Raw genomic sequence first — 144,179 nt, 5'->3', positions numbered from 1 at the left:
GGTGAAATACCAAGGCTGGGATAGGAACGCAAGTGTGATGATGATGACCTACAACAAGATGGCCTGATCTGATGGTGACAGGCAGCAAGAGGTTGGCAATCAGCGGCGATCTACAGGGATAACTTGATCTACTTGTCTACATGCCCAGAGATTTCAAGACAAGCACTTCATCATCCCACTATACAGGTTGAATTGGTGGGTCCTCAGTTGAAAACAAACAGGCATGACATGTCAGATTCCTGGCTTGCAAAGATAATGCCAATGATGGCTGGCAGTAAGGCACTAATGTGGGATGGATGCAGGTAGACTGATCAGAATAAAAGTGTGGGGAAAGGGATAATGTGGGACGATAAGTGTGACTGTCCCATGATCATGTCCTATAGAACTTTGTGAGGCAATTGTCCTACCAAAATTCCTGAGTGTCTTCTCTTTTTTTCCACGAATTAAGACTCATAGATGGGAGCCAAAAAATTTAGATGATACATTGAGACTAACTTAGGGTAAGATCTTAGACAGCTCAATGAGTGAGAGAGAGAGAGTATGTGTGAATGAGGTAACCTTCATCAAAAAGAATTTGACTATTTTGGAAAATGATCCAAACATCTTAATTCGGATTGACACCTCTAAAGGCTTTCAGAAACCCATCACACACTAGATGAAATCTAGACTCAAACAGAGTGTATATTGTGTTCACACAAGAAGTACCACATCAAAATATCTGAATCAGTTGCAAATTGTTTATAGACACATGGTTGGTTTGGATGTGCCCAAGCATGCCACACGCCCTGTTCACAGCATCGTACATGAAGTGACATGCACAAAAGTAAATTAACTCCCAATATCTTTGATCTGCAGTTTCAAAACATTTATGAAAGTATTCCTTGTATAGCCGTGTGTTCACATGTGAGAAAGCAAACATGAGAAAGTATTCTTTGTACAGCCATGTGTTCACGTGTGAGAAAGCACACGTAAGATAACAATTATCTTTTATAGAAATATTGCACACCCTATTTCAATTGTCATACATGAACTCAGACCATGAACCAAACAAGCTCCTACAAGCGAGTAAGTCCCAATCCCTGCCCTCCATCCTTAGTGCCATTCATCATCATATTAAACCAAAAAACAAAAGTGGCAACAGGTAGTCAAACATGTGTGCAAGCTTGCTTAAGCTTGACCAGTGTCCAAGGAGTCTTTCACAAAAGCAAGCACACCTGCGAGATCACCACCAGTTGTTCATCCTCTGTCTGAGCCATGGAATGCAGAAGCTTATCAAGTAGCTTCACCGGTGCATCATAATCATAGTCTTTCCCGTACTACAGAGTGTACCATTGCAGAATCAGAACCATTGAATGCTATCACAGTCCAGAACTTTCAGTACTTACTAGCAACATTTCATTTCAATCTTTGAAGATCAAAATTTCCCAGTAATTTAAGAAGTTTACCTCTGAGCGCAGGTATGGAACAGAGACTGCAGCAAACACAATGCCTGCAACTATGAAGTAAGAAGGGGGTTTGCCTTTAATATGAGCAGGAACTAAGCGCTTGTGTGTTTCAAGCTTAACATCAAACTCCATAAATTTGGCATCTCTTAAAATCTTGATTCGTGCTTGCTCTCCTGTGTACTTCTGTGAAACAAGATAGCTAAACCCAATCCTTTCTCCACGCCGAAAAGGGACTGCAAATTATAAATCGTCAAAAGTCAGAAATTTTGAATCTAAGGAAAATAGAATCAGACAAATGTTGATTCTATACCTGTTCCATCATTGGCTACATCAATGCCATCAAAACTAAGAAGAATATCTGATGACTGTATATATCTGGCTGCTGGTGCAGTTGGCTCAACCCTCCTTACTCGAACTCCTTTTTGATGAGGTCCCATTCCCAAAGACTTCCTCAAGTCTGGATTCTCAATCTTTTGCCAGTCTATTCCTAATATTGGAAAGCCTGCAAGATAAAATGCTGCTAAGAATACAGAAAATATCTTTTCTGAACCAAATTTTTATCAAAGGAGAAAAGTGATAAAACTGAAATAAATGTCAGCACCTGTATATTCTCCATTCCGTCCGTAGTCATTAATAAAATGATTTATGACTGGAGTAGGAATAACATATCCTATGTTTTCAGCATCTTCATTTTTTAGAGATTGAAACGCAATACCAACACATCGACCCTTATCATTGAAGGCTGGGCCACCCGAATTTCCAGCATTTATGGCTGCATCAATCTGCACAAACAACGAGTTAATAACGTATCTCACAAACTCTAAGCTACTGTTTCAGCAAACAGATTGTCTGTTATGCTTGAGCAATTAAATGGCAGCCAATCTTGGTCCGTATGCAAACTTATTTATAATTAAAAGTGTTGGACATAAGATGATGCACTATGCTGTTGCTTCATCACCTTGCAGTTTGGCATCTCCTAATGTTGCTGAGTGGAGGCATCTTGGCACGTAGGCCAACCATCATTGAGGTTTAAATTATTCAAGAAGATGATGCACTATGCTGTTGCTTCACCACCTTGCAGTTTGGCATCTCCTAATGTTGCTGAGTGGAGGCATCTTGGCACGTAAACCAACCATCATTGAGGTTTAAATTATCCAAGAGGCAGACATATATACTGCGTTGCAACTTTCAAGTTTCTAACCTACTGTAGACTTTGAAAGGTCAGCCATCTAAAGATTCTAAGTTGAAGTGGAATCAGAGCTGGTAATAGCAGAGTCAAAGCATGAAAGAAATTGAAGTCCAATGGCCCAAAGGTAGCCAAATCAATAGGTTTCTGTATGGTAGTAGACAGTTGCAGTTTTTGGGTAGGTGTGCTCCAGTTTGGTGTGCAAACTCCAATCACCCAGAGGTAGCCAAATCAAAACAGGTCCTAAATGGTAATACACAGTTGCAGTTGTTGGATAGGCATGCTCCAGTTTGGTGTGTATAAAAACACACTTTCTAAATTGTATTTAGGAAGTCCAAACTAAAAAATTCACTCATAATTATAGGGAGGATGGAAGAGAGTGAAATGAACAAATAGACCTCTCAGACTCACTCACAAGAGTAATAGCATGAAGGAACTTTCTTGAGTCAAGGTTGATAGGCCACAAAATTCGTGAACTCAATCAAAATGAGACACAAACCAAGAAACTTCCCAATACAAGTGAGAAATACTACACACATATACAAAGAAGATGAGTCACATATGCCAATTGCCAAATGCTACAAACTGACACTTAGTGGCTTAGCCTTCTATTTGCCTAGTACTTCATAAGACTCACACGTGGAGATGAATGCCCATGATTCTCAAACCCCCTTTTAGCTCCACAATAAAAAGGAAATAGAAGCCCTTCTTACTTCCATTCACAATTATAGAACCTTATAGATATAGATGAACAAGTGATATAAACAAACCAAGCCCTCTTTTTGCATAATCTTGGGCATGAGATGCAGTTGTGCCCTAGTCCCACAGTACAAAGCAAAAGGGAGCTTCACAATTCCACAAGAAGTCTACTCTACAGCAAACATATGCATAGGGAAATTGACCCTGCAATATTTCAGGCCTAGGACCAACCAAAATGCCGTTGCTTGCTACCAATCAAGCTGGAAATGCAGTCACTCAGCCCTTGATGTTATCGCTAACAGTTGTACACCTCTTGGAGTGTTCAGCCTGAAACAAGCCTTTCTTTTTCAAAAGGGTGGTGATAACCTAATTTAACACTAATTGCAAATGTTACCACTTAATCTCGGACAATGGACAGCCTATTGGCCCCATAATTGGTGCCCCTTGCAGTATTTCTTTAAACCTTTATTGCAAATGGGTGGAGTGCAATTGAGATCCTTTGATCTCCTTCGCTAATCCAAGTACCTCTTGCTTCAAAACCAACCACCAAGCCTCCAAACCAATTTGCCTCTTGGCTTGCCCAAGAATTGGCTTCACCTTGCTCCTTGAAAAACAAATTCAGCCTCAAATTTGACATTGACTAGCTAGGCTCTTGAATCTCCTTGAAATTCCCTTCAACTGCTAGAATTCAAGTCCTAGGCCCTCGATTCTGAGCACCATCCTGATGTGGCTGTCAAACCCTAATTTATGTTGTAAATTAGTGTCTACAACAAAGATTTTCCAATATCTCCACCTCTAATGACTCAAATAGCTAGATTTTTCTAAGATAACCTAAGGGGATGAGAGAGCATACTGTAGAGAGAAAAATTTCAGAGTTTCATCACAAGAAATGTTGAAAAACTGCTATTGCCCTACTCAAACAACCATGGAAGCTATCACATACAACTTGGGACCACCAAAAAGACTACTGCCCCTTTTGTATGTTGCCATCTGCACAAAAAGAACCATGGGCTGCTATCACCTACTCCTAGAGGACTCCAAACTGACATCACTTGGTGCAGGAGTTGGTCCCTTGTAGCTGCAAATCACATCAACGGCATCTTCTTACTCTCTTAAAGCCTCCTTTCTCATAATGATTGGAATAGACTTCCAACAACCCCCAAAAACTTTTTTTCTACTTGTATGGACAAGTTTTGCCAAGTAGCAACCTTGTAATATTATTTTCCAACATTATCCGGCTTATTAAATTAATTTTTAGTATATTAATTCTAAAAATTAATTTAATAGTTATTCTGGTGCTCTAAAAAGTTCAATTTTACCAACCAATAATTAAATTGGCTAGGCTAAATTATCTTCCAAATATCCCTAACTAGTTATTGACCCTTAGACTAGTATTAATTAATTAATTAATGCCTAGTCTCTAATGTCGCCACTATTGACCCTTAGACTAGCATTTATTAATTAACTAATGCATAGTCTCTAATGTCACCACTAATATTAGTAGCCAATAAATTGGTCTAGACCCAAATCCAACACCGAGTACCGCCTAGTACCTGTCAAGTGTAACTTATTACAGCTTTTGCCTTTGGCATGAATTGATATCTCGGGGGTCTTGGATCCCACACTATGAAAAAAATAGCATCTTACATGGGCAAGTCACATTTGCACATTTGATTTACGTTTAGTCAAATACTAAGTAAAGGAATAAGATTTCATATCCTCGCGACACAGCCTCACTCCTACCTCTATTAACCTCTGAATGGCTAGAATGACCCTCAACCAATCCCCAAATAATTCTCACAAAGCAACCTACTATTGATGATGCCATATATATGTTCTTAGGATTTACACTTGCTTGGACAAAGTGCAAGCACAAGAGTTGGTTACTTAAGAGTGACCAATCACTAATCATTTATACTACTATCTTGTCATGGTGGAAACTTATGACAAAACTTAGAAAAGAGAAGACTTCTGAAGAGAAGGCAATGGTGGGAAGTTTAAAGACCTAGTTTCCATGGCCTAGAGCCTTCTCGCAATCTTCAAGAAACCGATACCATATTGTAAACTCTAAAACCTGAACACATGCGACATTGTAGAGAACACTTGTAGTCTTGGTGGGAAAGAGTATAATACATCAAGCATCACCCAAGTCAATTGGATGCAACAAGCACAAGAGTTTCAATGGTGAGATGTAAATTGAGTGTGTTACATGTCGTAGTCAAAGAGATGGATAGCCAATTTGGCTAGCTAGTCCATTCAAAACCCCTTTCTATGAAAGAACACTCACGCTTTTCAATCCCAAACAACATTATCAAGAATGGGTCACAAGACAATACAAGCTTGTAGTAAGTGTAGTAAGTGTATTGCATGTGATAGTCAAGGAGGTGGATAGCCAATTGGCTAGTCAGTCCATTTAAAGCCCCTTCCTATAAAGGAACACTTTCACTTTTCAATCCCAATCAACAATACTGAAACAGGACAATACAAGTTCATAGTACAAGATATCAAGAGCAAAAATACTCATGGCCAATAGTGGGTTAGAGATATATCCAAGCCAAGATAATCAACATATTCTATGGATATGCATGCCCATGAACGAAAAGTCTCTCTACAAGACAAATCAAGAGAGTGAGTTCCTTCATAAGCTCATAATGCAAGTTCTATGATCAAAACACACCGAAGATATACCTAAGCTCAAGGAGTTGCTCACAAAAGATGGGAAAGAACAGTTGTCATGTATTAAAAATCTTGCCTTGGTAATGGGGGTGCCACAACCACCTCCAAACACCCTACCTAGTTGACAACGTGCCCCAACCCAAACTAAGACAAGACAATGTTTGAAATATAAATGTGTTCATATGGCTCTGATTAAGTAAAAACTCAGCAAAGCACCCAAAAGGATGTTACTTCCAATCATACACTATTATCCCTATAATGAAAGGTGCTTGAGCTACATAGCAAGTGTAGACCCAGATTTAATGTCATAATCAAAGATATTTATATGTAATTATTACCATCTCTACATATGTGGAAATAGCAAAAAAAAGTGTTGTTGCCATTATGCCCCACCCAAGAAATGTGATGCTCAACTAACATCTTTTTTTGTTGTGCGCAATAAATGAGGCCTAACTGTAAGCAATGGGTGAGTCTCACAATAAACCTAGCTTTTGGTTGCCACATGCACACTATAATGCAAGTGTATCTATTATACCCAGGCTTACAAAGTTTCCTAACTGTAGAAGTCATTGGAATGCAAGAATCTCTCTCATATCAACACTTGCCAAACAAGCTGATCTCATGTTGCTTAGCCTTCATCTCAAGTTGGAAGCACTGTTTACATGTGATTTAAAAAAAAGGTGCTTAACCTAAATAGTAGGCATAGACCTAGACTAAAAGTCACAAACAAAGCAAATTATGTCATTATCACTATCTCTACATATGTGGAAATAGCAAGACGAGTAATGTTGCTACTATGCCATGCCCCACACCAACATGTAACACCCAACTAATGACATTTTTTTGGGTGATATGCACAATCAAATAAGTCTAATGTAGACATGAGGTGAATCTCACTATGAACCTAGCTTTTGGTTGCCACATGCCCTGTACTGCACATGTACCTCTTTTACCAAGGCTTGTAAAGTATCATAGCTAGGGAAGTAATTTTGGGTGCGAGCATCTCTCGCATACCAAAGCCTAGCAAACAAGTCGATCTCATGTTGCTTTAGCCGTCATCTTGACTTGGAAGCACTTTTTTATCCACAGCTTTGTCCTCTCAACCAATCCCTGGCATCTACTCAAACTTTCAAGTCAACCTCTCACCTCACTACAACTCAATCAATCGAACCTTATAATAAACCTCTCACCTTACTACAACTCAATCAACAATCACCCTAATGAAGACAACGAAAGGTTGGCCACTCACTTCTTGGACCTTTTTCTCATTGCAAGTGGGACTATAGGTTGAGCCAACACACCAAGGAGTTGCTCATATGTGAGGGTGTTCTGAACGTGGAGACTTCTTGGACCTTTAAACATTTTATGTCTATCTTGATCAAAATCTGTCTTAAAATTGCACTCACCTTTTTGCTAGTCCAAGAACAGCCCTATATATAGCTGTTCAAAATGCTTGCAAGAAAATATTTCCACAGATCTAACAACATGGGTGTTCACCTTAGTACAACCAAAAGATCTGGCTTCCTCTTCAGTAGAAAGACATGGAAGTTGTGTTAGATCAGGATACAGAAAGTATAAGACATTAAAAAAAAAAGCTTCTTTTTTGAGTTAGGATAAAGAATAAAAGAAGGCCCTGTTAGCAAGAGAGTATCGTCAGAGGCCACGTAGGCATCTTACCTGGACTCCCAAAAGTTCAGTTGCCCCGTGCACATATGATGTGACTTCAATCCTTGACACCACTCCACTTGTAACAGAAATGGTGTCACCTCCTATGGGGTACCCTACAACTGTGACTGCATCTTGCAAACTTGGCAAGCTCCCAAATTCCACTGGAGAAACACCTTCCCAAAACTCATCATTCGCCACAGTCAATAAAGCTGCAAGGCAATGACGAGACAGAGAGATATTAGAAAGAGAATACACAAAGTGGCAAATGAGCTTTTAAAAATTAGACTACGAACAAATACCGACTAAATGTCTCACTTACCAATGTCACACTCTGTTCCAATTGCGAGGACAGTGGCCACAAACTTGGTATCAGAACCACGTCGTTTTACCTTAACTTGAGTGTGGTGCTCCACGGAGTGGGCATTGGTGAGCACCCTGCGGCCACTGATTATGAAACCACTACTGTTAGAGCTAATCTGTCGTTTCATCTGCCATGGCAGTGAAAAATTGGGCTCAGTATGGACACAGAAGACCTTTACAACGGCATCCATGAAAGGTGAGTGCTTGACCACCTCCCCCATTACATCAGCATGAGCTGGCATAACTGTGGTTGGCAATGCCGGGGAAACGATTGTGGGAGACGACGGATCCTTCAAGTACCTCCTCTCGCGTCGAGGGAAAGTTCTTTCTGCAGAATGGTCCATCTGTGCCTTCATCTGTTTAAGCTGCTTGGGACTCTCTTCACCCATTCTCTTGGGAGGCCTGCCTCTGCGACCTGGTGTCTTAGGAGGCCTTCCTCTTCCTCTCTTCTTTACTCTTTCCACGGAGACCTCTGTGTCCAGGATTTCTACATCATCCAAGGGCGAAGCGTCTGCGGTGGTGATGGTGGCAGGAGCAGCACCACTAGTCTTTGCCTCCACAAGCAAATGAAGTGGGAGCGGAGAGAGCGAAGGGGGAGGCAGGCGAGCAGGGTGGGGGTCCTTGCGAGGCCTGCCGCGCTTTCGTTTGGTGGTGGGAGGGTCAGCAGGGGAGCTTAGAAAGGAGATGGAAGCGCCTCCTGAGGGGGAGGGGGAAATGGCAGGGCGGAGGGGGGTCTTTGGGGGGCGGCCGCGCTTCCGCTTGGCCGAGGAGGGCGGTTGGGGCGAGGGGGAGCTGAGGGGGCTAGAGGCAGGGTACTTGCGGGGTCTGCCGCGCTTCCTTTTGACGGGGGGCTCGTCGGCCTGCATTGCGGGTTTGCTAGGGTTTTGCAGAGGCGCTTCTGCTTCTTCTTCTTCTTCGTCCTCTTCTTCTTCTTCTTCTTCTTCTTCGTCTCCCTGCTCGCGCTCCTTTTCCGGTTCCTTGTCCCCCTCCGTCTCTTGCTCTTCTTCTTCTGCTGCTGCTGCTGCAGCTGCAGCTTCTTCTTCCTCCTCTTCTACTACGGATGCTGCAGCTGGTGCTGCGGCTGCTGCGTCGCCCGCTTCGTCTTCCGTCTTGAGTAGGATCGGCGGGCTCGCAATCTCATGGAAAGAGGCGGCAAGCATCCTAAATCTCACACACACGCTCTCTCTCTCTCTCTCTCTCTCTTTCTACACTAGCTCTCTCCGAAGCACACTACCTAGCGCACTTTTGCTGTCGGAAATGGAGTTGCAAATGCTATGACTCTTTCACCTCTTATGCCTGAAGCCTCATCAGACAGACGTTACGAGGGAACTAGTTTACTAGGCCTTGTGCCTCAAGATGAAACTGTTTGACTGTACCCCTCTTCCCATGTTTTACCTTTTGCGTTTTAACCCCTGTTTGTGCGCTACCTGCTGAGTATCAAGTACTAATAGTATTTTTTTCTCCCATTTTTTTAGCCTTTCCTCCGTGTTTATATTGCCTTAATGTACTTCCAAGTCTTAAGGCCTACATGTACTACCAAGCCTTAAGGCCTAACAATATTTTATTAATTGATACCATTGCTAATATATTGGCCTCACCAATAGGGTTGTGGTATAGTGCTTTGAGTGTGGATTGAGTTATATGAGTGCATGAGTTCAAACCCTGCTTGCTGCATCTCCCCGATATATTATTAAACATAGGTTCACATCCAATATATTGGCTGCATTACAAAAGAAAAAGTACGAATAATGAATAGGCAATCGTCAAAGTGCTTATTACATATACTAATACTTTGGTGCTTACTAAAACAAGTGTGCACTAACAGCGCTTGCAGTGTTGCCATTTTGTTTCAAATAAGAGTTCCAAGCACAATGTTACTCCTCAAAAGCGAGGGCTAGTTGTTTCTCTCTCAGGATTCTGCTTTAAAAGGAAAGAGAAAGTCTAGGCAAAAGAGTGATCTCGAACTAACCTAAATCAATTCTTAACTAAATTAAAGTAAGACTAAATTTTTCAATGACAATTCACCATGCCATCAAACCAATTGTAAAAGCATACAGCATGATGTGCAATGCTAACAAACCTAACCCAAAGGACTAAGGGTTTATTAACTCAACTCCAAAAGAGGCTAGTCAAGAAAGTTATCCCCTTCAAGTAGTGTACAAGTCTAATAAGAGAGAGTTTTGCACTTGGGAGTAGCCAATTTAGAGGATGGAGGACCCCTAAACACGGTGGCCAAGAAGTGTGTTGTGATGCCTAGTGAACTCAATAAGGCTTAAACTTATCCATAGAAGTGTTATGTGCCAGTTTGCCCTAAGTATTCTTTACAAAAACTCTCTCTCTCTCTCTCTCTCTCTCTCTCTCTCTCTCTCTCTCTCTCTCTCTCTCTCTCTCTCTCTCTCTCTCTCTCTCTCTCTCTCTCTCTCTCTCTCTCTCTCTCTCTCGTTAACACAAAATGAAACACGACTTGGAAAAAAAATGTTGGGCTTTTTAGTAATTATGTTATGTGCAAAGACTCTGAACTATTGGTCACTTATCATTGCAAGTAAGCACTAGGATGGATCACTATACTTGTTCAATTGGCCAATGGATTAAGTCGTTAATCACATGGGAGACCATTATCTTCCTATCCACAATACATGGTGTCAACTAATGATGGGTGTTTCATGAGTCCCGCACACAACAACATAACATTTGTTCATGCTGACATAATAGCCCTCAAATCTATGTCCTTTTGTTTCATTAAGGTTGTTTCTCATCTCATTGGTAGATTGTATATCGAAACGTGTGTGCTCATTCAATAGAAATTCTATGAGAAATTATTAGGCAAAATGTCAAAGAATACATTCAAGGCCATATTCAAGACTATGGAAACTTACACTAAAGTACGAATATGTGTACATTCAATAGAAATTATTGAGAGATAATTAGGTAGAATTTCCAATAATACATTTGCAGCCCCATTCAAGACTATGGAAAGTGTGAATAAAGTTCAAACCACTAAGTATGTCTCCAATTTTGAAGCAAGCAATCTCTCACCATCTTTTTCCTAACAATGTTGGAAGCATTGTCATAACCTTGTCATATTCTTGGATACTGTCTCATGTATCATCGAATGATGGACGATGTTTGATATCCACTTCAGTACTTTGAATTTCTTTATCTGCAACCATTACACTAGTTATTTGTGGCTCAAGGCAAAGTTCAACCTAATAGTTGGATCAAGATGTTGTAGGAAGATGAAATGGGAAATTTAATGTCCCTTAACAATTTGACTATTGAACCAAGTAAATATGTTCGCATCCCAAGGTACCTTAATTCCTATCAAGCAACGTCTATGCATCGACATATAAAATTGCAAATCTAATCAAATTCATCACATTTGTGGTGGCATGCTACTCCTTGCATCACAGCCTAATCTTCACCTATACACCAACGCGTTTAGCCAATTCCACCAAATCACAAAGACGCAACAATGAGATCCAAGGTTTTGAGAAATCTAAAGTAGTGAGAGTATCTAATATTGAAAGAGGATTATGATCACAAAACCAACACAAACATGACTTCATGTAAATGTCAACTTTGAATTGCTAGATAATTAGTAGCCTTCATCGATTGTTCATTTCCACCATATTGTTATGTCTTGCTTCAGCACCTCTTAATAATATTTTTTGGTAAAAGAATTAGCTTATTGGTTCACAGCAACATTTTGTTGATCCTCATTGTCCACTTTGCTTGCACATCCTCATTCTTTATCATGTTTGGTCTCAATGCATGCAATCTCTTTGGTATCTTCCTTCTTCAAGCCATTTGCATTGTCATCATGCTGTTGAATTTCTATTTCTATACGACTTTACATTGCATTCCTTCTTATTGTCCATCATGTCATACTTTTCTTAAGGATTAATAGTAGGGAATCCTTCTTAGTTGACCTCACAAGGTAAGTTCTAGCTAGACCTAGCTATCACAAACACGGGAGACTTCTCAATATCCTAGCATTTGTTCAATATTTAGTAGACAAAGGCATGAAGATGGAGCTTAGTTGACTTTTCCTATCGAGGAAATTATAGATGAGTACAAAGTTACTACTAAAAGAGCTCACATGGAAAAGCTTTTAGACTAAATTGATCATTAGCAATTATTCTCATCAATAAGTAATGAAGCACTGTACCTATTTCCATATTTGATTTTTGAATGATGGCATTAGAAGGTATGGGCATCCCAATCTTAATAACTCTTGTTTGTACAAAGTGAAAGAAACAATTAAGCCATAATGGCACTAGAAAGGTGTTGAAAAGGTTATCAAGCATCTTCATCACAAAGCACATACACGCAAGGTTTAGTAAAGCAACATAGTCAGTATAAATAGTGATATTTGTGATTAACCCATTCTGCCCAATGATTGCATCAATTGGTGATGAGATATCATACCTATTTCTACCTTTAAGTGATGGTGTTCGAAGATATCCAATTTCAATAGCTTATGTTTAAAAAGAGTGAAAGAAACATTTATGCCATGAAAGCATTAAAAAGTGTTGAAAGTACTATGCAGAATGCTCATTGGAAAAGCACACAAGTGCAAGGTTTGATCAAGCATGCATATATCATCCATAGTGATGTTTTGTGGATCAATGCATGTCATGTATCCTTCATTCGTGAAACTTAAGAATGAACATGGTTTACTATTTAATATCAAATGTTTTGATTTAATTGTGAAGCTTTGGGATTAGGGAACCATGGCTCAAAAAATCAATGTCACATCTACATCATGGAGCATGAATAAACTTCTCACACATTGGACAAGTATTAGCAATACATGAAATTATAAGAGAACTTGTTGAAAATATAACTCCCATTAAATTTAAATAGCGAAAAGGAAGAGGGCATGGCCTTGTTTGAGTGAACAACCTCCTTACTAAACAAGTTTGTAGAAAGATGATGAATGCCAATGACTATTCAAGCAAATCTCCCTTTAGAATAGCATTAAAGGGCATCACGTCATTAAATGTTATCATGATGAACAAAATAAATCATACACTATCTAGAAGTTTTGACATCTAAACGATATGGTATAAAGACTATTGCCTCCATAACTGTTGAAGCACCAAAATTGTATACATCCTAGGTGGCAACCATAGGATGTTGCCAACTCTATTCTGTTTTATAGATTTCATAAATGGTGTTGCCTATTTTTCATTCTTGAAGAGTATTGATGTGAACAACCTCGTGAGTAGGTGTCTATATAATGCATTCACACCATTAAATGTTTTTTCTATGAACAAAAACCAATGGTACACTATTTATTTAGAAGGTTTTACATCTATATCTAATACTACATGTTATAGAGACTATGGCTTTGGTAATTGATGAACACCATGGATTGGTGGTAACCATAGGATGTTCTCAACTCAATTTATTTTCTAAATTTCATAAATGATATTGTTGGATTTTATTCTTGAAGCAAGAGGCAATGACTTGAGGTAGCAAGTCCGTGTGACCTTTCTTTATTTGCATCTTCCACCAAGGCCATGTGACTATGTTAATTGCAACTACCATGTGCATCATCAAATGTATTCTATGATTTTTTAAATTGTTAAATAGAAAATAACAACCTAACCAAAACTCATATGTTTTGGACTTGTGATGATCCTTAGCTTAGAAGTTAGCATCAACGAGTAGATTAAGCATCCTTAAACATCTCCTTCGCAATGATGTCCTTGTTGTTTATTGATATGAGACAAGGAGGTTTATGAAAGTGTAAGAGTAGAGTGTCTCCATGCAAGCTTGGCAATACTAGAGTTTGAGTAGGTGGACACATGCATATAACACAACTAGTCAACAATGCAAGTAGCACTAGGGATCATGGTGAGGGATATATTCTCAACTGAGGACGATCATGGTGGCGAGGGATATATTCACAACTAAGGATGATACAAGGCCATGTGGTTAGGTCCCTCCCTCCCTCCCTCCCTCCCTCCCCCCCCCCCCCTCTCTCTCTCTCTCTCTCTCTCTCTCTCTCTCTCTCTCTCTCTCTCTCTCTCTCTCTCTCTCTCTCTCTCTCTCTCTCTCTCTCTCTCTCTCTCTCTCTCTCTCTCTCTCTCTCTCTCTCTCTCTGTGCGCACACGTGTGTGCATCGGCCCTCTTATAGATATGTTCTCTATCTCCTTGTCAACACAAAGTTTTTGCATTTTTTGTTATAGGATTTTGTGCATGCTTTTCTCTAGAGCTCTATCCTTGTCTTCTCAATGTTCATCTAGGGTGCCTATTGTGATGCTTCGCCTTCAACTTGATTATTGCAAGGCTCACATCTTCTTCTGCTTCTTATGATATGAGTGTGCCATGTCACAGGTGGTCAAAATTGCAAGCCATGTAAAGGATGTTGGCACGCCAGTGCTTTGTGTCATCATGCATCATAATTTCATATTAGTCATCATCAACATGATTTTCATGATAGCCACAATCAATGTTGTTCACTTTTGGTATATTTTATGTACCTATAGACTTACACAATCCATGGATAGCAAAATGCAATTTGAGTGTATGTGAAAAGTGCCAATCATATTTGTGTGATCCAATGGGTGGGTTGAGAGAGCAAGACCTATGTTGTGTGTCCTTGGAACACCAAGATGGCAAGCAAAGGCAGGAGAAGCTCCACACATTCTTTATGGTGGCAAAAATGGAGGCCTTATATTGTAACATGTGAGAAAATTATAAGGTACATGCAAGCCACTTGCTTGGGACACAAGTTAGCATGTGCCTCGTTGACAAGTTGGGGTGCCTTCCCATCCGATTGATGGGTTTACTAAAGACACTCTACCATGCTTATATCAATGTACTTCTTACCTTTCTTCCAAATTTGGTTCATCTTTATTGTGCAAAGTCTTTTGAAATTATTCTCATTCATTCTAACTTCTTCCACTTTGTACATTTCAAACTAAGGGAGTTTTAAATTCATGTTAGGAAGAAGAAAGGAGAATTTGAGTAACACTCTCCAACTTTCTAGCATGGCATACATTACACTAACTTGGGGGTAGGGTGGTAGGTTGCTTCTATGCAAAAGCATTTTAGAATAAATTTTCGATGAAAGAGAAGTAAACCAAAAGGCATGATTACCATAGTTTTGGTCATTCATGTTTGGAGCCATTTTAATCTAAGTGTTTTGGTGGACATAATTAGATTTTGCATGTGGTATGGACTAAAATGCACTTACTATTCCCTTAATTATATGATAAATGGTTATGGGTGCAATGTTTATCATATCACAAAGAGAAATTACTAACATTAGGATGCTAGTCCTAATTTTGGTTAAGCAAGGTCATCTAATGATTCCATGTTAGATTAAGTGCAAAGATGACTTCCTAATAACTCTAGCTTACTTGAAGTAGGTTTGCAAGGGGATCATGTCTTACTAATGGAACAAAGTATCACACCTGGGGCCAAAGAGCAATCTCAAATTCCCCTTATATGAGAATAAGGTTAGAAATATAGAACTTTTGTATAGATATTTAACTCTAAGTATATAGTTCTCTATTTTGGACTTGACTTTCATGACATAACTTACTTGGGGTTTAGAAATTTTAATGTTTACCTTCTCCTCCCCTTATAAAATATTGAGATGTCCTCATCTTGATAGAAATCAAGGGTGTTGTTTTACAAGTGTAGCTTCTTATAGACTTGCGATATATTCTTACGGATAGTCCCATGAGATCTTTCCAAAGAATGCGAGATCTAAGAGGCTTCTCTCTAGTATCTAATATCTTTTTTGGCTTTTTATTAATAACTCTTCTCTAGTATCTAATATCTTTTTTGGCTTTTTATTAATAACTCTTTGGGTTGGTTTTTTCTTCATCCAAGACATGATAAGGTTTTAGTGAGTTAAAATACTTTATGTATCTTGAGAGGTTATGGTAGACTAACCTTATAAGCTTGCTTGCTTAGAGATTTGATTATATTGTATGGTAAACAATATCTTAGGCTAATCTTCTTATATTTTCTCGATGATAAAAAGAACTCTCTTTTTGGGTCTTATCCTTGTGAAAACCATGTCACCTTCTTCACATACTCTCTCAATCCTTTGTGAATCATAGCAAGCCTTCAATTTGCTTAGAACACACTTGGCATTTTTGGGAATATACTTGCCTTTCTCATCCATCTCCTTTAGTATAGCTTTTGAGGCTTCTATCTTGAGAGTTAGAGGCAACGATAAGTTCAAGGATGACAAGCATTGTTAATGTAATATTAACAAGGCTTCGTATGGTGTCATCTTCATGCTTGTTAGGAAGTAGCATTATAGCCAAACTCCACCAAATATGAGTATCTAATCCATCTTCTTGGCTCGTGCCTACAATATGATCCTAGAGAGTCCTTGACAACTTGATTCACTCTTTTAGCCTACCCATCTATTCAGGGTCATATGCATTGTTGGAACCAAGGTGGGCTCTAATATCCTAAAGTAGTTAAGTCCAAAACTTGGATGTGAGCTTTGAATCTCTATCACTAATCATACTCTTTGGTAACCTTTATTATCACTACCATAATGGAGTCATATCCACCACACCAATAATAGGTAGACTAACTAAAAAGTTCATAATAATTGATTCCTAGTTCATTTATGGAATGTCCATGTAACATGCCTACCTGAACAAATGTCGATAGCATGTATTTCTATAGCCCATTAAGAAGTAATCAATACTACTATTGCCTAGAACTCATTCAAATAACCAGACATTCTTTGTAATTTTGAGCTACTTGAGTCTACCCTGTAGGGGAAGCTTCACCTCAACCCCACAAGGATCAACCTAGAATAGGAACCTAATTTAAATGCTAAAGACTCCTATCAGCCATCTAGCATCCGCTCTAAGGTGACATCATCACTATCATCCTTTAGACCAAAGTGAACCATTGCCGCACTTGGTTCAAAAAGAGTGAGAAACAAGGGGAAAGCAAACTGCATCAACCCCTCTACCCATAGGGCAAAGCCTTAGCTTTGATCCCCTAAAACAACATTGGCGGGTTCTATTGACAACATGCTAGGACAGCCAACGTTCGACTTTTCCTAAAATTATATAGGCTACTACTTAAAGTGTGATGGAAGCCTCTTGGCAAATTGAGACCACCTTGCCTTTGCCAAGACTTGTCTGGCCACCAACTTCCCTTTAGGGTTTTCTGTAGTTTGCTAATTAGTCCTAGCATGATTTAATTTGACATATAGTAGTCAACTTCCTTAATTAACCATTTTAAAATAGTGTTTCTTCACATAAATTATGCATAGATATAAATACAATTTCAAATAGTCTTATGCAAATAATTGAAAGAAGTATATTTACCTACACCTTCTCAAGGTGCAATTCCATGCCGGCATTCTATCCCTTACATCAAGACTCGTATCCAAATTATTTGGATACCTATGCATGGGCACAATACACCAATCTACCCTTATCTAGCATTAGGGCCTTCTAAAAAGACCATCTCGAGCTCGTAGGGATTAGGCACCCAAGGAATTTACAATCAAAGCCCCCCTAGCACCCTTGTCTCCTCCTAGCAGAGCGTCCTCCCTACAAAGAGATATCTTGCATCTGAGGCCATTCCTAGCACCCATTGCAGAGAAATCCAGCCCCTTGGTGAAGGGCTCCACCACTAGTCTTAGGGGAGATCTAGGGTGCATCTAAGAGTTTGCCCATGTGGGCACAATATCACTTTTCAAAATCCACAAGTAAGGCAAACAACCTATTCTCAGTTAGGAAACCATCTCTATTTTGGGCAATATGCATATCATAAACATTTCATAAAAAATCAAAACATTCTCCTTGGAATATCCCATAAGAGAAGATGCAATCATTGACTTATCTCTCATAAGGTCTATAAAGTGATACATAATAGTCTCCCCTAGTGTTTAGGATGTGATACTTCTCAACTTCATACTTTTCATAGATCATAAACTTTTCTTCGAGATGATGTATCACATTAGCACACAACACTTTGACATCTAGGAGCAAGGCATCTATCTTTTACTTCGAGTAGTTCCATTCTTTTAAGGGATAATCATGATTAGTTTCTAATGGACAATTTATTTCCATATTCTAAGACTTTATAAGTTTAACTCTCTCCTTAAAGTGTGATAATTTAATGATAGTCAAGGACAATAACTACTCTTTACCCTGCATTATCGAGTACTAACAATAGCGAACTAAGTATAAACAGAATCGATCAATCAATTTATTACTTTTAATATATCCAATGGCACCTCAATAGAAGCTAGTGCAGATGGGACTTCATTCACACGTGCAACCTCTTGTTCCACTCCAACTCTCTGTCATTTTGGGGCCATCGTTATCAGCACTTTCTCAATTCCTCCTTCTCTTGTCAGACTTGAACTTAGAACCATGGTTTCGTGGAAGCAAGAAAACACTTGCAAGGGAAGTGTGAGCATGATTTAAGAGATTGGGAAATTTGATTTAGCATGGATAGGTTAAGTGCTGAGGCTATGGGGGAATCTTTGAAGGATTCCACAAATAGTATATAGGATAAGAGCAAGTTGGTGTGTGCATAAAATATGGAAAGAATGATAGAGGTAGTTGGGTATTACTTTAGGTTATGCAAAGGAAGTGGTAAGCAATTCTATAGAATAGGGGAAGAAATTTCCGAACTGTAGATGTGGGTGAGAGTCGGTGTGCACAGCTCGAGTGGGGAAACAATTTCCCCTGGCTCTTGTCTATCACCTATCATACCCTCTTCCCTCCATCTCTTTCCCTCTCTCTTTCTCGATACGTCCTCTTCTATCTCTCCCCTCTATCACCCCTCCCTTCTTCTCTCCCTCTCTCTTACTATCCTCTCTCTCTCTCTCTCTCTCTCTCTCTCTCCCAATGAAATTTGGCAAGCACCTTCTCTCTAATTAACCTCCTACTACTAAGGCTTTATATAGCCTTAAGATGGTTAGCTATTGCGTGTACTTTGCTACTTCTATGCAAGCTTTTCTCAATGCATGCAACACAAGCTATTTGGCATTCTTTTGGATGACTATGACATTTTTTGCAATTGCATTGATGATGATGATGGTGATGGTGATGGACAAAGATGGCAAGGATTGGCATTGGTAATGACCATCTCTTCATTTCCTTTTTTTTTTTAGAATACCATTTAAAATGTTACATTCTCTTCCCTTAGAGGGATTGAGATGTCCTCGTCTCCAAACAACTAGGGTTAAGACTCTTTCCATGGTAAGTTTGATCGTATGTCCTTGGGTTAGGACTTGCAATGCTTTTACTCTACTACTTTGATACATGCATTTAACTTCAAAAGAGATATTATGAATTCAAAGATAGATTTCTTGCAACATGTTGATTAACTTATTAGACGTATATGATCTATTACAAGTATAAGGCTTATTGCATCTTATATGGGATTTCTACTCATCTCCAAAGGGTACAATGTGCTTTAAGTTTTCATCATTATCCGATTCTTGCAGTATTCTGAATGCTAAACTTATATGGCTTCACTTCTTTGTTGGTTCCTCATCTTTTTGAACTACTTCAGAGCAATTAGCTTGGATATGCCCTAGCTCATTGCAATAGAAACATTGGTGAGTGGGGAAAATTTTAGGATGTGTCCTCACTCTCCACACTCGTGGCATCACTTCCCATTATTCTTTGGATTAGAAAATTGAAAGCTTTGGCTATAAGGAGAGCACCCTGAAGATCCTTGGGTCGTCGCATGGATTTCAGTTCAATATTTAAGGGAGAATTTAATCCTCAGCAAAACTTAGCCACTTGTTGGGTGATATCCATGGCTAGTAGCATATTACCCTCATCCACGCTAGAAAAGCTTGAAGAACTCATTCACCTTTGAGGTGCAATAGGAAGGTGGATGATACCTCCCATGCACATGTTCTTTTACGAGTTCCCATGTAGAAGCAGTTTCCAAGACTCTAGTGTCCCGCACCACTACTTCCACCAAAGACACACTTCCCCTATTAACTTTAGTTTGACCATCATGGCTTGGTTGAGATACTTGTTCATATAGCTCAGAAATAGTCTTCCATCGACTCAATCCAAACTTTCACATTCATTTCTACATATTTTCCTTTTCCATCAAATTCTAGAGGTTTAATTTTCTTGAGAAGTCTTGCAATTCTATAAGATCAATGACGGTTGGAATATCCCGATTTTCAATACATAGAAGCTAGTTTAATATGCATTATAAAGCTTCCCATGTTTCAACTTAAATTTCCCTTTAAGGCCTATAGTCTTTGCACATGGTGGAGAGAGAAAACCATCTTTTATTCCAATTATTTTCAATGGCCAAATGCATTACATCATGATCAAGATTTACCCATGGAAATCTGATACATCAATGGTATTATAAGCTAGGGGTTTGACAAATACATCTAAGATTCGACATTTGGAATGAAGGTATGGATAGCCTTCTTTACAATAAATTTTATGATGTGAATGGCTTAGGATACCAACTTTATTAGCCAAAATAACTCAAATCACTTACTCATAGACATAACGATTTTGTTGAAGTGAGAAAACCATCTTTTATTCCAATTATTTTCAATGGCCAAAGGCATTACATCATGGCCAAGATTTACCCATGGAAAATTGATACATCAATGGTATTATAAGCTAGGGGTTTGACAAATACATCTAAGATTCAACATTTGGAATGAAGGTATGGATAGCCTTCTTTACAATAATTTTTATGATGTGAATGGCTTAGGATACCAACTTTATTACCTAGAATAACTCAAATCACTTACTCATAGACATAACGGTTTTGTTGAAGCTCTTGTCCATCTATATGGAGGTTAGGGTTTGATTGATATTCTTAAAAAATGAATAAGTAGATAACCTTATGACTTTCCATCCACTAAATTCACTTCAGGTTCATTTGGATGCAAGCAAGATGATCAATATTGATGTCATAGTATATGCCTTCATGAATCCAATGCCTTTCACACTAGTGTCTTCCACCATATAATGAAGATGGATTATGAATTCAATCCAAAATACACATGAATCAATCTCTGCACTCAAAGTACAAAGAGTGTATAGTTGATGTGAATATAGCCTAAAATACAAAGATTTTAGCAATTTGTAACAATATCTATATTCATTCAAAAATTATTTCTCCTTTGATACTAGGTGTAATAAGCTAATCCAAACAAACTTTGATAACGATAGCACATATTTGTGTAGCCCGTAAAGAAATTATCAAGACTACTGTCGTTTGGAACACATTTGAATACTTGGACATCCGTAATCTTAAGCTACTTGAGTCTACCATATAGGGGGAGCTCTGCCTCGACACCACAAGGATTGACGTGAAAGAAGAACTTAATTTAAATCCTAAAGTCTCCTATCAGCTATCCAATGTCGACTCTAAGGTGACAACTTTGTTATTATCCCTCAGACCAAAGCAAACCATTGTTGCACTTGGCTCAAAGAGAGTGAGAAACAACAGAAAAACAAACCGCATCAACCCTTTTACCCATAGGATATAGTTTGAACTTTGGCTCCCTAAAACAAATCTAGTTGGATTCTATTGACGACACACTAGGACATCTAGCATTTAACTTTTCCTAAAATTGTCTAGGCTAACACTTAGATTGTGATGGAAGCCTCTCAACAAATTGAGACCAACCTACCATTTGTGAGACCCATTAGAGATCTAGCCACCCACTTCCCTTTAGGGTTTTATTTAGTTTGTTGATTAGTATTAGCACGATTTAATTTGACATATAGCAATCATCTTTCTTAATTAACCCTTTTAAAATGATGTTTCTTCATATAAATTATGCACAAATATAAATACAATTTCAATAAGTCTTTTACAAACAACTAGAAGTAGTATATTTACTTGCATCTTCTCTAAGGCACAATGCCATGCTGGGAGATCTAGGGCGCATCCAAGAATATGCCCAAGTGGATACGATATCACTTTTCAAAATCCATAAGCATTGCAACTAGCCTATTCTCAATTAAGAACCCATCTCTTTTATAAGCAATAAGCCTATCGTACACATTTCATAAATAATCATAACATTTTCCTTTGAGTATCCCACAAGAGGAGATGCAATCCGTGACTTATCTCTCGTAAGGTATATAGAGCGATACATAATAGTCTCCCCTAGTGTTTAGGGTGTGATACTTCTTAACTTCCTTTGTACTTTTCATAGGTCATAAGATTTTCTCCTAGATGATATATTGCATTAGTATGCAACACTTTAACATGTAGGAGTAAGGAATCTATATTTTACTTGTAATAGCTCCATTCTTTTAAGGGATAATCGTGATTAGTTTCTAGATGATATATTGTGTTAGCATGCAACACTTTAACATGTAGGAGCAAGGCATCTATATTTTACTTTTCATAGGTCATAAGATTTTCTCCTAGATGATATATTGCGTTAACATGCAACACTTTAACATTAGGAGTAAGGCATCTATATTTTACATTTGATAGTTCCATTCTTTTAAGGGATAATCGTGATTAGTTTTTGATGGAAATTTTACTTCCATATTCTAAGATGTTATAAGTTTTAACTCCCTCTTAAAAGTGTGATAATTTAAGGATAGTCAAGGATAGCAAGCATTCTTTACCCTTCATTGTTGCAAGTACTAACAATAGCCAACTAGGGATAAGCTAAATCAATCAATCAATCAATCATCTAATGTTAGCTGAGTAGAAGCTGGTGCGGATGGGACTTCGTTCACACTTGCAACTTCTTGTCCCACTCTAGCTCTCTACCATTTTGGGGCCATCGTTTACTGGCACTTTCTCGATTCCTTCTTCTCTTTGTTAGACCTAAACTTCAAAGTGGGGTTTCGCGGAAGTAGGGGAACACTTGCAAGGGAAGTGTAAGCAAGGTTTAAGAGATTGGGAAATTTGCTTTAGAAGGGTTGGGTTGAGTTATGAGGCTTCAACAGAATCTTTGAAGGATTCCCTGGATAGTAGATACGATAAGAGTAAGTTGGTGTGTAGACACATAAAAACTAGTGGGGAAACAATTTCCCCTAGAACCTATCTGTCACCTGTTGTATCCTCTTCTCTCCCTCTCTTTCTCTCTCTCTTTCTCGATACCTCCTCTTTTATCTCTCCTCTCTATCACCCCTCCCTTATCCTCTCCCTCTCTCTTACTATCTCCTCTCTCTCTCTCTCTCTCTCTCTCTCTCTCTCTCTCTCTCTCTCTCTCTCTCTCTCTCTCTCTCTCTCTCTCTCTCTCATAGCTGCCCCAAGGAAATTTTTCTAGTGCCTTCTCACTAATTAACCTCCTACTAAGGTTTTATATAGCCTTAAGATGGCTAGATATCGAATGCACTTTGTTGCTTTCGTATGAGCTTTTCTCGACATGTGTGACCTAAGTTGTTTGGCCTTCTTTCAAATGACTATGAGCTTTGCTTTGTGATTGCATTGATGATAGACGTGATGATGATGATGATGATGATGATGACGACGACAAACAAAGATGATGAGGATTGGCATAGGTGATGGTTTTCTTTTCATTTTTTTGCAAAATATTAACATTAACAATGTTATAGTCCAAGGGTTAAAGCTCCCTAGCATTTTGAATCTTTTAGCTTTCATCATTTGAAAAGAATATCATAGAATGTCTCCCCTTATTCATACCCAATAATAGCTCCTTGAGACAACATTCCTACCCAATAATAGCTTCTTAAGATGGCACCCAGACGGCATTAAGGGATTTTGGATAAACTAAATCTTCTACAATATGGCTAGAGTGGATTTTCCATAAGATTTTCATCCTTCCTTCATGGAATTTGGGAGTGCAACATCCATTTTGTTAATAAAGGTATCCATGTGAACTAAATAATCCTTTATCTTATGTTTCTCCTTTGGAGAGCTTACACCTTGGATCACTGCTTCCATGAGAGCTTACTATTTTCAAATCATCGAGATTGCTTGATATCAAGCATGGATATTGATCCGAGACTTCTTATCTCTAAAATACTGTTTAGAAAAGCTTTGTTGGTGAACGCATCAGCTACCGCATTATCCTTTCTAGTATATATTTGATCCTTAAAGAAAACACTTGTGAGGTTTCTATCCATATTCTTTATCTCATGTTTAATTCTAATCGAGTGAATATCCACTTGAGACTTGTGATCTATTACTAGCAAGAATTTACTTCTTAAGAGGTATGATTTCCATCATTTCAATGCATGGATCACAACAAGAAGATCTAGATTGTCAATGGCATAATTAGGTTGTAGGGCTTCAATTTCTTAGAAGTGGAGACAATAGGCCCAAGGGCTTCTTTTAGTCAAGGGTGTTGTTATGAGATAATACTCCTTAATGAGGATTTGGTACCATCTTGTAAGTCCAAAGTTTCCTTTTTTTTGAATTGGCCTTAGAGGTGGCTAATCTTAAATGTAATTGATGTTGGCAAGATCAAACTAAACTCATTTGGTTGAAATCAATACAACTGATATAGTCAATGTGGTCATAGTAGAAAATACACTCTCTTCTTCTTAGCATAGATTTATATCATACACAACCTGAGAGATCTATCTTTCTTTTTCTCCCCAAGGTGGATTACTAGATCAAATGAATCCTTTCTTAGTCAATTACTCCTTGAGTTGTACGGCTTTAGCTTATGGGGTTTTTTAAATATTGGCTTGGCTCTTAAAATCATTTTGATTCCATGCTCCACTCCCTTATAAGGAGGTAAGTCCATCAACTATTCAAGGAATACATCGTTTCTCTATCTTAGTTAGCTTTCCTTATTCCATTTTAAACTTGACTCACCTTGGCTAGTTATAATATGGTATTTCTATTGTTCCCATGGGTTCTAACACTCTTGCAAAGAATAAAATTGAAAGATAATCTCTTTCTCAACACATGATTTAAGCCAATCTATTCCCAACATACAATCATAGTATCATAACCAAGGTTGCATTAATATACAAAAAATACAAGATTATTACATGACATGCTTTAAAATATGAGGTATAATACAAAGGCATGCCATCAAATATGTGGATTATTGTATTGATTATTGAAAATCTTCTTTTTTATAAAATAATTGTTTTATATAATAGAGTTCTTTCGTATGAAATAGAGATGCTTTGGTATATTATATCAATTAGCTAGATATTTAAGAATAAATTTGGGTTTTTAAATAAATAAAAAAACTTCATAATGCTAAGTAAGTTAAAAAGGATAATATGAGGAAAGGGAGCTTAGTGTAACAACTCCATTTGATGAATGTATTCCTTAAATACATATGTTTATGATGGGATAAATTAAGGCATATGCAATGTATTTATTCTTCAAATAGATCTATTTAGGATGGATTGAACTTTAGCACATTTTTACAAGTGTAGTTCCCTATTGGATCATGTGAATGAAGACCATTGGGTAAATAAACCCAAGATGAAATCAATAAAGGATATCATATTTAGGATTGGATCTTAAACATACCATCACCTCATAAGTTATCTATTATTTTGTAATGCATAGCTTATATTAAAGGTAAAAGTGATTAGATCATCATTGAGATGCACAATGCGACACTATGCTAGTGGGCTTTAACTTCTTACAAAAGAGCATGAAAACCCAATTCTTGGGTTTAAGAGGACCTTTCTGTCTTCAATTGATTGGCAGTAGTGTCTAGAAGGTCCCTCCCCCTTTCGTGGGCATTCTAGAAACCATAGTCCTCCTTTCACTCCATATCAACTTGAGGCTAGCCCACATATGAGATTGTTCAATCTCTAGGTGCTATCACATCAATATCTACTTGATCTAGAAAGAAAGCTAAGGCCATCCCAAACTTGCTTTTGATATTGGTTGCCGTAAGCCATCTTCTCACTCCTTGCTACATTAGGACCACATTGGGGTAGAGGGGGGAAATTGAGGGGAAATTTTGATCCCCTTTGTCAACTTGGTGTGCAATGGGGGTTTTTAAAGCATCAATCTCCATTTGAACACATTTAGTTTGTACAATGGGGTTGATTTCAAAAGCTTCTTGATCCTCTTCCATTTTTCGGCCTTGCAAGGGGACAATGTTTATTCTAGTTGTGTAGTATCATCATTATGATGGATGGGGATGCTGGTTTGTACTCACTACTTGACTTCCAATGGAGGAGACACTTGATAGTAGGGCTAACCAGGTCATTTAGAATCAAGTCCTTCTTCCTGACCATTGAGGTGGGCCAATCATCCTTGCGTAGCATGAGCACTAGGCTCAACCATTTGGCATGCTTTGTCAAACTATGCTATTGCATTATCTCATTCATAGTGAGCCACTTAGCATTGTCCTTATCCCACATGTCTTCCCAAATGGTAACTCCTTTGCTATGTAGGGCTTTTTCCATCCTTGGGCTTCTATGCATCGATGCCATTGGGGGGTTGTAGACATAACGAGAGAACCAAATATTGTGGGAGAGAGATGTGTCACCTTTTGATGGGCTTCTAGATTTACAATCCACACTAGATAGGACTCTTTGCCACTAGGTGACTGGCCCTTGTGTAGTGTTCGATTGTGGAATTTTGATTGTTAGCTACGGGTAGGAGATCACATCCTACCATTGAAGACTATTCCATGAGAAGCCTTTAATTTTAGTAGTAGTAATCTAGTGCTACTTGACCAATACCATCTAGGGTTGTGAACTATCAATTCTTTTTAGGAGTTCCATGTTGAGAGCCTGGGCTTTTCTTGTGAGGCCTTCTAATCTAGCTCCTCCCTCTTTCCTATCTTTTGTGACGATATCCCAACCTATTTGTGGCATGACTTCTTTATTTTGATAAGACCAAAGAAACTTCCAGAAGAGTTTCTCTATTTGATTCCATGATGTGGGACTAAAAGGCAATAGTGAGGCCATATAGACCGTGGCAAAGGAGAGTAGGCTTTTGACCACTCTTAGTCTTCCTAGCAAAGGAGAGGGGGTATTTATCCTCCCTTTCATTTTTTTTAAAAAGTATGGTTAGAAACCACATAAACCTTTACTTCAAGATGACACCCAAATAGTGGGATCCGTTCTCCAGATGTTACAACTTTGAAGAGTAGCTACTTGAGCCACTCCTCAAGATTCCTCCCATGAGAGGTAAAGTAACTCATTTTTGGATTGATTTGACTTTCGAGGCTGATAGTTGTGAGAACTCATAGTATACCACTAGATGATTTAGAATAGATTCCTTCTTGGCCTCAACAATGGATGCATTGTCATTTGTAAAGAATTTTTGTGACCCATCTAGTAAGGGGGAAAACCTTTGATGGCTCCATCTTGCATGGCTATATAAATCCTCCTAAGTAGAGGATCAATGTGATTAGGGCAAAGAGTAGGGGTGTCAAGGGGAACCCTTGTTTGATAGAGTGCTATAGGGCAAAGGGGGCCATGATCATGCCATTTATGTTGACCAAGTCCATTGCTTTCTTGAAAAGGGTGGCCAACAAATTAATGAATATTGGCCCAAATCTCATTCGTTCCTAGGATGACAAGGATAAAGGAACAATCCAGTCAATCATAGGCTGTGTCCCAATCCATGTTGATAAGGACAAAGTCCTTCTACAAGCTTCGAGCATAGTCCATACACAAGATCAGATTAAGGACATTATCATGAAGTTTTCATCCAAGTATAAAACCATATTGTCTAGCATGAATGACTTTAGCAAATATAAAATATACCCAATTGAGCATGGTAAGCAGCCAACAATTTGAGAGTGTAGTTCTATCCTGTGCTTTTGGAACTAGTTGGATCATCCCTCAGTTCATAGGAGGGGGCATAACACTAGTAGTCCTTACACGGTTTAGTACTGCAACCAAATCATTTCCACATTTAGGCCATAGCTTCTAAAATAGTGTAGCTAAAAAACCATTTATGCTAAATGACTTAGGTGACTTCTTGTTGAATATTGCCACTTGGATTTCTTGATTCGAGAATAGTCTATCCAGTAAGAGGACCTCTTTAGAAATGATTGGATTTATCACATCATCCAAAAATATGTGAACTCTGTGGTCATAGTTTGAAACTTTCCATGGCTTCTGTAGAGCCCATAATTGTAGCCATGTGCTCTTTGAATGCTAATATAATAGCATTTTGTTTCGGCACCAACTCACCCCTGTTGGTTGACTAAGCCAATTTCCTTCTTTTGTTTATATTTCAACTTGACTAGAAAGAAGGCATTAGGGCAATCTCCCCAGAGCTTCCATTGTCCTGAGCAGGACTCTTGTTGCTTTGACAACTTCATCCTTGTTAACCTCAATGCAAGACAGAGAGAAAGGAAGCAAAATAATTCAAAAACGTGGAAAAAGGTGGCCGGACTGAAAGAATAAGAGGAGAAAAGGCCAATAGCACAAGGGAAACCCTCAAAGTTCAACGGGAATGTAAAAAGGGAAAGGTGCATTTTAAAATGCAAAGGCGCCCCTAAATTTTTGTAAAAGAGTGCCAGGCTCCTTCATGTGCAATTTGTAAAGTCTAGATGAGCATAGGTGAAGGGACCATGTAAATAGAAGGGAATATGAAAAGATGACCTAGGCAAGATGGCCAGTCATGTAAAAAAGGGTATGGGTGCCCAAAAGGGATTAGGGCATGTATAAAAGCCAAAAAGTGTATAGAGAAGCTCATTCTTGGTATGTAGCAAAAAGTGGTTCTCTTTTTCTTCTTCTCTTCTTCTCTTCTCCTTGTTCTTGCTTGTGCTTGAGAGTGTGAGTGAGAGAGTATGAGAGAGAGTGAGCGAGTGAGGGTGAGGGACCATGGTGGAGAAGCTCTCTATCCTCTCCTTTCCTCTCTTCTTCTTCTTCCTCTTCTTCTTCTCATCTATTGTCTCGCGTGGCTATGGAGCATGGAGCTTGAAGGTGGACGTTTGAGGTTGCTTGAGCTTGCATCTAAGATCATGGAGCTATCAAAAGGTTCGAGAGAGAAGGGTACTTGATTAGGCATGGAGGTAAGCCCACTACACTCGCAGGATAGAGGGTACATATGGCTATGTGAGAGGTAGCCATTAGCATTCAACTTGAAACACTTGAGCAATAAGCGGTTCATGGATCTTGGTGGTCAAGTGAAAGCTCCCACATTTTGGTTTTGTTGCCCAGACAAATGGATTCAAGCCTTGAGTGCTTGCACGGCCGAATCGAGCATTGGAGTAGGGTTTTCCTTGAATCGGTGCTTGAGATAGATAGGTAAGAGAAGAGTGGAATCAGAATCGAACATGGACCCAAACTTGGAATTGAATGCTCGATGGTGTAAATAGGAAAGCAAAAATAAAAAATCAAATGCTCAATACTGGGAATTAGAAAAAAACTAGAAAAAGCGGACAGATGAACAAAACCCAATTTTCGACCTGTTGTTTTGACCTAGCCAAATCCAGGTAGGGACCAAACCCTAGATGTAGGACATCCTAGTGCGCTTCCAAAGCAAGTAGATAGGACAAATAGTAGATTCTCCCAAAGATTTGGTACCTAGCAATCCAAGAGTGACTGCAAGCACTAATTGCACCCAATAGAGACCCTGAGCAGACCAAGAGGGTGGCCACAATCCATGCCTCAGAGCCATATTAGGCTGAAACTAAATGAAGGGTGGAGTGAGACTTGTATTTAATTGGCTGCATTCACACATCACATTATTTAATCACTTGAAATACACATGAAAAGTTGAAAGCTTGATTTCTCACGGTGCACAGTCAAGAGCACTACCCAAAAGGCAGTTGCTTTAATTAGAGGACTGTTTGGAATAACAAGGAACTCATATAACATAATGTAAACTAAATGAACCCACCATCATGAGAAGACCCCATACTTTTGGGTAGGAGATTGTAGGAGCCAAATCACTTGGAGAAAAAGAGGAATATCACCATTAGGGACTCGACATTACTTAACCTGATTAACCTGATCAACACCTTAGTGGCTCAAGAAACAATCAACATGTTTGGCTTTAGCACCAATCATGAAAATGATGAGCTTGACGTGGGAGATTTCCCAGTTGACATCTAGCAGATGATTAATCGATATGACCTATAAACCAAGATGGAGCATCATGATAGGCCAATTGAGGACATCATAGCTGACCTTGATGAAAAGCGAAAATTGGCAAGGAAAGCATTGGAAGGCATAGCCACTTACAATCAAGAACAACGAGCTCAAAGACTGAGGCAAGAAATAGAAATGCAAGAGGTCCAACACATCTTAGAGCTTGTTAATCGAAATAGGACAAGACCCAATGTGCAGAGGGAGAGAGCACTAGAAGTTGACTTATATTGAGTGAGCTTCTCATGAAGCAACTCTTAGATAAGACGAATGCAGAGTAGAGTGGAGTAGCCCTAGCAATTTCATTGTTGGTAGGACTAAGAATCACTCCAAATTCGAAGAGCCAAATGAAGATACCCGTAATTGCTAAGCAACTTGATAACTATCAGCTCGACAACAACCCATATAGCTTCATAGAGCAGTTTGAGCAAGTATGCAAGGGGAATGGTCTAACGGACCTTACTCAATGTGTGCAAGCTTTAGGTCTTTGCCTTGGGGATAAAGGACAGACGTGGTACACTAGTCTAGATAATGTTGAATGCAACAACTTCAACAATCTCAAGAGTCTCTTCATCAAGAGATTCTCTGAGGCATGGTACTTGGATGATCTTATTGTCCAATTGATGAACGTTAATAAAAAAGACAAGGAGGGCATTTGAGATTATGTCACCCATGTGCGGAGTCTCTTTAAGAGAATCCCAACCACACGGAGTGACCTAGTGAGCAAGCGGTCTCTATCGTATTTATAAGCGGAATTAGAAGTGATGAGCTTTACAAGGACTTGGTGAGCAACTCCAATCTGCAAAGGAATGTGCTAGCTAGGGTTTTCAAAGAAGCCATACGTGTGGATAGCCAGCTCAAAGAGAGAGGTTCGAGGGCCACAAGCCAGGATAGTGTAGCCTCTAGAACATCAGGGAGAGCTACAATCGTTAGCGAGAAATCTAGCTAGAATAACCAAGAGAAAGGAAAGAGTGTTGACTCAAGCCAGGAATTAGCGGATGTAAAGCTAGAGCTAACCAAGCTCTAAGAGATGATAAGAAGACCTACTCGACCTCACATGCAATGCATGCATTGAGAATGGAACCACCTCTCAGCCAAGTGCATGGATCTTAGATCTAGACCTGCCAACTTCGGTAGGTTTGGCCATGATGCTATGCATTGCCATTTAGCGAGGAGATTACCATACCCATAGACATATAGTCAGATGTACTACTTAGGAAATAGACTACCAGTGGAACGGGGGCTCCATTAGCTCTCCTAGTGCCTAACGATGCCAAGCCGCCTGTCCTCAGGATGGACATTAACCCCATAGGCATACCTAGACCACCTGGACCCATTGTGACCCATCCATCGAGCGATGCTTCGATACACTATATAGAGGAGTTGAACGAGGATGACACGTACATAAATCCTTACATCTCTTACGACAAAGAGGGTAATCCCATTTTGATGGATTTGAGACTATAATTGGCGATAACGTTAGGTTGGGGAAAGGATAAGGTCTAGGAGGACATAACCAAGAATCAATCGCATGCTGGACTTGCAACCGCCCAGGGCACATCTCATCTTGCTGCCCTAGACAAGAGAAAGTCAACCAAGAAAAAGCCAACCTGAGATTCCTTGAGTGTGGAATCACTCATTTGTATGCCAAATGCCATAGGCAAAAACCATCCACCAACTTTGTTATTGTGTCGTCTATACCTTTGGGACTATTTGGAGTCAAAACGATTGATGGTGAGGCCACTCCCATCTCATTGAATGTCATGACCAGAGCATAAACGAAGCATGCCTGTATTTCATTGCAATGACCTAGTAATCTAGATGCATCCTTGATGGGAAAGAAGACTTGCCAAAGGAAGAAAAAGAGGGCTGATGCCAAAATAACACTAAAAATGGACAATGCAACCACATTAACGAGACATAAGTGAGTCACAGATGCAACGGCTAAGACTTCAAGACCCAACACAACAGAGAAGGGGAGTGACAAGTTTGGAGAATATCTCGATCCAAGGCACTAATTAGAAGTGGTTGACAAGGTTAAGGAGTGGGTGAGAGAAGCCCAAGAGCATTTAAAGGATGCCGAGCCCATCCTAGAAGATGAGATTGACAAACTTTCCAGTGTAAGCACACTAGTCTCACAGACACACATAGAATCAAGAGATGCATCCACATCTCATGTAGCACCACGAAGACAAGGCCTAGACTCCATAGGTAGGCAAACTGCCCAAGATCAGTGGCAAAAGAGTGTAGGGTATAATGAAAGGCAAGTGACTAGCAATCTACTTACAACATTGATATCGGTCCCTGCAACTTTGCCGATGGGGGATCTGCTTAAGCAAATCCCTCATTATGGAAAGAGTTAAAGCAGTGGGTAGAGGGATCTAATGAGTCGACAGTAGCCAACTTGCATGAACATGATGCGGCCACTCAAATACCTAGTCTAACACTAAACTCAGTGCCTAAATCCTTGCATGCGAATGCTTTCTGGGAGGGCACAGAGATGCATACAGTCCTACTGGTGGTAGCATTAGAAGATGTCACAAAAAAGGGGACCGTAGACATAGAAGTGGGAGTTAGTGTGCTTAGTCATGTAGTCCTATAGGCTTGGGGTAACCTGCCAGTGGAGAAAACAAGGTTTAATGTCACACTAGCTAATGGCATGAAAGTCAAACCATTCAGAGTATATTGAAGGACTGGCCCTTGAAAATAGCAAGTGTCTAGTTCTTTGTGAACTTCATAGTTATGAAGGGAGTAGACTATGATATTTTTCTAAGCTGACCCTAGATGCAGAATGCATGGGTAATTGAAGATTGGGGCAATGGTCTTATATTCCTAGGTAATAGATTGGAGGCAATAAGAGTCGAGAAGGAACCTGGGAGACCACGTTGGTCAACTTAGATGCCATCTCCTCTATCTTGAAGGGAGACTCACAAGACAAGAACTCTTATGGACCACTAACGAAGTATATCCCCTACCTTGAGGATGAGCGGGATTGGATGCATGTGCTACCCACCATAGACTTTCCATTCTTAGATAATGAAAGAGGATTATAAGCAGGCTGCAAAGGACAATCGGTGAGTCCCATAAAGCCACTGCATCTCAGTCGCCAAAGGGAAAGACCCTATCATCAATGCCACCTTATAAAATGGCCAAAAGCCTTAGCAAACAACTAACACATACTCCTTTCCACATTTTGTCCAACAAACTTGAGCTCCAAGGGATCCTTGAGTATTTGACAAGTGAGCAAGCTAGTCACCCAGTTGCCAATCTTAAACCACTCCAAGACCTCATGGATGAATCGAAATGGTGATGGACTAAAGTACATGACCTAAACCTGATGTACAAATGGGCATTAGTTGTGAGTACGAAGACTACCACTCCACGAATGATGAAAGTGAAGAAGAGGCCGAGATAGTAGAGTACGACACAGATAATAGAGTGATCAAACAAATAAGAGTGAACTCCAAGCCATGAAAAGTCAACGCCTTTAGAATCAAGAAGGGAGTCTTCAGAACAGAATGCAATTGCACTTGGTTGGATCACTTAGGTGTGATGGACTATGAGCAAGTAAGATTGGCTCAACCGAGTGCCGTACCTCTCCTTAGAACAGAATCAGCCTTAGAGCTATGATCACTAGGGAAAACTCTTTCCTCTAGTGAGGGTTGCAAGTTTAACTCATATTCGAAAGTGAGCTTTAAGAGAGACTCAGAGATACCTTGACCACTTAAGACCAAACACACCAAAGGGGACCTATCGGTCCATTGGCGGTGCAGATGGTTGAAGGAGAAAAAGAGAGAACAACCAAAGGGGTTGGAAGTTGAACAACAAAAGAAACCCCAAGACCTACCAAAGCGCTTCACTAAATTCAAAAAAAGAGAGAGGGTAGTGATCTTGTTGGGAGCAAAGACACAGGGATAGGCAAGTGAGCCAATTGAAGGGCTTGCCAAGGTTAAGGAGGTCAACTTAGCAGGGAAAGGGAAAAAGCCTCAACTCGTGTTTATAGCCGACGACATGTGACAGAGTAAGAGGAGGTTGATCTTCTCACTCTCTTGCGAGAGTACACATATGTATTTGCTTGGTCCTTGGACAAACTCAAGGGAGTCAATTCGAGAGTTGTAACACATAACATCCCAAAGACTCATGATGCAACCCTAGTAAAACAACAACCTTACTCAATGAATTTGAAGCATGCTCATGCCGTAAAGAAAGAAATCGATAAACTATTAAAGGCCAGATTCATTTACGAGATTGATCATACGAATTGGGTGTCACCCATTATGATCGTCTTGAAAAAGAATGGTAAAATTTGAGTGTATGTGAACTACAAGAAGGTCAATGTAGTGGCTAAGAGAGACAATTATCCATTGCCTTACATTAAGCACACGGAGAGAGTAGCAGGAAAAGAAGCATATAGTTTCTTGGATGGCTTCTGGTTTACAACCAAATTCAAGTGCACCCCAATGATAGACATAAGATGATATTCGCCATGGAATGGGGCATATTTGCTTACATAGTCATGCCATTTGGGCTGACAAACGTGCATGCTACCTTTTAACGTCTAATGTGCACCATTTTCAAGGATATGATCAGGCGAGAGCTAGAGGTATTCGTTGATGATCTATGTGTACACTCCAATTGCAGGGAACACCTAAACAAGCTCCGTGCAGTCTTTGAACGATGTAGATTGTATAGTCTCTCTTTGAACCCCTTGAAGTACCAGTTCTGGGTGAAATATGGATGTATATTAGGGCATGTGGTATCCAAGAATGGCATTGCCACTGACTTCTCCAAGATCAAGGTTATTGTCAACTTGCCACCCCCAACAAACTATAAGGGAGTTCAATGCTTCTTGGAACACACATGGTACTATTGGCGCTTTGTCTTGAATTATGTATTGATAGCTAGACCACTTTACAAGTTGTTGATCATATTTGAGTGGACCAAGGAGTGCCAACATACTTACGAGGAGTTGAAAAAGGATCTTACCATAGAGCCAATCTTATGAGCCCCAGACTCGAATGTAACATTCCATGTGCACATTGATGCGTCAAAGTTTGTTGTGGGAGTTGTTTTGTGCTAGCTTGGTGAACATAGCCTTGACTATTCGGTGAGCTTTGCTAGTAGACAACTCACTGATACTGAGATGAATTACTCTACGATAGAGAGAGAAGGCCTAGCCATGGTGTTCACTATGAAGAAGTTTTGGCATTATCTCTTGGCTACATCCTTCACCTTTTTTGTTGATCACATCAAGCCTTGCTTTATGTTGTGAACAAACCTTGCACCATAGGATGCATAGCTCGATGGTTGTAAGTTTGACTTCTTGGTGGTTGTACATGAGGATAAGCAACATTACATGGCAGACCACATGTCTCATATACCCACAGGAGAAGTTGTTAGATAGGGCATTGTGGATAACCTACATGATGCACATCTTTTTAGCATGTCCAATGAAAAGGACTTATCCAGAGCTGATTTAACGCCTTATTGGGCAGATGACATGGTCCAGATCCTAGAGCACGGATTGCTCGAAAGACCTATTGACAAGGCTAGACTAAGGCACCTCATTGTTAAGATTCAAGCCTATCAATTGATCACTGGCCAGCTCTACAGGTTAGGATGGCCTATTGCGGAGATGCGTATGTGAGCAGGAAATGCATGATGTACTGACTGAAGTGCATGGTGGAATTGTGGAAGGACACTTCACTAGAGATTCTATAACCCATAGTGCTTCAATCTCAACTGTGGTGGCCCATCTTATTCCACAATGCTGCTAAGTTTGTCAAGCACTATGACGAGTGCCAAAAGACCAAGGTCCCTATTTGTAAAGATAAGTTGGGGTTGATCAAAGTTATTGACCCAAGTTATAGCACGACAACCCTTTGAAAAATGGGGCATTGATTTCATTGGGCCAATCAACCTTGCGACACAATACTCACATGCAAAGTATATCATTGCGGCAACGAATTACCTCACAAAATGGGCCGAAGCTCGAGCCATCAGGAAGAACAATGCTTATACTAGGACTAAGTTCCTTTGGGAGCAGGTGATCTCATGATTCGGTCGCCCCATTGAACTGGTTAGCAACCACTCGATCATCCATAGAAAATCATCACGATACTATCCTCAAGCTAACGGTTAGGCAAAATCCACGAACAAGATCCTAGTGAATGTGCTGACTAAAGTAGTCTCTACTTCATGCAACGACCAGGACAATAAGCTCATGGCAATGCTATGGGCCTATAGGACAACTATAAGACGGTAATCAGGCAAACACCCTTTAATCTGACCTATGGGACCGAAGTGATCTTGCTAGTAGAGTTTTTCATTTCTAGCCAGAGGGTAGCAGTGCGAGAGATGGGATGGAAATGAGGCATGGATGGAATGCCTAGTAGAGCTAGAATGTCTCTCTGAGATACGACTTTTGGCCACTCATGCTTTAATCTATGATAAAGCAAGACGCAAGAGTTGGTTGGATAAGCATGTCAAACAATGTGACTTCGAGTGAGGCAACCTAGTGTTACTATACTCAGTGAAGGGTCATAAACAGAAGATGAAATTCAAGGGATTAGGGCCTTTCAAAGTCCACAACATTAGTCAAACCAGTAACGTAGAGCTTGAGACCTAAGAGGGAGAGGGCATAGGCTTCTTTAATGGCAGTCGCCTCAAGAAGTACTACCCTCCAACCCATCCATTGCATGAGCCACCAACGCTACAACCACCTATCAATGTGAGAGTAGCCACCATCACCGAAATCGAGGATACAGATAAGGAAGCAGTGGAACCTGCTTACTTGCGAATCATAGTCACTACTCAAAAAATGCACACCTTTGATGCACTTATCGATGAGGGAGCTGACTTTAATATCCTTACGCATGAGCATTGGACTTTCATTGGTTAGCCCCAACTGTAGCCCATTGATGTGAAGTTCAACCCATTTGGGGGATAGTCCTACCCATTGTTAAGAAAGTATAAAGTAGCAGTCTCTATTGAGACTGAAAGTCTACCTATGATGTTCTATGTATTGTCTAACTTGAAGGCCGCCGTGATAAGGAATCACTGCTAGGATGCACTTGCAAAAAGCAAACACACTGCAATGTTGACTATGACTTGTAGTACATTCACCTGCAGTTGGCAATGTGCGATAGTGATGGCTTTTAGAAAGGGCAGCGTGGCCCCTTCTAAGCATGCAGTGCCACTGATATAAGTACCTAGTGCAAAAGCTAGGGGGGGGGGGGTTGTGACTTGTCCCGCTCGCAACCTAAAGAAAACACACACAAGGCCACAAAGTAGTAACTCAAATGGGTGCTAAAATGACACCCCCAACTACCTAAAAGCCAAACCGCACAAACCCATAACCATAGAACATCACGCCCTAGACTAAGGAGACAAAGCCAATGCTATTGAAGTAGATGAATGGCCAAGCCACACTGGGTGTCCAAAGACCACTTGCGTGCTCAAGGCTACTAGGAAGGCAACAACTGGATTTGGTTGCCTAAGCCCATGAGTGGCATACATGCCCCTCAGTTGTCTACTACCAATCCATCTCCAAGACCTTGTGAGCTACCTAGAACATCTGACAAACCGCTTGAGCCAAAAGCCACTAAACCCATAGAGTCGCAATTGGTCTCTTAACCAATATAACAACCTACTGTCCCTAAACTGACTCTACCCAATGCTCCTAATATCCCAATGTCTTCATAAGGAGCAAGTAGCACAACATCTGTGCCACAACCAACATCTATAACACAAGTGGCTAACATGTGCCCTAAGGGTAACCAAAGCAATAGCCACCAATTGCTTAGTTATCTAGCCCTTTGTCAAATCCCAAACTTCTACATGCCTTAGACCCTCTTATGAATGGAGATCCATTCTTACTTTAGCCTTTGATCTAGTTGAGAACACTTGCATTAGACACTTGCATGCCACCTTCACCATGCTTGCTAAAAGCTATGACCGATTAGACTTAGGTCTCCTAGATGAGCCATTAGCAATGGAAGTACACACACTGCTATGCACTTGGGAAGAATCGGAATTCATGTTTGTTAAAGTCCCCATGGTAGCTGAGGAGTTTATTGCTAATGACATTTCTTGAGAGCAAGCTCATAAGCAATGACTAATCACATCCTATAGCAAGAGTAAGGTCTTTGCAACCAGTCAAGAACTAGAAGTTGAAAACACGAGCCGAATCTGACACTTCTTTTCTACCAAAGTGGTATGCTCTGCGTCTCCAATGGGAACAAGAGGGTTGCCCAATCTGAGCAGAGTTGTACTATCAAAACCACGGAGTATGATCCAACTTATGTGGCTCCTCCTACCGCATTCAGAGTATTGGCCATCACTTGTAATTGACCCTTAGAAGATCATGTTATGGCCCATCCTTACTTGGATCGCATCTTGAGTGAGGAAGAACTACATGTGATAGCTGAATCAACTTTCGTGACTTCCTAATTGATGTCCTAACCTACATTACATGTGTCAGTATTAGACTTTAGGACATGGATTGTCATGCTAACTCAAAGTACAACCCGCCATTTTATGCTTGGATCATGAAAGGTAAAAGTATCACACCCATACACTTAATGCCCTTAACCCTTCATCCGCCAATCCTCGAAAGGATTTGCATCATTCCCAGAGGAGGGGGGGGGGGAGTAAGGTGGAAAGGAAAGGGGCACAGTGGAAAAGAAAACCTCGTAGAAACATGAATAATAAAAGCACAAAAAGGGAAAGAAAACAGGAAGAAAACTCTAAGATCAAAACCCAAAAGTAAAAAAGATAGATAAAGAGACTTTGCACTTAAGAAGAACATTCATGAAATGCTGGCTTGGAATTTACAGATTGTTTGAAGCAAAAATTTCCATTCTATCTTTGAAGTCCCTTTGTTTCATTGTGTAAAGTTGCAATCTTTTTATCTTCATGTTGGAAAATGGCCTTGCAAGTGAAGTAATAGAAGTTGTATCTTGACAGGAACCCAAAATAGTAGCACAAATTCCATTCTTGAAAGAAGAGCATAATAAGTACTGGTTGGCTATCGAGACAAGAGTCTTCAATCAACTCAAGTACCGTAGCATCGACAACCTAAGGGAACTGATAAATGTCGAAGATGCGCTGAACATGATGATTCACCGGTATGACCTTCGCAAATACGTGGAAAAGCTGGCCATGAAATCGACCATAATCAGTGATTTCTCCCCCTGCCTTGACCCAACCTTTAGCACAACCTGCAATTACCTTGGGTTACTTAGGGTGTTGCTCACGCGGGCTTCTGTCTCTCAGGAATATTGCCTATTGCCCCTCTTTTTTGACTTGAACGCTAGCATAGACAGTTGCATAATGGCTAGACTCATGAGGCAAGCCACACTTCTTTCATCCTTTTACATGGCTCAACTAGAAGATATGAATGATAGCCGATTCACTAGATGTAACCATCCATTCTTGTCCACAACCCCTCTAAACTTATGTATGAATCTAAAGGACTACAAGCAGGTAAGAACTTTCTTAGTTAGTCCCTCAAGCCCCCAACCTCTTTCTCCCATAACCAGGAACATGAGGACTAGTTCTTCGTGTACCTTTAAAAAAAAAGAGAAGAGAAAAAAAAAGAAAAAGAAAAGAGAAAAAGAAAGAGAAAAGGAGCAAAGAAAAGGAAAAGAAAATCAAAAGAGGAAACAAGCAATACATCTTGCTTTTGATGAACACCACAATCATGGCACCTAGGGGTCCTTAAGTTAGGTGCGTTTGATGGCCTCGATTGGTTGGCTCCATGCTGACACCCTAGCTCCTTTTGTTCCCCCACTTCACACACTTAGGGTGTATCAAGGGTAGGACACACCTAGGGAGGTCACACTCGCCTATGGTTTTAGACATGTCTCCCTAAGCTACACCCACCGCACCTCCCCTATGCATGAACTGGGTCCTCAAGTGTGGGACAACACCCATGCCAACCCAACTCCTAGTTCTACTGGCATGGACACAATGCACTACATAGTAAGGTAGACACACCCCCTAGGCAGTGCACCTTCTTTTCCTTTCAGGTGAATCTAACGCCCCACAAACCAGCCACCAACTTTGGAGGCCCCATCGCCCACTCAATCCACTCTCGGTCTCCACAACCTCCACCATTTTGAATTGCTTCTTCTCCATGTCCAATCCCCACAGCAAGGCCCCATCATTGATCCACATGGCAACCCTTTGACTTCCTGAGTCCTCATCAGCATAGCTGTCCACAAGTGCCATGGGATTGGCAATTGACTAGGAGGGCGATAATGTTACCCCACTGCAAGAGCGAAAAATGAAGTAAAATAAAATTCAAGAAAATTTAAAAATGCAGAAAAAGGCGGCCCGAAGGAAGGAATAAGAGGAGAAAAGGCCAAAAGCACAAGGGCGACCCTTAAAGTTTAATGCGAATGTAAAAATGTAAAGGCACCCCTAATTTTTTTTAAAAGAGTGCTAGGCTCCCTCCTGTACAATTTGTAACGTGTAGACGGTCATAGGTGAAGGAACAATGTAAATAGAAGGGAATAGGAAAAGAGGACCTAGGCAAGATGGGCGGTCATGCAAAAAAGGGGTTGGGTGCCCAAAAGGGATTAGGACATGTATACAAGCCAAAAAGTAAATAGAGAAGCTCATTCTTAGTGTGTTGTCAAAAAGTGGCTCTCTTCTTCTTCTTCTCTTCTTCTCTTCTCCTTGTTCTGCTCGTGACAGTGAGTGAGGGAGTATGAGAGAGAGTGAGGGAGCGAGTGTGTGAGGGTGAGGGACCATGGTGGAGAAGCTCTCCATCCTCTCCTCTCTTCTTCTTCTTCTTCTTCTTCTTCTTCTTCTTCTTCTTCTTCTTCTTCTTCTTCTCATCTCTTGTCTCGCGCGGCTATGGAGCATGGAGCTTGAAGGCGGAGGTTTAAGGTTGCTTGAGCTTGCATCTCGAATCATGGAGCTATCGGAAGGTTCGAGAGAGAAGGGTACTCGATCGGGCATGGAGGTAAGCTCACTACACTCATAGGATAGAGGGTACACACGGATATGTGAGAGGTAGCCATTATCATTCGACTCGAAATGCTTGAGCAATAAGTGGTCCATGGGTCTTGGCGGTTGAGTGAAAGCTCCCACAATCCTCCTTCCTTCTCATGTGGTCTTCAACATACCATAGGTAGCTTTGCATGATTACATCTTCAAGTTAAATTAGTAGTGAGGCCATCATTGCTGATCTCACCAAGGATGTGAGGTCATGGATTCTTCTTCTATAGATTGCTCTGTTGTGTCCATACTCCTTAACTACTTTGGTGATGGCTTCTTGACACTTGAATCACCAGTGATGTTTGGTGAAGTTAGTGTATCCCTAGTCTCTTCCAAAGCTTTTATTCTTTAGGTGCAAGACATTGAATCTAAATGCTGGGGGACCTAGATTGGAACTAGCATGACATATCACTTAGTATTATAGGGAGGTGATTTGAGACGAGGTACAATTGTCAAGTGTGGCATACCTCAAATCCCCATTAAGCCACCATGCCCCAATAGTGGCATATATTGTATCCAAGTTGCCTCCCCTCAAGGTGGAGCCCACATGCTTGTTATGGCATGTGAATCGATGGTGCTTATTAGTGTATGTCTTTAGGGCTAGATCTTTGAGATCGCACGAGAGCATTAAGGACTACCACGTGTCCCTTTCTTCCAAGATCATGGTGCCATTGCCATGGGATCTATCTTCCAAGTACTTTATCATATTCCAACCACCACCCACAAGTACATTCCATCCTTGGAGTAGGTGCATGAGTGCGACGTGCCATTGTTGCACTTTGGTGGATGAGCAATTCGAGGCACAAATTGAGTACACATAAAGTTTCTCATTGCTAACCTCTACCTAGGTTACTATGTAGCTGCCATCACCTATTTCAAAGGATTTAATGGGCTTACATTGATCAACTATAAACACTAGAGTACCTCTTCCTCTTCTAGCTACATAAGAAAAAATCATATGGCCAGGCACTTGGAATGCTCGACATGCATCTTCGTCAAGTTTAATTTCTTGCAGTGTGACAAAGCTAGGTTTGATTCTCTCAATTAAGCTGTAAGTTACATGTTTTCATAGGTTGGAGTCAAGATGCACACGTTCCAAGAGCAAAACTTCACCTTCTTGAAGAGTAGTGTCCTCTCATCATATCTAATGCAGTTGATCCAACAACTCATGGTTTTTAACCAGCACATAATAGCTCTTGTTGACCAATGGAGCCCTTGCAAGTTGCTTGATAGAAGGCTCGCTATTGTTTTTCTCGGACTTGCTTTTACCATCATGATTTTGGGTTAGGCCATTTTCTTATTGCTCTATCTATTGCGGCTTTCTCCTTGACTACTAGGTTCGAGGGTTTTGGGGCTAGGGCCTTCCGCACCCCTTGACACCATCATTGCCCTTTGATGGGCTAGTGGGAGTCTCCTCCTTCCTTCCCACTTCTTGAGTTGAGACTTGCTTTGATTCAAGGTTATTAGATGTTGCCTTCTCTTTCTCATCTCCCAATGCATATTGATCATCATGCATCTCCTTAGTTCTTTGCCTTTTTCCTACAACAATTGCATGCATGCAATTCTACCACATGGCTTAGTAGGACAGGTTGACTAGCCATCACCACGTTAGGCCATAATGAGATGGCAATGCTTTTAGTGTCCATATTCCTTCTTTTTAGCAACACGTTGGAAATCTAGCATCATACGTATGTCCACCTCATAAGCTATATTGATTGTGACACAAGTTAGGTAATCTTGTAAACAAACAAAACTTTATTGTTTTGATAAGCAAAAAATAGATGGTGGTGCATAATCAGCTTATTAGATTCCCATTATAGTACTTACAAGCTCATGATTGTGCTTACAATGGGATGTTAACAGACTGCCTATACATCTCTTATCACCTTATCTTCCTCTGGAGCCTACCTCTTCCTATACACATATACAACTGTTATTCTTTGGCTATAGTTTTATAAGGTAGTGATTAAAATCTTATCTTGTTTAAGTAATATAATATGTGGCTAAGTAAAATTTGTTTGCTTAAATTTTATTTTCTCACCTCGAATAAGCTCCATTCTCTTACCCTCAAGATCTCAAGTGCCAATCTCTACCTCTCAAGTTAGCTCTTACTACCTCCTCTTCTTTTATCTCTACCTCTTTTTTTCTACCTCTCGTACTAATCCCCTTCCCTTAGTTATTATGATAGCTATTTTCCTATGAAAATCCTACATCAATATATATTTTACTATAAAGAATACATATATTAAACTAGATCTTTATAGGGAAATATTTTTAAATTGCAATGATTACGGTCCCTTCTCCTTTATGTCAAAATTGGATTAATAGCCCTTGTCTAAGAGGCTTTAAATGTTTGATCTTTATTGCTTTTGTGCTCCCATATCTTTTTGTATCTTTTCTTCTATTTACCTAAGTAGGTTATTGAAATCTAGTAACTATGAGCACTAGGAGTTGGATTCCTTATTTTCAATGATAGCATGAATAGATCCTCCCTTTTAAGGTAGATTGTTCTTCTTTAGGTTGCCAATCTAGTGTAACATCCTATTACATGACTCACATCAATAAAACAATGTGAATTTCAAAACAAGTAAATCAATATGCGAAAGATAAGCGTTTCCAACAATGAAATGTGAACTCTTGATGCATTTACACATTTACACATTGTTTAACATGGGCATCATTATAAAAAAATTACTTGAAATTTTAAAAGACAAAAAGACCCACACATTTTAAAATAGTCTATTTGGCATTGGAATTGAAAAATACTAATTATATAGACACACTTGTCTTAAAAAATTAATCACTTTGTAATTTTACAATATGTTAATCTGATATTGGGAGTGCAGTAGGCCTAACCTACAAGAAAACAATAAAGAAAAGTACGTTTAGTGCAATAAACTACTAGGAGCGCATTAGGCTTAACCAATTAGAAATAGGGAAGAAAAGCCCTTTTGGTATAGTAAACTAATGGGAGTAGGGAAAATAAATTAGGAGTGGAAAAGAGAATTTGAATTTTGCTCTTTAGTGAAAATAGCGAGGTAAAAAGAAAAATTCACTTTTTGGGGAGAAGACATAACAAAGCTAAACTTAATTTACAATAATTTAAAACAAAGAAAAGTAAAAAAGCATGTTAGGGTCTCTCTTCCCAAATTTCTCCCAAATATCTATATAAACCTTAAACCATGGATTCTAAACTGTGAGAGGATAGCGATATGTGATAGCTACTAGTGTTACATTGCCTCCATATTTGAAACTTAGCTAGGAGCATAGCCCCAAGTCAGATGAGTAGAATGCTAAAATAACCAAGGTTTCTTATGCATCTGCAATTGGCAGCTTGATGTACACCATAGCTGCTATATGTCCAAATCTTTCTTGTGTAGTGGGAGTTGTTAGTAGATATATAGCAAATCTTGGCAAGAAGCATTGGGAGGCAATATGGAGCATCATGAGATACTTAAAACAGCACTAGGTCTATGTGCATATGCTTTGGTAGGAAGGACACAGTTGTGCTTGGATAGCTAGATGTTGATTTGGTACGAAGTGTACATTCTAGGAGGTTTACTACAGATTTCGTCTTCACTTTCACAAGTGGTGCAATCTCTTAAGTCTCTTGATTGTAACCATGTATGTCTTTATCTACCACTGAGGTAGAGTATGTTATAGCCTTTGATGCTTACAAGGAAACTTACTTGTCTAGTGGGAGACTTTGTGATTATAAGAGAGGTGCCTACATTGCATTGTTTCAGTTGAGATGAAGCCTTATCTTTCATACAAAGACAAATCACATTGAGGTGAATTATCATTTCATTAGGGATGTGCTTGAGGACAAACACATTGAGCTTGTCAAGATCCATACGGATGATAACCTTGTAGATCTTCCCATGAAGAGTTTACCTTCTTACTATTTTGCACACTGTAGAATGCTAATAGGCATCGGATAGTATCTTCACTTTCTTCTAATGCTCTTGTAAAGGCATGTTGGCCCTTAAGTGGGAGGTTGTTGGAGTAAAGGCCAATGGCCTATAGTTGAGCAGGCACCTCTTGTAAATGTACATATTGCATAGTCATATATAAATGAAGATAACAAAGAATAAGGGCACTACTCATTTTGTATCTACCTAACTCTCTTTTGTTCTTCTGTCTCTCAACTTGCTTATAATCCGTAGCTTTTGCCTCACATCCACCGTTGCTTTCCTACTATCAATACACCCATTGTTGAAGTTGAGTCTCATCCCAATGCTATAGCACAACCCAATACTACCATGGAACACGTGCAATTTGAAATAACAATGGTCGCATGCCAATCCGAAGTTGTGATGTTTCCACGTAAAGATGGATGGCCTAACAATGATAACCAAGTTTTGATTAAATTATGGTTCATTACTTTTACATGAAAACCTTCTTAAAAGTTCACACTTTTCTTTTATTAAAAGTATGCAAATGGTCATATGCGTGATAATGTGATTTAAATAGAATAAATTAGAGATATAGAAAAAAGATGCATAAGAGTTATTTTGGCTTTAAAAAAAGTATTGACAAAGATTTGACCAAATAAAGGCCTAAGAAACCATGAAATCAAATTTAGGATGATATTTTCTTTCCATGAATATGACATGGGAATGAAAAGGGTCATTTATAAAAACAATGACACACTTTAAAAAAAGTATTTTAAGAACATTGTTAAATGGAGTTGGTGCGGCTGCTTTTGTATTTTAAATATGATGGTTAAGTTACCCTTGAAATCTGTGCTTATGATAGCGAGAACCAACACAAGGGGGCATGGATTTTAAATACAAAAAAAGGTATGCCAATGTCGATAGAATAATCATCCATGGTCTAAATCCAAGCTTTTGGCCTACCTTAGTTCCGTGGCCATTGAAGTTTGGTGGTTGACTATTGCTTTAGAAGGAACTTCTTATCTTGGAGTTCTATGAATGCAATGCCCATAGCTATGATTTGATGTCCATGTTTCGCATGCACACCACAATTTTAGAATCTCACCCTTTCTAAATCAAATTATCCTCTCTCAATGATTTAAGACACCTTCTCTTTGTGCCTTCCATTAGTGAATATCCGATTTGAAGGTATAGCTTGTATCACTTGGTCGTGGTTTGGGTGATGTAAGATCAACAATTACAATATCATTAGTGCAGTATCCTTTAAATATGATCAAATGGACTAGTTAAAGTCTTCTACCTGTTGGACTATTCTAAGATCCATTCTAAGGTTTCAAGGATAATCAAGGTTTACGATCAAGATATTCGGAGAGTTGACAAGACTTTGACTTCGTTCTTTTAAAATGTTATCCTATCTAGTGGGATAACCACTTTTTTGCTCTCATTTACATACTTAGTCATGTCTCTCATTAAATTATTAGCATTTGAGTTCTTCAATCATTTTGATGTCTTGAGACTAGAAGAATATTAGGTTGGCTAGCATTTAGGAAAAGTAGGGATATGCCCTTCCCCAAACTACCCTCAAACTACCACCCCTTTTTTATGTTGAGGTGTAGTTGTGACATTTTCTCTAGAATCGTCGTGACATTCTCTTGAAGCTCCAAAATCAGAGATTGACAAGAATTGTCGTAGATGATCTCAAAAAACAACAGTGTATTACAAACATCATCCTCATTTGTTGTTGAAAAACGAAGAAAATGGGACTTATGGCACATAGGATTTGCGATTCTTTTCCTAAAACTCTCTTAATCAAAACTTGTAATTTCTTTCTCTTTTCTCTTGTTGTTAGGATATTAGCCTTTAATCCTTCTATAACTATTCATGCAACCAATACCAAAATGACATATAAGAACAATTTCAATGTGTGTGTATATATATTCTAGTGTATACAAAACTAAGCTTATTAACCTATGCCTTAACAAAAATCGTTCCTCTTCTCCATAATTTTTTTTCATAGATATATTGGCATAATGCAAGGACTTGTTTACAGAATGGTAGATAGTATGATGGCTTTGTACTTCGTGGGTATCCTCATACTCTAGTTCTTCTGATTGGTGGGATCCTTCAAATGATAGCAGATCTTTTATGAGGAAGCATTTGAGTCATCTTCTTGTAGATCCTTTCTTCTTCTTTCTGCATTGAACCTTGGGCTCTTAATACTTAATTCTTTAAACCTTATTTTTTTGACACCATGTGTAAGGTGTCCCCACATTATTGTGCCTAGACATATCCTTGAGTAATCAACCAATCTCATGGTTCCAACAGCCACATTGTCCAGTCCCCTTTCCCAAAACAACAAACTTAGGTGGTCGTGGAAGTCATAACTCTACCTCTTAGGGGAAACATTAAGAGGGTGATACTAAATCAACCATCTAATGCTCATCTAGGACCACTTATTTACCAATCAGGGATGAGAGTAACCAAATGTTATACTTGGTTCAAGAATTAAACGAGAGGAAGAAGTGTCAACCCTCTACTGTAGTGTAGTCACACTGTTTCCCTAAAACAATGTTGGGTTAGGTTCCATCTTAACCAAGTTGATCACATTCTAACAACTCTTCATATTAAGTTTTGAAAAGCCATCCAACTTATTAGGTCCACTTGTCCACCTGACTACTCTAAGTTGCTTGAGTAATTTATGCTACCACGATGTGTAACACATAAAACACAACCTTCTTTTCATTCATGTTATAGAAAGTTCCTTCTAATCCCATTAATCAATTGAGAAGTATTATATCTCGTTGGAAGTAATTACATCTCACTCCCACATGAGTGCCAAAATTCCATTACTTGGGATGGGATCTTCTAGCCTCACAAAGTTAAGCCATGATTGTGCTCTTGCCTCAGGATACCGAGGATATTTACCGCTTATAGCCATTAAGCTTCCATGCACCTATAGAGTTGTCCTATGCCATGGGGGGGCACCACTAACTCAGTCCTTTGCCTTGAAGGCACTTGAATAGTCTCTTGTGTCCTCATACTTGTAAAGCAAAGTGACATCCCACAAGGTAGATTTATTTCTTGTAAAGTGACTCATCCCTCATACTTGTAAATTGAATTGAAGTGATCCCACAAGACGGTCTTATTCCCGCATCTCACAAGATGCTCAAGACATGTTGATTTGGAGCAGCCAACGGTCACATCCTTTGGCTTTTTTTCTTTGTTGAGCTATCACAAGCATGGGTTCAAGGTTAATTCCATAAGTCACCACACACAAGAACAATCAAAAGCAAACATTTTGCTATAATCAATCATTCAATACAAGCTTTTCTTATCTTTTCCACAACGTAAAGAACATAATTGACATAATTAACTATGATGCTTGCGTAATTCACTGAAATGGTCCAATATTCATTCTCTTGATTTCTTCTTTTCATAGTCATGATGCTATGTTTGTGCTCTAAACCAAGCTAATTCTAGCCTAGGAATTATGGTTTCTTCTTGTCTATTTTGAGCCTAAAAACGCGACAATGTTCATAGTATTTTCCTCAATTGTTTTTGAACGATTTATGGTAACTTATTATCTAAATGTTGAGTTATAACATATATATTTTTATATTTTTGAGGTAGAATATCGACATACTCTAACCTACTGTTTGAATGTTGCGATATAATGTTAATGCTCTCTATTTAAAACTCTTTGTCTTGGACGATATTAATATGTTTGAGATATAATAATTAATTAATATTAGTATTATTTGGAGGTATGATAGTAATACTCTCCATGTAAAAAAAAAAGAACTAAATTCTGGAGCGCCATAACGAGCATCTCAGGAAGGCTCTCCTCACAGCAACCCGTTGGATCGTGAGACTTCCTACGGAAATTCTCCTCTCTCCAGTCTTTGGATTAACCTACGCTTTCCACCCACCACCATGCAAGGTTTTTGACTGCTTCACAGCAGTTTGCATCCTCTTGCAAACTTGATCAGATCAGGGGACTCGGAAGGTGATAGATGATGGGATAGGGGAGCTCATAGCTTTCAAAAGGTACGTTATGAGATCATTTGTGATCCGAGGCATTTGGAGCCATAGAATTTGCTTAATACATTCTTTGGGGGAGTTAATATAGGTTTAAAATTAAAAGCCTTTTGATTTTTGATTTTGGTTGCTTGCAAACATGAGATCCTTGATGTTTTACTAAGCCTAGGCAAGAAAGACCTCCGGGTATAGGTATAGGTATACCTGGGGCCCCCCTATAAAGCATTTAAGAACTCCCAACTGAGTTTTCTCCATTGCTCCTTTCTCCTTTTCTGGGATGATGCACATATTATTTATTTAACACACATATCACATTACAAGACAATCAGACCCACAAATGAAGTAGTGTCTTTGCCACTCATACACATCTAGTAGGGAACTTCCCATGTAAATAGGTATCAACTTTCAATAATATCCTCATTAGCAACTACTAGGTTAGTTTTTGCACAATATCATAAGCCGCCAATGAAATCAACATGAGGAACATTACTAATTTAATGAGTTGTATCCATTAATATTTAGAAATCAACAAACACCACTTACCTTCACATAAACTAAAAGAAGCACTTAGATCACTTCGAAGTAAATAAGTTTGCCTTACATATAAGTACAAATCAATACATGCAAGAAATGTGTATGTCAATCTTTCACGATAAACAATTATAATGTAGTCAAATTTGCACACATTTATTTCAATATGTATTAAGCTTGTGAGCGTTGATAGTTTGAGACTAATTGCTCACCTTAGTTATCACCGGGTACATGCCTCAATTGTGTGGCATGAGTAGCAATGGGAATAGGTCAAAGGCTTTCTCATGAAGAAGTGGTCTTTTTGCTCATGACTACAAAAGCTCTAGTAACTTGCAATGCTCACAAAAATTTCTTCTCAACAAATAAAGATAAAGGCAAGTTTTCAAACTAGCTTTTCTATTCACACATTGTTGCGAATGTTGGAAAGTTTTTCTATTCACGCACTATAACAAATGTTGGATCTTCCACCATTGCACTCTTACTCAAGGACATGGAGATTGTCTACTTAGTATTCATGAATAAACACTACAATATAATCTTAAGTTTCTCTAACACATTGAGGTCTCTCCTTACTACAATCCATAAGAAAGAACGCATGAAAATCTACACCTAGACCCTCTTGTTAGATTGTCCATCATCTACTGCTTATTCGAGGTAATTATTTTGAGAGAATCAAGAATCTAATGCATCTCAATATGTTCTTCCAAATAATTTTTTGAGGGTTTGGATAGGGATTCTAGTGGTGATCTTACTTGTGTATAAAGGAGGGCTAGAGTATACAATGATTTCCAAGTCAAATCTAGAACACATGGTTAGGATATAATTAGGTATGATCACAAATCTGTTATTTCACGAGTGAATATACACGATCTTTGGAAAAAAACGAACCCCTTCAACTTTCTTTTGCATTGCAACAATGGTGGAAATGGTTGCCACAGGACATTACAAAGCTTTAAAGTATGTAAATGTAAATACAAACATAAAATAAATAAACAAGTAAATAAATCTATGTGTATGTATCACACAACTCTAAAGGGGCTTGATTCTCTCTTCTAGATCCAAATATCAACAAATGCTTGTGTAAAATGAGAGAAATGCATTGCCACTTGACGCATAAGCTTGCACAAAACATGTGCTCGCCATCAAACAATTTTCCAGCCTTATCCACAAATTTTGATCTCACAAGGCTTTTAAATAGTAGATTGATCTTTGCTTTTCATGACAAGATTATGGCTAATGATGGGTTAACATATTAATCAGGAGTCGATACAAAAACTTTAAGACTAGGCTCCACTACCAAGTGTTATATAGAGAGATCAAGCTAAAAGGAAGAGTTGATTCAATGATAAGATTCAATGGACTACGGTAGATCAAAGTGTACTAAGATCAAGATATCATGTTAAGGATAATAAAGTTGAGGTTGGGAAAGATTATGAGGCACAATTAGAGAGAGCAAAAGCATCACTTCTCACTTGAGTTTCTCATCAAGGCTATGCTCACAGGTTTCACCTTTGGCTTGCAATTGAACTACCCTCCCTAACAAGTCAGATGGGGTAATTTGAATGTTTCCTTTAGAGTGGTATGTGAGAACACTACCTTGAGTGTCCTTTTAAGAGTTGGCATGAAAATTTGCTCCGAATGTCTTACATGCCTCTAAATCCTTATGCAAAACTTTATATGGAAACCATGCACGTGAGGAAGTGCATAGATAGCTAATGTGGAGCCAAATGCTGACGTGTCATAGCGTGGGGGAGACTTGTGCACGTCACAGAAGAAGATAGCTAATGTGAAGCAAAGTGCCAAGTTCCAACACATTAGATGCACATATAGCACCTACTTCACTACCTAGCAAATATGCTGCGCGTTCTAATAAGCAAACCATGAAGAAGCACTCACTTATCATTAGTATGTAAATATGCACTTATCATTAGTATGCAAATATGCACGTTGACAAGAAGCCTTCGAAATTTTTCTGTTAATTCAGTACTCACATTGCCACATGTGCAAAGTGTGTGGAAGGCTAAGGGCTTTTGGGCTGCAGCCTCTTCTAAACCACAAACTTACCAAACCTTTGTGAAGTGCGAGGGTTGATATGGATTCTCCCGTGGTTTCTCTGTCAATGCCTGGGGGCTACAGCTGCGACATAAATCTGCCAGCAGCTTTGAGTATTCGCGGTTTGACGCTGCCAATAGACTGTCACAGCAACCATCAAAATATCATCCACTTGTTCAGCCTTGTCAGGGGGTCTCTTGAAAGCTTACTTTGTGGAGGCACTAGTAAGTTATATTCCTCAGGTAGTTACTGCTCCATTATTTCCATCTTTAGTTGCAGTAGACCTTTGACACTTCTGAATCTCTAAAGCCACCTTTCAACATAACATCAAAGGAAAATCAGAGTCTTCATAAGGTTGCCATTCTATAGCTCAACTAGAAAGAATGCCCTTATATATATACCTTTACATGGGCAGGATGAGTTCCAATGGCGGCCATCACCTATGATGACAAGTTAGAATTGAATCAGAGTGGGACTATCAATTTGCCTTAACTTTCACACAGCAAACACATTAGAATCCATGAAACATGACAATGGCTGCATGGAGTCATAGCATATTCTGCAACTTCATTCATGAATCCAATGTGATTTGGAAATACGAAACCAGTATGCCTTTATTCCATAACCAGAATGATTTGAAAGTGCATCCTTTTGGCAGCACAGACGCCATGCTTAAGAGCTATCCCTCCGCATCTTGAACCGCAAATCTTGACATCACAGTTACCTCCTCTTCCTCCTTCCCCTATGTTCCCCATACAGCTCCCCCCATTGCGCCATTCTCCTCATGAACTTTAAATAGGGAGTGTGGGATGTAGGTTCAGTGTCTCTATGAATGTTGGAGAAGCGCAGGCTGCCAGGGCAAACCACAGGCCCTCCCAGGGGCCAGCAGCAATGTGCGGTAGAGGGGCTGAGGGTCTAGCTTGGCTAGTGCAAGCAGGCAGAATATGCAGACGTGAGGGTCTGTCTAGCCTGTACGTCCTCTCTAAGGCAGGAAAACAAACGGATAACTACTTCAAAGTGCTCTAAGATGTTCACTGGATGACTCGCGAGTCGCACCACAAAAATATACATATATAGCTTTCAATAAAAAGAAGACAACAAAGACTGATGCCAGGATAGCAAACAGAATTGCTGTAGCTTCCAATAGCTAGCCATTTAAGAAGCAGCTTAGTGGAACTGACATGCTGGTTGGTCAGGCTTGCACAGCGAAATGAAAGTGGACTTCAGGCTGGACAGCGAGCATGGTGGTCACGAAAGAAGCTAGGAAAGAGTGCATGTAGCTTAGCAGTTTTCAGGTGGATCAAGATCAGTTGGTCTAAATTGGGTTGCTCCCCTTCGTGTTTTTGTACATTTCTTTGCTTACAAGGAGTGTTTTGTGTGTAAGAACATGGGCAACTGATTCACAACAAATTTGCTCGGACTTGAATGAGAAGTAAACAAACACAAGACCTAAAAAGTTAGCATTTAGTCCAACACACATTAAGAAGGGGTGGATGAAGAGGAGGTAGGGGATGGGGGTAGCAGGAAGGGCTAGAGCTAAAAGTGGAGGTCTGGTTGGAGATAGAGATGATGGTAGAGACAGACTCTAGAGATAAAGGTAGAGGTAGATGTGAGTGCTTAAGAGATGGCTTGACAGTTCTGCTTGAAACAAATATATAAGTAAATGGGACTTACAGAACAACAAAGTAGTCAACTCCAACTGCGTGCTGCTGCCTGGAAAACATGTAAGCGGACCTATAATCAAACCCCTCTTTTTGCAGACATTTCTGTAGCCAGCATTTCCATCCAAGGTTTTGATCTAAGGCGTGGAAAAAATGGACAATTTCTTTTCCACATCCAGAGTGTATGAAAATTGTTGTTACTACTCCGGATCTACTTCGTCCATGTGCTTTTCTTTCCTAGATATGCGCCTCGCCCCAGTACCTACTACAGCCCAGAAAATACGCAACAATCATCAATCTTCATCACCAGTTGCTGCCCATCTGGCTGGTGCTGCTGCTCACTCTGAAGAGCTGCTGTCCACCTGCCAGACTCCAAAGGCGACTGTCCACAAACAACGGTCGAAAGATGGTAAAAAAGGGTCGCTATTTTGAACCCTTCAAAGATCACTTTTCTGAAAGTTGAAACAGGCAGATGGTAGGGATCCTGTATGCGGAACATACTAGTAAGCTGTAAGATCCTGTACGGAACATGCAAATACAAACAGGATGTAGTAAGTAAAGATCCTATACAAAACATGGTAGTATGAATGGAACGTACTAGTACGAGTATACTTGATAATTATGAGCTGCAAAGTCAGGAGATTTGCAGTTTTTTTTCTTCTCTACTTCCTATTGGACCCACATCATCAACTGCAACCTATATCTCTCATGTGCACCCTCCGCTAGTATTTCATCTACAACCTTAGTCAATGAATTTGTATCCTTAGCACCATCCTACTTATCAGACAACATAGTAGCACCCCTAGTTAAGATCTCTGCACCACCAATGCCGTCTGGCACTACGTCAGTATCTACACTCTCCTTTGTATTTCCAAACAAAGCCAGAGTACATGGTATATTTGCATCAGTAAGTACATTATGCAGATTATCCATAGGCAATACATCTTCTTCTACTAAATTTTCAGTCCGACCCTCTGTCACAGCATCTATGAATAACACATCGACAGTACCAGGTAACTCATCACGTAAGGCATTTGTATCATCTAAAGACTAAACGTCTTCTTCAAGGCGCTTACACGAGTCAGCTATCAGATTCTGTTCTTTTGTATAAAGAACAATTCAACTTTCATAAAAAGTGGTACTTTGGCATAAGTCCTACCTAGCCATATAACCTTTTATCATGTAATGTCAGTCTCAGTTATACCAGCAGCCAATGGCTGCAACTCTGTCAAAGTTTCTATGCTGACACTAACTCAACTTGTCTGTAAATACTTAAAGCCGTAAAAGGAAGTTCAAAGGAATTTGAGCTACCACATACAAAAATGTCAAATCTTGTTCTCAGAAACAGGATCAATCATGTGACTAGTTGAAAAAACTTATCGTTGAAATATCCCGATACGATATTTTGCACTGCCATTATATTGACAAGAAAAAGTGATGATACTGACCGTCTCAAACTTCTCACCATAAACACTCAATCGAACGATCTGCATTCCTTTTCGAACTTTGACTCCCTGATAGTACTCCTCAGTGTCATAAACAATAGCACTTGTTGCTATCAGTTGATCTCCTACATTTATCAATCCTGATTTGTCAGCATTTCCATCTTTTACAAGTTCTGCAACAAAAATATTGCCTGCCTTGTCCTCCTCTAGTACCATACCTGCACTGAACAAGGGAATTGCAGTGACTAGATGCTTAAACCTATGATATCAGACCTTGCCACTTTTCTTTCTGCATTTCAAAATGTGAAATATGAAAGCAACAGTATAAACCAATGTCTGTGTCTTTTCATGAATGGGATACTCACTCACCAAGAGGCTTATTCAGTTCAACTTTGATCCTTGTGCAGCCAGGAGGGGGAAGGTCGGAAGCTGTATCATCACTACTAGGAACAACTCTGCCAGGATCCACTGCTGCTTGTAGACCTCTTTTTTGAAGTTGAGCCATCCCAAAACTGACTACATGGTAGGGCCTAGCATATGTGGATCCACTATGTTCACTACTGCTTAGGAGAAGGTTTCTTTGAGATCCAATGCCTGATGCAAGCCAAATACAAATCCAACAATTCTGTTTCAAAACAAACTCATCAAATGATATACCATAGGTGAATCTCTAACATGCAAAGCCACGTTGTCAACACCATCTCACACTATTTCAGGCGTAAAGAAGTAGAAACAAACAGTTGGAGTCAATACCTATGGTTTTTGAGTACTTTTGCCAAAGGAAGTTCTAACCCTAAGGTAGAGAGAGGGAAATTCATACCCCTAATTTTACCTTTGAAGGAAATGAAAAGAAAAGATGTGATGAGACCAAAATTGATCAATGTGGACACGTTCCATATCCCATTGCTCTTTCCAGTCACTTGCTATTAGGAACAAATGGTGAAACTATGACACAATGCAACAATAATGATCAAAATCATAAAGACACAAAAACACCAACAAAACACAAATATGGCTGTCACTGGAATGAAAAATGGACATAATGAGTTAATTAAAATGAACTCTAATTTTGGTACCCCTAGCTCTTAGCAACTAGCAGTTTTGATATGGGGGCATGTGGTAGACAAGAGTGTAGTCTATGTGGTATAACAAATAGGGGAAGAGGAACAAGGTGCAATGTGAAACTTTCATTAAATTAAAATTTTGCATCTTCGGTTTTGAGTTACATTGAAAGTCTCACCCAATGAGCAGTTCACATAGGGCACTTTCATTCTGAAAGTTTGTATCTTTGGTTTTGAGTTACATTGAAAGTTTCACCCAGTGAGTAGTTCACTTAGAACACTTAAGTGATAAAGCAAGCATTGAGCTTATGTTTGGTCCAATGAGTAGCTCACTTATCATTAATGATGAAGCATTTTTAGCCCTTAATAAAAAACATGATTTGATCAAGGAGCCAGTTGGTTATTCATTTGGAAACTTGATCTTGACTATTTGGGGCTCTCTTTCTCTCTTTCACTTCCAATTTTTGGAGCAACCCAAGTTTGGGGAGTTGTAGCAACAAAAGGATATGCATGCTTGCTAATTTTTCGCAATGAACAACAAGAGGATTGTGGTGCTGGACAACCGGCAATCGATCTCTATCTTCCCTTTTCTCTCTCTCAAGCTATGCAAGCTTTGTTTTACAATAGATCAGAATTAGGGTTTGCTGTTTATAGCAAAACAATGGCTAGGTAAAAATCAGTCATTTTGAGTGTGGAATTGCTTGCTGAAGACATTCCAACCAAAGCCCCCAAAATTTCCCTTCTTTTAGGTCGCCTTGAAGATTTTGGGTAGACATTAGGGCAAATGTATTCAAACATATAGGCTTGATTTTCCAGCAAACACTGAAAGCATTAAATTCAATATCCAATCTCATTGCAAATGCATGTTAGAGATTAGGGTTTATTCACAACATGTTTACAATAGGTCTGAATCACTTCAATTTGATTGTGAATTGAGGGTGCATTTGAAACCAGCCTTCCTTCTTCGAAAGGGTGGTAATGACTTGATTAACACTTGATTACAATAAGAAGCAAATTCACATAAAATGAAACATATACTTTACCACTTAATCTTGGACAATTGACACCAACTTGGCTCCAAAACTTGGTACCCCATGTAATATTTCTCTAACTTGTATTGCAAATAGATAAAGTACAATTGAGATTCTTCAACCTCCTCCACTAATCCAAGTGTCTCTTGTTGTCATAAATAACTAGCAAGCCTTCAAATCAATTTTCCCTTAATTTGCTAGGGGATTGGCCATCACCTGTGCTCTTTGGGAAATAAATTAGCCCAAATTCAATGTTGCTTGGTTGGCCTCTTGAGTTCTCCTGAAATGCACTGATTTTAGCTCTGAAAATTCTAGTTCAAAGCCCTCAAATCTGCGCAGGCTTCCCATGGTGGATGTCAAATCCTAATTTCAGCTATAAATTAGTAGAGATTCACCAAAATCTCCACTTGTAATGGTTGGATTGCTATAAAACTTGGAGCAAAGCTGAAAAATGATTGGAAAAAGAGAGGAAATACTATAGAAAGAAATTCAGAGATTTGTTGTGAGAATTTGGTGAAATTGAGCTACTAATCCAATTTTCTAGCGCCAAATGGATTCACCAACACGAAAGGGAACATTAGACGCTGTAATATTTTGGAGATAGTGAGAAATGGCCCCAAAACCAAGCGGTAATAGTTCAACACCTCTTTTCTGAATTTTCAACATAATTTTTAAAATATAAAATTTGAAAATTAATTTAATAATTATTCCTATGTCCAAAAAGTAAATCTAACTAGCTAACAATCAAATTGGGTAGGCCAATTTTTCCCCCAAGTATCTCCGAGCACTTATTAGCCTTAGACTAGCATTAATTAGTTAATTGATACCAAGTCTCTAGTGTTGCTACAAAGACGTGGCTAATTAGAGTGTTCTAGACCAATATTTGACATAAAAAACCACCTAGAATCTAGCAAATACAACTTGTTACAACTATTGTCTTTGGCAATGGCTTATTTTTGGCGTCCTTAGCTTGCTACCGTGAAATAACTTGCTCACACATCACGTGTATATGCTGAGGAAAGCTTTTAAATCTCACATCCCTATGATAGACCTACCCCAAAATATAAGCAAATGCCATAGGCAAAAGTTGCAGTAAGTTATGTTTTTTAGGTTCTAGGTGGTTTTTCTAGTGTCAGATATTGACCTAGAACACTTTAATTAGCCATAAGTGTTTGTGGTGACACTAGAGATTTGGTATCAATTAACTAATTCATACTGGTCTAATGCTAATAAGTGCTTTGAGATACTTGGGAAAAAATTGGCCTAGCTAGTTTAATTATTGGTTGGTTAGATTTCACCTTGAGAAGTGTGCCCAAATTTGAAGGCTTCAGACTTGATTTTTTGGAGCTAAAATCAGTGTATTTCAAGAGAATTCAAGAGGCCAGCTAGCCAATGTTGAATTTGGGGCTAATTTATTTCCCAAGGAGCATGGGTGAAGGCTAATTTCCTAGCAAATCAAGAGGCAAATTGATTTGAAGGCTTGCTGGTCGTTTATGATAGCAAGAGGCACTTGGATTAGTGGAGGAGATTGAAGAATCTCAATTGTACTTCATTCATTTGCAATACAAGGTAAAGAAATACTGCAAGAAGCGCCAAGTTCTGGGGCCAATCATGCGTTGGTTGTCCAAGATTAAGTGGTAAAATGTGTACCTCATTTTATGTGAATTTGCTTCTTGCATAAGTGTGTGTTAATTAGGTCAATACCGCCCTTTCGAAGAAGGCAGGCTGGTTTCAAATTTAATGGTGGCTGGCTGTGTGAGAGTGCGCAATGGAAGAAGGAACATGAACACACACACACACACACACACACACACACACACAAATGAAGGAAGAAATACTGCACTGACTGAAGATGAATGCTGAATATAATGATGTGGACTGATCGGTCCTTGCACGCAATCCAAGGTGTTAACGAGGGTACCAAATCAGATTGAGATGATGGTAGCACCGAGTCGGAGAGTACCTCGGAGCTAGAGTGTACTGAAATCTGCAAGAAGAAGTGATCAACCAAGTGTGGGTTGTGGCTATGTATAGACAAACTCCTCTAAAATTGGCCGACTGCTAAAAAAGGTTACTAAATCTGGCCAACTTGTTGAAATAGGTGATATGACTGCAAAAAATGTAGTCTGATTGCACAGAAAAAAATGGAAAAATAATGATAAAATATCCCAAGTAGTCTGGAGCAGGTAGGCACAGTCAGGGGGTGGAATCCAACTGACAAATAGAGGAAATGCACAAGAAATGTGCCTAAAATGGAGGAAATGCATAGAAATGCACACTTAACTGTCAGAGCTCCAATGTCTCCGTCAGACTCTTATAGAAGCTCACAGCCAGAAGATGACGGACTGACATGACTAAATAGGGCATGCTAACACTCCCCTCAGATCCTAGGAGTGTTTAAAGACCCAATAATCTCATATAATGAAGCATAGAAGCTTGGGGCAAAGGCTTTGTGAAGAGATCCACTGCATTGTCCTACGTGGGATAGTAGGCCACTACTAGCTAGGAATCCACGATCCGCTCATGAACATAGTGATACTGAACCTCAATGTGTTTCGTGCAGGTATGAAACACCAGGTTCTTTGCTAGAGCAAGGGCACTCTGGTTGTCCATACACAGCTCCATAGGTCCTATTTATGGAAAGCTAATCTCCACCAACATACGATGGAGCCAAAATGTCTCCATAGCAGTCGAACATAGGGCATAGTACTTAGCCTTTGTAGAAGAAAGGATCACAGTAGGTTGCTTCTTGCTGCTCCAAGAGATAGCTCCCGATCCAAAGGAGAAGGCATAACCTGTAGTGGACTGCCTTGAATCCACATCACTTGCCTAGTTGGAGTCACTCCATCCAGAAAAAGTAACCCCCTCTCCATACATGATCCTGTAGGATCAAGTCCCCTGTAAATACCGAAGAATATACAAAGGCTGCACTCTAGTGATCCTATGTAGGAGTCTTCATAAAAGAAGACAAAAGAGCCACCACAAAAGAAATATTTGACCAAGTGGGGATGAGCCACATAAGGGAGCCAACAAGGCACCTGTAGCAGCTAGCATCTGAAAGGGTATCTCTAGCTGCCACAAGCTTGGACTCAAGGTCCATGAGGCAAGAAATAGGGCCATACCAAACTCTAAAGTAACTCAGAGATATACCGGTGCTGCGAGATAAAGATGCCCTATGCCGTCTGATAAATCTCTAGACTAAGGAAGAAGTGTAGGATCCCAAGATCCATCATCTCAAACTCCTGTCTCAGAATATCTTGAGTTTGTTCAACCTCCGTAGAAGCACTCCCTGTGATGATATGATCATCCACATATAAGATACTCAAAACCCACCTATGACTCTCAACCTCATAGTAAAGGTTAGGGTCATGAGCTGATCTTTGGAAGCCATTGCCACAAAGGAAGCGATCAATCCTTTGGTACCAAGCTCTCGGAGCTTGCTTTAGGGCAAAGAGGGCCTTCCGGAATTGAAAAACAGTTCTTTCCTTGTACAAGAAAACTTGGAGGCCAAGAGACATAAATCTCCTCTTCAAGGATGCCATTCAAGAATGCAGAATTGACGTCCATTTGATAGATAGGCCAATGGTGATGGGCCACAAGAGCCAAATAGCTCGAATCGTAGACATATGAGCCATAGGTGTGAAGGTCTTAAAATAATCCAATATTGCCTTCTATGCAAAACCCTTGGCAACAAGCCTAGCCTTAAGGTTTTCAAGGAACCATCCGCAAGATACTTGGTCTTATAGACCCACTTCACACCAATCACCTTCTGCTCTGCTGAGGACACATAACTAACTCTGAACTTTGATTTTGCTTGATAGAATCCAATTCATCCTGCAGAGCTCGTCTCCAAACATCTTATGCAAGAGCCTCATCAACTGAAGTAGTCTACTGTCATGGAGAATCTGGGTCATAAAAGCATAGTTCACACAAAGTGAACTATCCCACTGGGCCTGTAAATGAGCTGATGTGCATGGACCTGTAGGAGTAGCAGGGAAATGGATAACACCTACATTCACCATGAGCCACTGATACCACCAAGGAATGGTGATAGACTCATCATGCTATGAGAGAGGTTGTGGGGCCTTCGATACCCGCAAAGCACTTGTTTGGGAAAGGGACTCCCCCTCAGTAAGTGAAGGTACATCCTCCTCGTTCGAAGGAAGCTCCTCGGCTGATGGCGGCTGTGCATCCCCAAAAGGCTGAGGGGATGCAAAAGGGGTAGGGTTACTCTCTGAAGGAGTAGAGGAACCCATCAACGGTGGTAGGGAAGCTAGAGTAGGAGGAGGAGAAGGAGATGGTGGTGGAGGGGGAGGAGCCAATGACGAAGGAGGGGTGCAGAGAGGTAACTTGGGGGAAAAGAGAGGTATAGAGGGAGAGGGAGGGGCAGTCGATGATGAAGAATCACCTACACTAGAACCATCAATTGGATCCTCGGAGGTCGTAGCCTCGTTGAAGATCACATCCCTGCTCACCTCAATCTTTCGTATAGTAGGATCGTAGAGCTGATAGCCCTTCGTGGTAGTGTTGTACCCCATAAAGATGAGCTTTCTGGACTCAGAGTTTGAGCTTTATCTTTCTCTTCTTCTTGTCCACGTGGACAAATGCATCGCACCCAAAGCTGCGAAATTGAGACATGGAAGGCTTTCGTCCAAAGAAAGCCTCATATGGAGTCATGTCGTGCAAAGCTGAAGTAGGAGAATGGTTGTGGATGTGAACCACAGCAGCCACCGCCTCACTCCAAAGGGAATGAGGTAATCCCCAATGCTCCGGGCCATCTCTAGCATGGTCTGATTCATACGCTCCACCACACCATTCTTGGATGGTGTGTTCGGATGAGTATACTCCATCCAAATGCCGTGATCTCTGCAAAATTGAGAAAAGAGGTGAGAATAAACTCTCCACTATGATTGGCTCGGATACCATGAACATTGAAGGTTGTCTGCTTCTCAGCAAACACCTTCCACTTGACAGAAACAATACACCTCGCTCTTGTACTCTAAGAAGTACAGCCACACATAACGACTTAAGTCGTCAACAATTAGCATCAAGTACTTAGCCTTTCCAAGGGAGGTTGTACCCATAGGTCCACAAAGGTCGGTGTGAACCAACTTGAGCAGTGTAGAAGCCCTTCGAGTGGCAACTTGTGGATGTGGTTCTCGATGCTGTTTGCCCTTTAAGCAGCTAGGGCAAAGGGTGTGAATAGGAGGAAAATTTGAAAGTCCCTCCACCATCATCCTCTGAGAAGCTCGTTGGATCGCATCCATGTTCAAATGACCATACTAAGCATGCCAAAGTAGCCCAAGCTTGGGGCTAGACCTTGCGGCTAAGGCTTTGAGTGTATAAAGCCCACCCTCCTGTGTGCTTGTCTAAAGAGTTATACTTGTAGATTCATCCTCCACTGTAACTACATCTTTGGTGAAGACCATACATGTACCTAGCTAGGTAAGACCATAGATAGACAAAAGGTTAAAGCCCAAATCAGGTACATGCAGAACTTTGGCAGAGGGAGTGCTTGTTTGGCAATAGGGGAATGGTCCCCACTCCATCAATTGGAACCGTAGAGTTGTCACCAGTGGTGACGATATCCCCACTAGAACTCAAGTCCTAAAGCCAATCTTGCTGAAAGGTCATGTGAGAAGAAGCTCCACTATCCACAAGCCATGGCTTCTCTTGAGAGGAAGAAGCAAGGGCTGTATCCTGCTCGGCAAAGACATGCACGAAGATAGACTCGCTCATGGTGGGTGTAGCCTTCGAATCCTTCAAATCCTTCGAATCCTTCGAATCCTTTTCCTTTGGCCTCAAATGGGGATACTTTTGCCAGCACTTCTCCTCGGGGTGAGTGCCCTTCTCACAATGTGGGCACTTGGGTTTCTTCTCCTTCTTCTCATCCTTCTTGTCCTCCTACTTCTTGTCCTTGGCCTTCTTCTTCTTCTTCTTCTTCCCACCACTCGTACCTACAGTAGAACCATTGGCCCCTACTTCTTTGAGTCGCTCGTCATATTCCAAGACAAGTGGTGAAAGCTCCGTACATAAGAGTCTCTCAGAGGTCCTTGATGTGATGAGACTAGTGTAGAAAACATCGAACCTAGGAGATGGTAGTTGCATCGACAAGATCATAGCCATATCCTCAAAGGATATCTTCCATCCAAGAGAGGCAAGCTTACCTCTCATGTCCTCCATCTTCATGATGTGCTCCTTCATAGAAGGAGAGTCATCAAGATTGAGCATTTGCAACTTCTTCTCAAGCGAAATCTTGTGGGCAAAGGTCTTGTGCTGATACAAAGACGAAAGCTTGCACCACACTTCCACCGCGGTCTTCAACGTGTGAACATGAACTAGGACAGAGTCCTAAACACTCATAAATAGAAAGGATCAGGCTCGAGAGTTGAGCTGATCCCACAAGCCAGCACGGTCCAGCAAGGTACCATAAACTGGATCCTCCTGAGGGTAGGGAACTGAGTTTATCTTCTTTGGGTAAGGAAGGAAGAACAGGCATCTGTATAGAGGGGATCAAGGAATGAATCTTCATAGTAGAAGGAGCCTAGGCTTTAGAAGGGGGTTGGACTTCTGATGGAACCCGCTGTGAAAGATGAACAGAAGATGGACGATCACAAATTGGAGAAGGCTCTCTCCGTGCATAATCTCGAATAGGAGAAGCCTCCCTTTGGCGATATTCCCGATATTGGTAATCATGTCTCCACTTAGAGGAGTGTCGAGACAAGAGCTCCTCCTTTGCATCATCAAAGCCTGTGAATCAATAAGACATCTTCCAAATCTGCAATCACCCAACAAACTGCATGTGGATGGAAATAGTACAAAGGTCAAAAGGCAATCAAATAGAAGGTGTAGATGTGCCGCCTAAATAAGGAAATACTGTTGCTTGTAGCCACAGAAAATGCCGCCGCCTCTAGATGATGACGATTGGCTGAAGAAGGCTGTCTCGCTGAGCAATAAATGCTGCCACCAAGGGTTGCCAAGCTGAATGCAAATGTAGCCCCCCTAGATGCTGCTCTCTCCTCCACAGATAGCTGCGTTTGCAGCAAACGCAAGGCTGAATGGTTGCGTTTGATGGCTGGGCTGCTCCTCAGCAATAGATCTCGACTCCATGCTCTCACTTAGGCTGAATGGCTGCGTTTAATGGCTGGGCTGCTCCTCAGCAATAGATCTCGACTCTGGGCTCTAATACCATGTGAGAGTGCACAATGGAAGAAGGAACACGAACACAAATAGAGAAAGAGAGAGAGAGAAAGCAGAAAATGAAGGAAGAAATACTGGACTGACTGAAGATGAATACTGAATACAATGATGTGGACTGATCAGTCCCTGCACGCAACCCAAGGCGCCAATGAGGGCACTAAATCAGGCTGAGATGATGGCGGCACCAAGTTGCAGAGTGTTTAGGAGCTAGAGTGTGTTGAAATCTACAAGAAGAAGTGATCAACCAAGTGTGGGCAAACTCCTCTTAAACTGGCCGATTGCCAAAAAAAGGCCTCTAAATCTGGTCGATTTACTGAAATAGGTGATATGACTGCAATAAATGCAGTCTGACTGCACAGAAAAAAATGGAAAAATAATGACAAAATATCCTAGGCGGTTGCGGCATAGAAACATGAAATGGGCAACAGGGACGGGGGCATCAAACCTAGAGAACAGGGACGTGGGAATGGGAACAACATTTAAAAAATTGAAATTCTTGAAAAAAATTTAATATTTCACTCATAATCCATGTGGAGTGTTAAAACCAAGGTATATGATCCACAAGAACAAATCATTTTAAGTTTTAACTTTAAAGATATCATGCATCATTCTAAAACTAGTCATTACAAATTGAATTACAACTTACAAGGCTCAAGAGTCAAGCTAGTCAATTATAAAACACATAATATATATGCCATAAAACAATGAACAATGAACGAAACTTTAAAGTCTAAGTTAAAAGAACAAGCCCATTGCCAAAGAACTTAAAAGACTACAAATATGAAGTCTAATCTTTGAAAGAACATGCTCATTGCCCCAAAGAAGACTACAAATATGAAGTCTAATCTCTAGACCGAAACAAAATGTAGCATGCCAAAATAGCCCAAAGGGCAATTGTAATTGCAAGTACAAATATAATGTCGGCATGGCACAACGACCCAAGTGTCACACTGTCATCAATGATCATAATATTATATACAATGTACATGTGTCATGAGACTCATGATAAGCAAACTAAATCAAAGATCATCATCATGATCTGAGGTTGCTTTAGCTACTCCTGAAGTGCTAGTCTCATCATCATGTGTACCATGAACCGTTGCATCTCCCTCAACATCAGCATGTGTCTCCTCTTCTTGTTGCATCTCCCGCTTTGTGAATGGATCGAGCTTTGTTGTCATATTGTAACATAACATCCTCAAATTAGCACTAACAAATACCAGATCGTTTGCCATCTCCACACCAAGACGGTTCCTCTTCTTTGAAGCAATATGAGTATATGTACTCCACAATTGCTCCAAATAAGAGGAGCTAACTAATTGACTCAAAATACAGATGGATAGTTGCTGCAACTTAGGACCATCGGAACCATAGTTCTCCCACCACAAAGCTAGCCCAATCTTACAGTGATCCTCTTGTGCATCCCCATAACCAAAAGAACCCTGAAAGGTCCTATAACATGAAAGTTGGTTTCTAAACTCTCGTCTAGTGCCATGATCAGGTACTAGACGAGACAATATAAGTCTCCATGTATCCATAACCTTGGTGTCATTCTCCTCAACCTTGCCCTAGAACTCAGGATCCACAACAAATGCAACTGCATGCATGGATGAAATATAGAGTTCCACCTCGTTACAACTAAATGGTGTATCTCCTCATATGCCTTATCATCTGGTGCCAACTCTTGCAGCTTTTCATTTAGCCTATCCATAGCCTCATATATCTTGCGCAAGGTTGCATAGCATCCATAACCCTTAACAAATGCACAATAGGTGATACCATAGCATCTATCTGCTTTGCATCATCCCAAAAAGCAAAGTTATTTGCTTTCTCCAAGCACAAGATACCTGTAGGAGTATATGCCAATGCTGATGAGGTGAACTCATCACTAAGAAATAATAGCCTCAAGGCACCATAGCATTGTCTTAATCTGCCTAGCATCAAGAAGTTAAAGGCAAATCTAGTTTTAGAGTATTTTAAAAGTGTCTTAGCAGACCACAAGAGAACTGATGGTGAAGAAACCGGTGATTCAAAACAAACCTAACCATTTGAGCTCCTTGCTCTATGACAGGTGTAATCCATGAGAGATTACTGACATTCTGTAGTAGGTTTTTCAAGCATTGAGCCATACAATATGAAATTGTGATATGCAGATAATATCCCTGGATAATAGTACCTGCTATCCTATTTGTGGGCTCTCTATCTACAACAAATCCCACAGCATGTTGTGGGCCAATAAGCTAAATATTTGTAACCCACTCTACTGCAAGTACATTTGCCGACTTTCCTATCCCCAATGCATCATATGAAGATATGAAATACATTTCCCCATGAGAATAAGCAACCATGCCATGAATGGATCGCTTGTGTGTATTACTCCAACCATCAACAATCAATGAAACTCCATTTTTAGTCCACAGGTTTTTTTTAGTCACTATTGATTGCTCAACGAGGAGCTTTTCCTTGTCAAGCAAAGTAGTACGTAAGGTCTCTGATGATGGAGATACATATGAAGGGCCATACTCACCAATCTTCTTGCACATCAATTTAAAATACTCTGACTTGGCTGCACAAAATTGAATGTGGTCATGATAGAAAAAATGTGTCACCTCTTCCTTCTTCTTGGGATCCCAACTAGCATCAAGTGCGCTCTATTTAAGTGCAACATGTGGTGTTATTGATGCCATGGCCAATGCAATGCTTGTAGTAAGTGTGGAGGTAGCACTTCGTGATACTGATTCTGCACTAGATACATCTGATGGGGATGGTGTCACAAAAGTTACATGGATAACTGCAACACGTTGTGGTCTAGATGCAAGATAAGCTTGTTGAATTGCTACATGGTTACGAAGCTGCCTTTGCTTCTCCAAGGTCACATTAGGACAAAACTGTACCTCTAAATTTGGCTCATGTAGCAGATGAGCTCAGACCTAATTATGCATAAGATAAAACAAGTGGAAATTGGCATTCCATATTCTAATATTTAAGTAACCTTGAAAAGTTAAAATCAATAAAAATTCAAAATAGAAATGCTCGATTCAACGGATTACCTTGTTTGCTGCACTAGTTTGCTTGTACGGGCAAAACTTGCAAGCCCATGATTGAGATCCTCCACCACGCAATGGGTGGTTGGCATTTACTTCTTCCCACCATGATTAATCATTGAACCTTCTTCCTCGACCACCAGCACGATGAGCAAGATGGAAAAATGAAGCCATTTCAGGTAGAAAACTAAAATAAAAATGGTTAAAGAAAAGCCTAAAGGATTGGTTGCTATGAAGAGACTTGAGAGAAGGGAGAAGGCTCAAGAGTGAGGGAGAAGTTGAGAACTTAGAACTTAGAAGAGAGAAGGGAAAAGGAGAGAAGGAAGAAGAGAAGAGGAGAAGAATGGAGAAGAGAGAGAAGAGGGAAGTAGAGAAAGAAGAAAGAGGAAAGTGGGAATTTGGAGAAGAAGGAAGAGCGAAGAGGATGTGATGGTGCTGGTCGTTGTAGGCACGAGTAGACTGGGGTAGGCTAGGGCAGGCCGGATGGGAGCAACACACCAAATGCCGGATGGTTGGAGTGAAACGAGCAGGCGGGAGCAAAATGAGATGCAGAGCAAGAGTAGACATGGTAAGTGGCATGCCATGTGGCGTTCCCTGTTCCATTTTGGATAGGGAACATTTCGCAATATGAGGATGCAGTTCACGATGGATTCGCACCAAGGATGGCGTTTCCACGTGCCAGGGGGACTGCTCCGGCTGTTTCTTGTTTTAATGAGTCGTGGAGCAGGTAGGCACTCTCAGGAGGTGGAATCCAACTGACAGACAGAGGAAACATCCAAGAAATGTGCCTAAAATGGAGGAAATGCATAGAAATTTACACTTAATTGTCAAAGCTCCAATGTCTCCATTAGACTCTGACAGGAGCTCATAACCAAGAGATGACAAACTGACATGACTAAATAGGGCATGCTAACATGCTGGCCTTTTGAATCGTCCTGAAATACATTGACTTGAGCTCCAAGCCCGAAGCCTTCAAATCTAGACACACTTTCCAAGGTGATTGTCAAACCCTTATTTCTACTGTAATTTAGGCTAGAGAAAGAGAGAATGCTATAGAGAGAAAATTCAAAGATTTGTTGTAAGAATTTGGTGAAGTTGAGTTGGTAATCCGGTTTTCTAGTCCCAAATGGATTCACCAACAGCAAAGGGAGCATCGGAGGCTATAACCTTCAAGAGAAAGCACATCAACCACAATTATCATCTTCCCCTAGTCAAAAATTTGTAGTTGCCTTCACCGAAATGGTTTACAATGGTTGGAAAATGGCCCCAAAAACAAACAACAATAGTCCAACACCTCAAAAATGCCAAAATGAGATTTTCTTTTCCCTTCGATCCCAATTCAGCTTTCCCACTCTTGTATGGGCAAGTTTTGCCAAGTGGTAGCCTTCTAAACTAAATTTCCAGCATTATCCAGCTCATTAAATTGATTTCAGAATATAAATTCTGAAAATTAATTTAATAATAAATTCTGTTAATAGAAAATGAAGTTAACCAACAAACAATTAAATTGGCTAGGCCAAATTTTCCCGAGTATTTTGGAGCATTTATTAGCCTTAGACTGGCATCAATCAGTTAATTGATGCCAAGTCTCTAGTGTCACCACGGATACTTATGGCCAATTAAAGTGTTCTAGGCCAATATCTGACACTAGAAACCACTTAGAACCTAACAAACATAACTTATTACAACTTTTGCCTTTGGCATTGGCTTATATTTTGGGGTGCTTGGCCCGCTACCATGAAATAACTATGAGAGTGAAGCAATGTGGAAGTGAACGACCAAGACAAAGAAAGAAAGAAAGAAAGTTATATTAACGTCTACAAAAGGCCAAGTTGGCTTATGAGACCAAAAGGTTACATACAAAATGTTTGGAAAGTTTTCCAAGTCCCAGTATAGCTACTATCTAGTGTTATGGTAAACTAGGTGAGTAAGTACAAAATGGTATACAGACTCGATACAATCTAGATGCACTTCAAGTGTAGTGTGGAATTGCTCATGGAGCGCGGTCATCCTAAGATGTTCCGCATGGGCCTGTCTAGCATGGAGAGGCTGAAGCGGTGGGGTATGGCTCCTTGGTGGCGTTGTAGTATCTGCTGTATCTGTAGGTGATGTCTCTTGCGGGGACGTAGGCCTGCTGGGTGTGGGCGGAGAGAGAGAGAGAGAGAGAGAGAGAGAGAGAGAGAGAGAGAGAGAGAGAGAGAGAGAGAGAGAGAGAGAGAGAGAGAGAGAGAGAGCATCTCTGACCTTGGCTGGGTCCACTGAGATTCCTTCCGCTGATACTATGAATCCTAGATATTCAATCTGACGTTTGAAGAATGCACACTTCTTCATCTTAGTATACAACTTGTGTGACCTCATTGTCTCCAAGACAATCCGAAGTTGGGGTTCATGATCTTCTTCATGTTTAGAATAGACTAAAGTGTCGCCAAAGAAGACAAGCACGAAATCATCAAGATATGGCCTAAAGATATCCTACATTAACCTGTTGAAGGTGGCAGGTGCATTCGTAAGCCCGAATGACATAACTAGGAACTCAAAGTGCCCATATCTTGTATTGAAGGCAGTCTTTGAGATATCTTCTTCCTTGATCCTTATCTGATAGTAAAGAGAGAGAGAGAGAGAGAGAGAGAGAGAGAGAGAGAGTTTTACGAAAAAAAGAGAGAGAGAGAGAGAGAGAGAGAGAGAGAATCTATAGTGAAGAATGTTGTATAAGGATATAGAAATATATAGGGTGCAGAGAAAATGTCTATGTATGTCTCCACCTTGAAGATCTCAATCTCTATCAGCCCCAAGGGCAATCTACACGGTCTACTACCTGAAAATTGGGAGAACAACTGATCAAGACTGCAAAACTGAGGCCAATAAATAGGCCAGCCAAAAATACCCACAAATAGTAGGTCGGCTGCATTTAATGCAGCTGATTGGTCAGCAAAACTAGCCAACCACGACTTGCAATTTGCCCTCTCTTGACACATGGCAACTGACATGTGGCAAATGCCACGTGGCACTTTTGTACCAATCACTGCTTGCCTGGTACACCTACTGTACTTGCTGCTTGTTCGGGGAATGTCTAGCTCTAACACCCCCTCTTAGATCTTGGACACGGTAAAGGGTTAAGGGATCTGGAGTGCTCTTGAAGTAAAGCCTAAGGAAGCGCCTTGGTAAACAAGTTTACAAGATCGTTCTCTGTCTTGCAATAGACCAGGAAAATAGTCTCATCCAGAATCTTCTCTTGAATGAAATGGTACTAGATCTCAATATGCTTCGTTTGAGCATGAAAAATAGGGTTCCTGGCCAAGGCTATGCAACTCTCATTGTCATATTGGAGAACAGTAGGACTGCTTTGTGGGTAGCCAAGCTCCTCCAAGAGCTTGCGAAGTCACACTGTCTCACATATAGTAGAAGATGCTGTGAGAGTGCGCAGCGAAAGAAGAACACGAACACAGAGGAGAGGAGAGATGAAGCAGAGAATGAAGGAAGAAAATCTGCACTGACTGAGATGAATGCTGAATACACTGGAATGGACAGAACAGTCCCTGCACGCAGCCCGGAGCGTCAGTGAGGGAACCAGGACAGACTGGAAGCAGAGGCAGCACCAATGCCGGAGACGGAGACGGAGGGAGCAGTGCTGAACCTGCAGAGCATGAATGAGATGAATGCTGGACTGACTGGGGGGGCAGCTATAAATAGCCCCCAGCCAGAAAACTGGCCGACCAGCTAAACTGGCCGACCTGGCCAGATCTGGTCCGACTGGCCAGATCTGGTCCGACTGGCCAGTTCTGGTCTGACTGACCAGAACTGGTCCGACTGCCCAAAATAATGGGCAGTCACCCCAAAAACAGCCCAGAACTGGGCTGTAAAATGCCCAGGGCTGCATACATACTAAGGCAGCCTGAAAACACACTGACAGAGCTCCTCTGTCTCCTGTCAGACTCTGACAGGAGCTCACAACCAGGAGATGACAGACTGAGACTAAATAAGAGCAGGCTAACACCCCCTCTCAACTCCTGGGAGAGACTGAAGACCCAAGAACCGCATGTGATGAAGCAAAGAAGCCTGAGGCAAAGGCTTCGTAAAGAGATCAGCTGCATTGGCCGCCGTAGGACAATAGACCACCACCAGCTCCGAATCCACGATCCGCTCTCGAACATAGTGATACTGAACCTCAATGTGCTTCGTACGAGCATGAAACACCGGGTTCTTGGCCAGAGCAAGAGCACTCTAGTTATCCACGCGCAGCTCCGTAGGTCCAGTCTGGGAAAAGCCAATCTCCGCGAGTAAGCGACGGAGCCAAACTGCCTCCATAGCGGTCGAACATAGGGCCCGATACTCAGCCTCTGTAGAAGAAAGTGCCACAGTAGGCTGCTTCTTGCTGCTCCAAGAGACAGCACCAGATCCAAGGGTGAAAGCATAACCTGTAGTGGATCGTCGCGAATCCACATCACCTGCCCAATCAGAATCACTCCATCCAGAAAGGGTAATCCCATCTCCATACATGATCCCAAAGGATCGAGTCCCCTGCAAATAGCGAAGAACCCGCAAGGCCGCCTGCCAGTGATCCTGGGTAGGAGTTTGCATAAAGGAAGACAATAAAGCCACCACAAAGGAGATATCCGGCCAAGTGTGAAGTAGCCAGATAAGAGAGCCGACAAGGCACCTGTAACGGGTGGGATCGGTAAGAGGAACTCCAGCTGTCAAAAGCTTGGACTCAGGGTCCATAGGGCATGAGATAGGCCGACACTCAGCCATATCAAACTCCGAAAGAAGCTCGGAGATGTACCTGTGCTGCGAGATAAAAATGCCCTGTGCCATCTGATAGATCTCCAGACCTAGAAAGAAGTGAAGGATCCCTAGATCCGTCATGTCAAACTCCTGCTGTAGAATGGACCGTGTATGCTCCACCTGCTGAGTGTCGCTCCCTGTAATAATAAGATCATCCACATACAAGATGAGGAACACGGAAAGAGAATCCACAACCCGTAAGTAGAGGTTGGGATCATAAGCGGAGCGCGCAAAGCCACTCTGTAGAAAGAAGCGGTCAATCCGCTGGTACCAAGCACGAGGAGCCTGCTTTAGGCCATAAAGAGCCTTCCGTAGCCTGTAGACATGATCCTCCTTCCCCTGCACAAGAAAACCAGGAGGCTGTGAAACATAAATCTCCTCCTCAAGAACGCCATTCAGAAAAGCAGACTTGACGTCCATCTGATAGACAGGCCAATGGTGGTGAGCAGCAAGAGCCAAAAGCACTCGGATGGTGGACATCCTAGCTGTAGGAGCAAAAGTCTCAAAGTAATCCAACCCTGCACGCTGGGCAAAACCCTTGGCAACAAGCCTAGCTTTATGCTTGTCCAAGGAGCCATCTGCAAGATATTTGGTCTTAAAGACCCATTTCACACCAATCACCTTCCGTTTCGCGGGACGCGGAACAAGCTCCCACGTATGGTTTCGCTCGATGGAGTCGAGCTCGGCCTGCATAGCCTGTCTCCAAATATCCTGTGCAAGAGCCTCCTCCACAGTGGAAGGCTCGGAATCCTGAAGAATCTGTGACATAAGAGCATAGTTCACACATAGTGAACTGTCCCGCTGGGCCTGTAAACGGGCTGATCGACGAGGACCTGTAGAAGAAGCAGGAAAGTGAGTAACACCTGAATCCTGCATGAGCCGGCGATACCATAAAGGAATCCTGAGAGACTCCTTCTGTGAGGGAGACCGGGGGTTCTCCGGAACCTGTAAAGCACCCGAATCGGAGAGGGACTCCCCCTCACCGAGTGAAGGTAAATCCTCCGCATCTGAAGAAGGCTGTGTATCCCGTGAAGATCCCGAAGAGGCGGTAGAAGAGCTCGTAGAAGACGAAGGCACATCCACCAAAGGGGTAAGGGAAGCCGAAGGAGGAGGAGGAATAGGGGGGGTGCTAAGGGTGATCCTGGAAGGAAGTGAAGGGAGAGAAGGTGGGGGGGGGTCCGTCGATGACGAAGAAACATCGGAAATAGAACCATCAATCGGATCCTCAGAGGCCGAAGCCTCATCAAAGATCACATCCCTGCTCACCTCAACCTGCCGCGTTGTCGGGTCGTAGAGCCGATATCCCTTCGTGGTCGTACTATAACCAACGAAGATAAGCTTTCTCGACTTAGAGTCGAACTTCGTCTTCCTCTTCTTCTTGTCCACATGGACAAAGGCATCGCACCCAAAGATGCGAAAATGGGACACGGAAGGCTTCTTTCCAAAGAAAGCCTCATATGGAGTCATGTCCTGTAACGCCGAAGTCGGAGAGCGGTTGCGTATATGCACCGCTGTAGCCACGGCCTCACCCCAAAGGAAATGAGGAAGACTCCTATGCTCCAACATAGATCGGGCCATCTCAATCATGGTCCGATTTGCACGCTCCACCACACCATTCTCTGATGGTGTGTTCGGATGGGAATACTCCACCCGAATACCATGATCCCTGCAAAACTGAGAGAAAAGGTGAGAAGTGAACTCTCCACCGTGATCAGCTCGAACACCACGGACTTTGGAAGTTGTTTGGGTCTCCACAAACACCTGCCACTCACAGAAACGGGAGTACGCCTCGCTCTTGTACTCCAAGAAATAAGGCCACACATAACGACTAAAGTCGTCCACAATCAGCATCAAATACTTGGCCTTCCCAAGGGAGGCCGTGCCCATAGGTCCGCAAAGGTCGGTATGAACCAACTCAAGCGGTGAAGTAGCCCTTCTAGAAGCAACCTGCGGGTGAGGCTGCCTGTGCTGCTTGCCCCTCAAGCAGCTAGGGCACAAAGTGTAAAGAGGAGGGAAATCAGGAAGTCCCTCCACCATCTTCCTCCTAGAAGCCCGGCGAAGAGAATCAAGGTTCAAATGACCATACCGAGCATGCCAGAGTAGCCCAAGCTCATGGGAAGTCCGCGCAGCCAAGGCTGTGAGCGTATAAAGCCCACCCTCCTGTGTACCTGTCCAAAGGGCATCACCTGTAGAAGCATCCTCCACTGTGACTGCATCCTGAGTAAAAATAACTCGGGTACCTAACTGAGTAAGACCATGCACAGATAATAGGTTAAAACCCAAATCAGGCACATAGAGCACTTTGGCGGAGGAAGACCGCCTGTCGGAAAACATAGGTAAAGTCCCCACTCCATGAACAGGAACTGTAGAATTGTCACCAATGGTGACTGTACCCCCTCTGGAACGAAGATCCTGAAGCCAATCCTGACGGAAGGTCATATGTGAAGATGCGCCACTGTCGACGAGCCAAGGCTTCTCCTGAGTGGTAGAAGCTAGGGCAGTGTCTTCCTCAACAAAGAGATGCACAAACGCAGATTCTGTTGTGGCTGGGGCCGCCTTGGAGTCCTTCTCCTTAGGCTTCAAATGGGGATACTTCTGCCAACACTTCTCCTCGGGATGAGTGCCCTTCCCACAATGGGGACACTTGGGCTTCTTCTCCTTCGCATCCTTCTTATCTTCCTCCTTCTTGTCCTTGGGCTTCTCCTTCTTTTGTTTCTTCTTCTTGCCACCACCTGTGGCAGCCGTAAATGCCTTGGTGGAGCCACTGGTTCCCACCTCTTTGAGTCGCTCGTCATGCTCCAAGACAAGCGGGGAAAGCTCCTCCCATAGGAGAGTCTCACGGGTTCTCGTGGTGATGAGGCTGGTGTAGAAGACATCATAGCGGGGTGATGGCAGCTGAGTCAACAGAATCATCGCCATATCCTCAGACGATATCAGACGACCAAGAGAGGCAAGCTCGCCTCGCATATCCTCCATCTTCGTGATGTGCTCCTTCATGGAAGAAGAACCATCAAGACTGAGCATCCGCAACTTCTTCTCCAGGGAAATCTTGTGGGCAAATATCTTGTGCTGATACAAAGACGCAAGCTTTGTCCATACTTCCGCCGCGGTCTTTAATCTGTGAACATGTACAAGAACAGAATCATGGAGACTCATAAAAAGAAAGGAACGGGCTCGAGAGTTGAGCCGATCCCATAAGGCTGCACGGTCCATAGAGGTGCCATCGGACGAATCCACGGGGGGTCGATCGATGGGCGAAGAAACAAGATCCCACAGATCAAAGGTATCAAGGATGCAAGCCACCTTGCATGACCATAGGGAATAGTTGGAACCATCCAACTTGTCTTCCTTCGGAAAGGAAGGGAGAATCGGCACCTGGATAGAGGGAATCAAGGAAGGCATCCGCACAGTAGATGCAGTCTTCACTGAAGAAACCTTCGCAGTAGATGGAACCCTCTGAGATGCATGGACTGAAGAAGGACGAGTGCGAGGAGGGTCATCCGGTTGTCGAACTTCACGATAGTCCCGCCTCCGCTCAGAGGAATGATGAGAAAGAAGCTCATCCTCTGAGTCTTCAAAGCCTGAAAACTGGTAAGACATCTTCCAATCTGCAAAATACCAAAGAAAGTTGTGCCGCTGACGAAATAGGACCAACAGTGTGGTCACCAACCACCAAGATGCAGGCAGAAAGTGCCTACAGCCACCTGGATCTGCAAAACGCAAATAGATCTGATGGCGAACACCAGAAACGAGACCACCAGCACCGGGAACTTGCCCAGACAGAGGTCGCCTGCAGGATAGGAGCAGCCAGGGTAGAAGCGACCTGCAAAACAGCAAAACGCAGGCTGTAGGAGGGTCGCCCTGCAGCAGAGGAGGTCGCCTGGCAGCAAACGCAGGGTTGCTGCGTCACTGGATGACGTGGCAGCCCCTGTGTACAGCAAACGCAGGCTGTACAGCCTTCTGATGCAGTCGCCTGGCTGGTGTAGACCTGTTGGCAGCCTCCTGAAGGAATCGCCTGGCTGTTGTGGGACTGTGAACAGCAGCAGTAAGGTATTTCTCGCGTCCTCCGTGCTCTCAATCAGGCGATGATACCATGTGAGAGTGCGCAGCGAAAGAAGAACACGAACACAGAGGAGAGGAGAGATGAAGCAGAGAATGAAGGAAGAAAATCTGCACTGACTGAGATGAATGCTGAATACACTGGAATGGACAGAACAGTCCCTGCACGCAGCCCGGAGCGTCAGTGAGGGAACCAGGACAGACTGGAAGCAGAGGCAGCACCAATGCCGGAGACGGAGACGGAGGGAGCAGTGCTGAACCTGCAGAGCATGAATGAGATGAATGCTGGACTGACTGGGGGGGCAGCTATAAATAGCCCCCAGCCAGAAAACTGGCCGACCAGCTAAACTGGCCGACCTGGCCAGATCTGGTCCGACTGGCCAGATCTGGTCCGACTGGCCAGTTCTGGTCTGACTGACCAGAACTGGTCCGACTGCCCAAAATAATGGGCAGTCACCCCAAAAACAGCCCAGAACTGGGCTGTAAAATGCCCAGGGCTGCATACATACTAAAGCAGCCTGAAAACACACTGACAGAGCTCCTCTGTCTCCTGTCAGACTCTGACAGGAGCTCACAACCAGGAGATGACAGACTGAGACTAAATAAGAGCAGGCTAACAGATGCTGCCCAATATTTCGCCTTAGTCAAAGATAGGGCAACCGTGGGTTGCTTCTTGCTGCTCCATGAAATAGCATCAACACGCAAGGTAAAGTAATAACCCGTCGTGGACCTTCGATGATCTGCATCGCCAGCCCAAACTCCATACTGCAAGTACCAAGTTTGTAGCACCTGTACCAACGGGATAATAGATCCCAAGATCAAGAGTCCCCTACTAGGACTCGCAAAATCCTTTGAGCAGCCTGTCAATGCATCATTATGGGTTTACTCATGAACTCGGCCAACACACCTATAGCATAACACAAGTCAACACGAGTATTGAGAAGCTAGATCAAGGAGCCAACCAATTGTCTATAACGGGTAGCATTCGTCAAAAGAGAACCGGAATGAGCCGTAGCCTTTCAATTTGGGTCTATAGGAGTCGTAAGAGACTTGCATACCTCCATCTCACACGTAGTCAAGAGCTCCTGTACATGGTGCTGCTCCGAAATAAAGATCCCCCTCGGAGTCTGATAGATCTCATGACCTAGAAAGAAGTGAAAAAGTCCCATATCTGTCATCTCAAACTTTTCATGAAGTGTTGTCTTCGTTTGCTCAACCATTTGCGTATGGTCACCTGTCACAATCAAGTCGTCCACATAAAGGACAAACAACACATGACCTCCACCTGAGGTGTGAACATAAAGCTGGGGGTCGGCTTTGGAATGCCGATACCCCAACTTCTCTTGGAGGAACGAGTCAATCTTCTCATTCCAAGCACGGGGAGCTTGCTTAAGTCCATAGAGAGCCTTCCTCAACTTGTGCACCTTACCACCAGAAGAACCAAAACTTGGCGGCTACTCAACATAGATCTCCTCCTTCAACTTCCCATTTAAGAAGACAGACTTCACATCCAGCTGATAGATCGGCATCTCCTATGGCTAGCCAAGGCAAGAACTATGTGAATAGTAGCCACCCGAGCTGTAGAGGCAAAAGTGTCACGGAAATCAATGCCGGGATACTGTGTAAAACTTTTAGCAACAAGGCAAGCCTTGTGCTTGTCCAACGTGCCATCACTGTGGTACTTGGTCTTGAAGACCCCTTTGACTCCAATGATCTTCTTATGAGGAGGCTTTGGCACAAGATACTAGGTGTCATTTCTCTCAATCGACTCCATCTCCTGCTCCATTGCTTTCCGCCAATGATCATGTTGTAAAGCCTCCTTCACAGAGGTGGGCTCTTGATCTTGTATGACACGACTCATCAAACAGTAATTAGTGTAAACAAGCTCGGTGTGGTGTGCTTAGTTCCTCTGAGAGCACCACGAGCCATCCTGCATCGGCTGCCACTCCTCAGGGACCCCCTCAAACCCTACATCAGGAAGAGTGTCACGAGCCCAATGAGGAGGAGGCCGGATCTCGCCTCGTCGCTCTCCATTGACTGAACTTTTTGGAAGGTCCATGGTAGGGGAGCAATCGGTGAATCTAGTGGCGGAGAACTGAGCTTCTCATCCAAAGAAGAGTCCGCAAGAGGCACAGGCTCTAGAGGAACAATCGCTAGTACCCAGCTATCACCGGGATCTCCTAAAACAGGGTGTTCATCACCCCTCTATATGGCTAGAACTTCCATGAACCTAACATCACAGCTTGTGTAGACATCCCACTTAGCGCGATCATACAAGCGGTAGCCTTGAGACTGCGAGCTGTAGCCCACAAACACTTGTCTTTTGGAAGCCGCTTCAAAATTTTCACGTTGCGTCTTTGGGATGTGAACATAGGCATCACACCCAAAAAACCCTGAAATAAGAAACATCTGGCTTAGCCCCAAAGTATACCTTTATATGGAGTCATACTAACAATAGCAGAAGTAGGGGAACGATGAAGGATGTGAATTGCAGTAGCCATAGTCTCAACCCATAGACACTGAGGTGTTTGACGATGCTTTATCATGGTATGGGCCATCTCGATCACACAACAATTCTTCTGCTCCAATATGCCGTTCTTTGGAGGGGCGTTTGTATTGGCAAACTTTTGGTGAATACCATGATCTGCAAAAGAACGAGCAAGTTTATTAGAAACAAATTCTCCGCCCTTATCCAAGTGTAAGGTCTTTAGCTTCTGGCCTGATCGGTTCTCCTTAAAGAGCAACCAATCCTTAAAGTTGGAGAAAGCCTCCGACTTTAGCTTCAAGAAACAAGCCCATGTCATCTTGTTGTAATCATCCACAATTAGCATGATATACATGCTTCCTCTAAGGGACTCCGTCCGCATTGGTCCACAAAGATCGGTAGAAACAAGCTCCAAGATTGCTGAAGATCGCCTCAAAGCCTTGTTGGGAACAATGTCACGAGTTTGCTTCCCACGGATGTAGGATACATAAGTCTATTGGCTCACCACAATATCTGGCAAACCTCAAACAAGTTGTTACTTGGATGCCTTCTGAAGATAATCATAGTTAAGATGGCCAAACCGAGCATGCCAAAGCTCGGACTGAGTTTGTGAGGTAAGAAGAAGAGAAGTCAAGGCAAAAGAAGACCACAACTTATAGACTCCATTCTCCTCAAAGCTTGAAGAAAGAATCTATCTTGATCCATGATTAAGAATCTGAAAAAATCCACATCAAATTCGACCAAAAGGCCGAGTGCACAAATCTTGTGCACCGAAAGTAGATGCACCTCGGATATATGGGCACCACCTCACGAATAAGATTCATGTCTGTAGTGAAGAATGTTGTATAAGGATGCAGAAATATACATGGGCGTAGAGAGAATGTTTGTGTATGTCTCCACCTCGAAGATCTCAATCTCTGTCAGCCTCGAGGATGGTCTATAGCTTGAAAATTGGGAGCACAACTGATCAAGATTGCAAAAACTGAGGCCAATAAATAGGCCACCCAAAAATACCTAGAAATAGCAAGTCGATTGCATTAAATGCAGCCAACTGTCTACTCTTGCTATAGGAGGTGATTAGCTTTTAATTATGAGCTTGCGTGCGAGAAATCTGTGGCGATCAATTCCTCGACTACCATGGGGACTTTAATGAACATGAACGCAGATTCTTCCCAAGTATATGGCATCGTGCGTACATCAGTTTTGCTGAAGGCTCATCTAGGAGGCTAGGTCCAACCATGCATAGCTTTTGCGAGCATTGTGAAGGTAGCATCCAAGTATCTAATGCATGTCATCTACGAAATTGAACACACGGACTGGATTTCCCCCATAGTCACTGTATTAAAGAAGAATGGAAAGATTAGAGTGTGTGTCAATTACAAGAAGGTAAACGCAGCTACAAAGAGAGATAACTACCCATTGTCGTACACTGAACACATGCTCGAGAGAGTAGCTGGCAAAGAGACCTACAATTTTATGGACGGCTTCTCTGGATACAATCAGGTGCAAGTACATCCTAACGATAGGTATAAAACTGCATTCGCCATTGAATAGGGAGTCTTTGCCTACATAGTCATGCCTTTTGGATTGACTAATGCACTAGCCACTTTCCAACGATTGATGTGTACAATATTCAAAGACATGCTAGGGAAGGAGTTAGAGGTCTTCGTGGACAACTTGCGTGTTCACTCTACTTGGCGACTGACCAGCAGTTCAATGTGCTATCTACCCTCGCCTGACGACACGTGGCAGCTGCCACATGGCACTCCTACACCAATCATTGCTTGGTGTACTCGGTGTACCTACTGTACCTGCTGGCTATTTGGGGAATGTCCAACTCTAACAATAACTTGCTTACACATCACGTATATCTCACATTTGCACATTTGATTGTTAAAAGAATTATATACTAAGCAAAGCATTCAAATTTCAAACCCTTGTGACAACATTAGTTAGGGAAAAGCTCTAAGATTGTTGGACAATCAATGTTGAGATCTCATTCAATGAATTAGATCATTCTAAGACTGAGATTTGTACAAATTCCTCATTGATTGCAATGTGGCAACAATGAGAGAGTTAAGACAATGGATGCATTTTTGAATGTTATATTGCTTGAAGTTATAGTAGCTTTGTATGCTTGAAAATACATTGCTTTGAGTGTGTAATTGAGATAGATTCAAAGTTTGTTGGTCAAGGTTGGTGAGAGTAACCGAGGACATAGCGATTGGGGTGAATCTAATCAATGGAAGAGCCAAGCACACGAGGAATCATTAGTAAAGAGGGTGCTTGTCTGTGATAGCCACGTTGAATGCATGTCCAATCCTCAAGTGGTACACCTTAAGGCTCATCTTCAATATTAACAAAATACCATAAGGGGCACACACCTTGCACTATGGAGGACACTAGATCTGATCTAGTGTCCTCTATAGTGCAAGAGTGCTCTAGCTTTCAAGTTTGTTGTGTCATCTATTTTCTTTGTTGAATTGTATAATATATGTGCTGTAAGATTATGTTGAAAGGGAGTGACGGATCGAAGGTTGGACTTGAGAGCTATGGCAGGAGAGCAAGAGCAAGAAAGGGAGAGACTAGAAATGGGAACTCCAACAGTCACAATGTGTGACCGGGCCTTCCTTTTTCAAACTGTCACTAAAAGAATAAATAATAAAGTAACGGTGATGGGCGCCCACCACCTGCAGTGTGCAGTGGCGGTGACTGTCAGTGTAGTAATACACGGGCGGCTAGACAGAGGTGCCTTTACCCCCAACAACCTCCCACTTAAAGGCGAATCTGCCCCAGTGAGAAGTGAAAAAAAAAAGAAAAAAAAAAGACAGTACAACATGTACACATGTATAACAGGATGAGGAAAGACGTCATCTCATCCCACGCCCATCAACCTCCTGAGGAAGGCAAAGCGCTCTGTAGAGAGGCTTTTCGTGAGTAGATCTGCAGGATTCTGGTCAGTCGAGATCTTGACAAGATCAATAGACTTGTCCTCAACGACCCCACGTATGAAGTGATACCTCACCTCAATGTGTTTCGTCTTCGCATGGAAGACCGGATTCTTGGCTAACTGAATAGTACTCATAGAATCCGAATGCAGTGTAGGGATAGCATCAATACCAAGGTCAGCAACTAAACGACCCAACCAAATGGCCTCCTTGCAAGCCTCAGTGGCTGCAACATACTCGGCCTCTGTAGTAGAAAGAGCTGTGCATTTCTGCACCCTGGACATCCAAGAAACAGCACCTCCAGCATAGGTGAATATATAGCCGGAAGTGGACTTCCTACTATCTGCATGTCCTGCATAATCAGAGTCAGTGTACCCCATGACTCCTGTATCCTGGCTGCCATAGCATATGCACATATATGCAGTGCCCTTCAGGTACCTCATGATACCCTTCACGGCATCCCAATGCTTCTTGCCAGGTGTAGCCATATAGCGTACCTCAACACCGACTGCAAAGACAATATCTGGACGAGTGGCTATCACGGCATACATAAGACTGTCCATTGCGGATGCATAGGGAATCTTGGCCATCTCGGCCCTCTGCTCATCTGTCTGCGGACAATCAGCCTATGATACCTTCACATAAGAAGGCAATGGACGGTCAATAGGCTTTATGTCCTGCATGCGGAAGTGCTCAAGGACTTTATGAATGTACTCCCTCTGTGACAAGTAGAGGAGTCCCTGATGCCTGTCGCGTCTAATGCGCATACCAAGTATGTGAGCGGCCTGTCCCAAATCTTTCATCTCAAAGCTCTTTTTGGGCTAAGCCTTAAGAGCATCTAGCTCATCATGAGCTTTTCCTGCTATCAGCATATCATCTACATAGAGTACCAAAATCAATAAAGAACCATACGGTCAATTGACGCTTAATACCCCTCTCATCACATAATTGCTCAAAAGCACGTGAGACATACTCACCCCCATTATCTTTCCTTAGGCATTTTAGCCTATACCCAGACTGGTTCTCAAACAATGGAAGCCATCTCTGAAACAGAGCCAAGACATCGGATTTCAGCTTAATGGGATAAGTCCAAACTTTCCGTGAAAAATCATCTATGAACGTAACAAAATACTTTGCACCACCCATAGACTGACAAGGCATGGGCCCACAGACATCCGAATGTATCAATGCCAAGGGCTCACTCATGCGTGGCCTACCAGACTTCTTATGCGTAGACCTAGTCTGCTTGTCATAAAGACAATGCTCACATGAATTAAAACATGCATAATCAAGGGGCAGTAAGTACTGCAAACCAGAAATCATTTTCATTCCCTTCAAAGACATATGGCCCAAACGGACATGCCAAAGAGATACATGTGGGATAGAATCCACAGACAAAACATGATCAAGGGAAGAAGCTGATATAATCAAGGGGTAGAGACTGCCAACCTTGGCATCTCTTGCAATAACAAGTCTGCCACGAGTGATCTTCCATGCAGAGTCTCCAAAACATACATGATATCCTGCGTCATCAAGCTGTCTAGCTGACATGAGACTGCGTGTCAAAGCAGGTATATGACGTACATCCTGCATAACAAAACTGCTGCCAGAAGGAAACTGCAGCCTAACATCACCAATGCCCACAATATCAAGAGAGCTGTCATCACCCAAGCATCTAGAACTCGAAACAGTACGGTATGAATGAAACCACTCTCGGTAAGGTGTCACATGAAAGGACGCACCTGAGTCCAAGAGCCAACACTGCGCATACATAGAGTGTATCTCTGTCATCTGCGAAGCACTAGAAGAAGCTGCTAGGATATAATCATCATCATAAATATTCTCAGGCTGCATAACATTGATCTCTTCAATTTTAACACTGGACTTTGCAGGTACTATGCTGCGATCAGAAGACTTATCCTGCACTTTGTCTTTCCCCTTATCTTTGCGCCTTTCATTGCGCAATTCATGGCATTGTGGCCTAATATGGCCCTTTTTCCCACAACGGTGACAAGTAACATCTGCATTTCTGCCACGGGATTTGCTACGTGACTTCCCACGAGACTTGGACCGAGATTTCTGAGAATCCCGTCCACGGCCACTACCACTGCTATGCTTTCCATATCCATCATTCCTGCCTCTAACTGTCATAGTATGAGACACACGAGAGGTATCCAAATTCTTATGGTTAACCTCTTCCTGCAGAAGAGCACTCTCAACATCAGATAATTTCAAGGTAGCAGTAGAGGCACATAATGCAGTGCGGAATACATCCCATGACTCATTAAGAGTACCAAGCAAGAAAAGAGGAGTGACATTCTCTGCAAAAGTGATGTCCTGCGAAGTCAAGTTCTTGAGTATAGCATGGAACTAGCTCAAGTGAGCAGATATAGTCACATTCTCCTTTATGCGCAGATCCATAAGCTGCTTCAGCCAATACATCTGACTCGCTGGACTTTTCTTGTCATAGAGATTTTTGATCTTTTCCCACAACTGCCATGCACTCTGTTCTTCCTCAAAGACATTATAGTGAACCTGTTCTGTGAAAGACAATACAGTAGTGGACTTGCATAACTCATCAAGCTCAAGCCATTTCTCATCTGACATAGTTGCAGGCGGATGCCCGCTTAACCTCAAAGGTTTGATCTGCGATTTCTGCACCAACACCTGCCAAATCTGACTCTTCCAATAAGAGTAATTCGTACCATCAAGCTTAGTGATGTTGAAAATAGCATGATCAGTGAACGAACTCGCCATAATGCAGGCTGGAAGAATGTAGACAGTTCAAAACTGCTTGCTGTTTACTGCAGAAAATGACAAAAAAATCACCAAAATCGAGGAAAAATGACGAAGAAAGTGGAACCAAAGTTGCTGCCCACCAAGTACTAGTAAAAGTACATCATTTTAGAGTGTTTCAACATGAAAAATCCATGTCAGTCCATACATATATGCTTGCTGTAATAAATTTCAGATTTCAGTAAAAGAGAGCTAATAGTGCCAAAATCGGATCCCAAGGCAATCAGATACTGCCAAGACCAAAGCCGGCATCATGCGGGCATAGCATAAGCATATGATGGTCGATAAGCATGAATCCAACACCCAAGTATGTCATACAAACATCTGCCAGTGAGTAGGTACACCCCCCAGGCAGCGGGGCAAAGTGTTCTTGCCACTACCGAAACTTGACACAAGTAGGTGTCAGTTCACAAAGATACGGATCCAAAACTGAGACTTAGCTCATAAGCATACAATGAACCAAGACATATGATGTATCATCCCAAAAGGTAAGAAGTCCCAAAGTCTCAAGTGTCTGTAATTGCTCAATAGCATGTAACGGCTCAATGCATAAAAGTACCACTTGCTCAATGTCTGATAAGCATTCAAGAATGCTCCCATTGGCATAAAAGCCATATGTACGAGCTCAAGAGCTCAAGCCAAGGCAAGACACAGTGCCAATGACATAAGTCCAAGACAATACATCAATAGTACATCCCGAACATGTAGGCGGTAGAGCATCCGTATGTAGCATCCATAAGTATGTAAGACATCAAGTACAGCCCAAGATACAACTCTGGCAAGCCAATAAATAGCTCAAGTAAGCTCCGAGAATCCAAGGTCAAGCCAAGACCGAGCTCCAGTAGCAATAGGCTCCAAACAATGTAACTAGCATGTAGTAATGGCATAGGCTAAGCATGTCAAGACCGGTCAGACATAAGCAACATACATGCCATAAGTACATCCAAGACGGAGCATCCAAATGCTTTGCAAAGCGAGCTCAAGCTCAACCAACGATCCCGAATCAAAACCAAGCTCTATGTCGAGCCCCAAGTGTCAATACATCACCATATACGTCCGAAACATAGCCCGAAAAGCATAGGCATAAGTATACATGAGTAAAATGACTTCAGCCCAACTGTGTATAGCAGTGATTTACTGTTCAAAATTGAGAATTTCAGCACAAAAATCAGCTCCAAATGGTTGCCAAACAATAGGCATACATTCCCCTAACATCCAGGCATCAAACGGGACCAACCGGGCATCAAATGACAATGCCAAACAAGCTGTAGCATCAAATGTTAGTGTGACACTGTCATAAACTGCCTGTGGACTGTTATGACAGTCCCAAAACAGTGTTAAATCAGTCCAAATGCTATGCCAACACATCAACCATCAAAACCAAGCATTAAAGTATGTTCATATGCCCGAAATGGAGCCTTTCTAAGTGCCAATGGAGGGGGAGAGCTGCTGTTGTGACAGTCAATGCTGAAGACACATATGGGAGGGCTGCGTGATTCCGCCAACTGTAAATGCTGGTCCTGGGGCTGTAAAAAATGGTGGCCAAGCTTCGGAGGGGTCCGGTTAAAGCCAAGGAAGGCCTCAAACAAGCTTCAATAAGTCTTGTTCAAAGGCAAGTGAGATATGAAGCAAGGGAGCTTCAATGGTGGCTGCCCCAATCTTGTTTACAGCCTGTGAGACCTGAGAACTGAAGTAAACCCTGAAAAAAATGATCAAATACCTCTGATGTAATGCCCTGAAGGTGCCCAACAATGCTGGGAAGGTGCTCGGGAAGCCGGAGAGTGACGGGAGCTCGAAGGAGTCGGATATGGCTGCCGGGAAGGAGACCCAATGCAAGTAGGGAGTCGATGGGATGCTGAGAATGCCACGAACCAAGCTCAAGAGTCGGAAAGCAAAGCTCTAATACCAGTTGAAAGGGAGCGACGGATCGAAGGTTGGACTCAAGAGCTATGGCGGGAGAGCAAGAGCAAGAAAGGGAGAGAACAATGTGTGACCGGGCCTTCTTTTTTCAAACTGTCACTAAAAGAATAAAGAATAAAGTGACGGTGACGGGCGCCCGCCACCTGCAGTGTGCAGTGGCGGTGACCGTCAGTGTAGTAATACACGGGCGGCTAGGCAGAGGCGGCTTTACCCCCAACATATGTCCACTGTACTATAGATCAGATCTACAGGCTGGCTTTATGGTTCTGTTGCAGAGACAGCACCATCTTTCCTAAGGGGGCGTGATCTTTGGTTGTCTCAAGATGCATATAAAAGTCTTGCCTTCTAGTAACTCAATGCATAGCTGTAAATTTCTGGAAATTCAGTAAAGATGTGTCAGAAGGAAAGAGATGCAAGTGATGACAACTCATTGTCCTCTATTGAGAAGCACTAGTTGCATAGATTAGGCTCAATTGAAGGTTATGTTAATGTTGAACAGAAACACACTAATGCAATTGATACTACACAAGCGAACATATCTCCTTGTAATGAAATTTCTTAGTTACCACAGAAAGATGACACAGATGCAATGCTTCCCATGCAATGGATGAATGCAGTGAATGCATCGGTATACGTTGCTCAACACCCAAAATTTTCTAATGTAATGCTTGCACCTCAAAGTCAAAGCACAAGAAGAGGAATTCACATTCTAGACATGCTAGAAGAGCACATAAGCAGCAGCCTCAATCTATGATATCTAATGGGCAGCAGCCCCATGCGCATGGGGCTCTAGTTCAATAGTCTCTATGCCAGCATGCTGCTTGTATACATGCACAAGGGAATAATTTTCAGCACACATTTGGGCAGACAACCATGCAACAACCATCTAAACATCCATGTTATTTCAAAGGTGGTTTTATGTTCTAGGCCTTGGGTGGCAATGCATCAAGTGTGACCGATCTTGTTTCCATCATTCGGGTGAGTGTTGGATTTTATAGATCCTTATTGGGTCCGCAAGAGTTTCTTTCAGATGCTGTTCATTCTGCTCGTAGATATATTTGTGGGTTGGTTAGTAATCAGGTCAAACCTGATTGGGTGGATTTAATGGAGGTTGATATTTCAGAAGATGAAGTGGAAGAAGTACTGTCCCACTTGCCTCGAAGGAAAAGTCCTAGATGGGATGGGCTGCCTAATGAGCTGTTTTCAGGCCGCAATATAATGCACAACATCTTGAATGTTCAATTGGGAATTGATTGTGCCAAAGCTTCATGCCAGCAGGTGGTTATGCGTCAGCTTGATATTGAGAAGGCTTTTGATCATGTTAGCTGGTCTTTTTTGCAACAATTAATGTCTACAATGGGACTCTGTCCTTGTACGATTTCTTTGGTAGATACAATTAGTCATGGTGTTGTGGCTTGTATTGCACTTAATGGAGGGATCACGAAGGAAATTGTCTTATCTCAGTCTCTTCGGCAAGGCTGCCCTCTCAACCCTTTGTTGTTTGCTTTAGTCACTCACCCGATGCTCTTATTGTTGGATAAGTTGGCTGATCAAGGTGAGATAGTTGGCTTGTCTCTTCCCTCTGGTATCCAACTTATGGGTCAATCTTTGGTAGACGATTCTTTTATGTTTCTTGAGGTAGATTGCACTAATGTTAATCGGGCAATGGTGGCGTGGAATCTTTTCGCTTTGGCATTGGGTCTCCATATTAATACTCGGAAATCTACTCTTCTCTCTTGTATGGAGAATGATCTACATGCATTGGGTTGGCATGGTATTGTGATCTCAAGGGGAAATATAACAAGATACTTGGGATATTCTATTGGTGTGGAAGTAGCCCCTCGTGCCTTGCTAGATTGGATGGGCTCCCGGATTCATGATAGGTTTATGTACTAGAAATCTCAAGCCTGGCCTCTACATGTCTGACTTAAAGTTGCTCAATGTATATGATTAGCATGATTTCGTTTTTTTTGCCATTGCTTCCTTGGACCAAGAAGTCCCTTTTGGAATTGATCCAACCTATCAGATTCATGTTGTGGAAAAAGAAAGGCAATTGCTTGGGATAGGTGTGGATTTCGTGGTAGCATGTCACTACTCCGAAAAGGATGGGAGGTGCAGCTTTGCTGGATGTTAACTTGCATATGGCTGCTTTAAGGTTAATCCTTTTGCAGGCCCTATGTGTACAGAGTCATCCTTGGTCAGATATTGCTAAACTTTTCATAGAAAGACTGGCATATCTCATGGTAACACGATTATTCATGCCTCATGGTGGCATGTGCTCAATTCCTCGAGACCTATTAAGGTCTCTCACTCTTTTCTCCTTTCTCATTTGATTGCATCCTAGCAGGAGATGTTAAGTTTTGTAGTTTGACGCTCTCTTGATAGTCGTAAGGAGGAGAATTTGCTGCAAGCAGAAGTATTGGCCTTCTCCGGGTTGTTGGATTGGCCGGATAAACATTTGTAGAGAGATAAGTTTAATCGGATGGCTCGTTTGGGGTTGCAGACTGTCATTGATGGTGTTATTTCTGGGAATCCCCATCTTTATTCCTTCAGGCATATTCGTCAGTACGTCCGGGTTCCTCGTGGACATAATGATATTTAGTCATCCATACAGGACAGACTTCAGAGGTTCGCTCCCTTGCCTGCATTGTAACCATTGCAACCATGGCGTGACTAGATGTTTGTGCTTTCTGATGATTTCAAGAAGAGGTTAGCTAATTAGATATATCATCAGATGGTGGAGGCCAAGAAATGGATCATTGGGAAGGTTAATAAACTATCGCATATTCAGGATAGTAAAAAGAAATGGCAAGAAAGATTTATACAACTTTGGAAATCTAAGGTTCCATATCAGGGTAAAGTGTTCATGTGGAGGTTGCTTATTGGGGGTCTTCCAATTGGGGATGTACTGTGTGCCCGAAAGATTTCTACTAGTCGTTGTGTTTTTTGCACTACATGTGATGAGACATTGCTTCATCTCTGTCTCTTGCCTTGTTGCTCGACAGATTTGGAGTTTTATTCCCCGCGTGTGGTCTTTGGTGACTCAACAACAGATGCTTTCTCGTTCGTGGATTATGGGAAACATGCCCTCTATGTTTTCTTTGCCTTCAGATTATTCTTGCCTTTTCCATTTCCTTAGGTGGACAGCCCTATGGCATATTTGGCGCACTTGTAATGCCTTTATTTTTGATTTGGTATCGGGCATCCATGGTCATGTGGCCCATGTTCGTGGTTTAGTGCTATGGTAGATCTCTTCTATGATATCAACTGACTTGGATCTTCTTGACATTGTTGCGCGCTAGCTGGCTATTGTTTGCTCTACTCCTGCTGTCCGTTCGGTGTGATCTCTTAGTGGTACTCATGTAGAATGGTTGTTCTGATAGCTTGATGGCTTCATTATTGTTGTTTTCCTTTTTGTTTGGTTGGCCTGAACGCCTGATGTAAATATTTCCATACATTAATATACTCTTATTCACGAGAGAGAGAGAGAGAGAGAGAGAGAGAGAGAGAGAGAGAGAGAGTATGCTATGGGACACTGCAAGAAAAAGGCCTGCCTGGTTACGCCTCAATTGCTCTGGCATGCACCCGTTACACTTTCGTTTGAAATGGGGCAATTTTGCAGGGCATTGCTTTTCCTGTGGACAGTTGGGGCATTTTATGGCCGAATGCCCGGAACAGCAACACACTTCCAATGATGGCCATGCTGCGCCGCCCATGGAAGATATGGTGTGTGATGCCCCGTCGCTGGATGCTACCCATCAGCCCCAAGCTCTGGCCAAAGGTAAACAACAGGTTTCGGGTCTGGATTCCAGCGCCACTAATTGGGTTGAAGTACGTGCAAAAAAAGGCAACAGGGTTGTTGCTGCCATGGAGAACAATGTGCCTACTACCTCACAAGATTCCATGCGTACATATATGCGCAGGAAGGAAATGCAGTCTTCTGAGCGCTCTGCTCCTGCTATGGTTTCCTCTGCCCCCCTTCATCAGCCCGCCAGGAAAATGTATTTGGATCGTCCAAAGGGTCCCCCTGCTAAGCTGGCATTTGATACCAGAGATAATGTCATTACCCCGTGGGACCGTCATTATCCCCGTTCCATTCCCAAGCCAGCAGATATGCCGTCTACTTCCAAATCTGGTCCGCAGAACTCTTTTGTAGTGTTGGCGGATTTCTTGGACGAGGGAGTCCTGGACATTCTCACTGACAAAGTCAAATCGAGGCAAGCTGTGCCTCGTACCTGATTTTGTTTTGAATACACATGAAAATAGCCACGTGGAATGTGCGAGGAATTTGTTCTCGACACAAGCAACATGCTATGTGGACTGTATTGCATGAAAATCAGTGGGATGTCCTGTGCGCTGTTGAGTACAAGAGTCACGGTGAAGCCGGAAAAGTGGTAGATTGCCATGGCTTTAGATTGTTTTATGCAGGGACACAGGCCATGCATTATTCGGGTGTGCTCATGATTGTCCATGACAAATATCAGCCTGTTCTTATTAAAAATGATGTTCATGGCCGTTTTTTGGTGATTGAAATTTTATTCGAAGGGGAAATCTTATGGCTACTTGGCCTCTATGCTCCGAATGATTCCTTATCTCGTCGGGCGCTTTGGCAGACTTTGCAGACCTCCTTGTCACTTGGCAGACGGGGCTTCTTCATGGGGGATTTCAATATGTGTGTTGATTCCTCCCAGTCCACATCGGAGCATTCGGTGATGGATACGCCGGAAAGTCGTATGTGGCATGCGTTGGCTCTTGCCGTTCTTAAGCAAGACCTCTGGTCCTGGCTACACCCGTCTTCTACAGGGTTTACTTTCCATTCTGCCCAGTATGCAACAACATGGTCGCGATTGGACCGTATATATATCATGCAGAATGATGATTTTCTTCCTGAGCTGCTCGAAATAAAAGTGTTGCAGCAATATGCCTTGTCGGACCATTTCCCTCTGCAGCTTGAGTTGCTTGCACAACCCATTCCCCCTTTCAAGCAATTTCTGGAGAGACTCCCTTTGCGTTTCAATTCGTCTTACCTGAAGCATGCAATCTTTCAGGGCTATATGCAGCAATTGATTGATAGATTCCTCTTCAACTTCTCTTCTCAAGGCACTGCGTCATTTGAAAGATTGCTCTCTAATGTGCAGCGGGTTGCTCGGCAGTATGGGATCTATCATGTCTCTCTTTGTCGGTAGCGTCGCAAGGCAGCCGAGGACATGCTGGGGTTGGTTCGTTCTCTGCTGGTGGACACTCCGGATGATACATTTCTGCTCGCACTGGCCATGCGAGTGGTGGATCTTATTAAAGAATTCCAATTGAAATCATATCAGCAGGCCAAACTGCAACATCTGACAGAGACTTTGCAAGATAGTGCATGTCAAACCCATAAGTTCTTTCGAGCTCTCCATGCCTCTCCTGCTAGGGAGAATATGACCAGACTCGAGGATGCAGAAGGCCACCTTATCCTGGATCCGCAGACTATTGTGCATATGTGCAGGAATTATTTCCGTGACCTTCTCGGCTCCACTTCTTCACCTTCAGACCAAATCACTCAGGCCCGTTCGGGTTTTTATGACCTGGTCCGCAATCAGCTATCGCAGGACATGCAAGCTACTATGGAGTCCGATATTTGTGAGGCAGAGGTTATGGACGTCTTGTTACATTTGCCCAAGGATAAAAGTCCGGGTTGGGATGGTCTCACCAATGAGTTCTTTGAAGCTTTTGCTACCCAACTGGCGAAACCATTGCAGGCTTTGTTTCAGCAGGTGTGGCAAACGGGGATCATGCCTTCCTCATGGAAAGAAGGCCTTATTAAACTGCTTCCAAAAGTTCCTTCGCCATCTAAGTTGACACAGTGGCGCCCCATTTCTTTGATGGGTTCAATGTACAAAATCTTTTCCAAAATAATGGCGAATCGGCTTCATAAGCATCTCCCGGCCATTGTGCACCCTCTACAATATGGTTTCATTAAGGGCCGAAATATTCTGCACAATGTATTGAATGCTCAACTGGCTATTGATTATGCAAGGCATTCTAACCAGGAGGTAGTACTGATTCAACTGGACCTGGAAAAGGCTTTTGACTATTTGGATTGGTCTTTCGTTGCTGAACTTATGTCTGCTATGGGCTTTGGTCCCCGGATGTCTCGTCTAATCTACACCATTAGCGCTGCAGCGTCTTCGCGAGTCATGCTGAACGGAGGTGTTACTGAGCCATTTGTACTTGCCCGCTCTGTCAGACAAGGATGCCCTTTGAGCCCGCTATTCTTTGCCCTCGCGACACATCCAGTTCTTTCCATGTTATCCCATATGGCAGCCTCTTCTCAGTTGGCCGGTCTGTCGCTTCCTACAGGACAGCACTTCATTAGCCAATCCCTGGCGGATGATACTTTTATGATTTTGCGTGCGGACAAGGACAACCTCAGACGAGCATTGGATGTTTGGGACATCTTTGGTCAAGCCTCCGGCCTTCACATCAATGCGCTCAAATCAGCCATTCTCAGCTGCACGGAGTCGGACTTGCAGTCCTTGGACTGGCAGGGTCTGGTTGTTCCTCGTGGCTCCATTGTCAGGCACCTTGGGTACCCTTTGGGTGTAGACGTTCCACCAAAGCAGCTTCTGCAGTGGATTTCTCAGAAAATGGTGGCTAAGTTTATGTATTGGAAATCTCAAGCCTGGCCCTTCCATATTCGCCTCAAAGTGGCCCAGACAATTATGTTGCCAATGCTCACATATTTTTTGCCATTGTTGCCCTGGACTACTACGACTCTCAATGCTCTTACTCAGTCTATTCGCTTCATGCTATGAAAGAAGGACTCATTGCATGCAGGTATTTCTTGGATTTCTTGGTCGCATGCCTGCACCCCCAAACGCATGGGTGGCGGAGCTATTTTAGATGCCCAAACTCACATGCAGGCACTCCGTTGGTCTCTTTTCCGCGCCATGTGCTCGGATCATCATCCATGGGTCGATATAGCCCGTTATTTCCTTGAGAGCCATGGGCTTCTACATGGCAATACCCAAATCCGGAGTTCTTGGTGGCATGTTCTTAATGCTGATTCGCGGTTCTCCAGTTCTTCTTCGTCGCTGCTTACTCATTTGGTATGTTCCTGGAAACGGGTCCTCCAAAAGGCTCAGTGGCATCCAGCGGAGGATCGCTTGGCTACTAATTCTTTTCAATTGGAATTGTTGGCAGTCTCGCGTTTACTTGCATGGGAAGGCAAACATGAGCTTAGACCACAATTCAACCGGATGGCTCGTTTGGGCTTGTCTTCGGTCGCGGATGCCACCCTTGCTAGTCGCAATGTGCTTATATCTTTTCGTACAGCTAGGAGGCTTTTCAGGATCCCTCGGGGATATAGGCCTTTATGGGAACAGCTTTTGCGGATGCTCCAGAGCAGACAACCCTTTCCTGCCCTTGCTTCAGATCATCCCTGGCAGGATTGGGACCTACAAGGCCGGCTGACTTTAAGCAAAGCTTCTGCTAATCAAGTTTATCATATTCTGATTAAAGATCAACAATGGCTAGTTACCAAAGCGAATGCTTTATGGGGATTACGTAAATCCCGGTCATGGTGGAGGGCAACTGTGATGGAGGGCTGGTTGAACAAGACACCCTTCAAATGTAAAGTCTTTCTTTGGAGAGTGATGATTGGTGGTCTTCCGCTTGCGTCGGCTCTTTCCAAGCGACGAATCTCCGATGGCAACTGTTTCTTTTGCACCACTGCTGTGGAATCAGCCCGCCACAGATTTATTTCTTGCCCCGTCGCAAAGAAAGTCTGGTTCTTTTTGTCGGCTGTTTGGCAAGGAGTGGTTGGATTCACCCTGCGCCCCTTTGATTGGGTTTTCGGGCAGCCCAAATACCCCACTCCTGCACAGCCACATATGAAACTCATGTATCATTTTCTTCGATATTGGGGCTGTTGGCATAACTGGACCATTAGGAATGCTTTTCTTTTTGACTCCGCCTATAATGTTCAAGTGCAAGTCAATACTTTTGTAAAAAAGGCGCAGCGCGCACCATGATTTATTTTAAGAGTGCTGGGCTCTCACCCGTGCAATTTATAAAGGTAGATGGGCGGTAAGAAGGAAGCTAGGAAGATAGGAGGACAATGGGAAAAAGGTCCTAGGCCACGGCCGGCCATGTAAAAAAGGGAATAGGGGGATGACTGTCCAAAAGGGATTTAGGGTTTTGTATATGAAGTTGAAAAGTGAATGAAAAGCTCATTCTTGTGTGTGGCCAAAAGTGGCTCTCCTCTTCTTCTTCTTCTTCTTCTTGTTCTTGCATGCTTGAGCTTGTGCTTGAGAGAGGGAGTGTGAGAGTGTGAGGGAGTGAGTGTATGAGAGTGAGGGACCCGGGAGGAGAAGCTCTCAATCTTCTCCTCTCTTCTCTTCTATTCTCTTACATTTTGGTTCCGTTGCCGAGACCAACGGATTCAACCCTTGAGCGCTTGCACGCTTCGAATTGAGCATCGAAGTAGGGTTTTCCCCGAACCGGTGCTTGAGGTAGATAGGTAGGAAGCCAAGATTTTGAAGAGATATTCGATCTCCTTAGCAAGTAGGTTTTTGGTTTTTGAGCTTGGAAAAGCATGATGGAGTAGTGTAGGTATTTTTCTTATGATTTTTTCTTGCATTTAGGAAGGATAGGAGCAAAACATTGGAGCATGTAGTAGGGTTTTCTGTTGGTGTATAACAGGTTGAAACAGGGAAAAGAAGGGCAAAAAATGAAAATTTGGGTTAAGTGTTGATGAAAGGAGCAAGACTAAGGTGAGTGCAGGCTTGGGCAGGGTGATAAGAGATAAGGAGTGGCAAGAAAGGCCATGTTTTGCATTGCAGGGTTTTAGGAGAGCTGGAGAGAGGGAGAAAGCTTCATTGTGTGGACCTGCTTCAATCTAGTCATCTAGGAGTTATTTTCCCAGCACAGGTAATTCCACACTTTCCCCTACGTGAGAAGCTTGGATCTGGAGGTGCTCAACAAGTAGAAAGACCTCGATCGCTCGATGCGATGAATTCTTTGAAGTCCAGCAAAAGTCCGGCAAAAGTCGGGTCGTAGTCGGCTCGTCCGAGTGATGGCGATTCTGGGCTAAGTCCTAGAATCGGCCCTCGAACCACTCGGCCATTCAGCCCTTGACCAACTACACTCGGACGCCTTTCACTAGGCCCGTCCGAGTGAAGCATTCGGACCACTTTGAAATTCGGCCCTCGGCCTTGCCGACTAGGCCCAACCCCACTCGGACAAGTTGACATTCGGCCTAGCCGAATTCACCATTCGGCCCTCGACCCACTTGACTCGACCCATCTGACTCGGCCCTCGGCCAGTCGGCCACTTAGCCCTCGGACTAGCCGAATTTGACATTCGGACTAGTTGCATTCAATCCTTTTTCATTCGGCCCTCGACATTCGAACAGGCCAAATCGGGCATTCGGCCTCTGCAATTTGGACCTGTTGGGCCGAATTTGGATTCTTTTAAATTTTAACTTGTAGACCCTAAAACTGACCGAGAGACTGTATGGAGCCGAAAGCACATCACAGATCTATCATTGGGCTGAAATCTAGAGCAAGTAGTTCAAAACTTGGCTACGAATGGTCTTTCAAATTGCGCTTGGTGTTTATCGTAACGGCCCTATGGGCCGGGGGTGATTGATCCCCCTCCCCCCGAGCCCCCGTAGAGGGGCCTCCGCACCTCCCCCAAGTAGATTGGAGAGAAAATGCGCGCCGTGACAAGTCCTCCAAATTAGATTCTAATGTGATAAGGGCTCTGTACAAGGATAGATTCTCACTTGCAAAACAGCAACCAAAATCCCATGCCCAAACAGAGACCCTAGAACCTCAATGGGCCAATCTAGCCAATAAGGGCAAAAAGGCACACTACAAAAACACGTATGTGTTGCATTCGGACTGCATCTAGTCAAAGTGGAAAGCAACAACATCAAGCTATAACTACGAGGATGACTAGATATGACAGTCCTAACGATAGATGCACCTTAAATAGCATTGCACAGACAATCCAAGACAGCAGTTTAGAATCCACATCTAGTCGTGCGATTGGGGACTCAAGGGCATTTGTCGGAAGACTTAAATTCATAAGCCAAGACCCGGAAAATGAAGACATAGTGTCGCCTACTTATCTTAGTGTCAAACTCACTGCAAAAAGAGAGCATACTGTCGATGCTCTCATCGATAAAGGGGCAGATTTTAATATCTTGACCTATGAAGCATGGACTCTACTAGGCCAACTAGAGCTCACACCGACTAATGCAACTCTTAGTCCTTATGGAGAATACCCACAAGCACTTATAGGGAAGTGCAAAATCCTTGCGACAATTGAAACTGAAAGCTTCCTATCCTATTTCATGTTTCTCCAAATAGTGCTAATTGCTGAAAGGAAACCCTCTTAGAAAGACCCTTCAAAAGGGCGACCAAGTGTGAGGCCGATTATGTAGCATAGAGGATACACTTGACACTACCGGGTGTGAGGATAATTGCAACCTTTAGCAAGGGTGACCTCATTAAACCTCGAGGGAAAGACAAGGAATATTCCGACATGCCAAGCAAGCCTAGTAATGAGAGCAAGGACTTGTTGAAAGAGTTGGTACAAGCGCATATTGAACAGAGAGAACCAGTGAGCAAGGCCATGCTTGAAATAAGAAGGTTAGGAGACAATGCCAAGGATAGGCTTTGGACTTACAAATATCGTAGAAGACCACAAAAGAAACCCAAGCCTTATAGATGAAGGTATCGATGGAGAGCCAGCACAACGGCGCGATGGATATCCAAAGCGTTGCTACGTGCTTAAGGATATTACGCAGGTAACCAATGGATTTGGGTGCCAAAACCCCCAGCTAAACCACCTTTGTCAGCTGAAGGCCAAATCGTATCAAGAGCGAAGAAGCACAAGAGGAAATCTAAACGAAAAACCAAGTCTCAAGAAAAAAAAAAATTGGAGTGACCGAGCCCCTCATGATCAAAATCAAGAAACCAAACGGGACTAATTGAAGGGTAGATTCTCAGCCTAGCGTGCTTGACAAGCAGATATCAGATGTAATCGTTGAGGGTACGCAAAAGCCACTAGTGTCCAAGCAGCTTTTGATTCCCCAAGTGAATAATAAGCATCATAGGCATAACATTGCTCATGGCAAGGCTAAATGCTCAACAAAGCAAATGGCAGAATCATCTAACAATCATGAGCAAATCTCCTAGCCAGTGTCAAAGCCACTTAGAAGTCCCAAGTCTCCTACACCCTCTTTCCTGAAACGGACATAGGAAGCACAACAGCAGTCGTCGAGTGCAACTGCTCAATCCCAATCTCTATCTTCATCTAAGCTTCCAAATGTCTAAGAGGTGGGACATAACACCACCCATAGCTCTCGGCCCAAGGATATGCCTATGCAATCTAATGTGACTAGATCAACTGAGGCTCGATCTGCACAAGTGAATGCTCAAAGGGCAACAAAAGACACACCCACTTCCGATCTGCCTAAGGACCTAACACCGTAATCTACTAATAGTAGCCAGTCCACTGAACTAGCTGTTACTACTTCCAATCAGGAATCACAGCAGTCACAGTCTTTGGCCGTGACGATGCCCCTTGTGGAACATGTCCTTAGCCATTCACCCATGGAAGAGGTGTCGCAGCCAATATCCTTGATACCTCTAGCACTACTGAAGCACCTAAAGCCTAGGCTTGAGGAGAAACCTCTCATAGATGTGGCCAAGGATATGGCACATCCGACCAATCAACCTAGCAAGGCTGTTCAGCAGGTCGCAGATAAGTCCCATCAGAGCACACCAGAGAAAGAGAGTGCTAAGGTCCAACCAAGCACATCAACGATTGATCTAGTTCAGGGTCCCGAGTCCTTAAAGGAGACACCACAATTGCCCAAGAAAAAGAGGACAAAACAACGGAAACAATGGCAGTTGTAAGTGGTGGTAGACGCCAATAAGATCGAGACCAAGAGCACTGAAGAGCTGAGGAATAAAACATCAATCCCATCCACCGATGAACCCATTACTATCTCACCTAACAGTGGTGAAACCTCAGACGCATCCATGTGTTCTGATAAGTCAGAGCAACCATTACCATCAACGGTTGCTTGTAACACTCAATCCACCGACATCAGAATTCGCATTGACCAATCAAGAGTGGATACAACATTGTCACAACAAGGTGAAAGGACTATACTAGTCACATTCGAGGAGAACCATGACATAGTAACAGTAAAACCTCAGGAAAAACACGAAAACCTCGAGAATATAAGAAATTCTAGCATTGATCTGTCTTGCTCATCTAGGCCTGAGCCCCCAGCTATGCTAAAGTCTAGGGAAACTCCTAGAACCTTGCATGAGATAGCAACTGAGCAAGCCCTCATTGAATATAGAAGTGTCACAGAATGCTTAACTGAGTTGGATGCTAAACTCAAAGTATTTGCACGTGTCTACGTCCTTGCAGACATGGGTGCCTAAGGGGCAGCTGAAAGAATACTTGCCATTTCCCCTATCCTGGGAAGAGCAAGAACATCTTGACGAGCACTGTGACAGGCTCCTACATGAACGCATGCGACTCATCTCTAACGAGGAAGCCGACGAACTACGCTTAACTGTGACATTCAATGATGTGCTCTGTCAACTAAATCTCTTGGAGATAGAGCAACTAAAGCGACAATTAGAGGGTCGAAGTTAATTCGAAAAATGTTGGTTTGAAAACCGCGTTACAATGGCCGAACTGGGAGCCCAAATTATGACGGTCTCAGAAGAGTGATTGCCCAAATGGCGGTCTCAAAGAGACCCAACCTATGTGGCGCTGCCTTTCTTTTGAGTACTGACTGCCATTCAGGGTATGGACTTAGCCGGAACTAGCCAAGAGAACTCTCTGGCTGATAAGGTTCTCACTGAGGAGGAGTTACATGTTGCCAGTAGACTCGGACAAGGTACCATGCTACTCGATGTTGCAAAATATCTATTGTTATTGAGTAAGCTGCCAGGAGTACTGGATGGCGTGTGCCACACTCCAATACAATCCTAAGTTTTACAATTGGTTTTTATCCTTACGAAGTGACATGGATTCGTAAATATGTACATAAATAAATAATGAGTTTTGTGACCCTGTATAGATAATATCAACACACACAAGCAATGATAGTCAAGCGCAGGGAGAAGAGTTGGGTTTGATAGGCTGAGCTCCTCAAGTCCTCCTCTCACCACATGTCTAGAAGTCGTGTGACCATTTTTGCCTCCAGGTGGAGGGCATGCAACCCTCATTACTGCCATAGGAAGCCCTGACCAACATCTCTGATGGCGTAGACGGGGCACCATCCCCTTCTATACACCTTTTCCCTTTTCGGTCTATCCTTCCAGGGACGAGCCTTGCTCCACTCCATCACAACCAATCCGCGTAACTTAGCATAAACCAAGATTTGCTAATGGCTGGAATACGCCCCGCAGTCTAAGCAGGACGAATATCATCATGGGGGCCGTCCCTCTACAACAAACATTGCATGCCTTACCTCACCGCACCCCTCGTCATACGCACTTGATATCCATTGTGTAATTTCTTTTATGCGAATAATTCTATCTTGCCTCAGGGCCTAATCCTTGGTTCACATTTTGCAGGTTCTCCCATAGTAGCCGTCATGGAGCACCCAGTGCAAGCGGCTTGCAAGGAAGCTATTCGCCATCAGAGGAAGCATATAGCACAAGCTCCTCTGTCAGAGCGCTATGTGCCTACCCTTAAGAGGTACGCACTGAAAAGAGGCCCTAAGCGACACCGCCCAGGACACATGCCGAAAGCTCCCCAAGCCAAGAGGATGAAGGCTCAAGGGAGGACTCGGGATGTAGCGACACCGGCCGTGCAGGCCCTCACCAGACGCTCGGGCACCAGGTGCTCGAAAGAGGAGAAGGCAGCTAGAAACAAGAGGGAATTTAATGAATTATTTAAAAGCATTCTTGAAACAGCTGCGGCTAGGGATTACACCATTTGGGTCCCAACCGATATCTTCCTTGCCTGGCCTGATGGGAGCCCCTCACCGGCACAGCCCCAGTCGTCTGACCACCCGAACTCACCCCGCCTCATACAAATAGAATAGTCCCTATGTTGTATAGGCTGCTTAACAAAGGCCATCTTGCCATAACTTTTTGTTCTTAAGTAGTTAAAGGGGCAAGCTCCCCAATTGTACAAACCTCCCTTACCGACTACTAATACATGTCACGTCTTTAACAAGCACCGATGATATGCATCACAATTAACACCATAGGATTTAGATAAAGTAATATCTTATTGTGTTGCATTTGTTCATTATAATTGATGCATGTGACTTGCATATACTCTCACGAAGTGTCAAGTGGATACATGACGACACAAGTCTTTGAGCGAAAGTGTTCAATGCCCAAGTCACCACAAGACCACCAATCTCACAAAGAGCCATGACGGAAGCCTCACCGCCGAAACATAAATCACCCTTGTTGATCACTCACATCGCATGGCCCAAAGCATGATCAATGGCCACTCTCTCTTTCTGAGTCAAACTCTACACCTAGCACTCATGGCAGCTGTTACCTCAATTGTACCAACATTGCACATTACAAAGAGGTCTTGCAAAATCTCCAGTGTATCTCCCCATCTCAACAATTGTTCCTCTAGCAACAAGGCTAGGACACAATCATCGCTGTAATATCCATTTTCACAGCCTTTGAATCTCGACAATTCCCAATCCAATTGAAAGCCTGATAGCCTCAACGTATTGCAATGGTTGTACTTATGTTATTCTTTAAATTTTTTTATTTTTTTTAAAGAAAAAGAAAAAGAGAAAGAAAAAGAAAAAGAAAAAACACTCACAATCACAGCATGACACCTAGGGGTCCTCAAATTAGGTACACCCAGTGACCTTGGTCGGTTGGCTCCGTCCCTAGTTCCCTAGTTCTCTACACATCCCCCACAATTGTTCAAGGCACATCAAGGGCAGGACATACCTAGAAAGCTTGTCTCTCCTATGATTAGACCTGTCACCCTGACCCAATTGTACGATTCCTTTTTGAATCCGCCTTAGTACCATTGTAATCGATCGTGGTAAGCACTGTACGAATGGCCATGAAAAGTATACTATACTCGTCGAGCAAGCCTAGTAGCTACCAGCTACCCAAAGTTCGGTGTCAATGTGTTCAATTATGCTACATTGTGCTGTCACAACGCAAAGGATGTCTCATACACCTTTAGGTGTACTTCTCAACATGGACAACTTTGCTTCATCTACATGTTGTTACGAGGAACCAACCCGCGGTCTTCTAACTATGTAATATCTAAGGATGTATAAGCACTCACATAATATCTGCACCGAAATATATACACAGTTTGGGTTCTCAAGTGCAGGACACTACTCTTAGCTTGCTTAGAGTTCGACCTGTCTCCTAAACTAATTGAACTACGTCTTGTGCACGATAAAGAAAACTAGCACTACCCCGAGGGAGAGACCACATATGAGAGGTTTTCAATTGCAGGTATTGCAAACTCTAACAAAAGTACCGTCAGCTCTTCATCAACACTCAACTCTGAATTATTATCCTTCATCATTGTGCAATCCCACCAACGAATCATCGCCCGCCCCAGAATCCCCCGAACATCAACACATGTGCTAACCCATGAGTGCAACTCCCAGCAAAAGCCAGCCCTATCCTCAACTTCAACAACCCTATTACCAACCAATCAGGCCAACAAAGTGCTACCAACCACCTTCATCCGCACCACCATTAAAACTCCTCCAAGGCCAACCACAACAGTCCCTTCCATCCACGTCTTCGGTATATGCCAAAGCCTGCTACCTACGACAGTGAGTGCCATGGGACTGGCACTCGTCTAGGAGGGGGGTAATGTTAACCCTCAGACGAACAAGGTGGAAAATCTAGAAAATCTAAAGCAGAAGACAAAGGCCAAGGCAAAAGTGAAACGGAAAATGAAGGCATGCCAAGAAAAATATGGAAACACAAGAAGTGTAAAAAAGTCCTAAATAAAGGAAAAAGGCACACGAGAAAAAGTACAAGTCAATACTTTTGTAAAAAAAGGCGCAGGGTGCACCATGATTTATTTTAAGAGTGCCGGGCTCTCACCCGTGCAATTTGTAAAGATAGATGGGCGATAGGAAGAAAGCTAGGAAGATAGGAGGACAATGGGAAAAAAGGCCTAGGCTATGGTTGGCCATGTAAAAAAGGGGATAAGGGGATGACCGCCCAAAAGGGATTTAGGGTTTTGTATATAAAGTTGAAAAGTGAATGAGAAGCTCATTCTTGTGTGTGGCCAAAAGTGGCTCTCCTCTTCTTCTTCTTCTTCTTCTTCTTCTTGCTTGCTTGAGCTTATGCTTGAGAGAGGGAGTGTGAGAGTGTAAGGGAGTGAGTGTGTGAGGGTGAGAGACTGGGGAGGAGAAGCTCTCCATCTTCTCCTCTCTTCTTCTCTTCTCTTCTCTTGCTCGCGGCAATGGATCTTGGAGCGTGGATCTTGCTTGAAGCTTGCACTTGGATCGTGGAGCTATCGGAGTCCGCGGGAGAGGGGGTAACTCGATCGGCATGGAGGTAAGCTCACTACACTCATGGATAGGGAGTGCGTCGGCTATGTGAGAGGTAGCCATTAGTGCTCGGCTTGGAACGCTTGAAGCAATAAGCGGTCCATGGGCCTTGGCGGTTGAGCGAGAGCTCCCACAGCTTCCAACCTTTAAGTGGGAGGTTATTGGGTACAAAGGCCCTTTACGCTCTCCTGTGTATATATTACTTCACACACGTAAACTCATCCTAGCGAGTGTAAGTGTACCATACCCTAAGTATAAATACATTCTTTCATTCTTTGTCTATACCACATTGGTACATACCTATCCGCCGACTCACTCTCACACTATCTCACTATTCAGCACTGTTCAGTTCAGTACTATTGAGCACCTCGACTAATGTGCCTGCTCTCTCTCTCTGCTTCTGCTTCTGCTTCTACTCTATAAAACCTCTTCAGGAATGCCATTTTCCAATGCACGATTGGAAGAGCAATTACACACATGAACTGCAGTTTTAAGAGCCTCTCCCCAAAACTATTGTGGGAGATTAACCGTGGACAACATGCATCTGACTCTCTCACAAAGTGTGCGATTATATCTTTCAGCCACGCCATTTGATGCAAGATTATAAGGGGTTGTCAAGTTTCTCTTAATGCCAAGCATCTCATAAATTTTTTTGAATTCATTTGAAACATACTCACCCCCATTATCCGTTCTTATAGCTTTTAACGTAAGCCCTTGCTGTGTGGTAACAAAAGCATGAAACCTTTTAAAAACGTCCAACACTTCCTTTTTGCTCTTTAATACATATACCCATGACTTTCTACTGAAATCATCAATAAAAGTGACAAAGTACCATGCACCCCCATGTGAATTAAAAAGCATAGTGCACACATCAAAGTGTACTAAGTCAAGAGCATTGGACTTTTTAATGACACCAAAGTAATAAGGAGACTTCAAATGTTTTCCATATATGCAATCATTAAAAAAGTCGAGACCGGAGCTTTTACATCAAATCTCCCTAAAGAGGAGAGAACTTGAAGGTCTTTTGGCTCATATGGCTAAGTCTTTTGTGCCAAAGTTCCATTTGTGAATGAACTTTAGCCACAACCAAAAACTTGTCAGGTAATGCTTTACAATGCAAATAATACAAAGTCCCCCTTTTGTTGCCTTTAACAATCAGCATAGAGCCCTTGTGGACCTTCCAAGATCCACCACCAAAGGCAGTAAAATACCCTCTTGCATCAAGCTGTCTAACTGATAGTAGACTTTTCTTTATGCCAGGTACATATTTGACATCTTGCAAAATCAGCTCTTGGCCATTTTCAAGGGCCAAGCGAATGGTACCTTCATCCTCTTTTTCACATGCATAATTGTTGCCCAAGTAAACCTTACCTAGGCAACCTGCAATGTATTCAAAAAATGACTCCAAAGAGGGAGTAACATGAAAAGAGGCACTGCTGTCCACTATCCATGATTGAGATAGCTCATCATGAGTTGAAAGTAAGGCATCAATTACCTCCTTTTTAGTGATGTGCATATCACCTGCTACTGCCATAACATCTACATCATTACATGAGGCTGCAACAAGTATCTCTCCAGTGTCAAAGAGCTCTTCAATGACCACACTAGATGCAACATTTGCCTTTTCAACTTCTTTTGAGGAAGAGTTGTCATCATCTTCCTTGTCATCCTTCTTTTTCTTTCCTTGCTATTTCTTTCTTTCTTGCTCTTTTTTGTAGTAGAGCGACAGTCGGGCCTTTTATGCCCTTTAGGTCCACATTGATAGCAAGTAACATCCTGCTATTGCCCTTGCTTTTACTTCTGCTTTTGCCTTTATTTCCTTCATTACCCCTCTTTTCTGACCTGTCTCTAAGATCATAGGCTGAACCACTACTTTCTCCACTGGACTTTCTTCTAATCTCCTCATTCAGAATAGAGCCCCTAGCATCATCAAAGGTTAAAGTAGGTTTGTTGCTCAATGAAACAACTAGAGACTCCCAGCTATTAGACAAAGTCATCAACAAGAAAATAGCATTCAATTTATCATTGAAGGGTTGCAAATCAGAATCCTACAACTAGCTCAAAATCCTTGTGAAAGCACTCAAATGCTTTGATGGTGGCTTAGACTCATCCAAATCCATGTTTACAATCTTGTACATGAGATGCACTTGATTTACTAGACTTGTATTTTTGTAAGTGTCCATCAACTTTTTCCATATGGCATAAGCTATATCAAGACGCTTAATGTCTGTAAGTACATCATCAAATACATCCATTTTAATGTAAGCAATGGCCTTCTTGTTGAGTCTATCCCAATCCTCATCTATCATAGCTGCAGGCTTGACTTCCAAAAGAGCATCATCACAATCTTTGAGAAACAAAATGCCTTGCATCCTATCCTTCCACAAGTCAAAGCCTGTGCCATCAAACCTCTTAGTATCACTACTGCTAGAAGCATTTGCAGCCATTTTTCACCAATGCACCCAAAGATCAATGCTGCAATTTATAACAGCAAACAATAAGCTGAATATTCAACTAATATGAGCCCAAATTTTCAGACAATAAGAGCAAGATTCAGTCCAAGTACATATACAGCAATAGAACGGATGACTTCCAGCAGTATAACTGAAATTTCAGCATATAATTCAAGCATACATCACTGCTAGGTGACTCCCACTTCTACAATATCACAAGAAATACATCTACAACAATTCCAGATCTGCAAGTAATCACTAAGACTACTGCAACATGACTATTCAGCAATATATCAACTCAATGGGAGCTGCCCATGTAACTGCATACATATGTGACCAAGTCAACTTCTGATACACAAAAAACCAAAATTCTCTGCAATTTCTTCAAAATCTCACAAATGGGAGATAAATCTCACTACTTATAGCACCAAGATTACTTCAACAATGTTTCCAATGTACATTTCAGACATCAATTTTTCCAAAATTCTCAAATGTCAGCAAAAGCCCCAAATTTTCACTCACCAATCTGCCCTGATTGCATTAATACATGATCCCAAGAGCATAAAACAGGAAAAATTGGCAAAATTTGCCAAAATCTTGCAGAAGCCCCAAATTTCTCAGGTCCAAATGTGCATTAATGTCAGTAATTGATTCAACTAAGAAAAATTTCACTGATATAAGAAAAGCCCCAAAATTTTTAGAGCCAATGTGCACAATTTTACCATTTCTTGGTCAGATTGTTTTGTTTTGGATCACGGTTCCCGAATCCGAGAAAAGCCCCAAAAATTTTGGCCAAGATGGTGTTGTGTACTTGTGCATGCGAACACCCGATAAGAAAGGAAAGAAAAATCGCAGATTTAAAAAAAAAAACCGGAAGAAATTGGACATGTCAAGTCGTTGACTAGCCCATCACCCTTTGGTTGCCTATTTGCCCAGTCGCCGCCATCGAACTAGCCCGTTTGCCACATGCGACCTGTATTGGTTGCCTTCTCCCCCCATACCGTTTGCCATCGTTTGCTACACACTGGGACTGCCGCGACACCTATTGATGTGCTACACTTGTTAAGTGCTGCCAGTCCTACGACCTAGTACACTTGTCGACTACTGCCTGTCCTGCAACCTGACACACTCTTGGGAAACGTGAACACTGTAACCAACACTTTGATACTAGTTTGTTGGGGCAGAGTACAATGGAGTGCGAGACAGAAATGTTGAAAGGCCTCGTGCCTTTTAAATGTGCACGGGTGTGAACACACCCTTAGCACTTGTACTTACACATATATATCTATCTAAAAACCTAAAGGTACACTCTCGTCATTGTACCTGAAAACGTGCTCACTCTCTACTCTGCTCTCACGCACTCTCTCTGTTTCTCCCTGTGCGTAGCGACAATCTGTCTCGATCTCCGTGCCTCTCCCTCACTACAAATTGGTATCAGATCCAATGGCTCACGCAAGCTGTTGAGGGGTAGATCAACAGGCATAACAGTCTCTTGTAATAGTTTTGTGGACTGTTGAGAGGAGCAAGCGACACACAGAGTCTTGTGTAACAGTCTTGTGGACTGTTGAGGAGCAGACGATACGTGGCGAGTAGACGAACAGACAGTCGAGCTGCGTGACAGGTGACGAGGTGACCTGAACGCGATGCCAAACAGTCTTCGTGATAGGTGACAGGGCAGGCGATTGGTTGGGGGTCCAGCGTGGACCACGGCAATAGCAGGCATAACGCAACAGGGCTGCATGGCAACAGCAGGCGTAACGCGACGGGCGACAGGTCATCCTGTCACACAAACGGGGCAGAAGGTCAATGGACCCCGTCACGTTCCTTTTTTTGTTTTTTTAAAGAAAAAATCAGATTCTACCCCTTTCTTAATGGGGTTTCACGCGCACAAGCACAAAATCTCAGATCTGTGCAAAATTGGCCCAAATCCCGAATTTGGGGATCTCAACACAGAATTGAACAATCTGACTCAAAAATTGCAAAGTTGGTGCACATTTGCCCGGGAATTTTGGGGTTTTTCACATTTTAGTGAAATTCTTTCAATTTCACTGAAATTAATGCACGCAGGACTTGGCAAATTTGGGGATTTGTCTAGATTTGATGCGAGCAAGATGCAACGGTGATATCTATCTTGGAAATTGCAGGAATTTGTGACATTTTGTCCCCGACATTTGGGGCTTTTAATGTACATGCGCAAATTGGGCTGAAATTTACTCAATTTCTCGACATTGATGCACATTGGACCCCGTGCAATTTGGGGCTTTTGCAGTTTGCGCAAAATTTGTGTAGCATTTGGTCATTTTACATACATTCAGGTTGAATTCCACGCAATTTGCACATCAACAGTTGGTAAAATTTGGGGGTTTTGCTGAAATTGCTCTATTTTGGCAAAACCGGCCTATCCTATGCATGATAGAGGAAATGTAGATGTGTGTTTGATGCTTTGAGCACAAAATTTTGGGGCCTTTGACCGTTCATGTCAAATTTTATGCCCGTGAGTACATGTACAACAAAAATTGCAGCTGAAATTTTGGGATTCCTCATGTAATGTGATGCACATGCCCTTGGAACAACTGTAATCAGTTGGATAATGCTATAGCACATGGTTTGGTGCTTCTGAAAATTAAATTACAGATCTGAAATCTGTGCCTCTGCATGGTCATTTATTGCTGATTGGTACTTGTTTGTACCTTTGTCACTTGGGTGACAGTTTGGGCCTGCATTTGCTGGTTTTTTTGTCACATTTGGGCAAAAAATCATGGCCGGCAGCAATGACAGCAGTAATCTGATGCACATAAAGAAGCTTGAAGGCACACATAACTTTGCAGTTTGGCAAAAGCAGTGCTACAATATCCTATTACAACAGAAGCAAGCAAAGCCAATCAAAACCAAAGGGGCAAAGCTCGCAGACATGGATCAAGACAATTGGGATGAGTTAATTGAGCTTGCACGCTCAACCATAGAGCTATCGATTTCTATGCCTTGCTCTTCAACATTGAAGGTTTGGATTTTGCATATGCTATATGGACTAGACTGGAAGAACTGTATGCACAAAAGAGTGTTGCAAGCAAAGTGTATTGGCTGAAAAAGCTTATGGATTTGCGTATGAAAGAGGGTACAGCAATGTCTACTCACTTGAGTGAGTTTAACTCCATTTTCAGCCAGTTGGTTGCCTTGAAGTTCATGATTGATGAGGAATTTAAGGCTACTTTCTTGCTTTATACTCTACTAGAGAGTTGGGATACATTCAAGACTGCTATGAGCAATTCTAATGTGATCCTTTTGTATGCTGATGTAGAGAGTGCTCTACTTATGGAAGAGATGAATCGGCAGAACAATGCATCCAGTAAGTCTTCCAGTGCTTTGCATACTAGGGGCAGATCACAGCAAAAGGGAAAATATGATAGCAAGGGACGTAGTAGATCAAGTGGCAAAGATGTTGAATGCCATCATTGTGGCAAGAAGGGTCACTTTAAGCGTGACTGCTACAAATGGAAGAAAGAGAAAGGAAAAGACAAGAAGACAGATGAGAGCAAGGAAGAGAAGAAGGATAGTCAGCCTAAGAAGAGCACTGTAAAAATTGAAGAGGTGAATGTAGTCACTCATGACAGTGACAGTGGGAGTGATGTACTCTCTCTTTGTCTCTTCACACTTTGGTGCACATGCTTTACTTGCAGATACAAATGATGACATGCATACCTGGATTCTTGATTCATGTGCTTCCTTTCATGTCACCCCTCATTGTGAGTGGTTTTTCGCCTATACAGGGGGTCGACATGGTGTTGTCCATCTTAGGGACAACTATGCATGTGAGATTGCAAGTATTGACACTGTGCAGTTACAGTTTCAGCATGGCTCTGTTACACTTCAGCATGTATGGCATGTACCTCAACTTAAGAAGAGCTTAAATAGCACAAGGGAGCTAGATGATGATGGTTTTCATACCACCTTTGGTGATGGAAAATGGAAGATCTGTAAGGGATCAAGAGTGATTACCAAAGGTTGCAAGAGTGATACTTTGTATCCACTTCATGTATCTAGTGTGAGTGACCATGTTGTTGCCGTGACCGAGCAGCCAAGCGTTTCTTTGTGGCATGGCCAGTTGGGACACATTTATGGCAAACATGCACAGACGTCTCACAAAAAGTCTCTTTCTTTGAAATCTTCTCCTCTAGAGTTAGTACATTCGGATGTATGTCCAATGCCAAGATTATCGTTAGGGGGAAAGAAATATTTTGTTACTTTTGTCGATGATGCTACACGAAAAGTATGGGTTTATCCTATTCGTAGCAAGGATGAAGTGCTTGATAAGTTTAAAAATTTCTTGGCATTGGCTGAAAATCAAATAGATAAGACACTTTTTTTTTTTGCAAGTAAAATGTGGCTGATTATATTACTAAAAAAAAACTGATTACAACAGAGTGCTCATGCTCAACAGACTAACTAGAGCTGATGCAAAGTCACCAATACATCATGTATACACACTTCTCAAGGCAGTCTAGGGGGGATGGGGGCAAGAAGCCATGGGGAGCAGTATATATCGCCAAATGGGACTGCCTGCCTGCATCACAAAGAACAGGCCCTGGCTGCCCCAGGTACGCACGAAGTGACCACAGAGCTCTTGACAAGCCCTGGACTCGCCCTGCACCTGATCCCATCAGCCGCGGAGGGAGTGGATGATGGAGGTCCATAGCTCTACTAAGGTCGCAAGTATTGAAAGTCTCTCTCTGCCGAAAGCCATCTGGCATCGCGCCTTCCAGATATGCCATCCAGTAAGACTCCCTCTGATCTCCCATATCTCCGAGCGATCTGTTGTAGGCTCCAGTACCTGGCGGATGGGTAAAGCCTCAAGACCGACCACTACACATGACCCTGCCTCGATCATGAATATCATGTCCTGCATCCCGGCCTCATACAAAAGGTGATGGCCCTGGCTAACTGCCTGCTAACAGAAAGCTCCCCATGAAATACACCCAAGGCTGGGGGCTATACGTCGAAGGATACGGCATGCTCCTCTCCACACAAGCTACGCCTCCTCACAAGACCAAAGGCAGTGCTTTGGGGTTTCCAAAGGCTGTTGTGTGCAGCGCTTACGACCTCCCTCCTTCTGTATCTGGGCAAGCCAGCTTCCCACCGCCAAACCTCCATATGCCACCAGCCATAAAAAATACGACACCCTCTTCGGCCTCCAGCTATCTCATAGGCGGCACCAGAAGGTCCATCGGAAGGGCTTCGTGATGTTGTGCTCCGCCCAGTGCCTGCTGCGTGACGGTGCCTAGTCCATATCCTCCTGCATCAGTACATGTCTGCCAATCCTGGTAGTATACTCTAGGAACCTGGGTGGCTTTTTGGCAACCGCAGAGGCCGGCCATAGCCACTCTCTTGGATCCCACTCCAACTCATCAAGTGGTCTACCCTCCCAGATCCAAAGGCGCCACTCCTTGAGCTCCTTCCAGAAAACATAGGGGTCCAGTCGCCAAGTCTTCCCTTGAAGACCCACCACCCGAATCCTCCTCCATGAAAGGGTGGCAATCCCCTCATCCTGTTGCCCTCTGTCAAGGGCCAGACGTCCCCCCTCCTTAACAGCGAAAAAGGTCCCTTGGGGGGCGCCACCCACTCTACTTGCCACCTGAAGAGGGATGTCTGCTGGAGAGAACTTGGTTGCCCATACCTCCCCGGCCTCATCGGCTCTCATATCATGGGGGCAAGCCACTCCGAAGGTATTGCTGCGTCTCTCTCTCTTCTCCTCAACTCCACTCCTCTCGTGCACCCTGATACTTGTTGCAGCACCTCCTCGTCCGCCATCGTATACACCTCCCGCCATGTCTTGATGGAGCAAGCCGAGCCGACCTCTCACCCAGCCCACTAGATATGGGGGCGCTCACCTATCTGTGCCCCTTCCCTATCTTTGACCTGGAGGTTCCAGATCTATTTGCTCTTGGCAACCTGGGGGGCTTTGGATTAGGGCCTTACGGAGACCCTGCCACACGCGGAGTAGGCTCCGCAAGAAAGGTGATCTGGGGGGGATGACCTAGGCTGATGTGAAGATCCATCTCAGGGACGGCCTCCACTCACTGCCAAGCCTCAGTTTACAATCCTGAAGGCCCTCCTGCAATAAGACCTTCCAGGTCTGCACGCCTAGTGTGAGACCGCGGACAACTAGCTTGCCCAAGAGGGCCATACTCTGATATTCTGGGTCTATGATCCCAAGCCCTCCCTCTGATCAATGTCGTATGATGGTCGCCCACGCCACCTTGGCCCTGGAGTCTCTGGAGTCATCAAACCCAGACCAAAGGAAATTCCGCACTAGGCGGCGAAGCTGCCCTACGCACGATAAGGAGAAGCACCAACATGAGGCAATGTACCAGGCTGTCACTAGGAGGACCTGGTTAACCACCAGGGCTCGACCGGCTAGTGAGAGGCGAACCGTGCTCCTGTAGATCAGTTTTCTCTGAATAGAATCTAGAACATGAAGAAATTGCTAGGCAAGAGTGATGTCAAGTCCCACCTGGAACCCTATGTATCGGACGGTCTGCCCTCTGCTCACCCATCTAAATCCACCCATCTAAATCCCAAGTGGATGCCCCACTCTGTGCTGGAGTCCGGGTCTGTGAGGAAACCAACCGACTTTCGCCAGTTGATTTTCGCACCCGCTGCAACGTAGAACACATCAAGAGCCAGCCTCATTCTCTCCAGCATCACCTCATCGTCCTCTATGTAGAGGCCTGTATCGTCTGCGTACTCTGAGTCTAACAACTCAGTCTCCTCTCCCATTGGAAGTCGGAGGCCGCGTAGTCCGCTCACACATGACCTGAGGAAGTGAGACATCGCCTCTGCGAAGAGTAGAAACAGGTATGGGGCCAGGAGACAGCCCTGTCGGACCGATCTCTCCAGCCGAAACTCCTCCCCTCGGCTTCCGCCTATGAGAACCCTCTTGGTGGCTGATCTGTACAGGCCAGAGACCCCACAAATCCAAGAGTGGGGGAATCCCAACTTCACCATGGTACCCTCTAGGAAATCCCAGTCCACCCTGTCATAAGCTTTATCGAAGTCCAAGAGTAGTACTGCCAGTCTCTGCCCACTATGCTGAGCCCACTCTGTCACCTCAAAGAATGTAAATACATTGTCTAGGATGCTCCTATCCTGAACAAAGCCTGTTTGTGTGTCATGAATGATATCTGGAAGCACATGGCGTAATCATCTACCAATCATCTTTGCCAGAGCCTTATAGGCCACTGACAATAAGGTGATCGGTCTCCACTGGGATAGCTCCAACCGGTCTCCTCCTTTGGGAAGAAGACTGATAAGGCCTGCCGAGAGCCTCCCTGGCATCTGTCCTGAGGTGAAGATCTCCTGGAAAGCCCTCAGTAGGGGATCCTTCACCACCTCCTAGTAGGTAGTGAAGAAAGCCTTAGAGAGGCCATCCTCCCCCGGGCATTTTTGCCCATCTTGTGTATGGAAAGCCTCCTCTAGTTCCTTCTCTGTGAAGGGGGCTAGGAGGGCGTGTCCTATCTCCTCTGTGACGAGGGACGGGGTATGATCCCATACTTGCTGTCTGCATCTCTATCCTCTAACTGAAGCTGTCTCCTACTGGAAGAGGCGCATGCAATAGTCGGTGGGACAAATAAGACACTTAAGTATCTTCACTTGGACAATGGTGGGGAATATGTGTCCAAGGCCTTTCAGGCATTTTGTGATAGCAAAGGGATTAAGAGGGAGCTCACCGCTCCTCATAATCCACCCCAAAATGGAGTTGCAGAGCGTATAAATCGGACCATACAGGATAAGGTCCGTATGATGCTGTCTCATGCTGCATTACCCCATGGTTTTTGGGCAGAGGCTGTTATGACAGCCGTTTACTTAATTAATCGGTCCCCAAACAGGTATTTTGGTTTGGGGGGGGGGGAGTTCCCCAAAAAGCGTGGTCGGGCAAGCCACCTTCATATGCTCATCTGAAAGTGTTTGGCTACAAGGCTTTTGTGCACATTCGTAAAGAAAAACGAAACAAACTTGAGCCAAAGTCCTGTAAATGCATTTTCCTAGGATATGGTGACAAGGGTGAAATGGGGTATAGATTGTGGGATCCCGAGAAAAGGAAAGTAGTACGCAGCAATGAAGTTATCTTTCGGGAAGATCGCATGCACAAATAGCCCGAAAAGACTGAGGAGGTCCGTAGGATTGTATTTTGGGAAGAAATACCTCTTGGACAGCAAAATGTGCCCACTATACAGCAGCAAATACCTGCTGTAAATGAACCTGTAAATGCAGGAAATGATCAGCCAGCTATTGCCCATGAAAATGAGCCATTACATGTGTAGGAACAGCCAGGACAGCAAGCTGTTAATGCTGATTTGCATGCTGAAAATGAAAATTTGCAGGAACAGCCACAACAAACAATGACCATTGGGTTAGGAGATTGTCTAGGGCTACTAGACAACCTGACAGGTTTGTTCCTAGTGCAACTTATGTGGCTGATTATGTCATGTTGACAGACTGTGGTGAACCGTCTTACTTCAAGGAAGCAATGGACAGACAGGTCAGCAAGAAATGGTATAAAGCCATGCTATCAGAGATGGAATCTCTTAAAAGAAATGGCACTTGGGACTTGGTGCAGTTGCCTAAAGGGCAGAAAACCCTTCCATGCAAATGGGTTTACAAGATGAAGGTCACTTCTGGTTCCTCACCAAAGTACAAAGAAAGATTGGTTGCAAAGGGGTACAAGCAGGAGCATGGAATTGACTTTGATGAGATTTTCTCTCCTGTAGTCAAGATTTTTTTGCAAATAAAGCATGGCTAATTATATTACTTTAGAAAAAAACCCTGAATACAAAGAAGTGCTCATGCTCAACAGACCAAGCTGGAGTTGGTGAAAGTCACAGATACATCATATATACAAGCCTCTCAAGGTGGTCTGGGGGGGATAGGGGCAAGAAACCATGGAGAAGGGGTGTATTGCCATCTGGGGCTGCCTACCTGCATCATGAAGAACATGTCTTGGCCGCCCCAAGTGCGCATGAAATGACCTCGGAGCTCCTGACGAGCCCCGGACTCGCCCTGCACCTGATCCCATTGTCTCTCTCCGCCGAAAGCCACCTGAGACCGCGCCTTCCAGATATGCCAACCAGTAAGACTCCCTATGATTTCCAATACCTCAAAGCGGTCTACTGTGGGCTCCAGTACCTGGTGGATGGGTAGACCCTCTAAACCCACCACTGTGCATGACCCTGCCTCGATAATGAATATCGTATCCTGCATCCCAGCCTCATATAGAAGGTGACGGCCCTGGTTGACCGCCTGCCAGCAGAAAGCACCCCAAGAGATACATCCAAGGCTGAGTGCTATGCGGCGCAAGATGCAGCATACTCCTCTCCACACGAGTTGTGCCGCCTCACATGACCAAAGGCAGTGCTTTGGGGTTTCCATAGACTGCTGTGTGCAGCATTTACAAACTCCCTCCTTCTGCATCTGGGCAAGCCAGCTTCCCACCGCCAAGCCTCCATGTGCCACCAGCCATAAAAAATACGATACCATCCTCTGCCTCCAGCTGTCCCATAGGCGGCGCCAGAAGGTCCATCGGAACGGCTCTGTGATGCTGTGCTCCGCCTAGTGCCTGCTACATGACGGCCCCCAATCCATGTCCTCCTGCATCAGTACGTGTCTGCCAATCCTGGCGGTGTACTCTAGAAACCTCGGTGGCTTCTTGGTGACCGCAGTGGCCGGCCAAAGCCACTCTCCCGGATCCCACTCCAACTCATCAAGTGGCCTTCCTTCCCAGATCCAGAGAGGCGCCACTCCCTGAGCTCCTGCCAAAAGACCAAAGGGTCCAGCCGCCATGTCTTCCGCCGAAGGCCAACCACCCGGATCCTCTTCCATGAAAGGACAACTATCCCCTCGTCTTGCTGCCCTCTGCCAAGAGCCAGACGCCCCCCCTCCTGCACTATGAAAAAGGTCCCAAGTGAAGCGCCACCCACTCTTCTTGCCACCTGTAGGGGGATGCCTGCTGGTGAAAACCTAGCGGCCCATACCTCCCCAGGCTCGAGCCGGGCCAGCCTCCCAACCAGCCCACTGGATGTGGAGGCGCTTGCCAATCTGTGCCCCTTCCTGGTCCCTGACCTGGGGGTTCCAAATCACTGGCTGACAGTCCATCTCCTCCTGGCAGCCTAGGGGGCCTGGATTAGGGCCTTACGGAGGCCTTGTCACACGCGGAGCAAGCTGCGTAGGAAGGGTGATCTGGGGGGGGGGGGGGGGGGGGGGGGGTGATCTGGGCTGATGTGAAGATCCATCTTAGGGACAGCCTCCACTCACCGCCAAGCCCCCCCCCGCGGGCGAGGCGGGCGGGCGGGCGGGCGGGCGGGCGGGCGGCCGAGCGCCCGGGCGGAAAGCGGACAACTAGCTTGCCCAAGAGGGCCATAGTCTGATACTCTAGGTCTATGATCCCAAGCCCTCCCTCTGACTGATGTCGTATAATGGTTGCCCATGCCACCTTGGCCTTGGAATCCCAGAGCTATCTGACCCGGACCAAACGAAATTCCGCACTAGGCGGCGAAGCTGCGTTATGCAGGTGGAGGAGAAGCACCAACACGAGGCGATGTACCAAGCCGTCGCTAGGAGGACCTGGTTAACTACCAGGGCTCGACCGGCTAGTGAGAGGCGAGCCGTGCTCCAGTAGGTCAGCTTCCTCCGAATAGAATCAAGGACTGGAAGAAACTGCTGGGCGGGAGTGACGTCGAGTCCCACCTGGAACCCTAGGTACCGGACGGTCTGTCCTCTGCTCACCCATCTAAATCCCAGGTGGATGCCCCACTGCGTGCTAGAGTCCGGGTCTATGAGGAAACCAACCGACTTTCGCCAGTTGATGTTTGCTCCCGCTGCTGGACAGAACACCTCAAGAGCCAACCTCACTCTCTCCAGCATCAACTCGTCGTCCTCTATGTAGAGTGCTATATCATCTGCATACTCTGAGCCTAACAACTCGGTCTCCTCTCTTACTGAAAGTTGGAGGCCACGTGACCTGAGGAAGTGAGACGTCGCCTCTGCCAAGAGAAGGAATAGTTACGCGGCCAGGGGGCAGCCCTGTCGGACCAATCTCTCGAGCCGAAACTCCTCCCCTCGCCTCCCTCCTATGAGAACTCTACTCGTGGCCAATCTGTAAAGTGCGAAGACCCCCGAAATCCAAGCCTGGAGGAAACCCAACCTCACCATGGTGCCCTCTAGGAAATCCTAGTCCACCTTGTCATAGGCTTTCTCAAAATCCAAGAGTAGTACGGCCAGTCTCTGCCCACTATACTGGGCCCACTCTGTCGCCTCAAAGAAGGTAAATACATTGTCCAGGATGCTCCTATCCTAGACAAAGCCTGTCTGTGTGTCATGGATGATGTCTGGAAGCAAGGGGGGTAGTCACCTACCAATCATCTTTACTAGTGCTTTATAGGCCATTGACAATAAGGTGATCGGTCTCCATTGCGAAAGCTCCAACCGGTCTCCCCCTTTGGGGAGAAGACTAATAAGGCCTGCCGATAGACTCCCCGGCATCTGTCCTGAAGTGAAAATTTCCTGAAAGGCCATCAGTAGGGGGTCCTTCACCACTTCCCAGAAGGTAGTGAAGAAAGCCTTAGAGAGGTCATCCTCTCCCGAGCATTTCTACCCGTCCTGTGTATGGAAAGCCTCCTCTAGTTTCTTCTCTATGAAGGGGGCTAGGAGGGAGCGTCCCATCTCCTCTGTGACGAGGGACAGGATGTTATATCCCAGACCTGCTATCTACATCGTTGTCCTCTAGTTGAGGCTATCTCCTGCTGGAAGAGCGACTATAGTAGTCTGTGGCAATCTCCATTACCTCATCTAGGCTAGAACGGGTCCTCCCATACTGATCTTGAAGGCTACGTATCTGCTCTCCTGAGGTGAGAGGCTGGTGCACCTGAAAAAACTCCCTGCACATCGTGTCCCCCTTCCGCGCCCAAAAAGCTGCTGAGGTGCGGAAAGAGAACTCAGAGCGCCTGTCCTCTAGGCCAGCAATGGCTGCTCGCGCACGCACCTCCTGTGCGTGGAGAGTGGGATCCCCTGGTGCCTCCTGTAATAATCTCTGCGTGGCTGCAAGGTCCCGCCGGAGTGCTCTCTCCTTCCCCCAGCTCTACTACCTGGCCTGTATGGTTGCTTCTTGGCAGATTCTGCTCAACTTAGCTAGGGCCTCTGCAACCTCCTCTGCGATTTGGCTCCTCCTGCCCCACTCTCTTGTCCAAATCTGCTCTATCTGTCTCGTCACCTCCTCCCTCCAGTAGATCGAGTCAAGGATTCGACAAGATCGTGTATCTAGGGCAAATGCTGGGAAATCTAGTGTCAGGAGAACCGGGCAATGATTGGACAACGTGGTGCCCGCCGCCAACTGCCCAATCTAGCCTCCTCGAGAGTCTCTCCACTCTCCCACATAAAACCTGTCCAACCGCTCCAGCAGGACTCCACCTAGCCGCCTGTATCCTCAAGAGAAGCCCAGCGCCCTCTCCCTCCTGTGGAAGGCAGGGTCTCTCCAAGCATCGCATGCTCCTACTGCCGGTAGAAACACCTCCCATGCCTCCTGCTCGTCCCTGACCATGCCCTGGTAGTTTCTCCCTCTGCCCTGCTGGTCCTCCAAAGCCTCCAAGTTGTTGAAGTCTCCTTCAACAATCCAGGAGTCCACCTCTGGGAGTCCTGCAATCTCCACCCAGAACCTGCTGCATGCCCTAACCTCCGTAGGGGCATAGATATTAAGGACTCGAAGGCACGAGTCCCCAATATCCAATCTGATCCATAGCACCCTCCCTGCCACTATCGTCCCGTGGTCTCGAACACAAGCGGTAAGACTCGGACCAATAGAGGTGCATATGTCTCCACTCCTACCGTGGGCACCTATGGCATGCTCCCAGTAAGTGTGCGAGCTGCCTGGGAGTACCTTCCCTACCCGTTGGGCCTGGGTGGGGGTGAGCTTGTGCTCCTGTAGAAGTAAGATGTCGATCCATCCGGCAAGGGCAGGCTGCAACTCCTGCAGAACAATCAATTTCCTGGAACCACGTGCCCCACTGTAGTGGAGGCTATTCACATTCTAGATGCAAGGTGTAAGCTTGTGGGGAAACTTGTGACTACCCGAACAAGCATCTGTTCGATGTGGAGGTTGCTGATGACGAGGAGGAGCTATGAGGCATGCAGGTGTGCTTTGCCGCCGGTCTGGACGGCGAGCTCCATTCCCCCATGGTGGCCCTTGGCCAGACCATAGGGGTGATAGAAGTTCCAGGTGGTGCTATCAATGCATCTATCAGCCATGCTGAGAGTCGAGGCTCTATGCACTGGTAGAAACGGGCCGCCTGTGCTAGGGGCCACTCGATCACTTCCCTTGGAGCTCTCCACTATGGAGGGGCTCGAACGATAATGCTCAGGTGAGGGACCTCGGCACCAGCCCACCAGTTAATGCCCATCATGCAACCAGGCCACTGTTGTGCAAACAATGCTAGTCCTTCTTCTCCCATCCATTGGGAGGTGTGGTCCACCACCTAACTCTTCAACTCTTCCTCTATTTGTGTCGTCGTCCACTCCCCAGAGTGAGAGGACTGAAGAAAAAAAGCGTAGTTTGGTCCATCCGGTGGTGCTAGTAGATGGACCTTGCCCCTCCTTGACTTACGAACCACGAAGATCCCCACCTCTAGAGGTAGTAGAAACTCTCTATGCTCCGCAACTCTAAAGTAGGACCATGGGCCACTGCGGAAGAACTCCTGTGGCAATAGGTGTGCCTGTCTCGAGAAAGTGTGACGGGCGGCAGGGGTGGATGAGCTAGGGGCTGTATGGGAGGGGGAGGACTGTTGGTGCGAAGAGGATGTAGGCGTGTGTGGCTCATCACCTCCTATGGAAGGAGGGGGGCTGGGTCTGGGGGGGGATCGCCTGAACCAGGTGCGGATCAGGGGGGGTGCTCGGTACGGGAGGTGGTGGGGGGGAGGATGATCGAGGATGGTGGGATGAACGGAAGTACATGGCGGGTGTAGGGGGGGCTGGTGGTCTTGGAAGTGGAGGGCTGTGGGCTAGGGTCAGTGGGGGGGGGCATGGGATATGGAGGGAGGTGGGTGTGGAGGCTGTGGGGACTCAAGAGAGGTAGTCTGTGGTGCAGGTGGTGGATGTGGGGGGTTGCGGTCCTACCGGGTGGGGCGGGCAGGGGGGGCTGTGGAGTGCTCTGCCGAGGGGCGTCGCACGCCCACCTACTCCCTGCTGCCGAGGCTGGGTCTGCGATGCTGGCTGTGCCCCCCCCCCCTGCCGTCTCCCTCTCTATCATCTCTAGACCCATGTGAAGCCATCAGCATCCACCTACGGGTCTATCGGCAGAGCCACCTTGGCTCCGAAACACGTGCAACTTGCTGCCCGATGCCCAAAGTCGTGGCAGCGCAGGTACTACCCTGGCTGCCCTGTCATAATGACCTGCTGCCTAAAGGAGTGCCCGCCTGCCTCAATCTCTAAGAACTGTGGGATATTCTTGACCTCTTTAACTGTCACCTGTACCTTTGGGACTCCTGCAGCTGTCATTGCATCCGCGAAGGATGCGGGAAGAATAGTGCCAAAAAGCCGTCCAAAGTCTTCCACCAACTAGCGATACTCAATCGCCAGGACAGGGAAAAGAAGGGTGACTGGGTGCCGAAGAAACCTGTTGTGGACTGCAAACGCCTCCTCAATAAAGCCCCTATACCACGAGACCATATGTATGACCCCCTTCGTGGACGCATATGGTGAACTGGTGAGCAACTCGCGAGCTGCGTCCGTCGAGCTGAGCCGGACCATTAAGATCCCTTGGCCCAATAGGACCGCCTCCTCGATCTGCGCGATGCGCAGCGTGGAGCTTAGCCAGTCCCGAAGCTAGGCCCTGGCTGGGGAATGTCCTACTACTTGACCATAAATCGTTGTTTCCATTAGCTCCAGCTCCTTAGCTTGAATGGCTAAGAGTTGTTCCTCAGAGAGGACTATGCGCAAGGTGATTGACTGGGGGGGCACTCGCTAGGTGCGCCAACGTCTAACCAGAGGTTTCCATTGCGCGTCCCTTCTAAGAGAATTACCAATCACATCGCGGTGCTACCTAAGGGGGGGAGTTGCTGCAGATGGAGGGAGCAACTAGAGGGTGGGGGGATCAATGGCGAGGGGGGGGGAACACTGCTGTGTTTGCTACGGATGGGTCTAAGGTTGCGGACAGGGGAACTGTGCCGGCGGGGGGGGGGAGGGGGGGGTTTTGGGGCAATCGTGTGGGCAGTCGGGTGGGGGTCGTCGGGTGTGGGCAGTCGTGTGGGCGACGGACAAGGCGGGGATGGGGCGACAAGGCGGAGCGAGGTGACGAATAGGGCGGGGACGGGGTGACGGGCTACAAGCAAGGGTCCAAGCGGGGACCGCAGGCAGAGAACGGGGGGGCACCAGCCAAGGCAACGGGCAAGGCGAGCACGACCGTGAGGGAGTAGTCGGGGGGCAGGGGTAGCAGGCGACGCGATGGCAGGTCTGCCTTTTCTGTAGTCAAGATGACTACGTTGGCCAAAACGTTGACCAGTCATGGTCTCCGCCGCCTAGGCCCTATCGTGGCCCTGTCACCCGCTGGATCTACATCGGCAATTGCCCGCCTGACCTATGTGCCTATCGCTTGCTGGCTCTGCCCCCGTCACCTGTCAGATCTACACGCCTGCATGCATGACTGCCACTTGGTGCTCCATCTGGTCGCCCACTAGCCTGCACATCACGTGCTGCGACTCTCAGTTGTCATCTGTCCTGTCGCAAACCTGTCACCTATGCTTGTCGTCTACTCCCAAATCGCCTGTGACAACTGACCAACTATCAAGCTACCTCTAGCCCGCTCTAATACCAGTTTGATGGCTGATGTGAAAGGATCAAGATAGAGTACAGGTCTGACTGAGTGCAGAGTTCAAAGCAAGGAGAGCGAGCAGGAGTGAGAGCACGACACACGAAGTATTTGATACAAGGACAAGATGTACCACTTTACGTTTCGATAAATATATAAAGTACAAGTGTAAGGGTGTGTTCGCACCCGAACACTGTAAAAGGCACGGTGAGCCTTTATTCCCAACAATGCCTTTGTGCATATTCTTGTAAATTAGAGGACTAAACTAGACATGAAATCCATCAAAGGCATCTTCATGGGATATCGAGACGAGGAAGAGATAGGATGTAGAGTTTGGCTTTCTCAAGATAGGAAGATAGTATGCCGCCGATACGTAGTATTTAATGAGGCAAAGTTTCTAAAAAATGCTACATATGATGACCTTGACAAAAAGAAGGTTGAATTTCAGCATGAACAACCAGCCATTCAGTAACCATTAGCTGAAGATTTTGTCCCTTTTGATGCTGAAAATGAGCAGCAACCTATTGTGCTACAGCCAAAAGATAATGGACAACAAATAGATGCACATGCTGGAATAGGATGGCAAGAAGAACATGCTGAAAACAGATTACAGCAACAAGAAAATGTTGAAAATCAGCCACCAGGTGATGTTGTGCACATACTTGAGGATGCAGACCCATTGCCTATCAATACCAGATCATTGGGTAAGAAGGTCTACATGTATCAAAAGGCAGTCACAAAGGTTTCAATCATCTTTGGATTGCATTTTATTGACTCATGAAGGTGAGCCTCTGACATTTAGAGAGGCACAGTCATGTGAAAACAAGAGAAAGTGGGAGCTTGCTATGTAGGAAGAGATGAAGTCTCTATATGTGAATAACACATGGGAACTTGTATCTGTGCCCAAGGATAGGAAAGTATTCCTAATAAATGGGTTTATAAGGTGAAATGTATTGAGGGGAAGCCCAAATACAAGGCAGGTTTGGTTGTTGAGGGCTATAGACAGAAGGAAGGCATAGAGACTTCCAAGAGCCTTTTTCACCAATGGTAAAGATGACTACACCCTGTGTTTTGTTTGCTCTCACTGCATCCTTCATGGTGACCTGAATGAAGAGTTATACATGGTGACCTGAATGAAGAGTTATACATGAAACAACCTGAAGGTTTTGCTATTCCAGGGAAAGAGTATTTAGTTTGTAAGCTGAAATACAGCTTATATGGGCTGAAGCAAGCCCCCAAATAGTGGTATAAAAAGTTTGATACTTTTATACTCAGCCATGGATTCAAACGCAATCATACAAATCACTGCCTAAACACCGAAAAGGCTGATGATGGAAGCCTTATTGTGCTGGTTTTATATGTGGATGACATGCTGATTTGCAGGAAAGCATAAGAGTACTCTACATGCTCTTAAAAGACAATTGAGTTCAACCTTCTCAATAAAAACATTTTGGGCATGTGCATTAAAAGAGATAGAGGGCAATTTTTGTTGTCTCTCACAAGACAAGTATATCAGCAAAGTACTTGACAGATTTAATATGGTTGATGCTAAGCCTCTTGGTGTGCCTTTACCGCCATATACAAAGCTTAGTAAAGCTGATTGCCCAAAAGATGATGCAGCTACTACTGCTATGAAAGGCATACCTTATGCATCAGCTTGTGGTTCTTTGATGTACAACATGGTTGTAACTCGTCCTGACATTGCTCATGCAATGGGAGTTGCTAGTAGATTCATGTCTAAGCCCAGCAAACCACATCGGGAAGCAGTGAAATGTATCTTTAGATACTTAAAAGGTACACAAGAAAAATGTATATGCTATTGGAAGGATACACTAGAGTTGTAGGGATTTTGTGATTTGGACATGGCAGGAGACCTTGACACTCAGAAATCTACCAGTGGGTATGTCTTTACTTTGGCTAGTGGGGCTATTTCTTGGTGTTCAAGGTTGCAAAAAATTGTAGCATTGAGTACTATAGAAGCTAAATATATATCAAACACAGAAACTTCTAAGGAAGCTATTTGGCTTGGCCGTTTGGTCAAGGATTTTGGTCTTTCTTTACGTACTCCAATGCTTGGTTGTGATAGTCAGAGTACAGTATGTCTGGCTAAGAATGCCATGTTTCATACACGTACCAAACACATAGAGGTTCAGTATCACTTCATTCGATGGGTCTTGGATGATGGTCTTGTCTCACTGACTAAGGTCAAAACCCAAGATAACCCTGCAAATGTTCTCACTAAAAGCCTTGCAAAGGCTCAACATGAGCATTGCATTTGACTAGTGGGTGTTGGATAGCTTAAAGGTACCACTTCGAGCCTTTAAGTAGGAGGTTATTGTGTATAAAGTTCCTTCGGGTGTAAACTCCTGTAAACCCCAGTGTGTATAAACTTATGGGTGTGAACACACCCTTTATTTGTACCCTAACATATAAATACATTTTTATTCTTTGTGTAACATAACATAGTGGTATACTCATTCTCGATTCCCTCACTCTCACTCTAAGGTCTATCCTTGCTCATTCCTCTCTCGCACTCCATTGCAATCTGCCCCAACATAATACAGTGGAGCCGAAGCTCAAAAGATGATTGCGTTGTCTTGTCTGACTAAGGTGGCAGCACCTGCGGGAAATTTGCATAGAAAAGGGAGCGAAACGCAGTCCTCTGGACAATGGGCTATCGAAGTAATCATTGGTAGATCAAGAACAGTTGTCAAGGAAGCGAATGGCAATCCTTTGATGCCGTCAAGAAGAAAGAAGATGATCACCAATTGTCAAGGGGCGAAGCACACTCCTCGAATGCTATGAAATGAGGCCAAGGCTATAAACGCAAATGCAGAAGGCCTATGTGAGCTGACACTCGATGAGATGGAGATTGCTAGGTGTGTTGATGCCAAGCAAAGGGATGGTGATGCCAAGTGAAAGATGCTCCAAATGCAAAGGGTGATGGTGCCTGAAGTTGAAGGAGAAGATGGTGATGGAAAAGAGCTATGATCCACGAGCCACAATGTCCTTCTAAAGGGGTATAAGGGCAGTGGAAGGGCTAGAGAGAGATGAAGTGACCAAGAGAAGACTGATCACTCTAGGATGACGCCCCACTGATCACTCTAGGATGGCACCCTAGAATGTGGGTGCCCAGTTTTTTTTGGGATTATTCATGATGAAATCCTAACTAAAGCAACTAGATTGAAAGAGTGGTTTCTCAACACCCTCTCTTTGGCCCAAAAAGGGATGAAGAAAGAGGATTGAAGAGAGGTAAAGAGAAGATATAGAGGATCCTTGAGATCCAAGATTTCCACCTAAAAGGTAACCTGTAGTAAGGAACACTAGATAGGATAAATTGTAGAGCTCAAACCCATCTCGGGAGAGAAGCCACTAGCTCCATAACTCCATGTTGGAAGGAATTCAAAGGCCTCATCACCAAGTCACAGCTGAACCTCCAAGGCACCAATCTAGGCAGTATTGAAAAATCCAAAGTATCAATAGGAGAAATGACTGTTCGAAGATAGCCATCCCCAAAGAGTATATGGTGGGTGAAGAACTTCATGATGAGTGGGTGCCACCTCTGAGGGTAGTGACAGAGAGGCCCCCTCTGAAACCGAAGAAGTAGGAGTCCCCTCTAAGGGCAAGAGTGTTAATTCTTCTTTGAATTCCCCTCTACGAGAGATAGAGAATCTAAAAACTCATGGATCACATACTTCGAATCATCAGATGATGAAGTAAGTTCCACCAATCGTGGCTGAATAAGGTATTTGGAGTATCAAAGATGTCAAAGAACCCCCAGAGGTGACCTCTCCAACTTGAGTAGTCAAGGATGGCGAAAGGGGAAGGCTCATGCGGGGCCAAGGGTGGGCAACAATCCATGTCTCGCAATGAAGTGAACTACGGAGCCGAAGTAATGAAAGGTGTCAAACGACCACTACCTCTCAAGAGAGCAGATTACAAAACTATGGGTTATTGAGGTGGCATTTCTAAAACCCTAGAAGAAGTAAAAGCAACCTCCATTGTGCATTGCGGCAATTACGAGAAGGCCGTGGCACCTGATAATCCTCCTTTTACTTAAGAGGACCTAGTGTGCATCAGATGTGTCTTATTGCTTTGGACATAAAAATCTGAAAGCCAGTGCAAAATAAACTCTGTCGCCCAAAAGGGAGAGGTGGCACAACAAATGCTTGGGGATAGACATTAAAACTAGCCTTCCTTCTTGGAGAGTGGTAATTCCCTGATTAAGCACTTGATTATAGCAATCACCAAATAAACAAAAAGTGAAATGCACAATTTACCTTAATAATCTTGGACATTGGACACCCTGTTGGACCCAAAATTAGCGCCCCTTTCAATATTTATTTAACTTTAATTGCTAATGGAATGAGTACAAATTGAGATTCCACAATCTCCTTTGTTGTTCCAAAAGCCCCTCGCTATATAACAATCAACAAGTAATTCGGGCCATTTGTCCCTTGACTTTTCACCCAAGACTTGCACAACTAGAACCACCAACTGGCCAAATCTTGCTGCCCCAAATTATAATAAATGGGCTAGCATCTAAATTCCTTAACAATTACTCAAATTTCATGTGTTGAACTCTATGTATGATGCCTTCTCCTGGCACAGGTCCCAAGGTGGCTGTCAAACCCTAATTTCTACAGAATAGGGTTTACATCAAAGATCTCTCTGCTATCCACCAAATTTGGCTGAGATCTAATCCAAATGGCTAAGAAATGCTAAGAATGACTAAGCAAAGGCTAGAGAAGGTGAGAGAATGCCAAAGGAAGAGAAAATTCAAGAATTCTACGTGGAAAACCCTTCAAATTGACTGATGTTTGTCAAAAAATGCCCTAAGAGTTGCCGCCTGCTATCAGGGATGCCAAAATTTGTTGTCACCAGCCATCAGCTACTGTCACCAGCTCTTGTAGACCCCAAAATTGTTGTCGCTTGCATCGGGCGGGTTGATTGCTGTTGTTTCAACCTCTAGGTCGCCCATTGCAAGAAAATTAGACCAACAGCCTATTCTCTCTCTCTCCCTCAGCCTAAATGAATTGAATTCATCTCTCCAACCTCCAAAAACGTTTTTCAATCTTGCATGGGCATTTTTGCCAAGTGGCAGCCTTCTAAACCCACTTTTCAGCATTATTCAACCATTTCATTACTTTTCAAAATTAAATCATTCTAAAAATTAATTTCAATCCTTCTGACCTTGCCCGAAATTAAATGTACCCATTCATAATTAAATTGACTGGGCCATTTGCAACTTGGAGTGGTCCCCAACCTTGTTGACTCTCAGATTGGCATTAATTAATTAATTAATGCTAGTCCCTAGTGTCACCACTAACACTTATTGGCCAAACAACTGTCCTAGGGTCAAAACTAATACCAAATGAACCCCAAAGCCCAGATGGCATAACTTATCACAACTTTTTCTTTGGACGCCCAGTGTATCCTCGAGGCCCTTCATCAATTATCATGAAATAACTGCCATGTGCATCATGTGCTAAAGAACCTTGCACATTTTATTAATAACTTAATTCAATGTTATTGCAAAGATTGAAGCATCTTAAAATTTCACTTCCCCCTGACAAATGCATATGCTTCGGTGGTGTAGGGAGCAAAGGTCCATGGTGGCAAGCATTGATGGGAGGTCAAATGATATGGAAGATGAGCACCCAGTGGTTTGTCCATCTGCCTATAGAAAAGTCATAGCATCAAAGTGTCAACTTGTAAAAGGGAGGGTCGGGGGGAGAGGAAGAGAAGGGTATCTCTGTCTTCCAATAATACAGTAGAAGGGGAGAAATCAGTAGATGATACTGAATCCACAACCTGTCTCTGCCTTCTCTGATACAGAGGATCTTCTTGGCTCACTAAGCGCCTTTGGCTCTGATACCATGTCAAAAAAATAACCAAGAGACAAGAGAGACAATAGGGTTTGCGGGGAGAAACAAAAGTGTATATGGCAAACACTGAGAGAGAAAAGAAACTCAAAAACACAGTGATGATGCATTGAATCATGCTATGAGAAGAAAAGTTGATACAATGGAGCCAAAGCTCAAAAGATGACTGCACTGTCCTGTCTAACTCAAGCAGCAGCACTTGTTGGGAATCTGCACAGTTAAGGGAGCGAAGCGTAGTCCTCCGAGCAGTGGACTATCAAATTAATCACTAGAAGGTGAAGGATAGCTATCGAGGGAGCGAAGCACAATCCTTTGATAGCGTCAAGGAGGAAGAAGATGATCACCAATTGTTGAGGGAGTAAAATGAAGTCCTCGGATGCTAGGAGATGAGGCTAAGGCTGCAAACGCAGATGTCAAGGGCCAGTGTGACTTGACGCCTGATGAGATAGAGATTACCAAGTGAAGGGGTAGAATAAATTGAGTGAGGGCTGGCCTATACATAGATACCAGTCTATCTAGGGTGGTGCCCCACTGATCACTCTAGGATGGCGACCCAGAATGTGGGCACCCAATCCATTTTGGGGCTGTTTGTGATGATGAAACCCTAACTGAAGCAACTAGACTGAAAGAGTGGTTTCTCAACAATATAGACCTACGCACTAAAGTATATTCACATGAAGAAAAGACCCCTCCCATGGAAGAGAGTAAAAAGTGCCCGTGGATAGGGTGCATTCATACCAAAACAACTCAAAAGGAAAATACAAGGTGTTTTTAATAGTTTTTGCAAATTGGAGGTACTAGACTCTGTTGTCCACACCCCACACAGAGGATATCTCAGTTCGAGTTGCTGTCCACTGCTGTTTGCTGTTGGTGTCTGCTGTCCAGCTCTCCAAATCAACTAGTGACCTGATTCAGCCTGCGTTTACTGCAGTACAACCATCTGCCGCTGCTGTTCGGGGCCTACCTACTGTCACATGTCTGCCACGTGGATTGTTGATCTATATTTTGCTGTTCTAGCTGTCATCTGTGCTGCCATGAGTTGTATCAGCCTGCGTTTTGCAGATTGCAGCCACTGCCAGGCTGCCATATCATCATATCCAGCCACATTTGCTGTTCCTACTCCAATCTACCCATGAGACTCACTGATCTAGCCATCACAGTGTTGTGTTTGCTGTTGCTAAACATTCTTGGAAGCTGCCTCTTGCATTTCAGGATCCATCAAAGTAAGACACTCTTTAGCTCATACTCTCTGCCCCAAACCCTAAAACACGGTAGTTTAACATTCAATATTCATCCTACATAGTGTGTTTGCTGCATTGATCATTGTATTTAATCATATTTCAGATTTCTTCCATCTTCTATGTTCATTGTCTTTGTGTTACCCTAACCCTAACTGTGTTTCTTTATCAATCTATATGATTGTCGTATGATTGTGTTTGTATTTTGTAGTCAAGTATTTCTTTACAAGTTCATAGGCCTAAATCACTTCAATTTGACATTGAATTGAAGGTGCATTCGTTAGAGAAAAGCTCTACGATTGTTGGATGATCAAGGCTAAGACCTCCTTTGACAAATCAAATCAACCTAGGATTGCGATTTATGAAAATTCCTTGTTGATTTTAATGTGGTAGTAGTGAGAGACCATGGATGCATTTTTCAATGTCATGTTAGCCAACATTGGAGTGATTGCAGCTTTGTTTGCTTTTACACACACTGGTTTGAGTGTGTAATTGAGACAAATTCAAAGCTCATTGGTTAAGATTGATGAAAACAATCAAGGGCATAGCGATTGGAGTGAATTTAGTCCATTGAAGAGAATAGTGTGTCCAGGCCCTATCATGGGTGCCTCTCTGTGACAATGATCCAACCACCTCTATAGACTGCCCATCACGGACTCTCACCAATAGAGGTGTCAAGGATCCCTAGTTTCCCACATAGACTTTTTGCATCGTCCAATTAGTTCTCATTCTTTCCATGCTACTAGACAAACGGGCTCGAGTTCATCTTCTCTTCTCCTCTAGTGTAGCATTTATGAACTCTTCTTTGTTGCATGGGCTCTTTCTCACCACTTCAATCCCCTTAGATCTCTGCCATATCATCTTGAGCCTTAATTGCAACTGCTGCCCATGTGTAGATTTCCTTCTCTATGTGCGTCTACAGCACCTAAATTTTGTTTGCATCTTTCTCAAAATGTTCTACACAACTCAATGTCTTCCTTCCATGAGATGAAATGTACTTTTATGTCCTCTACATTTCATTCTTCCATTTTTACGAGCATTTCCTACCTTAATTGCTGCATTGCTTCATCGCGCATAGCTGTCATAGTTTCTTTTACATTTTCCAAGTCACGTTCTTGATCTTACACATGTCCCAAATTGCTTCCACACTTTTATGCACGTGGACATCTATGATTTTGTTGAGGTAGCTCCAGATAGTAGAGTACTTCTCACTCTTATCCCCCTGTGTGGGTATCCCAGATAGTGGTGATGCCTTACCATGACTTGATTTCTGCTGGTCTCTGCTGGTTCGTGTGTGTGTGCGTGTGGAGAGAGAGAGAGAGAGGAGACCTATCATCATTAGTTTCTTTCTTGCCTGGCGGTGAGAAAGATATGGTCTCTTTTGTTTGAGGTTTGTCCTCATGCAGTTGGACCTGTCATGCATCCATGAGATTGGGTTCTTGGAAAACCCAAATTGGCAGATTCTGTGCAGCTGCAGGTGAAGATTGTTTACCACTTTTTGTGCTTATGGGGCTGCTACCATAAATAGACTATCCGGACTGTGTTCAATTTTTTTTCTCTTTCTAGGGTGGGAAGTCATATTGCCCATTAGAGAGGTGTCCTTCACTTGCAGTTGGGATCATTCATGTGCAGGCATCCTTTCCAGGGATGATTTTCTTTCTTGGCATGGTATGGTTCATTCTATTTCTTTGTTAGTCATATGGTTCAATTGTGACTCTTGCATTTCAACTTTCTAGTTGATACAATTACCCCTTAGAGAGAGAGAGAGAGAGAGAGAGAGAGAGCCTAAAGAAGATGAATGCTGGATACTAAACTGAGAGCAAAATGTGCACATAGTGTATCACTCTCAAGAGAACCTCAAAAGAGACTCAAGTCTCTCACAAACAGAATGAATGATGATGGCCACACGTGCAGCCTATAAATAGGTAATAACTGCAGCCAGCTTGGCCTGGAAAACTGGATCTCGACTTGCAATAAATGCTGTGCAATCTGTTGTACATGATCAACTGCCTGTAAAAGATGTCCAGCTGCTTCCCACCTGTCCACGATAGCTCCTTGACCTGCCATTGAGAAATCATATATGAAAACAAAAGAGAGGTGAGTACATATTCTGGAATGTTGTTCTTTTACCATTCCAAGCTAATAATACCAACTTTAAAGAAGAGCCCACTGGACTATCATAACTCTTACCTAGAAGTTGGGGCCCTACAGCTTTGGAAAGAGGATAAGGAGGAGGATAGGTGTGTTAAACAACTTATAGTAGATCATGGCCTTCACCTTCAGCTTTCATATATCTCTATGTACTAGTTAATTTTATGAGATAATTAGGATACTATCTAGCCATCATACCTAGTTATCTTATCTTCCTTGAGTCTTAATCACATAAGTATTTCCTTTCAAAGATGGGAGTTAACTATAATCTACATTGAATTTTTTTGGTCAATCATTTCGTCAATTAGAATATAGACATCAAATTGTTTAGAAGTTCTATTCATGGACTAGGTACTATCACAGGAGGGATTATTCCTATTGGAATTTTCTCCTAAGCACCTATGTTTTTTGTCCATCTATTTGACTCTCAAGGTATCCATAAGGATTGTGGGACTCAAGTAGTTATGTCCTAATTCTTTACTATTTTCTGATTAAAATTTATATTATCATTGACTCAAAAAACTTTTCAAAGTACAAGGGAAACATTTGGACTTGAGTTGGTGTGATAGACACATTGCTTATGCATGCTAATTCTCATCTAGCTCTGGCATTCCTTTGTTTTGGGACCATTTTGCATAGGAAAATTCACCTAGTATGTCCCTCGTCTCGTGTGTCCTTTGGATCTTTGTCAATCCTTCTATGACTCATGTGTCCTTGACTCAAGGCATTGTTGAGGTAGAAATATAAGATATAAGGGAGGTATGGATGCAGGTTGGGTAAGAAGAAAGTCTTGGCTTATGAGGAGTGATCTTTGGTAGTAGGATAACGAGGGAGACAGTGTTTCTAGATGCCATATTAGAGATTTTGTATATATTCTTGGATTGATATAGGGAGAGTAGAAAATGTGACAAAAGTAGAGGTGGTAATGTGAGAGTGCGCAGCGAAAGAAGAACACGAACACAGAGGAGAGGAGAGAGGAAGCAGAGAATGAAGGAAGAAAGTCTGCACTGACTGAGATGAATGCTGAATACACTGGAATGGACAGAACAGTCCCTGCACGCAGCCCGGAGCGTCAGTGAGGGAACCAGGACAGACTGGAAGCAGAGGCAGCACCAATGCCGGAGACGGAGACGGAGGGAGCAGTGCTGAACCTGCAGAGCATGAATGCTGGACTGACTGGGGGGGCAGCTATAAAAAGCCCCCAGCCAGAAAACTGGCCGACCAGCTAAACTGGCCGACCTGGCCAGATCTGGCCGACTATGGCCAGATCTGGTCCGACTGACCAGAACTGGTCCGACTGCCCAAAATAATGGGCAGTCACCCCAAAAACAGCCCAGATCTGGGCTGTAAAATGCCCAAGGCTGCATGCTGACTAAAGCAGCCTAAAAACACACTGACAGAGCTCCTCTGTCTCCTGTTAGACTCTGACAGGAGCTCACAACCAGGAGATGACAGACTGAGACTAAATAAGAGCAGGCTAACACCCCCTCTCAACTCCTGGGAGAGTCTGAAGACCCAAGAACCGCATGTGATGAAGCAAAGAAGCCGGAGGCAAAGGCTTCGTAAAGAGATCAGCTGCATTGGCCGCCGTAGGACAATAGACCACCACCAGCTCCGAATCCACGATCCGCTCTCGAACATAGTGATACTGAACCTCAATGTGCTTCGTACGAGCATGAAACACCGGGTTCTTGGCCAGAGCAAGAGCACTCTGGTTATCCACGCGCAGCTCCGTAGATCCGGTCTGGGAAAACCCAATCTCCGCGAGTAAGCGACGGAGCCAAACTGCCTCCATAGCGGTCGAACATAGGGCCCGATACTCAGCCTCTGTAGAAGAAAGTGCCACAGTAGGCTGCTTCTTGCTGCTCCAAGAGACAGCACCAGATCCAAGGGTGAAAGCATAACCTGTAGTGGATCGTCGAGAATCCACATCACCTGCCCAATCAGAATCACTCCATCCAGAAAGGGTAATCCCATCTCCATACATGATCCCAAAGGATCGAGTCCCCTGCAAATAGCGAAGAACCCGCAAGGCCGCCTGCCAGTGATCCTGGGTAGGAGTCTGCATAAAGGAAGACAATAAAGCCACCACAAAGGAGATATCCGGCCGAGTGTGAAGCAGCCAGATAAGAGAGCCGACAAGGCACCTGTAACGGGTGGGATCGGTAAGAGGAACTCCAGCTGTCAAAAGCTTGGACTCAGGGTCCATAGGGCATGAGATAGGCCGACATTCAGCCATATCAAACTCCGAAAGAAGCTCGGAGATGTACCTGTGCTGCGAGATAAAAATGCCCTGTGCCATCTGATAGATCTCCAGACCTAGAAAGAAGTAAAGGATCCCTAGATCCGTCATGTCAAACTCCTGCTGTAGAATGGACCGAGTATGCTCCACCTGCTGAGTGTCGCTCCCTGTAATGATAAGATCATCCACATACAAGATGAGGAACACCGAAAGAGAATCCACAACCCGTAAGTAGAGGTTGGGATCATAAGCGGAGCGCGCAAAGCCACTCTGTAGAAAGAAGCGGTCAATCCGCTGGTACCAAGCACGAGGAGCCTGCTTTAGGCCATAAAGAGCCTTCCGCAGCCTGTAGACATGATCCTCCTTCCCCTGCACAAGAAAACCAGGAGGCTGTGAAACATAAATCTCCTCCTCAAGAACGCCATTCAGAAAAGCAGACTTGACGTCCATCTGATAGACAGGCCAACGGTGGTGAGCAGCAAGAGCCAAAAGCACTCGGATGGTGGACATCCTAGCTGTAGGAGCAAAAGTCTCAAAGTAATCCAACCCTGCACGCTGGGCAAAACCCTTGGCAACAAGCCTAGCTTTGTGCTTGTCCAAGGAGCCATCTGCAAGATATTTGGTCTTAAAGACCCATTTCACACCAATCACCTTCCGTTTCGCGGGACGCGGTACAAGCTCCCACGTATGGTTTCGCTCGATGGAGTCGAGCTCGGCCTACATAGCCTGTCTCCAAATATCCTGTGCAAGAGCCTCCTCCACAGTGGAAGGCTCGGAATCCTGAAGAATCTGTGACATAAGAGCATAGTTCACACATAGTGAACTGTCCCGCTGGGCCTGTAAACGGGCTGATCGACGAGGACCTGTAGAAGAAGCAAGAAAGTGAGTAACACCTGAATCCTGCATGAGCCGGCGATACCATAAAGGAATCTTGAGAGACTCCTTCTGTGAGGGAGACCGGGGGGTCTCCGGAACCTGTAAAGCACCCAAATCGGAGAGGGACTCCCCCTCACCGAGTGAAGGTAAATCCTCCGCATCTGAAGAAGGCTGTATATCCCGTGAAGATCCCGAAGAGGCGGTAGAAGAGCTCGTAGAAGACGAAGGCACATCCACCAAAGGGGAAAGGGAAGCCGAAGGAGGAGGAATAGGGGGGGTGCTAAGGGAGATCCTGGAAGGAAGTGAAGGGAGAGAAGGTGGGGGGGGGGGGGGGGTCCGTCGATGATGAAGAAACATCGGAAATAGAACCATCAATCGGATCCTCAGAGGCCGAAGCCTCATCAAAGATCACATCCCTGCTCACCTCAACCTGCCGCGTCGTCGGGTCGTAGAGCCGATAGCCCTTCGTGGTCGTACTATAACCAACGAAGATAAGCTTTCGCGACTTAGAGTCGAACTTCGTCTTCCTCTTCTTCTTGTCCACATGGACAAAAGCATCGCACCCAAAGATGCGAAAATGGGACACGGAAGGCTTCTTTCCAAAGAAAGCCTCATATGGAGTCATGTCCTGTAACGCCGAAGTCGGAGAGCGGTTGCGTATATGCACCGCTGTAGCCACCGCCTCACCCCAAAGGAAATGAGGAAGACTCCTATGCTCCAGCATAGATCGGGCCATCTCAATCATGGTCCGATTCGCACGCTCCACCACACCATTCTCTGATGGTGTGTTCGGATGGGAATACTCCACCCGAATACCATGATCCCTGCAAAACTGAGAGAAAAGGTGAGAAGTGAACTCTCCACCGTGATCAGCTCGAACACCACGGACTTTGGAAGTTGTTTGGGTCTCCACAAACACCTGCCACTCACAGAAACGGGAGTACGCCTCGCTCTTGTACTCCAAGAAATAAGGCCACACATAACGACTAAAGTCGTCCACAATCAGCATCAAATACTTGGCCTTCCCAAGGGAGGCCGTGCCCATAGGTCCGCAAAGGTCGGTATGAACCAACTCAAGCGGAGAAGTAGCCCTCCTAGAAGCAACCTGCGGGTGAGGCTGCCTGTGCTGCTTGCCCCTCAAGCAGCTAGGGCACAAAGTGTGAAGAGGAGGGAAATCAGGAAGTCCCTCCACCATCTTCCTCCTAGAAGCCCGGCGAAGAGAATCGAGGTTCAAATGACCATACCGAGCATGCCAGAGCAGCCCAAGCTCATGGGAAGTTCGCGCAGCCAAGGCTGTGAGCGTATAAAGCCCACCCTCCTGTGTACCTGTCCAAAGAGCATCACCTGTAGAAGCATCCTCCACTGTGACTGCATCCTGAGTAAAAATGACTCGGGTACCTAATTGAGTAAGACCATGCACAGATAATAGGTTAAAACCCAAATCAGGCACATAGAGAACGTTGGCGGAGGAAGACCGCCTGTCAGAAAACATAGGTAAAGTCCCCACTCCATGAACAGGAACTGTAGAATTGTCACCAATGGTGACGGTACCCCCTCTGGAACGAAGATCCTGAAGCCAATCCTGACGGAAGGTCATATGTGAAGATGCTCCACTGTCGACGAGCCAAGGCTTCTCCTGAGTGGTAGAAGCTAGGGCAGTGTCTTCCTCAACAAAGAGATGCACAAACGCAGATTCTGTTGTGGCTGGGGCCGCCTTCGAGTCCTTCTCCTTAGGCTTCAAATGGGGATACTTCTGCCAACACTTCTCCTCGGGATGAGTGCCCTTCCCACAATGGGGACACTTGGGCTTCTTCTCCTTCGCATCCTTCTTATCTTCCTCCTTCTTGTCCTTGGACGTCTCCTTCTTTTGTTTCTTCTTCTTGCCACCACTTGTGGCAGCCGTAAATGCCTTGGTGGAGCCACTGGCTCCCACCTCTTTGAGTCGCTCGTCATGCTCCAAGACAAGCGGGGAAAGCTCCTCCCATAGGAGAGTCTCACGGGTTCTCGTAGTGATGAGGCTGGTGTAGAAGACATCATAACGGGGTGATGGCAGCTGAGTCAACAGAATCATCGCCATATCCTCAGACGATATCAAACGACCAAGAGAGGCGAGCTCGCCTCGCATATCCTCCATCTTCGTGATGTGCTCCTTCATAGAAGAAGAACCATCAAGACTGAGCATCCGCAACTTCTTCTCCAGGGAAATCTTGTGGGCAAAAGTCTTGTGCTGATACAAAGACGCAAGCTTTGTCCATACTTCCGCCGCGGTTTTTAACCTGTGAATATGTACAAGAACAGAATCATGGAGACTCATAAAAAGAAAGGAACGGGCTCGAGAGTTGAGCCTATCCCATAAGGCTGCACGGTCCATAGAGGTGCCATCGAACGAATCCACGGGGGGTCGGTCAATGGGCGAAGAAACAAGATCCCACAGATCAAAGGTATCAAGGATGCAAGCCACCTTGCATGACCATAGGGAATAGTTGGAACCATCCAACTTGTCTTCCTTCGGAAAGGAAGGGAGAATCGGCACCTGGATAGAGGGAATCAAGGAAGGCATCCGCACAGTTGATGCAGTCTTCACTGAAGAAACCTTCGCAGTAGATGGAACCCTCTGAGATGCATGGACTGAAGAAGGACGAGTGCGAGGAGGGTCATCCCGATGTTGAACTTCACGATAGTCCCGCCTCCGCTCAGAGGAATGATGAGAAAGAAGCTCATCCTCTGAGTCTTCAAAGCCTGAAAACTGGTAAGACATCTTCCAATCTGCAAAATACCAAATAAAGTTGTGCCGCTGACGAAATAGGACCAACAATGTGGTCACCAACCACCAAGATGCAGGCAGAGAGTGCCTACAAACACCTGGATCTGCAAAACGCAAATAGATCTGATGTCGAACACCAGAATCGAGACCACCAGCACCGGGAACTTGCCCAGACAGAGGTCGCCTGCAGGATAGAAGCAGCCGGGGTAGAAGCGACCTGCAAAACAGCAAAACGCAAGCTGGAGGAGGGTCGCCCTGCAGCAGAAGAGGTCGCCTGGCAGCAAACGCAGGGTTGCTGCGTCACTGGATGACGTGGCAGCCCCTGTGTACAGCAAACGCAGGCTGTACAGCCTTCTGATGCAGTCGAATGGCTGGGATGGACCTGTTGGCAGCCGCCTGAAGGAATCGCCTGGCTGTTGTGGAACTTTGGGCAGCAGCAGTAAGGTATTTCTCTCGTCCTCCGTGCTCTCAATCAGGCGATGATACCATGTGAGAGTGCGCAGCGAAAGAAGAACACGAACACAGAGGAGAGGAGAGAGGAAGCAGAGAATGAAGGAAGAAAGTCTGCACTGACTGAGATGAATGCTGAATACACTGGAATGGACAGAACAGTCCCTGCACGCAGCCCGGAGCGTCAGTGAGGGAACCAGGACAGACTGGAAGCAGAGGCAGCACCAATGCCGGAGACGGAGACGGAGGGAGCAGTGCTGAACCTGCAGAGCATGAATGCTGGACTGACTGGGGGGGCAGCTATAAATAGCCCCCAGCCAGAAAACTGGCCGACCAGCTAAACTGGCCGACCTGGCCAGTCCGACTGACCAGAACTGGTCCGACTGACCAGAACTGGTCCGACTGCCCAAAATAATGGGCAGTCACCCCAAAAACAGCCCAGATCTGGGCTGTAAAATGCCCAAGGCTGCATGCTAACTAAAGCAGCCTAAAAACACACTGACAGAGCTCCTCTGTCTCCTGTCAGACTCTGACAGGAGCTCACAACCAGGAGATGACAGACTGAGACTAAATAAGAGCAGGCTAACAGGTAATTGGATAAAAAGTGTTGGGAAATGGAGAGGGGCTTGGTATTGATTGGTGGGATTGATTTGGGAGTAAATGGAAGGAGCAAGGAGAGTGATTTGTATGGGCAAGGTGATCTGCAAGATATAGGTAACAAGCATACATGCTCAAGAAAGGAAAGGTGACGTCTCATTAAAGACATCCATGGCTTATTGATTGACAGAGAGGAAGAGACAGACAGACAATTCTCGCTTGACAAAAACACGGCATATCCGATTACCTAGTTTGATAAGAAAATTCAATGTGTGGGTAATGTTGATGAGCCATTAAAGATCTTAAATGGAACACTCAGATATTGAGATGTTTTATGTACTCGTATCCGCGTTTGAAAGTCCCCCACTGAAAACACACACACAGAGGGAGAGAAAAGCATGCATTAGACAGAGAGCTGCTGCTCACTCAAACACATGGTTGGCGGTAAAAATGCAGGTGTGGTGGAGAGATCACTGAGCTGAAAACCGAAAGAAAAGACGCGACTTATGCTTCTGTTACTGTTTTATATCTCACACCAATCTATGTAGCACGAGATTATGATTCTTTATTGGGTTATTCAGGAATTCCTCCAATTAAACCGCACCCGTCCAGCCCTATTATCATTGACTGCAACAGTCCCATCCTGTAATCCTTAAACTCCGATTGAACTGCAATAGTCCTATCCTATAATCCTCAAGTTCTGGACTACGATACATATCGATGTACAGCGAACTTTGACAGCATGTCCAAATGGACGATAAACGATGGCCGAAAACGAGGCTATGCTTTGACATACCCGTAAAAGACTGGCAAGGGAGGATATAAGTTGACGACAATCGAGCAGGCAACAGCAGCGCAGCCATTTTTCTTGGTCTCCAGGCCTGAGGAGACGTGGTCGCAGCACCAGCTCAGGTATACACTAGGCTTCTAATAACTTCCCAAGTGCCACCCACTTTCGACCTTTTCTTTCAGTGGTCCCAAATGTGTGTGGCCTCCATCGATATAAGCCATGCATATGAAACAAACTATTAGAATTTAGAGCCCCATCACACCCACGTATAGTGTTCGGTAAAAGACGAGTTCGCTTCATCCTAGCACCCACTCGAGTTTTGCGAGGGCCTCTTAATAATTGTGTGAGAAAGAAAATTGTATTTTCAAAAATGCACATTTCTGGTCGTAGCTTTCAAAACATGAATTTACAAACCAATTCAAATTTTCGATTGCCTCCTCGATGTGAAGTAAGAAGGATTTTCATACGATTCAGCAAAATCTTCCTCGAACCCTAAGGTCCTAGGGCCAGCGAGGGGAGTGCTCTTATTGGATCTCAATTGCACGTAGGGTTCATTGGGTTAGTAGAACTTGCTTCCCTTACCATCACCCCACAAACCTGCAATTAAAATGGCTATGATAAGGGGAAACTCAGCATAGCCAACAAATCATATTGCTTCTTTTTTATTCATGCAGATTGACAATAAACCACAATCGATCATATTTCACCTTGTGCTGAAGATCGTCATTACCCCAAATGCTATTATGCCTTGATGCCCCTTGTGTAGCTAGAATTTTAATGGGGGAAGAAAAGGTTACCCTTTCCTCATTATGCTTGGCATGACCCACCAAAAAAACATAGACACATCACATACATTTTCCACATTTCAAAGGACCAATTTAGTTGCAACTACTAGCTATTGGGGGCCAAAGATCGTTGATTCAAATTTCACAATGGGATTATTCTACATTGTCTTATCGTTCAAGGTGTTTACCCATCAAGTTGAATTTTGTTGGATTTCCAAACCAATAATCTCAAACCTACTATTCGAAAAAAACATATTAGGGTAAAGGTGCTTGTGCCTTAGCCGCCTTGTATTTTATTTCAACATTATACCCTCACACATGTACACTATAGGTGGTAGGCGTCTACTATCACTATCACTTTATTCTTGATTCTTTACATGACAATAGAATAAAGCGAGACTAGTCACATTTTGTGATTATTGGAGTTCCCACATACCGTTTTGGCCTTTCTTGCTTGAACCTCAATAGCTCTTACTCTTTATTGCTTTTGCTTATACTTCCATTCTTGCTCTACCTTTCAACTGGTATCAAAGTGGGATTTGAAGAGATTTATTGACATTACATTCAACTTGAGAAGAAACTTGCTTGACTTACATTTTTCAAGACAATCCCATTTCAATCCATTTGAGGTGGGCATTAGCTTTCCTACTTTCAACACTTGTTCCAAGCTTGTTAAGGAGCTTTCCAAGGCTTAGCTGAGCCTTATTGAGTGTTTATTGAGATGAGAAGCATCCATTCTATCCATTTTGAGTCAATATAGAATATGCTGTAGAAATCATGGACAACTATGGCAGCTTGATAGCACTTTCGTATTTTGGCCATAACTTTTGCATACAATATTGGATTGAGGTGTTCTTTAGCTCAAAATGAAGAGTGCAACAAGAACTACATATTTATCTACTTATAAGTTTATTTGGTGAAGGTTTTCAGTTCTCTATTTTACATAGAACAGAACAATTTTAGTTTGGATAGGAGCATTCATAGTTAATGTTTATGTATTAAATGTCTACATTCTATTCTAGTATGCTAAATGATTATGTTGATGCTTGGCATTGTTGTTTATGCTTAGATATTTTTATGTTGAGCTCTACAAAGTTGGATTTAAGATCGGTTTATTGCATTTGGGCAGTGGCAATTTGTTCCAATGATTTTTGCTTGTGGACTTGAAGATATATTGAAGGTTTAGGCTCTTGGATGTATATGTGATATACTTTAGGCACCTGGATACTAAGATATCTATACATTGAGCTTTATTTGCTACTTTTTGGATACTCTACATTTGCTTTAGTATGATTACTTGATATTTTATATGCAGATCTTGGTTCATTTGAGTAAGTGGGAGACTCTCTTATACTTTATTGGTTTATGCAATATACTATCACTACATATGTTTGTGACTATGGGCTAATTTTCCTTTGATTTGGGTACCTTATATCACTTATTGTTAGTAGGTTGTTAGTGAGATGGATGCTTCGTATGCATTGTGATATATATCTATGTACCTGATACCTTAAATGTTTTGACATTCTTTGGTTCTCGATGGTTTATAATCTATCTTTACATTGTTAACTGCATTGTACATTCAAGTTGCTACTCGGATCTTCCTAGAACTAGGAGTTTACTCTTTATCATGTTTGCCTACAATTACATGTTGATATACTGCAATTTTATGGATAGCCATGCAAAAAAACAGTTTTAAGCAGCTCTTTTGAGAGCGGACACTTGCGTTTAGCACTATAGTGGTTCTCGCTTATGGATAGCAATGTATTGACTCAGTTATACTCGTTTTAGCTTGGTTTTGGGACTAATTTGCTTTTACTACAACATCTCCTACTCTTGGGGGACATAGTGGAAGGTACTTGAAATGCTTGCAATGACTATGATATCTTCAATATAAAAAAGTTGAATGGCAATAACTTCCAGTATTAGAAAAATTAGAATTTGGTAGGTATTTGAAGGGAGTGAGCTCTAAAGTGGAAGCACGAAGCGGAAGCAAAGAGCTATGGTGGAAGGAGCGAGAGAGAGAGAGAGAGACAGAGAGAGAGAGAGAGAGAGAGAGAGAGAGAGAGAGATGTGGGAACTCTAACAATCACAATGTATGATCGGCCTTCCCTTTATTCAAATATCACTAAACGAATAAAGAATAAAGTGACAATAATGGGCGCCCACCACCCGCAATGTACTGATGTGCAGGTAACTATACTAGTGCATATACTGTCAATGTAACTAATATACGAGTGGCTAGGCACAAGTGCATTTACCTCCAACAACCTCCCACTTAAAGGAAAATGTGCCCCTAGTGAATAGAGAACAAGAAAAAAAGTGACAAAGTATAAACGTACATAAGTACAACAGGATGGAAAAAACATTATCTCATCCAACACCCATCAACTTTCTAAGGAAGGCAAAATGCTTCATTGACAGACTTTTAGTGAGTAGATCTACAAGATTTTGGTCAGTTCAGATCTTGACAAGCTCAATGGACTTGTTCTCAACAACCTCTCGAATAAAGAGGTAACACACCTCAATGTTTTTCATCTTCACATGGAAGACCGTGGATTCTTGGCCAACCAAATAGCACTCATCGAATCCAAATGTTGTGTAGGGACCTCATTAGTAATGTCAAGTTTCTATAGACATCCTAACTAGAGAGCCTTCTTGCAAGCCTCAGTGGCTCGACACACTCTGTCATCTCTGTAGTGGATAGGGTCGTACACTTCTACACCCAGGACATCCAAGAAACAACACCTCTAACAAAGGTGAAGACATAGCTAGAGGTGGACTTTCTACTGTCTGCATGTCCTATATAATCAGAGTTAGTGTATCCCATGACTCATGTATCCTAGCCACCATTACAAATGCATATAATTGTTGTGCCCTTTAGGTACCTCATGATGCCCTTGATGATATCCCAATGCTGTCGGGTGTAGCCATATAGTGTGCCACAACTCCCACTACAAATGCTATATCATGGAGAGTGGCTATCATGGCATATATCAAACTACCTACTTCGGATGCATAAGGGATCTTGGCTATCTTGGCCTTTTGCTCATCAGTAATTGGCCTAACTAACCTTCACATGAGAAGATAAAGGACAGCCAATAGGCTTAATATCCTACAGATGAAACTGCTCAATGATCTTCTTGATGTACTCCTATGACAAGTAAAAGAGCCCTCTAGACTTGAGCTAACCTTTCAAAGCATCCACCTAATCATGAGCACTCACATCAATGAACATATCATCCACATAGAGGATCAAAGTCATAAAACTACCATCACAAGTCTTCTTCTGTATAAACACGGATTATATCACTATGGAAATATCTCTATGAATGCATAAAAGCATCAAACTTGTGGTATCATTACCTAGTTGCTTACTTAAGGCCGTAAAGGCTCTTTCCCAATCTACACAATAGGCGGTCCCTACTGCCATGGTTTGCAAAGCCCTTAGGCTGCTCCATGTAAATCTCATCATGTAAGTCCCCATGAAGAAAAGCTATCTTGACATCCATTTCATAAAGATCCAAGTCAAGCTGAGTAACCAAAGCTAGTACCAAGCATAGGATAGCTATCTTCACAACACGAGAAATACTTCATCAAAGTCTACGTCATGCTCCTACTTGAAACCCTTAGTAATCAATCTGGCCTTGTATGCCGACTTGGGGCATCTAGGGTGCTTTTCAACTTATATACCCACTTGCTTGGCAATGCATGCTTTTCACTAGGCAAAGGAACCAAATTCCACATAGATTTTTCTACAATGAGTCATATTCTGATTGCATGGCCCTCTCCCAAGAGTGACTATCACCTCTACGCATGGCCTCATCATCATGAGTAAGAGGCTCACCAACATCTGTCACCATAACATAATCCATAGAGGGCTCAAACTATGCAAGCTGTCGTCTATCTCTAGTAGACTACCTCAAAATAAGTTGTGGGGCTTGTACGGTCCTGTGGAGCATCAAGGACCTAGTCCACTAAAGCATTAGCCGTTGCCCATAGGCTATGTAGCTAGCTGTGCAATAGCAAGAGACTCCTCTAGAAATATTACTCTGCATACCTTAACAACATGCTCAGGCTACTTATGCATTTTTTCCTTATGGAAAACAACATCATGGCTCTGCTAATCTTTTTTCGAGCCTACAGATCCAATAGGTGATAGCCCATCTCACTTGCATTCCCATAACTAAGAAAGTTGCATTTACTAGACTTATGATCCATCTTATTGCATACCTCCTTTGCAATATGGTAGTCAAGAGCAGTACATGGGGACCAATTAATCAAGTATACGATAGTTTATGCCTTAGTCCAAAAATTTTATGGTTGGCCTACTTATCTAAGCATACTACAAACTCACTCTTGAATTGTCATATTCATGTGCTCAACCATACCATTTCTGGGGTGGAGTGTATGCGGCAATCAATTCATGCTTAATACTCCTCTCCTCGCAAAACTTCTCAAACTCTTTAAAGATGTACTCACCTCCATTTTCTAACCTTAGGCATTTCATCCTATACCCAAACTGGTTCTCAACCAAAGCAAGCCAATGTTGAAATGTAGCCAAGACTTTTGATTTCTACTTAATAGGGTATACCCAAACCTTATATCTATAGTCATCAATGAAGGTAACGAAATAGTTTGCACTACCTAATGACTTGCAAGGCATGGGACCACATACATTTGAATGAACAAGAGCCAAAGGCTCACCCATGCATATCATACCAGACTTTTTTTGTGTATTATATGTCAGCCTACCATATAAACAACGATCACAAGACTCAAAGCACTTATAATAAAGGGGTGGAAGATACTGCAAATGAGTAAGCATTTTCATTCCTTTCAAGGACATGCTCCCAAGGTGACGATGCCAAAGAGATACATGTGGAACTGCATCCATTGCCAAAACATGGTCTACTGATCTAGATACAAGAAAGGGGCTAAGAGTATTGGACTTAGCACCACGTGCAATGACAAGATTCCAACAGGTAATCTTTAATGAGGAATCACCAAAAGAAACTACATAACTTGCATCATCCAAAGTGCTAGTAGAGATAAAACTCTTCATGAGAGCTGATACATGATGTACATTATGAAGAATAAACACGCTACCTCAAACTGTAGTAGTGGACATCATTAATACCAATCATCTCTAATGCCAAGTCATTATCCAAATGGATAGATCCAGTCAAACTATGATAGAAGTGGAATCACTCTCTATGAGGGTTCACTCTCTTCAATCTTAACGTTGACTTGCTAGGGACAATGCTACGATCATCATGTTTGCCCAGTACTTTATCCTTGCCCTTTTCCTTGTAGTTGTCCTCGTGTATTTTATAGCATGGTGGTCGAATATGTCTTGCTTTCCCACAGTAATGACAAGTCAATGAGAAATTACAGTCATGGGACTTACTACGAGACTATCCATGTGACTGAGAATGAGACTTCTAAGAGTCTCTCCCACAACAGTCATTACCGCTCCTACCATTATTGCCTCTAACTTTCAAAGAAAGAGAGGTGCAAGAAGCATTGGCATTCTTTTTTTTAACCTCTTCATCCAAGAGTGCACCCTTTACATCCTATAACTTTAGCCCATTTAT

General features: G+C 43.3%; 2 protein-coding genes across 6 annotated transcripts in view; both read right to left on the bottom strand.

The window, feature by feature from the left end:
• The window catches only part of DEG9 (DegP protease 9), a 21,215-nt gene extending 11,836 nt beyond the window's left edge, over positions 1 to 9,379 (bottom strand). Inside the window, exons 1-6 of the mRNA XM_087701084.1 lie at positions 7,994 to 9,379; positions 7,684 to 7,883; positions 2,047 to 2,227; positions 1,756 to 1,947; positions 1,446 to 1,678; positions 1,215 to 1,316 (exon numbers count right to left, since the gene is read on the bottom strand). Of these exons, the coding sequence (XP_087557210.1) occupies positions 1,215 to 1,316; positions 1,446 to 1,678; positions 1,756 to 1,947; positions 2,047 to 2,227; positions 7,684 to 7,883; positions 7,994 to 9,194 (2,109 nt within the window). The 5' untranslated portion in view covers positions 9,195 to 9,379. The remainder of the gene's footprint in view (positions 1 to 1,214; positions 1,317 to 1,445; positions 1,679 to 1,755; positions 1,948 to 2,046; positions 2,228 to 7,683; positions 7,884 to 7,993) is intronic.
• Positions 9,380 to 51,382: 42,003 nt separating this feature from the next.
• Positions 51,383 to 137,988, bottom strand: LOC148018767 (uncharacterized). 5 transcript variants are annotated; one of them, XM_087701697.1, is made up of 7 exons: positions 137,804 to 137,988; positions 129,926 to 129,987; positions 55,014 to 55,269; positions 54,648 to 54,769; positions 51,940 to 51,978; positions 51,748 to 51,851; positions 51,383 to 51,668 (listed from the first exon to the last, which is right to left on the bottom strand). In XM_087701697.1, exons 1-6 carry the CDS (start codon positions 137,868 to 137,870, stop codon positions 51,777 to 51,779), a joined length of 621 nt encoding a protein of 206 aa, XP_087557823.1. In that variant the 5' UTR covers positions 137,871 to 137,988; the 3' UTR covers positions 51,383 to 51,668; positions 51,748 to 51,776. The 5 variants fall into 5 exon arrangements, with proteins under 5 accessions (XP_087557823.1, XP_087557821.1, XP_087557819.1 ...); XM_087701695.1 differs by having other exon boundaries at positions 51,748 to 51,841; positions 54,648 to 54,862; positions 137,804 to 137,984; XM_087701693.1 differs by having other exon boundaries at positions 54,648 to 54,862; positions 137,804 to 137,979.
• Positions 137,989 to 144,179: the final 6,191 nt, after the last annotated feature.

This window comes from Lygodium microphyllum, chromosome 20, assembly GCF_053477565.2.
Source record: "Lygodium microphyllum isolate KBCC chromosome 20, Lygodium_microphyllum_v1.1.10, whole genome shotgun sequence".
NCBI lineage: Eukaryota > Viridiplantae > Streptophyta > Polypodiopsida > Schizaeales > Lygodiaceae > Lygodium > Lygodium microphyllum.
Note: the sequence above shows the minus strand (reverse complement) of the source record. Positions and strands in the feature narration are given on the sequence as shown.

Excerpts from the sequence above, each read along its gene's own strand:
- LOC148018767 (XM_087701694.1), bottom strand. The coding sequence starts at position 137,870 with ATGGCTGCGCTGCTGTTGCCTGCTCGATTGTCGTCAACTTATATCCTC. Across the intron at positions 54,863-55,013 it reads TGAACTGAATAAGCCTCTTG|GTATGGTACTAGAGGAGGAC; the intron begins GTGAGTGAGTAT and ends TGTTCAGTGCAG. Across the intron at positions 51,979-54,647 it reads ATGGTGAGAAGTTTGAGACG|GTGATGGCCGCCATTGGAAC; the intron begins GTCAGTATCATC and ends TTGTCATCATAG.